General features: G+C 42.7%; 2 protein-coding genes and 2 non-coding genes across 4 annotated transcripts; 2 read left to right on the plus strand and 2 right to left on the minus strand.

Annotated features, from left to right (window-relative positions):
• Window positions 1-12,462: 12,462 nt before the first annotated feature.
• On the plus strand, window positions 12,463-12,535 carry TRNAG-CCC (transfer RNA glycine (anticodon CCC)). The gene has a single exon. It is a non-coding gene; the product is annotated as a tRNA-Gly (tRNA).
• Window positions 12,536-21,692: 9,157 nt separating this feature from the next.
• UBL3 (ubiquitin like 3) lies at window positions 21,693-71,167 on the minus strand. Its single transcript, XM_020874301.2, has 5 exons — window positions 70,065-71,167; window positions 34,931-35,039; window positions 28,553-28,639; window positions 24,918-24,995; window positions 21,693-24,620 (listed from the first exon to the last, which is right to left on the minus strand). The coding sequence occupies exons 1-5, from the start codon at window positions 70,104-70,106 to the stop codon at window positions 24,568-24,570; spliced, it is 369 nt and encodes a 122-aa protein (XP_020729960.1). The 5' UTR covers window positions 70,107-71,167; the 3' UTR covers window positions 21,693-24,567.
• A 15,451-nt stretch (window positions 71,168-86,618) lies between these two features.
• On the plus strand, window positions 86,619-87,813 carry LOC139036260 (origin recognition complex subunit 6). The gene has a single exon (XM_070471148.1). It carries the CDS (start codon window positions 86,658-86,660, stop codon window positions 87,414-87,416), a length of 759 nt encoding a protein of 252 aa, XP_070327249.1. The 5' UTR covers window positions 86,619-86,657; the 3' UTR covers window positions 87,417-87,813.
• Window positions 87,814-98,895: 11,082 nt separating this feature from the next.
• Window positions 98,896-99,002, minus strand: LOC139036395 (U6 spliceosomal RNA). Its single transcript, XR_011489187.1, has one exon. It is a non-coding gene; the product is annotated as a U6 spliceosomal RNA (small nuclear RNA).
• Window positions 99,003-144,179: the final 45,177 nt, after the last annotated feature.

The following is a 144,179-nucleotide window of genomic DNA, read 5'->3' on the forward strand; positions in this document are numbered from 1 at the left end:
CCTGCATTGCAGGCAGATTCTTTACAGCTGAGCCACCGGGGAAGTCCACCTCCATTGCCACCATCAGAGGCCAAGTCCTTATTTCCAAACCACAAGAGCTTTTCTTGGAGGGAGGGCTTTTTTTTTTTTTTTTTTTTTTTTTGGATTGGTATATAATTCACACACTGTGAAATTCACTCGCTTAAAGTGCCCAATTCAGTGTGTGGTTTCTACTGTATCCTCAGATAGGTACAACTATAATTACTGTCTGATCCCAAAACATTTGCATCAACCCCCAAAGAAGTCCTGAAAATGACTTCTTAATGAGCCTTATAGCTGGTGGCCTTTGCACTTAGTTAAATACACCTGAAGGTGGATTTTGGGTTAAGCTGTGTCCAGTTCAAATGCCGAGAGTGCTGTGTTGTCCTTACCTGAGGCGACTGTGGTGCCAGGACTGTGGTCCTGGACTCCAAACTCAGCAATATGACATTCACTACTTTTGTGGCCTCACTATTTCCTGTGCTCAGTTTTATCATCCATAAAGTAGGACGACGATGGTATTTGTTGTTGTTCAGTTGCTCAGTCGTGTCCAACTCTTTGTGACCCCATGGTCAGCAGCACGCCAGGCTTTCCTGTCCTTCACCATCTCCTGGAGTTTGCTCAGACTCATGTCCATTGAGTCGGTGATGCCATCTAACCATCTCATCCTGTTGCCCCCTTCTCCTTTTCCTTTATAACAATGTTATACTACAAGAATAAATAAGATTAACTGGTGCAGTGGGAGCAATCCTCCCAACTGCATAACCTTAATGTATCTTCTTAGAAACTTAATCTTGAGATGACTGCAGATTCACTGACGTTGAAGGAATCATACAGAAAGATTCCTCAACTTTCTCCAGTGAGTTCATCCTGAAAAACCATGGTCCAAATCACAGCCAGAAAATCGACCCAGATGCAGACAAGATACAGAATGTTTCCGCAGCCAGAAGGACCCCTCGCATCGCCCTGTGACAGCCCCTACTCACTCTTCAGCTTCCCCCCGGGAAACCCCTGATCTGCTTTCTGCTTTGTTATTTCAATCACGTTAAGTCAGAATAGCTGGGGATAGCTGCTTTTTACGATTCCCGTGAGATCCATCCATCAATTCGAGTTGCCGTGTGTCTCTGTCCAATGGTGGATTCACTTTCATCGCCAAGTAATAATCCTTCGGTGTGGATGGACCACACATTGTTTAACCATCCTCCACCCACAGAAGAAGGACTTCTGAGTGGCTTCCAGATTTTCGCCATAACAATAAGATTAATTTTTTCGGACTTCACAGCTTAGAAAGAAGTCTTTCATAGACCTCGCGTGTTCAGTACAGTTGCTGTGGGAGATACACCGACTGCGGGCCTCACTTTAGAGTGAGAAAATGGACTTGGCCAGCGTCCCACAGGACGTGCATGACAGAGCTGGCCCTCGGATCACCTCGATAAATACCCTGTGCTTTTATTTCTCCCCACCATACCATTCTGCCTCCTTTATAAACTCATTCATTCAACAAACATTTCCAGAGTGTCTGGTCTCCGGGGACCGAGAAGTGATAAGAGGCTGGGCTTCCCTGGTGGCGCAGTCATGAAGAGCCCACCTGCCAACGCAGGAGACGCAGGTTCAGTCCCGGGGTCGGGACGATCCCCTGGAGGAGGGCAAGGCTACCCACTCCAGTATTCTTGCCTGGAGAATCCCATGGACAGAGGAGCCTGGCGGGCTACAGGCCATGGGACTGCAAAGAGTCGGACTTGATTGAGAGACTAAACAAAGACAAGGTAATGGCTCCTTACCAAGTTCGTTGCCCAGGGCTCTGAACCCTGTTCCTATCCAGCCAACACTAAAGAGGAAGCAAGCATCCTGGGTTTTTCAGCGGGCAGGATCGCGTTCTATTGCAGGTCACAGCCCTGCCTTGGGGCGTATTCTCCACGGGTCTCTGCGTCTGTCCTTCTCTGCAGCAAAGCCTCCTTCCTGGTTTGCGGCTGAGCGGCTTCTGCAGTTCGCTTCCTGCCCACATCAGCTTGGAGGTCCAGAGGCTTCTTTTCATTTTTGAACCGTCTCTGCCCCTTGAAGTTCACACTGATGATGCACCCATCAATCCAAGCCTTATAAACGTGGTGTGGGTTTCCCCAGATTCACCGGGAATTTCTAAAAGTCACACTCACAGATATTTTGAGACAGGGCCCCATCTGGCTTGGGATTCGATGGAGGACACTGTGAGACCCCCCCCGTGAGAGTCTTAGAAGCCTTCTGACCAGCTGAGAAGTCTCGGAGTTGTGCTCTAAATATTCCTGGAGTCATGAAATAGGGGACCTTTCCCCTCCCGGCCATCTTACTTTAAGAATAATTTGCCTTTCTGAAAAGACTGGGAGTGTGAAGCAATTTAATTCTGAACCCAGAAAATCCTGGCTTTTGAAAATTATATTCTCTAAGTTATATTTGAAAACTGAAAATTTCTTCTTTTAGTTCCTGTCTGTCCCTTACCTGCTGAAAGACAGCAGTTTGCACTTTCCACATTCTACCTGACACTTCCTTAGCCAAACCCACTGTCCATTGGTCATGGATAGCTTTCTTTGCCACCTTTCATTTCCACATCTGTCACCATTTAGCAGGTGACAGCTTTGCTAAACTTTCTGCTGCTACATCACACATATTTTTTCCCCCTCCAGCTTCCAATAGCAATTTCCTCACGGCTCTTCCAGGGCTAATAACAATCTTCTGAAATTCTTTAAGCCGTGGCACAGGCTTAAAGCCAAGGCCTTATGATTTATGTTTTTAAATGTCAACGCCGCATTGCTGGTACTGGTGTCTGTTCTGGTTATCTGTCGCTGTGTGCCTCCCCACCTGAAAACGTGGTGTCTTAAACAACCATGTTTTGTTATCTTTCATTGTTCCCCGGGTGGGCTGGTTACGGGTGAGTGGCACTCACTGGGTCTTTCATGTGACGGCAGGCAGATGTTCCTGGGGTGAATGAGACCAGAGAAAAAGGTCAGGGTGTGACCCCAGAAGATTTGTGTGCCTGATTAAAGAACCTGAACTTTGAAACACAGTCAACGGGGATTCCTGGAAGAAGTTTGAGCAAAAAAGTGAGGTTATTAGCTCTTTCATGAGAAAATAATGGGAAGCCCTGTAGGGATGGGCGAGGGAGAGCCCGAGAGGTGCGGGATGTTAGAAGGCCTGGGGGTGGGCAGCGGCCACCCCCGTGGGTGGGGGGTGAGGGCTGAAGTGCAAGGACATGGCCACTTTGGTATTCAAAGGCACCTCACAACCGAATATCCAAGACCGAACCCGTCATCTCTCCTGGATGAGCCCCACTTCCAGTGTTTACTTTCTCAGTGAAGGGCAACCACAGTCTATCTGGTCGTGCAAGCCAGAACCCTCGGGTGGAGACCGAGAGTGTCATGTGTTCATGATTCCTCCTTGCCCTCACTTTTCTGGGGTGGAGTCTGATTCCCTGTCCCACTGTCTTTGCCCCTTGCCTCTTGGCGTCCCTGGGCTGATGGTGTATGAGCAGACCCTTCTCAGGCCTTGTCTCACCAGAGTTTTGAAATGTGCTAGTGTGTTTTGGCTTGGCCTCTTGCCCTTCCTCTGTCCACCATGGAAGAGCTTGCCTCAGGTAACTGTAGCTTCTAGAATGAGAAATACACGCATCAGGACTTCCCTGGCGGTCCAGTGGCTAAAACTACGCACTCTCAGTGAGGGGGCCTGGGTTCGATCCCTAGTCAGGGAACTAGGTCTCACATGCTGCAACTAAAGATCCTGCATGTGAAACTAAGACCCAATCAGTTCAGTTCAGTCACTCAGTCATGTTCAACTCTTTGCAACCCCACGGACTGCAGCACGCCAGGCTTCCCTGTCCATCACCAACTCCCAGAGCCTGCTCAAATTCATGTCCATTGAGTCAATGATGCCATCCAACCATCTCATCCTTTGAGATGCCGTCCCCATCTCCTCCCACTTTCTATCTTTCAATACAGCCACATAAATAAATTTAAAAATTCTATTAAAAAAAAAGAAATACATGGATCCCAACCAACCTGAGACCTATAACAAAGAAAAAGAAATGATTACTGTAACCACGGAGAATTTGGGTTATCCAATATTACAGTGGAAACCACTGACAGCTGTTTGTTATTCCACTGCGGTGCAAACCTAGTCAGTATAATTATCTTGTACTTCCATATCTACTCCTCCATTTAGTGCTGTCAGTTTATCTCAGTAATATCTCTGGAACCTAATCACATCTCTCCGTCTGCAAGACCACCATTATTTTAGCCCAAGCTCTGGCCCATTTTTTGCCTGGACCTTGGCAAAGCCTCCCGCCTGGTCACAGCCCTCTGGCTCTGGTCCCTTGGCATAGAGCTCTCTACCCTGCAGCTAATATGACCTTTGAAAAGGACCAGCCTCATTTTAAAGAGTCTCACCAATCTCTTGGGCCAGCTGATGCTTTGATTCTCACTCTGCACTGACTATGGGGGCTTCCTTATTCACGGTGCCCCTTGTCCCCATCGGGGTACATCCAGGTTACCATTTCACCATGACTTCTTGCGGACAGAACTGACACATGTCAGGAGCCTTTGAACCAAGGGGGACAGTCTGCTTGGGCTGAACAAAGGGTGAAGTCCCTCTTGCTAGGCTCAGGATGTGGGGAGAGCATGCTGAGAGAATGATGGCTCCTCAGCCCAGGCTCTCCCAGCCATATTCTCTTCCAGGGTATAGACAGGCTGCCACGTGGGCCAGGGTCCCACCTGGTGCTTCTGGAGCAGAGGGTGGGTGATCCCTTCATGCCTTCCTCTCTGTACGGTTCCTGCAGGCCAGTAAGTCCCTCTGCCCTCGGGCTCAGGCTCCCCCCGCCCACCATACAGTCTGGGTTAGGTCTGCTCACTGTAGATGAACTTCAGCCCTTGACTTTCAGCCCCTGGGACATTGCCTTTTGATTCTCTGGATGCTCTGCGCTTACAAATCAGAGCTCCGGCTCTCAAAGCTTTTATCTCTGGACCAGAAGCCCATGGCCAAACCTTGACCCCGTCTTTTGTCTTTGCCATTCAGGAAAGCATAGCCTTCATCCTCCCCTAGGAAAAGCCATGCAGGTTTAGGAGCTCAAAAAAGAAAGGCACAGTAAGACTTGAACAGGTCTGAAACATATCCTAGTGCCTGATAATGTTATTGTCCGTCTCACTTAAGACTACTCAATGGCTTCCTGCTGATCTTAAGAATGAAATCTTAATCATGGCCCCAGAGAGCCTGAATGGTCTGGCTTCCAGCTTCCCTTCCAACTAATCATCCCCTCCAGCCCCTCCAGCCTGCTTTCCATGCCTCAAGCCACACTCCCTGCTCTATTGAGTTCTCCTTCCTCTAGAAAGCCCCTCTAGCCCTCCTTCCCCCACCCCTACCACCCCCCCAACCCCCTACCCCTCCAATCCCTCCCCTCCCCTGCCCACCAGGCAAGAGCCTGTGATAAACTCCCATAGCCTCTCTCCTTTTGAGGAGTTCCTTTCACTTGCTGGGTTATTTGGCCACCATCTCTCGCTCTCTGAGTCTGTAAGCTGTGAGAGAACTAGTATGTAGTTGTCTTTTTCATCATGAGTTTTTCTTTAGCGAATGACTAAATGAATGGGATAGATGGATAAAAGGATGGATGCAGGAGTGGTGGTTACTGGTTAAAGGCAATCTCGTATCTCTGGGTCCTAATCCAATTTGGTTCATCAGAGAACAGACCCAGCCTGATGAATGGTTGGAACATTAGCTGCCTATTTGGGTTTGAAATGGAAAACTTAAATCCTTCTAAATCACTTGGTCCCACCCACTGGACATATTACTGATTACTGTTTTTCTTTTGTGCTGGTCCTCAAGATCTTTTACTAAAATTCCAATAATTCTAGGAGACTTCAGTTCTTGAGGGCTATATTTCAGGCAGCAGAATTCATAGATGAGCCCTGGAGATGAGAGAAGGAGGATGGGGAAACCAGAGAAATGAGAGGTGGGGAAAGGGGACAGATGACCAGGGAGTCTCTAAGAGGGAGTCGAGCCAGAGAGGGCATCGTCAGCTTCTCAGATTTGCCAAGATCCCATCCTCTTACTTTAAAGCTTCATGACCCTGCGAAAAGTCATTTTTCTGTTTTGAATTTTGCCCCAAGGGACAAGGGTACAAAAACAAACAGGGGAAACTCCTTTCAAGGTAACTGGGAGCACATTTATCTATTTTTCATTATTAGAGAAATGTTGTCAGTCACGTGCCTGGCCCTGGGCAGGGCATTAGAAATAGAGAATGAATGGAACAGACCATCCTTTTACCACATAGGATAGTGGGGACTTCCCACAAGGTCTTTTAGAGAAAAAGACATGCATTCTTTTGGGTCCACCCAGACTCCCCTGGCTTGAAACTGCCTGGAAGCAGTGGGGCAGGGGTGGGGATCAGGGGACAATTGGGGACCATATTGTTGGGAGTCACAGAAAGCATCGAAAGGGAAAGGAAAGAATATTCTCCTTTTCTATCTTCTAAAATTTTTGGTGCCAGGACGTGGCAAGATGAGGGGAGAGGGGGATGTTGGAAGTTCCCACTGGTAAGTCCGGTTGGAAGCTGGACTCCAGGAAGTGTCATCATTGTGGTTGGAATCACTCTGATGGCCTGAAGCCAGCCTGTAGCTGTGAAGCGTTGCTGCAAATAGAGAAAACATGTCAGATCTGCAGAGGAGAGTGTAACTGACTGGAGGTGGGACAGTCAGTTAAATCTGCTGCATCTTATTGCATTTCTCTTATTTCCCTTTGTTCCTGGTTTTCAATTTCTACCCTTCTCCAGTTACATAAGAGCTGGAATCTTCATCTTCTAGCATCCTACCCTTAATGAAATCCCTTCTATTCCTTTTCTTACTTATATTACACATTCTTCCACTGCCGCCCACCCCACCCCACCAGGCCATTACAGACGGCACGTACAAAATACAGCGATTCTGCAATTTCAATAAAAGCCATGTAATCACTTTCTAAAGCACTGCTGTACTTTGAAAAATCAATATTCCTCCATTGGCAATTTCCCATAATGTGGTTAGTTTAACAAAACAAAATTTGAAAAATAAAAATGTTGTGAGAACAACTGTGTTCTTCCAAGTTCTCTTTAATTTACTACCCTCCAGTGTTTTCTTAGGCTCTTTCATGTCCTACCTCACTGCTGGCGAAGGGAGAAAGTCAAGGAGAGCTGACCTTGGACCATTTCAGAAGAAAAAGTATTAGTCAGGGTCGCTTGGTTGTAAGTGATAGAAACTCACTGGGAGTTTAGCCCAAATGGGAAAGGTGTGGAGGGAGGGGCTGGACTTGTTAGCAGAGGGAGGGGAGAGGGGCCTGGGCAACAAAGTGAGCAGACATCTCCCCACTGAGACCCAAAGCAAGCGTTCCCTTTGCATCCCCACCCTCAGCTGGGCATTTATGAGGGTGGTGGGGATGAAGCTGGAGGGAGACGCTCTCCTGTTTGGAGAAGGTTTCTGGGCTCAGGGATTGAGGGTGGTTAATTGGGGAAAATCATCATCTTTTTACCCCAGGGTTCTTCGGGGTCCTGTTCTGGACTCCCCCATTTGGCAAACAGGAAGAGGTTTCAGCAGAGCTGTCTACAAGAACTGCATCCACCTTCTCACCAGCAGAGCTCCCAGCCGCCGGTCTCTACCCTGGAACTGTGCGTGGTTTGATCACCCACAACCTCCGTATGCCAACACCAGGGCACTCTACTGGACATACCTGACCTTTCTTTTCTTCTTTTTAATTTGGCTGTGTCAGGTCTTAAGTGCAGCATGTGGGATCTAGTTCCCTGACCACGGATCTAGCCCAGGCCCCTTGCATTGGGAGTTCCGAGTCTTAGCCACTGGACCACCAGGGAAGCCCCGCCTGTCTTTCTTCTTGAGACACTATTACCTGGGCATCTCCAGTTCACCCATCCCTGCTTTCTCCTCCTGCACTGGCCTCTCTTCCATTCTCTTCGGCTGGCTCCGCCTTCCCCGTTTGTCCCCCAGATGTTAGATCTGCTCAAGGCTGGGTCCTGGGCCCTCTTTTAGTCTCCGTGTCCTCTCGTGAAGCAATTCCATTGGCGAACATTCCCACTTAGGTGTGCCCTGGGTATGTCAAACTCAAGACGCAGAACAGAGCCCTAGAAGCACCTCCTTCAGTCGAGTCCGATCCCTTCCTGCTACTCGTAAGAGGCACCATTGCCCTCACCCCCCATCCTGTCACTGTTCCCTCTGGTTACTGGGATCCGTCCATGACTCCTTGAATTTCCACTCTCCACTATGGAACTGGATCTCTTGTTGTTTAGCTGCTAAGTCATGTCCGACTCTTTTGTGACCCCGTGGACTGTAGCCTGCCAGGTTCCTCTGTCCTTGGGATTCTCCGGGCAAGAACACTGGAGTGGGTTGCAATTTTCTCCTCCAGGGGATCTTCCCAACCCAGGGATCGAACCCAAGTCTCCTGCACTGACAGGTGGATTCTTTACCTCCTGAATAGGGAAGTCCCTTAGCTTGTAATTACCTCGTCGCCATTCCTTTAAGAAAAAAAAAAGATGGGGGAGAGGTTTTTTAGTAGCTGCAAAATTTTCAGTAAAAATGAGCTCACCCTTAAACCATGGTACCATTGAACCACTTTTTTTTTTTTTTGAGATTGAGCTCTGATAAAAGGTCAAATAAACTTGCTTTATTTTTCATTACTTACCATGAAATAGTCTTCATTCTATGTAGCTTTTGCTTACTTTTCAAGCACTTCGCTTTTAAGAAAGTTGTCTAAAAGTTTTACGTTTGCATGATAAAATACAACCATTGTAAAAGTTTTCTTTAGTATTTGTATTAAGTTTATAATTTCTCTGATGAGCAAATATTTGTTTTCACTCTTTTTTTTAACTTGTTAAATTTCACACTCATAAAAAATATCTGTGAAAGAGAATCCCAGGACTTCACGATAAATCTAAAGAAATGATGACGTGACTACGTTGTTATTCTGAACCATCACAGGACATGTGCATTGTGTCTCAGTCACTACAATAACCCCATGGCTGAGTAACACTGGTCCTATTAATATTTTTCAGTTGAGGACACTAGGAACTTAAGGAAGTTACAGAAATTCCCTAAGATCCCACAACTAGAGAGTGTAAAGTAGGAACCAAGAGCGGAGCCCATGTGGATCTGACACCAAAGTCCATTCCACTCAGCCTCCCAACCCCATGGCAGAAACCACCAGAAACTGTGCTTTGGCAATAACTCAGCTCCCAGTTTTCTAAGAGAAGGAGGTGAAGGGACCAAGTGGTGTTGTGAAGTGCTAGAACTGGGGTGGAATTTCAGAACCAAGCCCAGGGCTGCAGAGGGCGAAAACGTCCCGGCAAGTGAGCTGGGTACCCTGCGGTGGCGCCCTGCCTTCTGCATATGCTCCTAGCCGAATGCACCCTGGAGAAGGGTTTTTATTCTCTTTCTAGTTCTTGCCACCAAGAAGGCTTAACCCATTAGGAGAGAGGGGACCCGCATTTATGAAAACACCTGCAGAGGCTTTTCTCAAGTTTCAATTCCTGTAAATACCAAAAATCCTGTAAGAGTTTAATTGTCAAAGTTTCATGTATTAAGTTGGATGATAAATACTCCTGCTATTGCTGTTAATGCTACCACTAATATTACTCTACTGGTTGAGGTTTTCTGATAGATCTAACTCCACTGTCTTCTATTGCAGCTACCAAGTGGACCTGTCATCTCCCGGGTGTGATGGAGCTTTGGAAAGAGGTATGTGAGTATTGATGACAGTTTACAATAAGGAAGTTTTACTGCTTTTTATGGCTTCCCAAGTGGCTCAGTGGTAAAGAATCTGCCTGCAAATGCAGAAGATGTAAGTTCAATCCCTGAGTTGGGAAGATCCCCTGGAGGAGGAAATGCAACCCACATAAGTATTCTTGCCTGGAGAGTCCCAAGGACAGAGGAGCCTGGCGGGCTACAGTCCATGGGATCTCAAACAGTTGGGCACAACTGAGTGCACACGCACACACACACACACACACACACACACACACTTGCTTTTTATGTTCAGAATTACAAAGTTCACATTTTTAATTGGTACTCTAATATTTGAACAAGTTATCTTTAAATTATCACTGTTATTTAAAGTTGGATAGTTTAACTATAAACTGATAGGTACTTAATATTAACTTACATCAGGACTTTCTGTACACTGTTTGCCTCAACTGATTTTTAAATAAAATTCATAGATTTCTTTTCAAAGGACAGAGCACACATACATGTGCATGACCCAATCGCTGCTGGATAGCCCAAGAGATATTTTTTAACCAGCACACATCTCTTCAGATTATTGTATTTGCTTTTGCTTTGGATCTCAAATATAAGCTATTTGCTGCTAAATTGAATGGGTAAAATGTACGAATAATAATTGACAAAGCATTCATGGCTATAGTCAAAGTAAAAATCCTTTGGAAATGAAATAAAACAATTGAATGCACCAAAACTATTGTGAAACACAGTTAAATCTCTCAAAGTTATTGGAGGGGCTGTCACATCTGGTGTGTTGCTCTATGTCTAAAATAAATTTCATCAGCTTTTCTTTACCCAAGGGTTGATTTCAACTCAAAACACTTTGGATCCATACAAGTTGCAATAAAATGCAAGTGGTCATCAAGCCTCGTACAGTCCCAGGGGGCTGCATCTAAAGTCTAAAGCGGAGTCCATCCCACCAGGCCTTATGGGCAACATTCAAATGACATTTTAAGGAATTTAGTTCTAAGAAATCAGAAATCTTTTCTGGTTTGGGTGTATTTTCTATCTACTGAAATAAGTACATTGTCCTATTGGAGTTTTTTTTTTTTTCCCCATAGAAACCATCACAATAAGGAATATGGCTCTGCTGAATTCTTAAGAAACTTCGAACTCTAGTTATTTTTGCATTTTTCTTTTTTTGGCCCACAGAGCAGCGTGCGAAACTTCCCCGACCAAGGATGGAACTTGTGCCCCTGTGTTGGAAGCAAAGTTTTAACCAGTGGATCACCAGGGAAGTCCTGCATTCTTCAAAGGCATAACAGTTTATTCACTCATGACTGTTCTTAGTCTCTGCACAAATTTAAAGACACTGGACTATTGAAACTACCAACTGGACCAGAAGTACTATTTTTTTAAATAAAGACTTTACTAGCAAACACTGGAGACAATTTAAAAGTATATCAATAAGGAATATGATAAAAGGCAGAAAGATCTCAGAGCCATACAATTAACTAAAAAAAAAAAAGCTGCAAAGTAATATGTAAAATACCATAATATTTATAAAAAGACTCCTTTAGCTCATACACACATGTACATACACCCATCAAATTGTAATACAGGCTACATGGGGCAAGGAGATGAGGATGGGATAGAAAAGGGAGGTGTGTGTATTACTTTCTTGTTTATTTTGGGCATGCTACGTGGCTCGTGAGATCTCAGTGCCCCGGCCAAGGATTGAACCCATGACTCTTGCAGTCGAAGCTCAGAGTCTTAACCAGGACCTCCAGGGAAGCCCCTGTGTGTGCTATTTTGAAAACATTAAGAAGCAAAACCAAACTGAATGCCAACAGGCGAATAAGCAAACCCCGAGGATTGTAAACTACTAACTGTGTTAGGCTTCCCTGGTGAAGAATCAGCCTGCAGTGCAGGAGACCCCGGTTCGGTCCCTGGGTTGGGAAGATCCCCTGGAGGAGGAGATGGCTACCTACCCTAGTCTTCTGGCCTGGAGAATCCCGTGGAGAGAGGAGCCTGGCAGGCTCCTTTGCGACCACGGGGTCGCAAAGAGTGGGACACGGCTGAGGGGCTGAACGCAGCACAACGGTGTGTGTTGGTTTGCTAGGACCGTCACGACAGAACCCCAGAGACGGGGGGCTTAAACAACAGAGATGTATTTTGTTTTCCCACAGTTCTGGAGGGAGGCAGTCCAAGTTGAGGTGTTGGTAGGGTTGGCTCCATGAGGCTCCTCTTCCCTGGCTTGCAAACCACGCCTTCTCCCTTTGTCTCCAAATGGCTTTTTTCTCTGTGTGGGTTTGAATCCCAGGAATCTCTCCCCATGTGCCCTGATCCCCTCTTCTTACCTTCCATTTTGGATTCAGGTCCCACCCTAAAGGCTTCATTCTCGCTTTAATCAACTGTTTGTTGATCAACTCTCTCTGTGTACATTCACACTCTGGGATATTGGGGATTAGGGCTTCAGTGTAGGAATCTGGGTCAGACACAAGTCAGCCACAATTCAGTATTTTTATTTTATTCTTTTACTTTATCTTATGTTATGGGAATTACTAAACACAGCACAATTTTAATAAACATTTGGAGAACACATTTTGTGAACCTTGAACACTGATAACAGACTTAATTGGATGAATTTTCTAAACCATTTAAACTAAAATTATGGTCTGACCATTTTTTCAAAACTTGAAGTATTTTTACTTTAAATTCTAGACCAGGGACTTCCCTGGTGGTCCAGTGGCTAAGACACTGTGCTCCCAATGCAGGGGGCCCAGGTTCAATCCCTGCTCAGGGAACTAGATCCCACATGCTGCAGCTAAGATCTCACATGCTGTAACGAAGACCCAGTGCAGTCAAATAAATATATAAATTTTAAAAAATAAATAAATTCTAGACCAGATGGCTTATGTGCCACAGTATGTTCATCTTAACAACCATATGGTTTTACACTGTAGAAAAGCTAAGGGTACACCAAAGATGACTTTCAAAGTGGATTCAAGGGTTTCCCTGGTGGCTCAGTGATAAAAAAAAAAAAAAACAAACACCAGCCTGCCGATGCAGGAGACATGGGTTTGGTCCCCGATCTGGGAAGATGCCACATGCCGAGGAGCAACTTGTGCGATAGCTCCTGAAGCCCGTGTATGCTGAGAGCCTGTGTCCCACAACCAGAAAAGCCAGCGCAATAAGAGGCCCATACACTGCAACCAGAGAGGAGCTCCCACTCACCACGACTAGAGAAAGCCTGCGTGCGGCAGCGAAGACCCAGCACAGCCAGAAACAAGTACAGTTATTAAAAAACAGTAAAGTGTATTCTGTTGAAATCTCCTTCATCAGACTGGGACGCACTTTAAAGGCTGTTCCCAGTACTCAAAGGTCATTTCTCTCAGGCACCCTCCTTCACGCTCCCCTGGAAGGTGACTGATCCTTCCACAGTCCTGCTGATGGGCTGCAGCCCACTTGCAGAAGGCCCTGCTAGATGCGTTCCAGTCTGGATCGTGGCAAAGACTGTGTATCCACATGTCTTTCCATCTCCCAGCATCTAGCAAAGGTGTACCCCCAACAGGTGTCCCCACAAATTCATGCATGGAAGCTGTAACTGCTGGTACCTCAGCATGCAGCCTTACTTGAAACAGGTCGTCACAGATATCACTGGTTCAGATGAGGTCCCACTGGAACGGGGGGCTTGGCGGAGCGAGTCCTTGATCCACTATGAAAGGTGTCCTACACAGATATGCAGACACCTTGTGAAGATGGACAGACGCTGAGACTCCGTTACAAGTCATGGAATATCAGAGATAGCCCGTAACCTTGGGGAAGCTTGGACGGAAGCGTGGAACAGTTATCCCCTCCAGCCAAGTCCGCTGACAACTTGGTCTCGGACTTCTGGCCTCCATGAGACCGTCTCAGTGTTTAGGGCACCCAACTTGTGGTACTCGGTTAGGGCACTTCTAGGAAGCTGATACTGTGAGGATCAATGAACAGAGTGAAAAGGAGCCCTAACAGAGGTGTCGCCAGGGCCTTCCCCGGTGGCCCAGTCGTTAAGACTCTGTGCTCCTTGCAGGGCAGGAATAGAGATGCAGATGTAGAGAATGGACTTGCGGACACAGAGGGAGGAGGAGGGGGGGACAAATAGAAAGAGTAGCGTTGACATTGGGCTTCCCAGGGGGCTCAGTGGTTAAGAATCTGCCTACAATGCAGGAGACACAAGGGATTTGGGTTTAATCCCTGGGCCGGGAAGATTCCCTGGAGAGGAAAGGGAATGGTTGCCCAGTCCAGTATTCTTACTTGGAGAATCCCATGGACGGAGCCTGGTGGGCTATAGTCCGTGGGGGTCACAGAGTCGGACATGGCTAAGGTGACTGAGCACAGCGTAGCATTGGCATATACACACTACCATGTGTAGAATAGCTAGCCAGCGGGGAGCTGATGCATAGCACAGCAAAGTTCGGGGCTCTGTGATGGCCCAGAGTGGGGGGATGGGGGTGGGAAGGTGGAAGGCTCCAGAGGGAGGAGATATATGTACACGTGCGGCTGATTCACTGTGTGACACAGCAAAAACTAATGCGACATTGTAAAGCAACGATGTTCCAACAATAAGAGAAAATAAACATCCTCGACAGAACAACAAACAGAAACCCTCTGTGCTCCCAATACAGGGTGCCCGGTCAGGAAACTAGCTCCTGCGTGTTCCAGCGAAGGCTCAGCACAGCCAAATTAAACAACAACAAAAAAAGTGTACCCAGTACAGCAGAAACTAACACAAGATTGTAAATCAACTAATAACTTCAATAAAATTAATAAGAGAAAACTTTGTATCCAGACAACAGGCATCACTGGGCCATGTGGTTCTCCTTCCTATAAATCACTTGTTGGGCTTGAGTCTGTTCAGTTTCTTGTCCCCTCTCCACTGTGTCTCCTCCTGACAAGACCGCACAAGGCTCTTAAGCGATGGGAAAGAGACCTGTTTTCCTGTGGTGCACACACCGATCCCATCTGTCTCGGATGTGGCAAATATTTCTTGAGAGCTGCTGAAGTCATCGTTTGCCCGAAGGAATGCACACCCAAAACAAGGGCTCAGAAGAGAAGGAATGAGCTTTCTAACCCAAATTCACCAGCACAAACTTATTTGCAGACTCATATTTTGAACCAGCCCAGCCTCTGTTCCCGGGCCAGGCACAAACTGTCGCAACATTGGTTTCTGGCTCCCACACTTGTTTACGATCTTGGAGACCATTCTCAACTGTTTACAGCGATGGCTGCATTTCTTCCTTGGGAACTCATCTTGGAGTTCCCCACTGCCGTTTTGGGGAACTGAGACAGAGAACCAATTTGCATTCGTGGCTCATGCACTTACCCCCTCCTGTCCCATGCAAGGTCCTGACTGTCCTCCTGTTTACAATTCAGGTGTCCTGGCCCCTGGGGGCCAGGCTCCATAGAGCCCCTATCTTCTTGTTTATTTCTTTGTTCAGTATGGATACCCAGCCTACCTCCCAATGTGTTCAGAAGCAAAAAACAGCTGGGATGGGTCCATTAAAAAAAAAAAAAAAAGAGGAGGAAAGAGAGTTCACATCTTTTGAGCATTTACATGTGTGGGTTTCTGCGTGGATATTAGCTCATGGGAGTTCAACAATCATCCAACCACTGGGACACCGGGTGTTCTATCCCTGTTCACATGGAGAAATGATGTGTAGAGTAGTGAAACTCTGCCCACACTCGTCAGACTGATTTATGGGGGGCCTGGGGCCAAAAGCACGCCTGTCTGATGGTGGGGCTTGTGTTTTTCTGTTACCTACAGAAGTTATGTAGAGCCTGGACAGCTGTGTAGACAGTAAATGGAAAAGGAGGCTAAGGGTATAAACAGCTGCCAGTGGGTGTAAAACAGAGCTGAGTTTCCAAGCACCAAGGAACAGATTGCTGGCTCTCGTCCGATAACTAGGTCAACACAATTCATGAAGACACTTTTTTGAGAAATTTGCTGCAAAGACCTTCTGTCATTATGGGGTCAACCCAGTGATTGATCTGGGTCTTCCCAGACCTTCCCAGACCAAGGTCTTCCAGCATTCAGGAAACTGCGGCTGCACTGGTGTGGGTTTTGTTGTGGGATGTGTCCAGGTATGTGGGTAGCATGGGGAGGTGAGTGGCATCTAGAAGCAGGGCCTGGACACCTGGACTCCAAGGAGCTGCTGGGCCAGAGTCAGAAAGAATGGGCCAGTGCTGGGTCTCCAGGACACGTGAGGCTGGGCCCAGGGGTGTGTGTGTGTGTGTGTGTGTGTGTGTGGAACCAGTGCTCAAAGAGGTCAAGCAGGTGGAAACAGGGTAAGTCTGGAGTCATTCCAACATAAAGGCAATCCACTTCTGTGCTTCCTTTCATTTTTTTTTTCTCCCGGATATTCCTCTTCTTTTAACTGGAGGATAATTGCTTTGCAATGTTGTGTCACTTTCTGCTGTAGAACGACATGCATCAGCTACACGTATACACACGTCCCCTCGCCCTTGGGCCTCCCTCCCTCCCCCATCCCATCCCCTAGGTCATCACACACAGAGCACCAGGCCGAGCTCCTGTTCTATGCAGAAGCTTCCCACCAGCTGTTTCACACACAGCAGTGTATGCATGTCAGAGCCGTTCTCTCAATTAGACCCACCCTCTTTTTCTCTCTGGTCTTGTCCATATGTCCATTCTCTATTCGTGCCCTCTAGATAGGTTCACCTGTACCAATTTTTTCTAGATTCCACATGGATGCTCTAATATACAGTATTTGTTTTTCTCTTTCTGACCTACTTCACTCTATAATATACAGATCACCTTCTTAATTGTGTGTGAATGGACTTGGGGTAAAACAAAAGTGAAAAAACACTTTTCATCTCTTCATCTTTAGGACTCTTTGAATTCTTTATAAAAAAGTACTTTTTAAAAATACAAAAGCAGTTTGGTAATTCATAATTTATTATGGTAGAAAGGCTGGAGGGGCCAAGTGTCTTCTGGGGGTGTGGATGTGGGTGATCTCAGTGCTCCAACCCCCTGCAGGAAAAGTCCAGATTTCAGAATTGGGGTGCTGCTGCAGAGTTTCCCCACATCGTGCTCCTGGCTGGTTTTTCAAGGCTCAACTTTCTCATGTCCTCCCCCTCAAAGTCAGGGACTCGGTGTTCTAGCCATACTGCATGCATGCGCAATAGCTCAGTCGTGTCCAAGTCTCTGTGACACCCTGGACTGTAGCCCACCAGGCTCCTCTGTCCATGGGATTTTCCAGGCAAGAATACTGGAGTGAGTTGCCATGTCCTCCTCCAGAGGAGCTTCCCAACTCAGGTTTTGAACCTGCATCTCCTGCATTGGCAGGTGGACTTTACCACTAAGCCACCTTGGGGGTACTCAAGAGTTTCCTGGCCAGCTCACCCACTCTCGTGTCTGGGCCTTTGCATGTCCATTTGATCGCATCACTCCTGCCACTACTCCAACCTTTCTCTCTGACACTTCACCATGCTCCTTTTCCTGAGTAAGGCTTACTCATATTTCTGGGGGAAATAATTATTTTTTTTATTAGGTTAAAATACACATAAGACATAATTTACCATATTAACTATTTTTAAGTGTACAAGTCGGGGCATTACATACATTCATCATGCTGTGCAAACATCACTGCCATTCATCTCCAGAACACTTTCGTCTTCCCAAACTGAAACTGAGTCTCTATCTCCCCAACCCTGCCTTCCCCAACCCCTGGTCACTTCTATTCTACTTTCTGTCTCTGTAAATTTGCCTATTCAAGGTACTTTGTCTAAGTGGAATCATTATTTGTCATTTTGAGATTTATTTCACTTAGAATAGTACCTGCAAGGCTCTTTTGTGTTGTAGCACGCATCAGAATTGCCATCCTTTTTAAGGTTCTGTTGTCTGACAATACCACATTCTGCTTCTCTATTTACCTGCTTGAGTGATTGCCATCTTTTGGATACTGTGAATGTTGCTATGAACGCTGATCTGCAAATCCTTCTCGTTTTTATGATTGCACTTTGACACTGTCTGCTCCCCAAACCAGTTCTGAACTCCCTACCATTCAGGTAACCTTCCCCCTTTGCCTACCAAATTTCTGATTTTTTTTCTCATTCCTATTGTCCTGGGGTGAAAACAACCAGTAAAGCCTTAGCATGTAGGCTTTGCCTCAGTCTCTACTCCCTAGGGAACCTCAGCTCAGAAATATATACGGTAAGTCCTCTACATATGAACCTTTAACTTTCGAACTTTCAAAGATGCAAACATGTGGCCTCACGCCCAATAGGTAAGTTAGCTCCTGAGTCTGGCGTACACTGTCAGGTGTGGTTGTGTTCTTCTGTACTTCACTGTACAGCACTGTACGCAGTGAGGCTTCCCTAGTGGCTGTCGTGAAGAATCCACCTGCCAATGCAGGAGAGTTTCGGTTCCTGGTCTGGGAAGATCCCCTGGAGAAGGAAACGGCAACCCACTCCAGCATTCTTGCCTGGAAATCCCCAGGACAGAGGAACCTGGTGGTGGAGTCCAGCGGGTTGCAAAGATACAACTTAATGATGGAACAACAACACTGTACCGAGTACAGTAGTTCAGTATCTTTATTTCAAGCCTTGGCAGGATGTCTGAAGTAGTGATGTAGCTGGCACTGCTGAGAAGTGCCAGCTGGGATCCTGCACGGCCGTACTTTTCAAGGAACTGTACAGTCTACAATGTTTTTTGATTTTTATGTATTATTTGTGTGAAAAGTACTATAAACATATTACAGTACAATACTACATAGCCGAGTGTGTCAGTTGGGTGCCCAAGCTAACTTTGTGGACTTACGGACAAACTGGATTTACAAACATGTTCTTGGAATGGAGGGCTTTCCTTGTGGTTCAGCTGGTGAAGAATCCACCTGCAATGCGAGAGGCCTGGGTTCGATCCCTGGTTTAGGAAGATCCCTTGGAGAAGGGAAAGGCTACCTATCCAGTATTCTGGCCTGGAGAATTCCATGGACTGTATAGTCCATGGGGTCGCAAAGAGTCAGATACAACTGAGCAACTTTCACTTTCTTGGAATGGAACTCGTTTGTATGTAAGGGACTTACTGTACTAAGGGATGGTCACATTTCAGCTAAAATGTGATGAGTTCTTTGGAGACACTGAGGATGAAGGAAGTCTTAGTAATTATGTAGGGGGTCCCAAGACCATCTTCACTGGTAAGAAAGGCCACACTGGAGGGGAGAAGGAAGGGGTGGGTGCCTAGAAATGAATGAGGGGTATGGTGAGAGAATAATCCTACAGAGGACAGAAAGAAACAGAAATTCAGGAGGGAGTCAGATTTAGCTCCTGTTAACTAATCCATTCTTGCACCCAACGCATGACTCTCCTCTGCATCCTGCCTGCACAAAAGAGCCTTTGTTCCTTCCGACAGCCTCTGCTTGAACACTTCCTATAACAGCAGTCTCACTACTCAAAAAGAGCTGCTTTCATTTCTGCAGTTCAGAACCAAACGGAATCAAAATCTGCCTACTTGCAATTTCTGCCCGAGTTCTGTTCTGACCAGCGGCTCACATGAGGTACCATGCCTTGCATTACAGACCTTCAAACATGTGAGAAGTTATCTGCTTCTGTTTTTCCTTTGGGAGTTTAACAGCTCACTTGTGACATCATTTCCAGGTCCTTCGGTACCCTGGTTGGTCACCTTTGGACACACTCAAGTGTGTCACTGAACCTTCAAACATGGGGCCCAGCAGAGAACCCAGACATAATGCCCCAGGAGGGGGTCTGGGGCAATGGTGGGAGGTGGGCGTGGGGTGGTACTGCTCAGCCAGCATGCACAACAGCTCCTACAATCCCGCCTAGTATGGCCACCTGGCTTTGGTTGAACCCAAGGCGGCCGAGTTCCTCATTTCCATCTCCAGCCTCTCACCCCATTTCCATTTCTATTTTAACACCATTTGTTGCAGTCTTTCCAATTTTCCTTTGTGTTTTTGGTCTTTAAGTGGTTCAGTTTCTGGCCATCTGCAAGGTGACCATTCTGAGCCACGAGTGTTCAGGTTTCACTCAGCTGATGTGAGAAGCCCAGGCATTAACATGAAAAAGTGAAAAATTTAAAAACTCCCCCCCACCAAAAATAATAAAAAATAAAAAACTCCCCAGGTGGTTCTAGCGTGCAGCCAGGGTTGACACCCAGCAGCATATTGCTGCCCTGTCCTTTGCGAACACTGTAAACATGGTACTTCTTATTTCCTCTCCACCCAGCTCATTCCAAGCGAACATCATTCTCCGAGGTGTTAGACACTTACGCAGCCTAACTCCCCGTCTGCTCGTGCTTTCTAAGTTATGAGACCGGAGAGCTGACTTGTTGCCTTGATGATCTTCTCAGTGTCTTTTTTCCTTCCTCATCATGGTTTAACTTGTGACTACATGGTCATATTTACTTGAGAGATCTGTATGCCAAACTTTCTTTTCTCTGCTTTTCCTCATCTACTTCTTTGGAACGTCTAGAACCACATGGGTGCCTGGCCTCTACTTCCAACAGAAGGCCCTTTGACAGGGTTGCGGGTTGGTCAGGTAAGTTCTTTGGCCGATCAGTGCTCTAAATATTTATCTTAAAATAATCCTTACAACTCTACAAAATAGGTATTATTCTTACTCTACACATGAAACCACCAAAGCCTAAAGGTTAAGGAACTGGACCCTGAAGCCCTGCGGTTTTCCTGCATGGTAACCTGTGTTCTGAGGGCTGAGGGGCAGGGGTAGTCAGGATGGAGATGTGTTAAAATAATCAAATTTTTTAAAATGCCTGAGAAGCACTGGTAGAAAGCAGCATGCTAATTAGTGGAGCTCTGTTAAGAAACCCCACCTCCCACCCCAGAGAGAAAACCATGGTGCGTGATGAAGAAGGGGGGACTATGAGGAGGCAGGCTCCAGAAAGCCAGAAAATCCACCTTATTGAGCAGACAGCTGAGAATGAAATAAATCTCTCTCTTTTATCATCACATGGAACATGTGGCCAAACCAAAGAGCAGCATGGATTAAACCTGGAGGTTCCTTCCCGCTCTGCTTGTAGTCAGCACTGTTCCCCTCTACATCCTGCTCCCTCGTTACTTAAGATGAGGTTTCTTCTACTACAACCTAGACTCCCTGTCCATCAAAATAAGATGTCTGTAGAAAATACAAATCAGATACTGAATGTTTGAAATGTACACTGCACTCTAGAATTAAGTCAAGTCTCTACCTGAGACACTCTGTTTTCAAAACAAATTACTTCTAGATCTACATTAATAAATAAATGTGTATTTTTCTTTTTTGGCTGCACCAGGTGGCATGAGAGATCTCCAACCAGGGATCAGACCCCAGACCCCTGCATTGGAAGCACAGTGTCCTAACCACTGGACTTCCAGGGAAGTCCACTTATTGGTTGAATCAAAGGAGAGACTGGTATCCCCCTTTTCACAGCATTAATTTACAATGCCTTTTGTGTATTTCTTTAAAGTTGTCATCTTGAAAAAGAGGCAGAATTATAAAAAATAATATTACAAGACATTTGATGTCACTGTCAAGAGCCACAAAATAACTTAATACCCACTGCCCATGGTCAAGAGACCTGATCTGCCAGGACAGGGAAATTGCCGAGGAGACGGCCAGCAGCCTGTGGTTTGGTTTCAACCACAAGTATAGGCTATGTGCGCTCCTTCAAGCCCTCCTCCCACGCCCAAACACCTAGTTTGGCTAACCAGTGACTATATCACAAAACAATGTGGAAAAAAATTACAGAAACGCCTGTGACAGTTACCAATAAGGACAGTGTGAAGGCGTACTCAATCTTACTTGATCACTTTCTCTTTGGTTTAGGTAACACAGAAAAATAAAGGGCTGACACAATACTGATTTTACTGAAGAATGTAATGAAATAAACTGAAGGAAAAAAGAGGAAAATAGTGGAGACACAAAATTTTACACCAAAATTACGAACAGAAGTCATTTAAAAGAGAAATACTCTACGACAGATGGAGAAAGTTTTAATTTCTTTTCACATTAACCATCATATACCACAATCAGCTAACAGAAATTACTGTAACATTGGTCAAGATGACATAAAACTAAGGATAAATGTTTGTTATGAGGAAACCTCATTTAATGCGAGTGATGATGTCAGATACTACACTTTTCATGATAAGATACAATTTATCTTGAAGAGAAAGCAAATAAGTCAGATGAAGGAGACATGCTGAGGCTTTAACCAAGGAGAAAAGCTTTGCCTTTCCCAGAACGCTTCAGTCCAGGACAACTCAGGTAAGAGACAGGACTTCCGCACCGCGTGCTGGGAGGGTCACAGGCCCGGAGCTCAGGCTGCGCGCACAGGGCTGAACCTTTGCAGCCCTCGCCTCTCGGTGAGCGAGCTACTGCTTCTGGCAGAGGGGTCTTCACTGGGATGTGCTATCGATTTTAACCGTCAAGCAGTCCCAAGAAATATTTTAAAAAGGGACAGTTGAGCATTTTCATGTATACACTATTAAGGCATCTAAATTTTTGGTGTTTTCAGTATATAATCTTACTGCTATTTTTTATTCTTTTTTCATTTTGCACAACAATGATATTAGGTATTAAGTGACACATTTCTTTCTCTACTAATGATCCAGTTTATCCATTTTGCAAACTCCAAATTGCAGTCTTGTGAAGGGAAATTTATAACGTGGGAACTCACAGAAAAATACATAGAAAACCAACAAGGAATGTGGTTAGCCATCATAAAATTTCAATCATAATTTAACTGATAGTCTTTAACTTTGGAAAAACAGAAGAATAATTAGAATTAAAATAGGTATTAAAAGTAATTACCAGTAGTTTATATGAGGAAAGAATATAGCCATAAATGGCTTAATTGCCCAATTAAGTAACTACCAGATTCTTCTTTACTCAACAGTAACAGAATTCACATTTGAGCCAGTCAACAAAGCATATAAATACTTAACATCTCGAATAGAACATCTTAGTGATAACAGAGACTACGTAATTCTACCCATTGTCATGACTGTGCACAAATTAACCAGGTTAAATATCAGAGATACACTGGGAATCCTCCCAAAACTAACAATAGAATATTCAACAAATTTTCTTAAAGATTCAGAAATAAAAATTGAACAATTATAACATGGATGAGACAGTACTTAAACAACTATCAACCTAATCAAAGACCTTTAAGATTACCACCAAAATGCACTATGATATTTTTTTATTTAGTGTACAGAAAGAATCTATAAGTACAGGTTGCAGAAAGAAAATGTTTAGTGCTATTTACATTCATTTTAAAACTCTGCTCTATACAAATTTAATTCTGATCAGTATGAACAATATTTTTGTAGATCTACTGCATATAAAGCCTTTTCATCAAAGCATTAACAATGAATAAAATAACCTGATTACCTTTAAACAAAGCTGACTGAAACCATTTATACTTACTGCTTGTAAGGGCCGAGGACACTCGTTTCAGTACAGAACATTATGTCAGCCTGCAACTTCATTTTTATAAAGGCTAGAGTTATTTATATGGAATATTGTTCTATATACTACACGCCAATCTATATTTAAGTTCTATAGTTAGGTATTTTATGAGGTTTTTATTAAATATATTCTACACATATTCGCAATTTCACCCAGGAAGAATTTCTTCCCAGTGAAAAAATATAAAATCTTTTATATTTTTTTTTTTACAGGTTTAGATGAAACTAGCTCATGCTTTAGTGCTGTGCAAATTGTTTTTAGCATATCAATTTTTAAATTATCAGTACAAAACAAAAGAATGGCATCCCCAATCAAGTATGCCTTGAAAATCAGCTTTTGATTTTAATACAATTGCAAGCACTAATACCCAAGGCAAACTACATAAAGAAACAAAATTAGTCCTATGGAGAATTTTTAGTTTTAAGAATTCATCTGAGCTCTCATTAATGAGTAAGTATGACACGGGACACAGAGATGAGCAGTAATTATGGAAAATTCAATTTGCTGATATTCAAATACATAAAAGTGGTGAATCAATGAGGTTTTCTAATATTTCTGTGCAATCAAGGAAATCTATCCCCCCCGCGTTAAGGCTAGGACGCGCGCTCTCCCTCTTGTGCTGTGTGAACAACCCCCAGTCAGTCTGACTGAAGCGCACGTGTGAAGGAAAAACTAATTTCACGAGCCCTCTGCCGAGCACTTCCAACAACAGGCACACTGTGTCTTTTCACTTGTTGCAGTGAGAACAGCAGCGCTCAGGGCAGGATTCTGGGCCAGGGCAGCCGCCATGGCTGACTTCGGTAGAATTCACCCAACATTTTAGTTTCTTTTCTATTTTTTCCTCTCAAGTTGGCCCAGCAATTAACTTCCTTAATTGCTGAGTGTCTTCCAGTGTGGATTTGCACATATGAGTATTTCTAGGTACCATAAACCATGTTATAAATTCTGCTGATGAAGAAAATAATTGTCAATCGTTTTTAGTGCAAAATTGTATTTTGAACACTTGATTTGTTAGTTCTGGTGATGAAAACTTTTGTGGCAGCAAAATGGTTTCTGCTATGAAAAATCACTTGTTAACTTTTCCCCTGGAGATTGACTTGCATTCAAAAATCAATTTATATTTATATTTTAAAACTGCTTAACATAAACAAACTACTAGAAATAAAAAGTCATAGTGAAAAATGTTCTTGGTTCTTTTTACTTTCATGAGAGAAGATGACAGTGTTCACGTGGTAGTTGAGGTCCATGGGTCTACAGGCAGACTCTTCCTGAAGGTTCTGAAGCAATGCCGGGTCTCCCCTGGCCTGGCAGCATGAAACACAAAGACCACGCCACACCACGCCAGGCAGACCAGTTACAGGATGACACAACAGTTACTCTCTCCAGTCTTTTCACGATTCCTCTGACCTAGGGAAAATGAAGAGAAGCCTTGTTTATAAAGACGCTTGGGGGAAGCAGAGGGATTCCAGCATAAGAAACAGGGATTTTTTTTTTAATTAATGTTGGCATTTTTAAAAATTAAAATGCTATAATAAATACCCTTTTAGTTTTAGCCTGTTTCCAAAATGCCTGGTTATCCGATTAGCGAGCTCTGACCATACACTATGAAAACATCCTTTCTCCAGAATGTCCAAGAGAACTGGAGCCATTTGTGAATGCCTGCCTCTGTGGGGCAAGGCAGAAAGCTCCCAGCACACGGCTCACCTTGGGAATTTGGCTCTGGCAAGGTCTCTCTGGCCACCAAATGCATCACTGTTGTTTTGCCAAAAGGAAGCTTTAATGCTGTGTCAAAAGAAGACAGTTTGTTACATATACATCAACCTGTTGGAATCACTCACCAGAATTGAGACCACTTTAAAAATTGACTGCTTTCTGTGACTTCCTCAACAGACAGCACTTCTTAATGGATACAGCATTTCTTACATAATTAAATTAGGTTAATATTATCAGAAGCAATTTTTGTAATTCAGAAATTATTTAGCTATGACTATTAGTTTGACATATATAAACATATTGTGTAAGGAAGGGGAAAGAGAAAATACATAATTGCTTAACCTAATTTTATTTAGTCACCTAATAAAATTCCTGCATCAAAGAGGTCACCACAATGTAGAAATAGAAGAAATGACATATTAATGATTTTAAACATAATAATAATACATAATTTTATTATTTTTAACCTTATATTCTTCAGTTAGAAAACAATTTTCTTTAAAAGGTTACTTTAAATAAACAAATCACTGTTTGGCATTATTAGTAATCACTGTTTTCTAATCAAGCCTTTAAAAGGCTTTTCTCATTTATAAGTCACAATTTTTATTATGAAATATTTCAGACATACAGTAATATAATGCACCCATGTATCTGTGAACCAGTCACACAAAGTAAATCCCTCTGTCCTTCTGTGTATAAAATGAGAAGCAGACAGTGGAGCTAAGGCCTGGAGCTGTTTCTGCAGCTGCAATGTTCTAGTTCTGAGTTTCAATCTACTCCCCTCATTTGGAAAATTGAAGGCAGGCTCAGATCAGTACTCAACAAGCTCAGTCTTCCTGCCACCCCCTCTTTAAATCTTCTCTATAGGATGATGGTTAAGAAGAGCCCTAATAATCTTCAATATTCCTAATATTTCATATAATCAAGGTGACTTTCCACCTTATTTAATGCTGTTGCTGCTGCCAAGTCGCTTAACGCTAGCCAGCCACTATTTGGTCTATTCTCTTAACTTCCGAAGTTGAAGTGAAGCATGACGGCCCCAAATACACAGTAGGCTGAAACAAGAGGAGTGCCCTTACTGGATAATCTCCTGGGCCTGCTTTAACACTGAAACGCAAACAAAATTTTCTATTACCAAACATTTCACTAAATGTATTGGGAAAGCTTGACTGAATTTGCAACGTCTACACACCACGCTGTGGACCACTCTCACCCCGCTGCCTGATGGCAGGCAGCTGGCCCTACGTTAAGAGCGCATCCCTGCCACTCACGGACTGTGATATGGCTTCTGAGTGCTATCTGCCTCCTCCTGATGCCTCAGTTTCCCCCACCCAAACTGGGAGATGAATTCGAGCACCTGCCCCTTACTACTGTTAAAAGAAACAATCCAGGGACGTGCCTACCTCAGGGCTTGGCCCAAAGCATCACCCCATAAATTTTATTTCATCTTTCTGAGCAGCAAGAAAAATGGGTCTCAGAGAAGAGGTATGCAAACTGAGATGCAAATGTGGAGAAACACTGTGGTCAGGCCTAGGAAGCTGCTGAGGGGCTTACGGATTCAGGCTACCCATGTGATTAATGGGGACGGTTACTGTTCTTCTCCATCTGAATTTTAACTCGAAAGAGCAGACACTGACACTAATGGCATCAGAGCAGAAAAAGGAAGAGGGACACGAGACCTGAGATGCCCTCTCTCCTTCATATGGGGGCTCTGCCTTCTGCTGGGGCAATGCACAGCACTCAGGACACAGGTCCCCACGCTTCACACAGGAGCCAACGGGGGCGGGACACCCCTAGCAGACAGGGAGATGGACTGGGCGTGCAGAAATCTGCACTTAAAGGAAGATTCCAACACCCATGGGGTGGCAGGGTTACAGTACAGAGCAACCCTCAAACTGTGGAGAGCAGCCCAGGCCTGCTCCATGCTTGCTGGCCATTCAATCGTATGACCCTGTGCACTGTCTTCTCATTACTCACATTCAAGAATATAGGAGACAAAGAAACACAGTAACTAAAACCCCCCAAGGGGTGAATGTCATTACCCAGATTTACTGATCAACTTAGACGATCCAGGTTATACTCTTAATGTTATTTGTCAAAATCACAAGACCGGAAAGATGGTTTGGTTTTGAAAAGACTGATAGCAACACAGTAAATAATGTAAGTCAATCTATTAATCATTCAAAAACAAATTCCAAAAAACAATCAATGATTTGATTTTAACACAAATTCTATGATCTTTAACACGAAGTTGGAGCTTTAGGGACACAACAGAGACGTAATTAAATTAAGTAGGTGAGGAAATGCTCACACAGGTCAACACTTAAAGGGAAGTGGAGCCTCAAGACACCACTCGTGGAGTCAATAGGTTAATTCAGGCCACATCTCCCAGTGACATTCCAAGAGTTTCCTGAGGCACAGAAAATCAAAGAAAGACTAAAATACAGTCCCATTTTCAATGAATGTGAAATACAGCCATGGACAACACTTGTAATTACATACTGAAACGTTCTGTCATAATAATCATTTGCATTCATCTACTCCAGCCCTGTCACACAGTATTTTAACAGTGAATTTTATCTGCTTCTACTATCTAATGCCAGAGTACCCTGAAGGAAGAGAGTCTATCTTTTTCAATCCTGTGTCTTTAACTGTTTAGCACTGTTGTCACATAACAAATAAATAGATGCTGAATGAATGAGTGAATGAATGAAAATATCCTACCTTTAAGGAAGATCAGATTAAACACTTCAATTGTTAGGTTTAGAGGAAAAATCTCATGACTATATGTATACAAAGATACATTAAGGTAGATCACTTCCTCTGCCTACAAATTTCTATTGATAATTATCATAATATATTTGAAATACTTGTACTTAAAGAAAAACAAATTCTGCTCATGGTAGAAAATGCACCCCCATGAGGGGGCACTATTGAGCCACGTCTCTTCATTCACACATAAAGAGCAGTAATAACTAACGAAGTGTGTAACAGGTGTCAAGCACTGTTCTGAGGGAGGCACTACGGTTATTCTAACTTACTGACGAGGAAACCACGACACTAGGACAGCAAGCAGGGAAGTGACTGGCTCAAGGTTAAGGAGCCAGTGAGCAGTGGCGCTAACTCCAACATGGACAACCTGGCTCTAAGGTCTGCTCTTCCAGTCACTATACTTACCTGTTTCTCTAACATGACTCACTTACGTGTATTTCTGCATGATTAGCAATTCCATCAATTACAGTCAAAATGAAAACAACCCTTGATTATTATATCTGAAAATCCACCATCATAAACTTCACCAAGTTTGTGTCTCTGGCTTTAACTTAAAAATATGACATCTAAATTACATTATCCAGAAGTAAAATTAAACTACATTTATAAAATAATAAGTGTGGACTCCCATCTCTAATGGCTTAAGAGTTTATTTTACAAGATGGTAAACACTTAAGCATAGAGCTGAAATTAGAATGCAAAATGCAAAAATGTAGACATACCAAAACTAGGCAAAATTCATAGAGTTTGAAATTTTATGTTTTTAGCAAAACCAGACATAAGCATCTAAACAAACAAATGAGTGATGCTGCTGCAAGACAGGCACTAAGTCCCATTACAAAGGTGACCATTACCTCCTAATGTGACATTTCCGTGCAGAAATCGTCCTTGATAAATAAGGCGTAGAATATTTGGACTGCTAACCTGCTCTTCTTCCCAGTCTGAAAAGAACCAGGGAATCGTTAGGTGCATTTCAACATAAACTTAAGGCATTCCCGCACTGCTCTAAAACTCCGATCCCGATCAGAGGAGGAGCATCAGAGAGGTCAGCGGGAGCTCCCGCTAACTGCGGTAACCCCAACTCAGGGAGCACTGTTCTCGCTGCGCCCCACTACACAGCAGGGGCTGCTGAGGACTAGTCTTTGCTTCTTAGAGAACACAAAAGGTGCCAGAACACGGTCCTGAAGTCTAAAAACCAAAACAAATGCGTTGGGGAAAGTCTAATCCTAGTTAAAAAGAAGTCAGTTAAAATTAATTTTTATTGAAATAACAGAAAACATTGCAATGTTCCAGTATCTGTACCTGTTAAAACATGTGTTTGAGGCTGGAAACAGAATGTTTAACAAAGATTTTTAAAAGCATTAGGATATTGGTAAAGAGCATAACAAAAAAAATTATACCTCAGTAACTAGAAAATAAACATTTTAAAAAGCAGAACAGTGTCTACTTTTTGATAATGTGGATAACTTTATTGCTTTTTTCAAAGCCAATTGATAAATGTGACAAGATAAAATTTTAGTTCACTTTACCCAAAATTCTCAGAATGAACTTGAAAAACAATAGATATTAGAAGGTACTATACAAGTGTGAAATCTAGGATAATGTACAAAGACAATCAAAAGACAACTGGTGTGTAGAATGGATAACAGAATACTTCAGTTTAGCATATAACTTACCTTATTATGGTAAAACATGGAATACGATTCTGTCAAAATAGTGGTTTGAGGACACTCTATCATGACAAAGTACAGGGTTAGTAATTTTCACTACCTTGTAGATACAGAATTTAAAGCTGTGATTTTGATAGAGATTTGAGAATTCCATCATCACCTTTCTTAAGAATTCTAGCATCATGTGTATGTTTCCTACAGAAGTTCCTGCTTTCATGAGATAACTGTCAACACAAAGACTAATTTAAAACATTCTCTCAAGAGCAAGTGACAGAAGATAAAGGAGGTGAGTGCAGGGCTCTCCCTGTTGCCTTGTTTTTGACTGTTCAAAATGAAGAACATGAGTTTGATATGACCAGTGCCTGTTGGTAACTCAGCATGAATGGAAAGGAGAAATGAACTTCAGCCCCATCCCAGCCCCGCCCCCAGTCTCTCCTCCCATCCTGTCCCCCTTCAGTGCCTTCTGACTCCCATGATCCCAGGTCCATCTCCTCTAGAAGGAAGATCAAATAATTTGTTAACACTTTGGTAGCGACTACTTTGAATTCATCACATCCAAGATTATTGTAAATAGAATGTTTCCTTTTTTCCTTTAGCATTGTTCATTTTGTCAATAAATTTGGAAGACTAAGCAGTGGCCACAGGACTGGAAAAGGTCAATTTTCACTCCAATCCCAAAAAAGGGCAATGCCAAAGAATGTTCAAACTACCGCACAACTGCACTCATTTCACATGCTAGCAAGGTAATGTTCAAAATCCTTCAAGTTAGGTTTCAACAATATGTGAACTGAGAACTCCCAGATGTACAAGCTGGATTTAGAAATGGCAGAGGAACAGGAAATCAAACTGCCAACATGCACTGGATCATAGAAAAAGCAAGAGATTACAGAAAAACATCTATTTCTGCTTCACTGATTATGCTAAAGCCTTTAATTCTGTCAATCACAACAAACTATGGAAAATTCTTAAAGAGACTGAAGTACCAGACCACCTTACCTGCCTCCTGAGAAACCTGTATGCAGCTCAAGAAGCAACAGTTAGAAACTGGACAAAAGACCTATACATAGAAAACTATAAAACACTGATGAAAGAAATCAAAGACGACACAAACAGATGGAGAAACATACTGTGTTCATGGATTGGAAGAATCAACATTGTCAAAATGGCTATTCTACCCAAAGCAATCTATAGATTCAATGCAATCCCTATTAAGCTACCAACGGTATTTTTCACAGAACTAGAACAAATAATTTCTCAGTTTGTATGGAAATACAAAAAACTTCGAATAGCCAAAGTAATCTTGAGAAAGAAGAATGGAACTGGAGGAATCAACCTGCCAGACTTCAGACTATACTACAAAGCCACAGTCATCAAGACAGTATGGTACTGGCACAAAGACAGAAATATAGATCAATGGAACAGAATAGAAAGCCCAGAGATAAATCCATGAACCTATGGACACCTTATCTTCGACAAAGGAGGCAAGAATATACAATGGAAAAAAGACAACCTCTTTAACAAGTGGTGCTGGGAAAACTGGTCAACCACTTGTAAAAGAATGAAACTAGAACACTTTCTAACACCATACACAAAAATAAACTCAAAATGGATTAAAGATCTAAATGTAAGACCACAAACTATAAAACTCTTAGAGGAGAACATAGGAAAAACACTCTCCGACATAAATCACAGCAGGATCCTCTATGACCCACCTCCCAGAATATTAGAAATAAAAGCAAAAATAAACAAATGGGACCTAATTAAACTTAAAAGCTTTTGCACAACAAAGGAAACTATAAGCAAGGTGAAAAGACAGCCCTCAGACTGGGAGAAAATAATAGCAAATGAAGCAACAGACAAAGGATTAATCTCAAAAATATACAAGCAACTCCTGCAGCTCAATTCCAGAAAAATAAATGACCCAATCAAAAAATGGGCCAAAGAACTAAACAGACATTTCTCCAAAGAAGACATATAGATGGCTAACAAACACATGAAAAGATGCTCAACACTCATCATCAGAGAAATGCAAATCAAAACCACGATGAGGTACCATTACACACCAGTCAGGATGGCTGCTGTCCAAAAGTCTATAAGCAATAAATGCTGGAGAGGGTGTGGAGAAAAGGGGACCCTCTTACACTGCTGGTGGGTATGCAAACTAGTACAGCCGCTATGGAGAACAGTGTGGAGATTTCTTAAAAAACTGGAAATAGAACTGCCATATGACCCAGCAATCCCACTTCTGGGCACACACTGAGGAAACCAGATCTGAAAGAGACACGTGCACCCCAGTGTTCATCGCAGCACTGTTTATAATAGCCAGGACATGGAAGCAACCTAGATGCCCATCAGCAGACGAATGGATGAGGAAGCTGTGGTACATATACACAATGGAATATTACTCAGCAATTAAAAAGAATTCATTTGAATCAGTTCTAATGAGATGGATGAAACTGGAGCCCATTATACAGAGTGAAGTAAGCCAGAAAGATAAAGAACATTACAGCATACTAACACATATATATGGCATTTAGAAAGATGGTAATGATAACCCTATATGCAAAACAGAAAAAGAGACACAGATGTACAGAACATACCTTTGGACTCTGTGGGAGAAGGCGAGGGTGGGATGTTTCGAGAGATCAGCATGGAAACATGCATATTATGTAGGGTGAAACAGATCACCAGCCCAGGTTGGATGCATGAGACAAGTGCTCCGGCCTGGTGCACTGGGAAGATCCAGTGGGATTGGGTAGAAAGGGAGGTGGGAGGGAGGATCGGGATGGGGAATACATGTAAATCCATGGCTGATTCATGTCAATGTATGACAAAACCCATACAATACTGTAAAGTAATTAGCCTCCAACTAATAAACATAAATGAAAAAAAAAAAAAAAAAGAAAAAAAGAAAGAATGAGAACCTGGACATGGAACAACAGACTGGTCCCAAATTGGGAAAGGCGTTTAAGTCAAGGCTATATACTGCCACCCTGCCTATTTAACTTATATGCAGAGTACATCATGTAAAATGCCAGGCTGGATGAAGCACAAGCTGGAATCAAGAATGCCAGGAGAAATATAACTAAGATCATGGCATCCACTCCCATAACTTCATGGCAAATAGATAGGGAAATGATAGAAACAATGAAAGACTTTATTTTCTTAGGCTCCAAAATCACTGCAGATGGTGACTGCAGCCATGAAATAAAGACACTTGCTCCTCGGAAGAAAAGCTATGATGATCCTAGACAGCATATTAAAAAGCAGAGGCATCACTTCGCTGACAAAGGTCCATTGTAGTTAAAGCTATGGTTTTTCCAGTAGTCACATACGGATGGGAGAGCTGGACTATGATGAAGCTGTGTGTCAAGAATTGATGCTTTTGAACTTTGGATTTGGAGAAGACTCTTGAAAGTCCCTTGGGCTGAAAGGAGATCCAACCAGTCCATCCTAAAGGAAATCAGTCCTGACTATTCATTGGAAGGACTGATGCTGAAGCTTCAATACTTTGGCACCTGATGCAAAAAGCCAATTCACTGGAAAAGACCCTGATGCTGACAAAGACTGAGGGCAGGAGGAGGCAACAGAGGATGAGATGGTTGGATGGCATCAATGCATCAATGGACATGAGTTTGAGCCAACGCTGGGAGATAGTGAAGGACAGGGAAGCCCGGCACGCTGCAGTCCATGGTCTCAGAGGTGGACACAACTCAGCCACTAAACAGACAGCATCACTCTCAGACATTTACAAACGCTTTTCACAGTCTCACTTTCCTATCCTGCCTGGCTCTGAAGATGATCCAGTATTCTAAGTTTAGTTACTTCAGCTCTTCTGAAATTCCTTCTTATCTATGACCTTTAGCTCCAGTCTCTTTCTGATTCAGGAGCTAGTGTTGACTTGTTCCCTGGTTATCAGCGAGAAGAAAGACCCAGTCATTTCAAAGTATTTGTCTAAAGCAGTATTTCTTAAACTCAGGTCTATGAATCCCTAAGACAGGTTCTTTGGGTCTCAAAGTCCTCGTCAAGAATTTTTAGATTGTGTTTTCATTTTAATGATAACCTGGATGAGATTATCTAGATAATTCAAATTATTACCTTACAACCAAGAACAGCCTTGGGACTTTAGCGCTCATGTATGCATTTAAGCTTATGATTGTACTGGTGCCAAGCAGTACTTCTTTAATTGTTAAGAGGTTAACAAGAAAAGAAAAAAGGTCAACTTAATCCATAAATGACACGTTCCTGTCAGTGAAGGCTGAATGACAATTTGGTACACTGTGTGAATGAAGGGTCTGTGGTAAATCCACACATACCTGGGTTCTCATACAGCCAGCGGAGAGGAGGCATGCCATACTCCACAGTACCATATTTATGGGGCAAGCAGTGAGTGGGTTTTAGCAAAAATATGCCACATGGCACATTAAAGTTGTTAATTTGAACATTACTGGTTTTAGAGCTATATTTGCATTTTCTTTGTAGATCGGTTATAGTTTTATGGTTGTGTAGAAGTTAATAAGGATTAAAGAGTTTCTTCTAAAAGTTTCATATAATATTATTTTAGGTTGAGCAGTACTGATCTAATTGATTCATTTTGTATACACCATGTTCTTTGTTAACACAAGTCTTGTGCTTTAAAAGTACAAACGGTTTTGGCTAGCTCCTCTGTCCATGGGATTCTCCAGGCCAGAATACTGGAGTGGGTAGCCTTTCCCTTCTCCAGGGGATCTTCCCAACCTAGGGATCGAATCCAGGTCTCCTGCATTGCAGGTGGATTCTTTACCGTCTGAGCCACCAGGGAAGTCCAGTAAAATTAGTGAAATCAGCACACTCGTATCACTAGGTACATGCAATTGAGAGGATCAAAATGACTTGGGTTAGCTTCACAGGAAGACATAAGCTGAAGACTCATTTGAGGATGGCATGAGTCTTATTACATGGAAAAGAACCAGAGAAAGATCTCTCTCTCTCTCTCACACACACACACATAAACGCATACACTCCAAAATTCTGTCATGGATACTGGCTTGAAAATGCAAAGCATAAATGGATTTTATACCTCACTTGACCTTGTAGTAGTTCAAAAAACAAAGGAAGTGACATGAATGAGATATTCATTTTCTGTCAAATGCTACGCTAAGCAGGTTGTGTATAGAATAGACCAAAAATAAAAAACATGTGATATAATTTGTTAAAGATAGTTTTTCTTTGTTTTTACTTTGTACTTTGGTGTAAAGAGAGTTACTGATACAAAAGTGTGTGTGTGTGTGTGTTTATTGGCTACCTTGTGTTTTACTTTAAAAAATAATTTTCTTTTCCATTAAAATAGCTGTAAGGCCACCCAACAACCTGATGCCCAGGCTCCTTTACCATTCTGCAGTGAGGGAGCTGAAAGGCCAAACCGAGCAGGGATGCAGCAGGCCCTTCAACTTTAAGCCTTGTACCCTCAATCATTCGCTTGTTTTCTTATATTTCACTTACAACTTTTTCAAAATGTCTGTGAAACAAGACAGGGCATAAAGAATCAACATTATTCATTCTCAAGAGAAAACCACCACTCACCCATCGGCCAGTTGTCATACACGTGCTTTGCGATGTCAGAAGCAGAATCATTAGGAGAAAATAGGAACTCTTTCGTTTTCCCGCTTACCAAGATGAGGCGCAAGTTTATCTGAAAGAAGACAATGATTCTTTTAAAATCTTAAAAATTTTAAAGTGAAATAATGACTCGTAGCCTTTTCATTTCAATCACATTCTCAATTATTACTAATGCCATTTTCTATTTTTTATTTACTTAAATTCTGAAAAGATTCTTTTTAAAGGTCTGGAATTTGAGACATGATTTTATTTTCATTATTTAATACGTGTGTGTTGTGTGAGGATATATTTACCATATAAATGAACAAAGGGAAAGCAAAATTCATTACGCTTTTAAATTTACTCCAGCAATGTTCAGAATTGGACTTTTACAGGTTATCGCTCTAACTATAAAATACACATTTTCCACTGAACAGCTAATACAAGTTGTTACCCTGCAGATCACATCACTAAATAGGAAAAAAAATTCAGTTGCTAATATGCTTCTTAGAAAAAAGGAAGAGAAAAAACAAACTACATACAACTTTTTATCCTATAAAAATCATTCAAACCTAAACAAATTAACCAGAAACTGTAATTTTGAAGAACTTCATTAGAGTTAATTGGAAGATTCAGTAACAGTAGTTACTTTCACCCCAATTACATGATCATTCACTTTCGTGGAGCTCTGTGTAACAAAGAGCACAGATTCACCCTCAGTGGGAAAACCTAAGAAGGACAATAGAATTAACATTCTTGAGAACCACTGGATTTACACTTCCAAGTCAATATATATTTGCTCATACCATTCTTAATATAGTTTCCAAAATGTTCACTTTAAAATTTTTATCTTTGTCCAGAATTAACAATTTTTTTCAACCACAATATTCATTCATCTCCCTTATAAGTTACAGATATATAGGTGAGGTTTTCTATACCTGTAAGGCCTCTGTTATACGAAAGGAAATAACACATTCTTTAAAAAGAAGGGTACAGCCAGAGCCCAGTTTCTCTACACACAGAGCAGAGACTGCCAATGCACCAGGTTACCCAAGTTCTCCTCCTCAGTTACTAACATCTTTTTATTATTATAAAAAAAAAAAAACCCAGTAAATCTGTAAGATGACAATGAATAAACTGGAATCCACTGCAGCACCACCAAGATACCAGGTCACTCATTTACTATCTGCCACCACCATGGCCACTGCTATTCCCAGTACCTCAAAATCACCACTTTGAAAATGTATTGATAATTATAAAATATCTCCTCTAGGAAAATGCTATACATACCCAACTCTGCATTCAACGGGATGTAACTGGATTTCACAGCAGATGGAGTAGAATCGGGTTCCATATTAGAATCTGTATTCTAACTGCTATGTACCCTATTATCTCAATTTTTAAAGTATTTCAAAAGATAAAAGAAAAAGAAGTCTACATTTCAGGTGAAAAGCCTCTTCGATATGACCTGTGAGAATTTTTGCTGCCTTTCCTAACTAAAATGAAATTATACCAAAGAACTTACTAGGAAGAGGTCTGATGAAATAACACTGTTGGAAGGAAGTAATTTGATCCAGGAACCATAAGTTCCATTAGAATAAAATTCAAGGAAGAGTTTACAATAATGATTCAGTTGTAAGAAAGCACCACCTTCTTTCTTTCCCACAAGTAATGAGTGACTGCTAAAGCAAGGAGCCTAATGTCTACACAATACAGTGTGAATTTTAGTTCTCACACATACATAACTATTCAACACTGTCTCTGTAGGTGTGAATATGGGCAAATATCTATTTGCTCTGAACTTACAAGGAATCTTTTAATAGCTTCAAACTACTGCGGAAGGGCCCTTCAGCCATTAATGCCCAAGAAATTATGCCCTTCAAAATGGGTCAGCCACATGGCTGCTTCACTCAGAAAGAAATATAATTAAATCTAGGCTTCCGAAGAGTTATGTAAATGATAGGAACCTACTATTTCCTGGGATCAACTTTAAAGTTAAAAATTAATTTCTACTGAGCTTTTATTCAAGTTATAGTATTTAAAAATAACGAAGAAAATAGGAGGACTTAACCATTATTTTCCGCAAAGGTTACACTGACACATACTTTAGATTTTCCCTAATATCCATCAGCAAGAAAATGGAAAAATAAATGATAGTGCATCCTTATCATGGAAGCTTCCTACAATCATTAAATGACATGAGATACAGACCTATATGATTTGATGTGGAAAGACATCCACAATGTATTAAACAAAAAATAATACACACCTCCACCTCATAAATACATAATGCTAACTGATACTGCGAAGTTCTTGGCTTTTCCTATTTTAAACCTGATACAATCACTGTCACTAATAAACTCACATTTCAAAATCAATGGTCTAACAAATTTATGTTTATCAAGATGATCAGAATGTTCAAAACTTTTGGCCTGTAAATGTGTCTGACACAGTTAATTTTTGTTTTAAATGTTTACAGGTGGATATGAACTTTTCAGCTTGACACATATCCTCTCAATTTACTCATGCTGGTCTGCTTTATACACTTATACCTGGATGGCCACAGAAATTAGGTTTATAATTCATGGTACAGTTTGAAAGTGGCTTTGAGCTACAAATTGAGAAAAAAAAAGTAGAGTAAATCTTGAAGCAATCATCCAAACATCTAGCTATATAGGTTGGTCAGTAGTTAATTGTTCTTATAGTATAGTTAGGATTTCCTCAGTGGGTAAAGAAGGCAATGCAGGAGACAAAGGAGATGTAGGTTTCATCCCTGGGTCAGGAAGATCCTCTGGAGAAGAAAATGGCAACCCACTCCAGTGTTCCTGCCTGAAAACTCCCATGGACAGAGGAGCCTGGTGGGCTACAGTCCACGGGGTCGCAAAGAGTTGAATACCACTGAGCAACTAAGCAAGCACAGTATAGGTAGAATCTATCATGCTTATTCAGATTAAATGTTAATTACAGCTCCTCTCAGTAAACGTATAGCAATTTCTACAAATGTGAGCTAGTTTCTTTAGAAAGATTAAGTATTAATTATTTAAATACTTTTTAATGAAAGACCTTTTTTCTTCTTTGAAGCCAAGGTAAGTCAAACTATAAAATACCTTAAAAGTATCTCTGCTTGTGAGGTACTGGGATTCTCAACACATCAACAGTGGGTTACAAACAACACTCTTATTTATAGCTTAAAATGTGGTATACTCATATACATACTCATCTAAAAACAAAACTGGTCATCAGGACTCTGAATGACTTGGTAGGAGATGGAGTTCTTTTTATGGAATAACATACCCAGGGGATGGCACTTAGACCATCCAAATGAATGATATACATTTTATAATTACTTTGGAGGCAAAACAAATCAAAACAAGACTATCAGTGAAGCAGAACTACCAGGATCATTTCCTATAAAGACAACTGAAACAAAAGAAGCTCTTTCATGCACGTAATTTCAAGTTTATTTGTTCTTTTTAAGATTTTCGGTCAAACTGATAGGGATTCCTATTTGTTGGATTATATCAATTTGGAGAAAATTTATCTACAGCTTAATTCACTCAACCATTTGTTCTGAGTAGGTCAGGATGGAAAAAAATTAAGAGGAAAGAAAGAGGGGGAATGGAAGATGAGATTAACTGGAACTGCCTTTGGAAATAAAACAGATTATGGAGATGGACCATGCCCTCTGAAAGAAATATGACTGTTTTTCACAAAGAGATCAACACACTGATCAAAAGGGGAACTCCTGACTTCTCCAAGAATCTCTGAGGAGCAGAGTGAGTCCCGGGGCACAGAGGGGAGGCCCCTACCCGTGCCTTTGTGGGGCTCATTCCTGCCTGTTTTTGCTAAAGGACAGGTAAGCGGCCAGTGGGAAAGAGGTTAGACTTTCTTTGCAAATCACTTTTAAAAAGTTCTCAATTTATCTCAAGGGGATTATATTGAGTTAAAAAAAAAAAGTCAATTCAAAAGAAGACGCTGTATATATGATTCCATTTATACAATATTTTTGAAATTACTAAATTAGAGATGAAGAGAAGTGGTGGCCAGGTTCTAGGAAGAGGGGAAGGGAGACAGTGGCTGTGTCTATAAAGGGACATGTAGGGATCCTTGGGGTGGAACCGAAACGTGTGCTGCTGGGTAAGCGGCCTGTGAATCTGCACAGAACTACATACGCACAGACACTAATGAAAGCATGCGAAATTGGAGAGCTCCGAATAAAGCCTGTGGATTTTATCAGCATCCACTCCCTGAGGCTACTGAACTAGTTATAAGATGCTAGCTATCATTAGGGAAAACTAGGTGAAGGGTGTATGGGATTTCCCTGTACTATTTCTTACTATCTCATATAAATCCATAATTATCTCAAAAAGATTATTTTAAAAAATTAAGAGCTTGACTTTCTAAAAATGTATATGGTATTATATGTTTGTCTTTATTTATCTTTCTTATTTTCACCTGAAGGTGAACAGTGCTTTTTAAAAAATAATCCTGTATCAAAATAGCCACTTGATCTAGAGGAAAAATATAAACTATCAGTGACTTAAGTGACTTAACTATCAGTATGAGGCTGAAAACAGATAAGCGTATTTTTTTTCCTAGAACTATGAACTTAAATGGTATGTTTTGAATTTCTGTTAACTGCATGTTAAAGAAAAATGGAACGAAGGAGGAACATGTTCACGTTTCTACACAGGACTGATTAAAAACAAATTATTCAAATAACTGCAGTGCTTAGAGATGATGATTACATATTCATAAGCTTTCTTTTAGTGGTTCACTTATTCAGACATTTTCTGAAACAGATCTGCACTTGGTGCCTGATTACAAAATATTTAACGTGAAACTTCTGGAGATTTCATACCCTGGAAGCTAGGAGACAAACAAACAACTGATTGTGGAGGAGGGGGTGGCTACAAAGTGCTCAACAAGTATCTGCCAAGTGAATATAAAAGAGAAAAGAGAGGAGAACCTGTGAGTTGGAGATTCCAGGGTAGGGTGCGTATGAACAGTGGCCAGAAGTAAAACTGCTACTACCCATGCACCCTGAGTACTTTAGTACTCGGCCTAGCGGACTCTGACGCTACCACTCACATCTCAAGAGTCCGGGGAATGACGGGAGAGATGTCAGCAAGAGGGAAGCTGAGAGTTGAACCCAGGGCACCACCACCAGCAATACCTGCTGTGTCCACCCTGCTCAAGAGACCAGTGGCCCAGGCAAACTCCTCAGCAAGGTCTCCAGGGTTACCTTCTGTCAGCCTGACCACGCTTGCCCCCACCATGCCCCAATCACAGGGACCCTCTTTCAGTGCCTCAAGCTGCCAAGTTCTTTGCCTCAAGGCCTGTATCCTTCTGGCCGAAATGCTCGGTGCCCCACTCCAATCCACACACACTCTGGGCTCACATGTTTGAGAGGGGATGGCATAAAAAGATTCTCCCGTGCCTAGTCACCCTGGATGAAGTGATAAACTACATTTTCAAACAAAGGGCAGAAGGAGAATTTCAAAATATAACTGAAGAAGCCAACAAAGCATTCCTACTTTTTTGTTGGAATGAAGAAGTAGTCCTATTTGTGAAGAAGTTATTGTAAGGCATTCATGAAAACAGATTTTAACTTCTAAGAAAATACACCTCGGTTCTTGTCTCTGAATTTACTTGTATTATGTACTCATAAATTAAGGTACACTGAGATTTGCTAAATGGATTAAAACTATGGGATCTTTACCTTCTTTTTAACACTTAAAATGATGAAAATGATGTAGATTCTAATGTACATGAACTATTAAATCTGTAGTGGTAAAAACTCAACGGGATTCCTTATTTTTTAATTGTAGAAACACCTACTCAGAAAAATAGGTAAAGGAGAGGTCAAAGACTCCTCTAGCTTAAATTCCCAAGTAAAATTATCAGGGAACACAAGCCCTGCAACAGACCACAGTGATAAAAGAAAAACAGTTGCCCTAACGAGGGAAGAAAGAGCAAGGCATTTAAAAAATCATCCTATTGTTTACAATATGTTTCTCAGTCAACTGATTATTCAAAAGTGATAGCCAGCTCTCCTGTCCAAGAAGAACTCATTCTGGGCAGCCATGAAGACGGCGATTGTCCCGGCCACTTGGATCCGCAAGCTTATTCAGCTCGCAGACGGCTCGCGTTGACCTGTGACTAGGGATCCCGTCACTCAGTGGTGCCCCAGAGAGCCATGACCTCATGCGCTCCTGACATTGAGGTTCTCATTTATAACTGGACGTCTCTGGAACACTCGTGAATTCTTACTTGAATATAATTGCTTTATTACTTATTATTTATTAAATTTTAAAGTCACAATAAATGATTTTACTTTAGTGTGGCAAATTACTTTGCCTCAAAACGCCACAAAACGAGCAGAAAATGAAAAAGGCAAACATGATAAATGCGTCCACATCAGTATATAATGTTCAGTACAACTGCCAGTAAAAGAGAGCACAAAAGTCTACATCTATGCAGGATATGCCACCTGAGCTAAGAATGTCTATCATTTATTAACATAATCACAGAGTGCCCCTCATTAGGGGTGAATGCATCAAGGCTATTCATTTAGAAAAACACAAGACCTGTGTGTTACTGAAGTTGTTACTGAATATAAATCCAGCAGCATCAAAACATTTAGCATTACAATACAGAAAGCAAATGCAATAGCAGCAGATGGCTTCAAGGAGGCTGTAAAATCCCCAAGGGCAGAAATCACACAGCCTTGGATTGCAGGAGGCCCTGGTTCAATTCCTGAGTCAGAAGATCCTCTGGAGAAGGGACAGGCTACCCACTCCAGTGTTCGTGGGCTTCCCTTGTGGCTCAGCTGGTAAAGAATCCGCCTATAATGCAGGAGACCTGGGTTGGGAAGATCCCCTGGAGAAGGGAAAGGCTACCCACTCCAGTATTCTGGCCTGGAGAATTCCATGGACTGTATAGTCCACGAGGTTGCAAAGAGCTGGATACAACTGAGCGACTTTCATTTTTCTTTCTTTGGATTCCTTCTGTCTTTACTTCCTTCTACTTCCTCCCACCATCAGCCAGTTTTTTTTTTTTTTTTTTACAGATTAGGTATCTGTGGCAGCATTACGTATTAAACATCCTAATGAAGGCATGCTACAAGAACTGAACCAACTAATCATGCTCCCTAAAGTGCGTCAATAAAATCATCAGGGGGCCATTAGCGAGGAAGAGAAAGAGACCATGATCAGGACGCTGTCTCTAAGAAGCCACAGCAACACTGAAGAGGTAAGCTGACAGTCCGAGTGCTTGCTAACAATCCTTATTCCAAAGTTTCAAAGCCCTCTGAATGTCTGCAGTCGCCCTACACACTTTGTGGTCTTTAAACTGCTATTACTTTGGGGATTTAAATCTGAATAAGTTAGCCCAAGCGTGTACAATTAGAAAATATGTGGAAAACAAAAACTTCTAAGAAGTCTTGCTATGCTGCAGCACAGCTATTATAAAACACACCTGTATATGTGAATTACTTCTCAAATGAGAATTTAGCAAAGAATTAAAAACTCTGTAAGACTCAAACTACTCCTCAAACTACCATTCTGGTCATTTTTGTCGTGCTTGATGTTACTGGTGGTGGTAACAACAAAAAGATTTACTGACTACTTAGCATGTGTCAGAAACTGTGCTAACTACTGTTGTATAAAGCAGATAGTATCTTTATTTTCCAGATGAGCAAACTGAGGCTTAACTGAGGTTAAACATCTTGCCCGAGGGAGATTTCTCCAGTTGACTACACAGCCGGAGTTTGGTATCAGCCCGACCGCTCACCAGCTGTGACATCCCGGACACCGTGGTAGCACATCACTGCTCTGGGAGCTAGGTTTGTTAGTTGTAACACCACTACCCCCAACATGTTTCAAACTGCAGGGTTCACAAAATTTATATAAAGTCTCTGGATACTCACACCACCCTCATTTTCTCACCCACCCAAGGTCACGTGCCTGGTGGCTAGACGAGGGCTTACATACAGAGAATACCCTAACTACTCAGAATCTACTTTAAAGCTCAAATGAGACTGTATGTGAAAGTATTGTTAACTCTAATAAAACTTCCTGTAAAAACAAAAAATAGCATATTATCATCCAAGTTCCCTGATTAGGGAGGAAGTGATTGTATTCAATGATCTCGAGAGTTCCATTCAGATGTAAAACTGCAAGTTACAGGAGTTAAATTTTCCTTTGCCATTAGAAGCTAATTTTAAAAAATAGATTCCCACCATAGGACTATAAACATTTTTTACACAATATGATCACACTCAACAGAATTTTTTTCTTTTTTCTCAAAATAATGTTAAGAATCTCTCCATGATATTAACCATGCATTCAGCCAAAAGAAATAGTTAGTACCTACTATGCACAAACTGGATATGTAAAGAAGCAAAAGGACAAAAGATCACCTGTGAGGAGGTGCCATGAAACAACCAAGACTCTGGAACAGGAAGCTTCAGGGGGTCTTCACTGGAGGCCTCGCTGAGGACCTAAAACAGGAGCCAGAGATGCCAAGAGTGGGCAGCAGGACACTCCAGGAAGTGGACCAGCGCATAAGAAGACTTCAAGGAACAAAAGGAGGAACCTGGCATGTACAAGGGCGGACTAGTGACTGAGGAAGGGTGGCACAAATGCGGCTGAAGAGCTCGCGGGGGCTGGATCCTCTCACACAACCTGGGAGGCGTCTGCGTGTTCACAGTGAACTGTGAAGCCATTTAAAAGTTTTAAACAGTGAGGCTCGTGATTCAAATTCCACTGAAGATCACCCTGACTGCTGCAGGGATAAAGCGGCTGATGAGATGAGAGCCCAGACTGAGCCCCAAAGAAAGCTAACACTTCCAAAGCCAATCAGAGAGAGCTGGCAAAAGAAACTGAGAGGGGGTAGCTGAGGAGACAACACAAAAAAGCGATGCATGTGGGGTCCCGGAAACCGAGAGAAGGAAGTGTGTAAAGGAAGACCAGATGCTCTCTGCTGAGAGGCCAAGTACCGTGAAGACAGAAAAGCATTTCCTGGATTTATATCCTAGAGATCACTAATGACCTAGAATAGTTCCGGGGCATGCAGCCCATTCTGTGCACAACCTTTGTAAATATTTAATGACTACTTAATTTCCCACTAAGTGAAAATACAGCCATTTTTTCCTCTAAAAATGAGTTTCCTACATAGGAATTAGATGTTTTTAAATTCAATTAAAGAACATGATTTACCTCATCTGAACTAACATTGCTTATAATACAAACCAGGATGGAGAACACGCTCTCAACACAGGAAAAGGAGCTGCACAGAGGACACACAGGGACACAGAGCCCCACTGTCTGAAGGGCTGGCTCCTGCGCTGCTGCCGTTTTCCCTCACCACCAAGACTGATGAATTTCCAGCCTCTACCAGCAGGGCCTGAAAGGGCTACTCAAATCTCCAGCACCACGGATGCCCAGGCCCTTGACAACTCCAGGTCAGTGGGACAGAGGTTACAGTACCTGGGGAGGAAGGCCCTTCTCAAATAAGGCACTGCTCAGGAAAAGCCTTTTGCCTTTCCATCTTTTCACCACCTGGAACATAATGTGATGTCTGGAGTTACTTTTAGACCACCAGACAGAAATCCACAGGCTAAGGAGAGAAGAGCAGAGAGACAGGAGGAGCCTGGCCCCTTGAGATCAGCCTCAGGCCACTGTACTAACCCTAAACGGTCACCATCCAGATTTCTTGCTGCAGGAAGCATGTAAACCCCTCACTTTTATAATGCCACTAAGTACAGTTCCGCAGTGACGTAATAGTTAAACACAATGCTAACAGATTCATACGACGTTTCTTTCTTTCCTTCCTCATAGAGTGTAAGAAGCAACCTTTAATACAAAAGGACATCAGAACTATAGCAAACTTCACTGCAACTAGGAGTGGCCATGTATCTAGTTCTGACCAATGAGGTACACGGAAGACTGTCCCAGGCGGCCCAGTGGTAAAGAATCCACCTGCCAATGCAGCCAATTCGGGTTTGAGCCCTAGGTTGGGAAGATTCCCTGGAGATGGAAATAGCAACCCACTCCAGTACTCTTGCCTGGGAAACCCTATGGACAGAGGAGCCTGGTGGGCTACAGTCCACGGAGTTGCGAAGAGTCAGACACAGCTGAGTGACTAATTCCTTCTTGCTTTAGAAAAATTATGAATTAAAACACCCAAAACCTGGGAAATGTTTTGCCTAATTCTTCATATAAAATTGACCCTGCTTTTTGAAAATTGACCCTTACAAAATTCTATTTGTTTCAATATGGAAATGGTATAAAAATTAAATTAGTCTATCCTTCCATTAATTAATGTTGAGTAAATAAATATTTTAAAAATATTACTATTAGTTCCCAAACTACATGAACTGACCCAACCCTGGGCAAAACAAAACAGCAACTGAAATGTCAGTCCGGTGTAACTCAGCACTCCAGCGGAAACCCTGTGTCATCCATTAGGCACACAGAGCCAACAAGCACCAACACAGGCTCAAAGGGCCGAGCGCAGCATCCCAGAGAGGCTCCATCCTACACCGAGAGGTCAGGGAGTTCAGCTGGTGGAAAGCGGATGACGGGAAGGACCTCTTAAATACACCTGCTTCAAACTCCTGAGATCCTCTCATTTGGACTACAGAGCCATAAATGCACATACTTTGAGAAATCATCATGAACTGCCAATCTGCCATGGATCAAAGGAATCAAGGCTATTAAGGTTAAAATTACTTTACCATGTTAGAAATTTCCTGAATAAATTTGGGAGGCCCAGAAACCAAGGAATACATTTAACCCACTGCAAAGCCAAAAACATCTTCATTTTATTCTCAGTTTTCTGAATACTATTTAATCCCCAAATATGCACTACCTTCTCAACTCAGAACCAAAAAACAAAAATTCAGATGACATTACTGGCATTTTGTGGAAATTCTCAGCAAGTTGTGCTTCCTGAATTGCACAGAGATCTAAGTTACTAGATGAGTTCCATATCAGGGAAAACAACTGGCTTTATCATTCACAGGCTGATTAAAAGATTCCAACCCACAGAGAGAAGCACTCAGTGGAAGACGTCTGGAAAACTATCTTAAGGCAATAGGGGAAACCCATATAGTTCTTTCTTAACTTTATTTTCTGGGACCAACTCGTGAACAGCTGCATGATCCATACATGTCTAGGGGAGATAAGCTTAGCGTCTTTCAATATACATCAAGTAATCAGTCTCTGCAGGGCGCCATTATAAATATCGTTTATCAACAACGATGCCTTTAGGATCTATTAGGAAGATGCTCAGGGACATTTCCCTCCAAACTTTTAGGACGCTGCTGCTGCTGCTAAGTCACTTCAGTCGTGTCCGACTCTGTGTGACCCCATAGACCGCAGCCCACCAGGCTCCCCAGTCCCTGGGATTCTCCAGGCAAGAATATTGGAGCGGGTTGCCATTTCCTTCTCCAATGCATGAAAGTGAAAAGTGAAAGTGAAGTCACTCAGTCGTGTCCTACCCTTAGCAACCCCACTGACCGCAGCTTACCAGGCTCCTTCGTCCATGGGAGGAATTGCTAGGATTTTTTTAAAAGTCAGCACTCTCTCTGAATTAGAAGAAATAATCTAGAGTTCCGTGGTGGCCTAGTGGTTAGAATTCCAGGCTTTCACTGTCATGGCTGTGGGTTCAATCCCAGGTTGGGGAACTGAGATCCCACAAACCACACGGTGCAGACAAAAAAAAAGAAAAAAAAAGAAAGAAATCAACCTATCAAATAAAACACTTGGAATGAAAGCATTTTGTTAACTTTATGAAAAACACTCCATAAATATATTGCAATTTTATCAGTATTATTTACATCAATGTTACTGTTATTATGTTACTATGTATAGAGTTCCTTCTTCCCCTCAGTTAAAGCACTGAAGATATTGAAGAAACTAATTATGAAATATAATCACAGAATTCAGGGAATTTACTTTTAGAACCAATTAACAGTAAGGAGATTTTATCACACAAGTTGTGGTGGCTATCTAGAGAGCTTCTCTCTTGCTACAGGCTGAGATAATCAGTTTTAAACTGTGTCTAAAATAAGAGCTTCCCTGGTGGCTCAGAGGTTAAAGCATCTGCCTGCAACGCGGGAGACCTGGGTTCGACCCCTGGGTCGGGAAGATCCCCTGAAGAAGGAAATGGCAACCCACTCCAGTATTCTTGCCTAGAGAATCCCATAGATGGAGGAGCCTGGCAGGCTACAGTCCATGGGGTCGCAAAGAGTTGGACACGACTGAGCGACTTCACTTTCACTTTCACATGCCATCGATGCTGACCTCTGGAAATCTTATAACCAAAATCAATTTGGTTATAAAATTTGCTGTTTGGAGGCCTTCATTGTTATCTTCTTGGTCTTAGCTAAACTCTACACAGCAGAAACTGCTATAGAGACAGCAACCTATTGCTATATAGACTGCTATACAGACAGGTAAATTAGGGGTTACCTATCCCATGCTGTGTTACATCCTGATCAAGATATGGAACACAAACTATCTCAGGGGCATGTAGCAGTCCTCAAGGGCAAGAGAACACCATGGCAATGCTGCTATGTCATGTCCTCTTTATCCCTGGACAATTTGTTCTGAGGACTGTTCAATTCCTAGCTACAGTGCAAAATGCTAAACCACTTCAGTTTTTAAAATTAGACGTAGAAGGTGAATATATAAATTTAATTTGTCTGTTTTATTCTTTCTAGAATAAAAGAACAAGAGCATTGTCTAGTTTAGAGTTTGAATGTCAATGTGGGGAAAGACTACCACTAAATAGCTCGGTATGCTATAATGTTAAGAATAAAAGTATAAATTACAATAAATTTCAGTTCCTCTGTTTTAGTCTATCTCCTGTTTGACAGATTTGTAGAGGCAGCAGAAACTTTGAATTTTTAAAAATCTGATTTAAGTTGTTCAGGCTTGCTCTTGCGACGCATGTTTCAGTCCCCTCCCCACCCTTGGGGGTGGGGTGTGTGTTGAGAAGGACAGTCTCAGTAATGGTAATAGAAGACTGGGTCTCTCAGGGGAGGAACAGGGAAAGGGCCACAAACAAAACTGTTTACATGTATTAGAAAGGACAGGGTTTCCAGAGGCTTTTGATATTTTAATGTCAACCTGTGATCCAACTCTACAAGCAGAAAGTAATCACAGGAGAAAAAATATCTCCAGCCAACAGAAGATCATCAAGTTTGCTAAAAGGGATATTCAAGTGCAAATCCACAGGTACGGATAAACTTGCACATGGCGCCAATCCCTACTCAGATCTAGAACTAGGTCAGGGTTTTGAGACAAGAGCAGGTAGCTGGGTGAATGGCAACCAAAGGCCGCCTCTGTAAGCCAGGGATGCCAGTGAAACTCGAATTCTCTCAGAGAAGTTTTTAAACTTCTGCTTTTATTCAGCTCAAGGATTATAGAAAAATAACTTCTAGCTTGAACTGTTTGCAAATGTTTATTTTTAGCTCTCCATTCACCCTTAACTGCATAAAGGAGTGAAAAAAAAAAAAAAGGCGGCAGCAGCAAAACAAAGCTAAAAAATAAGAAAATAGCCATACTTTACCTCCAGTTCAGATACACTCACAAACTTTCTAATTCATGATGAACTCTAAATTTAGACAAAGAAAAAAAGATTCTATCGTATACATCCTCTTCAGTCAGGAAGAGAAGGTTAATAGTATCTGTGAACCACAGGAATTCAGAGACACTTAACATCAATTATTTAAATAACTACTAACCTATTACAGAGCAAAGGAAAAAGAGAACAAACTGTTTAGGTCACTGACCAGAGGTACAAGCACAATTTTCTTCCTTTTCTTTGCAATAAAAAAGGAAGATAGTAACCTAATAACTTCCCACATCAATGCCAATTAATCACCTGAAATATATTTCTCTGTCCAAGAACTATTTTTACATCTTTAGGCAATTTTTTTAGATTTCAAAGATAGATTGTTACTTATTGAAAACATTCTTACTTCATATAATCTGTATAAGTGCAATTATGCTCAAAATCTGTGGTCAATGTTTAAGTTTGTATATACTGACAGCAAAGTGAGAACATTTTCTACTTCTTTTTAGAGGTAAGAGAAAAGCTGAGAACGCTAAGAATATTGTCTACAGCAGGATTAGAAAAGAAAGTTGCTACACTATGCCTTCTTCAGGTCTCAATGTTCATAAGACAAAAAAAAAACATTTTTTAAATTTTTCAGTACCTTCAGTTCAAAACTACTAAAAAGTGGCATGAATACTTGTCTTTATAAGCTTTGTATCTGTCAGGCTGATAATGTTAGGTAATTATTGCTAATTTTGAAGCTGTAATGATTACTGTGGTTGTTTTAGAAAGTCATTATCATGTATATCTCATTCACACATATCAAATGTCATGTGTAATATGATCTGTTTCAAAATCATTCAGGAAGAGCAAGTAAACGTTAACTGACCGTGAGTTAATAATTGTTGAAACTGGACTGTGGATACATGGGCGTTTATTATACTTATCTCTCCACTTCTGTCTGTAATTTTTCATAAAACTTAAAATAAGTATTTACAAAATCCCACCTAAGGGACTCTTAATGTTGTAAGCTAAAGAAGTTGAGTCAAACTGTAAAGCTGGTCATTTAACTCCGCGACAGAAGATGAGAAACTATCACAGCATAAGATGGAAGTCAAAGACTAGGTAAGGTGTTTTGTTGCATCTATATCAAAAGTCTTGGAATAACAGTTACAGAGTTTACAAGAAATGCAGCCACCAGGGAATAAAATATTCCACCAAATCCATGAACTAAGAAGGATGTTATAACAGAACTGTTACAAATCTGGAAGCAGTTAACGTACCTATTCAGATAGTTAGAATACTTCATAAAACAGGTATATACTTTGTCCAATCCATCCCAGATAATGTTTATTTTTAATAATGAATTAATGAAACTAATAGGGCATTGCAAATTATGTGAATTAACGTACCTATTCAGATAGTTAGAATACTTCATAAAACAGGTATATACTTTGTCCAATCCATCCCAGATAATCAGTTTATTTATAATAATGAATTAATGAAACTAATAGGGCATTGCAAATTATGTGAATTTCTTTCTTCTGAGCAGTTTTTCAAAATAAAACAAAATGTGCTCTTCTTTCCACCAGAAAGATAATTGTAGTGTTTGAAAGTGAAAGGCGTTTAGTCATGTCCAACTCTTTGGGACCCCTTGGACTGTAGCCTGCCAGGCTCCTCTGTCCATGGAATTATCCAGATCAAAAGACTGGAGTGAGTAGCTTGCTCCTTTCTCCAGGGGATCTTCCCAACTCGGGGATCAAACCCAGGTCTCCCGCATGGCAGGCGGATTCTTTACCATCTGAGCCACCAGGGAAGCCCACGATTACTGGAGTGGGTAGCCTGTCCCTTCTGCAGGGGATCTTCCCCACCCAGAAATCAAACCGGGGTCTCCTGCATTGCACGTGGATTCTTCACCAGCTGAGCTATCAGGGAAGCCCTCTCACTAGAAAAGACACCACTTAATAAAAAGAGAGGGAGAGGAAAGTTAGAAGAGAATCTGATTAGCAATTTGGAGAGAACCAATCTAGAAAGATATCCAAGGACCACCCTCCCACAAAGAATTAATGAACAAACTCACTAATGTTAAAGGTTGACTAAAAGAGTGGAGATCTCCATCACAGGGAATAAATCAAAGGTAATAATCCCTTTTCCCCACTCGTTTTTCTACAGACAACTGCGAGGATAAAATGTCAATCACTTAGAAATGTGGAAGATTCTACAAAGCTTAACAGAATGATTTATGTTGTTTAGATACACCAAACAATTCCTCCTAACTTATGGTATTTTCTTTTCTGGAAAGAAGCTTCTCTAATGAAGATAGTGAGTGGTATATTAGCAACCCTGCAGAAAAGATGTACTGGAGATAAGCAGAACCTGAGAGGTCCTCAAAGACTTTTTTATAGTAAGAGAGAATGAATTCTAGGTTCAGACTACTCCCAGATTAGAGTTTATTTTACATTCATGGTTCCTATATCTGAAATGGTATTAGAAATTTAAAAAGATTAAATTCAAGTTGTTTTTTCCTTGAGTTATCTTCCACTCTTTGTTCTTTCAACTTAAAGAATCAGATATGGACACCGTTCAAATTAACATGCTAGGTTACAACCATGATATAAACAATAAACTCAACTGCATAATAAAGACATTAAAGATGATCCTTTACCTGGCTTGGTATTCATTTGTTAAATAAATGCTACTTTTTTGTGTATCCACAAAATGAACTGGCTCATTTATAATACACACAGTAGTACTGAAGAATACAGTATACCTTCCCGGAATTCCCCGATAGCTCAGTTGGTAAAGAATCCACCTGCAATGCAGGAGACCCCAGTTCGATTCCTGGGTTGGGAAGATCCGCTGAAGGGCTAGGCTACCCACTCCAGTATTCTTGGGCTTCCCTTGTGGTTCAGCTGATAAAGAATCCACCTGCAATGCAGGAGACCTGGGTTTGATCCCTGGGTTGGGAAGATCCCCTGGAGAAGGGAAAGGTTACCCACTCCAGTATTAACTCCATGGATTGTATAGTCCATGGGGTTGCAAAGAGTCGGACATGACTGGGACATGACTGAGCAACTTTCACTTTTCCCAGAATTCCAGAGATGTTACACTCATAGCACAGGCTCTGAAAAGAGAATACCTAGATCTGAATCCTGGTTCCACTTGTCACCAAGACATTGCTTAATTTCTCATGTTTCAGTCTCTTTATTTGTAAAATGGGGCTAATAATAATTCCTAGCTCATAGCATTGTACGGAAATTCTACTGAATGAATGTGTGTGAAGCACCTGGGATAGGGCCCGCCTAGACTGAATACTAGGATAAACTGTATTTACATTGAAAACAACAGAAACTACACAAGAAGGCTCCTCATCAACCTAGGTTCCAAAAGGAGTGTTAATAAGACTGAAATCTAAGCAATGTTCCAATACATCTGATGTTACTTGTGCGTTTTTTAAAAACCTATTACTTGAAGTATCTGATTTATTACACTAAGTTCATCAGAGAAAAATAAAATATCTCTGAGGTACAAAACTGTAACACAAATCAGGACTGAACTTGTGTTTATTATTTATAACTATACTATGTCATTTCACAGTAGTCATGGTTCTTGGGTAACCAAACAAATTGCTTAGGAAGCTATTCTGCCAGTTTCTTGGTAGGTCTAACTTTGCTGTTTAGTTGCTCAGTCATGTCCGACTCTTTGCGACTCCATTGACTGTAGCCTGCCAGGACCCTCTGTCCATGGGATTTCCCAGGAAAGAATACTGGAGTGGGTTGCCAATTCCTTCTCCAAAGTCTAACTTTAAAACTCTTAAGTAAGAGATGGTGTTATTATTGCTTTGCAGATATTAAATTTTACCTTGAACTTGGAGAGTCAATCCTTTCCAAAAAGATCATGCTAATTTCTTTGGCTGAATTTTCTACCATTTTCTATTGTGTATCTTTCATTCACTGAATACGTATTCCACAGATAGCAAAGTTTAGTACGCCAATAAAAAAACTTTTAGTTGCTCTGTATTTCTCTAATACAAGGCCATAATAAAAACTCTTTCTTCAAACTTTCAGTTTATATTAGTATTGTATACTGATTTTGTAAAGAAATACATGTTATGAATTTACTGCACATAAATCCCCCAAATAGAATCATTAACAGTGCTTCTCAAGGAATTTAAATGAAATTGAGAGTGTTTTATAAATAGTTGCCAGGTGATTGCAACTGGTCCTCTACAGTCTTATTAAATTACTTAAATTAGAAGATCTAGAAATCTGATCTCCGTTAGGACTGTTGAGAAATAGTGTTGATGTTCTTAATTTTGATATAATTAATACCATCACTGGAATACACTACCTTGGTAGAATACATGTGGCAGATAAAATAGCTTATAAGCTAGCAGAGCCCTAACTCAATAAGTCAATAACCTTACACAAATGTGATTTCTGAAGAGAAAAAAAAAGTGTACATTTTGTACAGTTATTTGTACTTTAAAATTTGTAAAATAGAGACTCATTTTTACTTATTTTTGACAGATGACTGGAGAGTAAATAAAATTAAAAGTATAAGGTTCTTTTAAAAAAAATCATAAACATATATATAGATGTTATTATCTTTATGTATATACTTCCAAACCTAGAAACAGGATAAAGCAAAGTACTAGTCGGAGAAGAGAAAAGCTTTAAAAAAAAAAAAAAAAAAAAAGACAGTTGAGATCTTTTGTAAGATCAGAAAGATATTAAGCATTCCTACAAATCTCAAATATTATTCAATAAACTCAAACTCCTCCTTCTTTGACTCTACTGAAATAAAGTACTCTGATTTAAGTGAATTTTTGTTTTGCTTTCACTTTAGGGGAATTACTGAATTAAAATTAGCAAAGTATTTCTAGTCATTGGTGCTCCATATTAGACTCCACAGAATCCCCAAAGATGACAACTGCATTTTAAAAAGCAAAAATGTATACTCCAGTGTTCCCAGCAGCACTATTCACAATAGCCAAGACACAGAAATGACCTGCAAGTCTATCACCAGAAGAATGGATAAAGAAGACGTGGTGTATGTATATGTTTGCGGCGATTTTATAGCAGACTGAGATGGCCACTTGAACTATTCCAGGAAGACTTCAGTATACAGCTAGTGGTTCTACTTGAGATTTCAGATAGGACTCACGAAAATAAAAAAGTAATAAAAAGCTCACATCTGCACTCTGCAGTAAAAACAATCTAAGAATGAGCCCATCTCCACTTCAGAATATAGATATTTAGGGAGAATGTTTTCCCAGTTTTCTGTCTTCATTGGCAGCCTGTCCTAAATCCCACAGGGGTGAGGCAGGCAGGGCTCTGGGAAGTCTGAGAGCTCTGCCTGCTTCCTCAACCAGCTGGGAGTCTGACAGAACCACCAAGAGGCTAGATGTCTCAGTCTCTTAGTAAACCTGTCTTTCTCTGGGTGTGAAGAGTTAAACACGGAACACCTCTTAGTACACCCTGCATCAAAGCACAAACTCAGTGGCTGCTACTGAACCAACAACCCTCCCACCAGGTAACAGAGAGACTCACCTGGGCAGGATTAAAAAGGATCAACTTCAGAGCAGAAAGCAAGTATTATTAATGCTTGTCCAGATTATATATAATAGCAAAGCAAAATATTTTGACAGAGTAGGTTGAGAAAAGGTAGATATGGACACAGAAACTGAAAAACTGCAGTGACTTAAAAAAAAAAAGTGGACATGCTGAATTCTTCTATGTCTAACACTTCAATATGGAAGAAAACTATGAATTATAATGAAAACAATGCTTTGACTACAGTAAAATATCTGACAATGAGTTAAAATCCATGCAACCTTCACCAAATTACACAAAACGGACTTTAACTGGTCCTCATCCAATCACCCCTGCAATCTCTGCTGTTGTCCACTGCTACTCTGCTTGGGTTTTTCCTTGGATGGCTTTCCTGAGAGTCAAACTTTAAAAAATATTTTTTCACCATAACTTCATTCCTTTTCTCATTTAAAAAATTATGCTACCTCTAACTAGAGGCACTATATACTTTTGGGCTGCTCTCTCATCTCTTAGTGAATTCATGTAATGTCATTTAGGTATTTTTTCTTCAATTTAACGCCCACATTAATTTATATCTTTAGCCTTCTCTTTTCTTTTTTTTTTTATTCATTTATTTGGCTGCACCAGGTCTTAGTTGCAGCATGTGGGATCTAGTTCCCTGACCAGGGATTGAACCTGGGCCCCCTGCATTGGGAGCTCAGAGTCTTAACCACTGGGCCAGCAGGGAAATCCCTAGCCTTCTCTTTTCTTTCTGAGGGCTATTCCACATTCTTCCTTAATTCTTATTTCACATTAGGAAAGGTCAAAGATGACTTCCAGGCCCCTATATCATTTGTTCTTTCTAAAAGAACTCCATTAGCTTGATTACATGTCTTTCTATGTCATGTAGACTAAAATCCAAAAAGTTAAAAGAAAGGTGATGACAGTGTACACAATGACAGTAGCAAAAATTGCTGACAGTGAGAGAACAAAAATTACAAAAAGTAAAACCAAAAGCTGAGCAGTTTGGGACCATCTGAAATACAAGCCAAAAAAAATTTAGAGAGCTCTTTGGTCCAGTGAGAGAAATAGTTATGTAAACTATATAACCACACTGTCCAATACCGCCTGTAACTATTCATATTTAAATTCATTAAATAAAATGTAAAATTCCGTTCTAAGTGCTCAACAGCCACGTGCAGCCAGTGGCTACTCTACAGCACAGCACAAATACAGAATACTACGATCACTGCAGAATGTTCTACTGGACAAAGCTGCAGCGCTAGCTCAACATTCACCTGGCATTCTCTATACAACAGGCGCAGTGCTATTATAGGAACAGGGGTATAGAGAGATGAGGAAGATAAAGCTTCTCTCTGCCCTCAGAGAGTACACAGTCTGTCTAGTGGACAAACAAAAATATTGACAAGTGCTCAGTTCAGTTCAGTTCAGTCGCTCAGTCATGTCCGACTCTTTGCGACCCCAGGAATAGCAGCACGCCAGGCCTCCCTGTCCATCACAAATTCCCGGAGTTTACTCAAACTCATGCCCACTGAGTTGGTGATGCCATCCAGCCATCTCATCCTCTGTCATCCCCTTCTCCTCCTACCACCAATCCCTCCCAGCATCAGGGTCTTTTCCAATGAGTCAACTCTTCGCATGAGGTGGCCAAAGTATTGGAGTTTCAGCTTCAGCATCAGTCCTTCCAATGAACACCCAGGACTGATCTCCTTTAGGAGGGACTGGTTGGATCTCCTTGCAGTCCAAGGGACTCTCAAGAGTCTTCTCCAACACCACAGTTCAAAAGCATCAATTTCTCGGCGCTCAGCTTTCTTCACAGTCCAACTCTCACATCCATACATGACCACTGGAAAAACCATAGCCTGAGTAGAGGTAATAGCGTGGATGAGAGAAGGACTGATTGACAAGCTCAGCTCTTGGAATTCCAGACTAATCAGCTGGAACTGCAATCCTTTCACCTTAGTTTCCTGTGGACCGGACCTTGTTCCCTGGCTGCTATGATGGTACAACAGGTAACGCTGAGACTCATCACTACCTGGCAATTCCGGGCTCACTGGAACCAGAGATGCTGAAACCTGAACAGCAAGTGTGTTAGCTCTGTCCCTCTGGACTTGGTGCTTCAACTTGCTGGCAGCCCTGGAAGGAGAAGTCCGTGCTGCCACTCTTTTTCCCCTTGGTCCTTCCCAGGGCAACAGCTGTGCCTCCACTGTCCCTTTGGTTTGGACCTCCTAGCATGTGCTATACTTAGAATGACCAAGTGCCTGACCAAGTAGTTAAGGCATTACCAAGGAATTAACACTGCCACGAAGCACAAGTCTTCAGTGCAAATAAAGCAAGAAGGGAGGGGGGAAGGTGCCCCAAAGCAGAAAGGGCAGGCTAAGCAAGGATGAGAGAAGCAGGAACGTTGACTGAGGGTCTGTGGGCCAGCAGAGAGTTCTGTGTGTCCCCCACAGGGCACACACAGCGGGCAACTGTAGCAGATGAGGCTGGATCGGAGCCCAGATGCCAAGAGCTTTAATGCCACCACCTAAAGAGCTGGGCGTGGACTGGCCAACCATAATTAAGTAGAAGAGTTAAACAAAGAGATCTCTGTAATGAGATCTGTGTTTTCAAAAGACAAACCTGGGGAAAGGGTGAAAGGCAGATAAACAGAAGAGGGGGGATAAAGGGGGAAGATATCTGGATGAAAACATGGCTGAAGGCAGTGGAGATAAAGAACAGGAAATTCATTCAAAAGACACTGTGTGTGTGTGCTGACATCAGAGAAAACTGGCTCCGACTACCGAAAGGGTCTATCTGGCACACCGGCAGGCGACAAATGTTTGCTGCACAATTAGTGAGGAAGATACTGATCACACAGATGACACAGAAGGGCAGGGAACAAAAAATATGAGAAACACAAAATTTAAGGGAAGGACTGACAGTGAGAGGAACTGAAAAGGAACAAAGAAATCAAACAAGGACATATCCTTCTGCCTGGTATGTGATCCCCCAAGACACTGGATGGCCCGCAATTCCCTCAGACCCCTTCCCAACGGTCTCCCCTGATAACCCTATGTAAAACTGGGCAACACAGCAACTCTCCCTCAACACTCTCCAAACCCTCTCCCTTATTCTTCCCTGGAGAAAAAAATACCACCACCTCACATACTACGTATTTCACTTATTTATTGTGTTTAATGTCTATCTCCCTCACTCACTGCTGTACACCAGAGCCTAAAAATGTGCCTGGCATAAGCACATGCTCAACAAATACATACTGATTAACTAAATAACAAAAAGAAATAAACAGAGCAGGATTATTACCCATAGACAAGTAAGTATGGAAGTAAAGTGATAGCTAACATAGAAATTATATCGATTATATTGAGTGCTAAAGGTAAAAAATCTATGTAACAGTCCTTTAAGTACGCAAGGCTCAAACACCATTTTCTTCAAATATATGTTTTTATATATATCAAATATATGCATTTAATAGTAACACAGGCTTTCTATTTCATCACAAAATAATGAGAGAGATTTTATGGCTTGAAAAATCACTCATAATACTTGGTAGCTACACTGCAAATCCACCACTTCAAGTATTTAAATCTTATTACTACTTCTTCAGCTTCCATTACAAATTTCTAATTTCCTTTCTGAAATTTTGGTTATTTTAAAATGTTAAGCAAATGCAAGAAGCTAAAGTTGAAATAGCAGAATATAAGTATAATCACAGTCATTAGCTTTGAGATACAATGAAGATGATAAAACATTAAAATGGTGAAAAGTTAGAAATGCAAAAATATCCAACAACACAAAACGGGCCCACCTAGCTGGCTGGCTTCGGGAAAGTGACAAAATATCAGTAATTCTCACCTTCCTCATCAGTAAAATGCAGCTAACACGAGCACCTACCTACCTGGTAAGCTTGTTCTGAGAGGTTTTGTGGTTTTTTTTTTTTTTGAGGATTAAGTCTGTTTCAAGTCATTAGCTTAGCACAGTGCCTACAATATAATTACTTCTTAAGCCCACAAATACTTATGAAAAACCTACTATATAAAAGGCATCATACTTACTGGCCACAGTGGCCAATGAAAGAGATATACCTACCCTAACAGAATTGTCGACAATTAAAACAGATCTAAAGACAAACTAATGAATTACCAGGAGTGACAAGTGCTACAGAGGGAGCCTATGCGGTTCTGAGTCAGAAATCGAGAGGAGGGAATTCAATTTTAGATGTGAGCAGGAAGAGTACCTCTGAGGACAGGAAGCAAGACAGCGCTGCCCACAGATGTAGGGTACAGAAGGACACTGAGGAGGATTTCAGGCTCAGCCTAGGTGTGGGAAAGAGACTGTGACCTGTCTGAGAGGACCCAGGATAACTGGAGCACAGAAGTCAAAGGAGGTAAGATTATAGAGACAGGCAAGAGCCAGATGATGCAGGACTCTGAAGGGCCACTTTAAGGATCTGTGATTTTATTTTATGGGAATTTATTCCTCAATGGAAAGCTGCTGAAGCTTTCCGTTGTTTTTTTTTTTTTTTTTCCAGAAGGAAAGATGATCCAATTTATATCTCACAAAAATCACTTAAGCTATTTTTGGAAAATGCATCACAGGGGAACGTAAACAGAAGCAGAATAATTAGCTCCAAGACTAATGCTGTGTCCAGGAAAGAGCAATGGTACTTGCAATGCGGTGGTGGCATGGAGAAGAGAAGGAGTTGATGGATTCCAGATGCAGTTTGAGATGGATTGAATTTGGGGCATGAGGGAAAGGGAGAGATCAGAGATGACTCCTAGATGTCTGACTTAAGCCACTGCCTGGCTGATGGTACCATGGTAAGTAACACAGTTAAGTACTGAATTAATTTTAGCTACTCATAGCTACTATCAGAATAGAAGAGAGACAGGGAAAAAAAAACTTGGTAATCTTAGAGCCAAAATGGAGGCAGGGGGACTAACCCACACAAAGGGCAATTAGGTCAAGCCATGAGGAAGAGCAATATCAGACCAAAGTCCTCACTGAAAGCAGCTACGAAAGTGACATAAGATACCAAACAAACAAACTGAGCTATCTGAAGGCACACAGAAAACCACCGAGAGAGCCAGGACATCACATGCCAAGAGAAGGGACACACACGGATGGCCCCTGTTTTCCCCTTGAGGCATCTGCCAGTTGCCAGTACAGGGCATCCAGGCCAGGCAGAACAGGAGCCGGGAGCTTGTGGCAGTCCCGCTGGGATGGGAAGGCAGAAACTGGACTTCTGTGCTACACCAGAGGAGCCAGGATTGAGGATCCCAGATAAAAAGGAACTGCGAAGGAAATGGCAACCCACCCCAGTGTTCTTGCCTTGAGAATCCCAGGGACAGGGGAGCCTGGTGGGCTGCCGTCTATGGGGTCACACAGAGTCGGACACGACTGAAGCGACTCAGCAGCAGGAGCAGCAAAGAAGGAGCCCAACATCCTGCTCAGTGTTTGCCCTCCAGGAATGTGCTGAATCATAAACAACAGGGACTGAAATGCAGAAAAGCTCCTCAAAAAGATGTTGCAGAGGATAAAAAAGCTAAGCAGAGCTTTTATCAGCCTCATCATATTTAAAATTCAGGGCTTGCCAAAGAAGAAGAATCTTGGTAAACACTTTAAACTTTTACATGAGACCTCAGAAGAGCTATGTGTTAGAAGGCTATCTGAATTTCCTGATCACCCTGAATTCAGGCTTATTTCTTATTAATCACTAATGAATCAAAGTGATCAATGTTTACCTAACTACCTGCCAGAGAATATTAATATTTTTTATCTGAAGAAAGAGAACATCATTCAGACCCACTATAATGTTTCATCACAATGTTATTAAAACATTACCAGGCATATTGGGAAAAAGGATCAAATGATCAAAAGCTAGACAACAGAAATGGACTCATGGGTGATGGGGATAGTATCACAGTTATCAGACAGAAACACTGCAACAATATTTACATACTCAAGAAAAATAGGTAAAACCTGAGAATTTGAATCTGTATAAGTTTTAGGACTGAAAATACAAAAACTGAAATTAAGAACTTAATAACTGGGTATAACTGGATACTGGACAGAGAAGATAAGTGAACTTGAAGACTTGAAGCAAAAATATCCAAATAGATACACAGAGGGGGAAAAAAGAATGAAAACTGAAATGACCCACCACACATGCATTTGTAGTCCCAGAAAGAAAGAACTGAATAGAAACGGTACTTGAAGAACCCCAGCTTACAGAGAGGGTGTGGAGAAAAAGGAACCCTCCTACACTGTGGGTGGGAGTGTAAACTGGTGGGAGTTTAAGCTGGTATAGTCACTGTGGAAAACACTATTGAAGTCTCTCAAAAAGCTAAAAATAGAATTACCATACAATCCAGTCGGTCCATCCTAACGGAAATCAGTCCTGAATATTCATTGGGAGGACTGATTCTGAAGCTGAGACTTTGGCCACCTGATGTGAAGAACTGACTCATTTGAAAAGACCCTGATGCTGGGAAAGATTGAAGGTGGGAGGAAAAGGGAACAACAGAGGATGAGATGGCTGGATGGCATCACCGACTCAGTGGACATGAGTTTGAGTAAACTCCAGGAGTTGGTGATGGGCAGGGAGGCCTGGTGTGCTGCAGTCCATGGCGTCGCAAAGAGTCGGATAGGACTGAGCAATGGAACTGAAGTGAACAGAATGTTCACAGCAGCACTTTTCACAATAGCCAAGACATGGAAACAACCGAAATGTCCATCAACAAATGAATGGATAAAGAAGATATGGTACATATATACATATATATGTATATATATATATACATATATATATACAAAAAAAGAACAAAATAATGCCATTTGCAGCAACATGGATGCAACTAGAGATTTTCACACTAAGTGAAGGAAGTCAGAAAGAGAAAGACAAATACCGTATTGATACCATTAGTATATGGAATCTAAGATATGCCACAAATTGAACCCATCTATGAAACAGAAACAGAATCAAGCACATAGAGACTAGACTAGTGGTTGTCAAGGGGAAAGGGGTGGGAGAGGCTTGGATCAGGAGTTAAAGATCAGCAGATGCCATGTGGTATATATAGGAAGGACAAACAAGTTCCTACTGTATAGCACAGGGAATTACATTCAATATTCTGTGATAAAGCATAATGGAAAATATGAAAAAGAATGCATATACATTTATCAATATAACTGAGTCACTCTGCTATAAAGCAGTAATTAACACATTTTAATTCAACTATATATCAATAAAAAATAAATTTAAAAAAGAATTCCAGCTTAGAAAATTCACAAAATGACAAAAATAGCAAGCCATAGACTCAAAATGCTCTACAAATTCCACGCATAAAGAATACAATAATATCTGTGCACAAGCACATAGTAAAACTGCTAAAAACCAAAGACAAAGATAAAATCTTGAAAATAGCCTAAACACATTAAGTTCAACAGAAGTTAAACAGAAAACACATTAACTTCAAAGGAAAAATAGTAAGACCACAAGTTGACTTAATAAAAACAGTGGGAGCCAGAAATTATAAAATAATTAAAGGTGCTAAAGGAAGAGACCCTTTAAAGATGAAGGTAAATAAACACACTTCCAGGCAAACAAAACTAGTTATTACTAGAAGACCTGCAAGACAAGAAATCTGAAAACTGACTCTGTGAAAGTCAATAGAGAGCAAGAAGCAGCACAAATTACCAACAATCAGATTTTAAAAGCACATTTCATTACAAATACTACAAACATCAAAAAGATAATAAAGAGATATCATAAAAAAAAAAAAACTTAAGCCACATTGGAAAATTTAGAAAATAGATAAACACCTTGAAAAGCAAAACTTGTCAAATTGACAAAAAAGTAATAGAAAACATGTATAGTCCTACATGAATTGAAGAAACAGAATCAATAATCCCCCCCCTCTGAAAACTCCAAATTCCTTCACCAGTGAACTCCTCCAAACATTTATGGATGAAATAAAATCAATTTTCACAAACTCAGAAAATAAACATTTCTCAGGTCATTTTATGAAGTCAGAATAACCCTGATAGCTAAATGTGTCAAAGACTTTACAAGAAATTAAAAATCACTAGTCAAATCTTTTTCATGAACAAAACTGAAAACAATGTAAATGAACTATATTGTAGCATATTAAGAAGATAATTCATAATGAAAAAGTTAGGTTTATCCAGAAAACCAAGGATGCTTCAAAACTAGTAAGATGTGTATCCCTACCTCACCCCAGTTGTTAGCACATTTATCTAAACTACAGCCGCTACATTCCTAAGAATTTTATCCTAAGAAAGTAATCAGACAAGGCACAGAGACATACTCTAAGACAGGCATTACAACATTGTTTTTAATAACTTTTAAATGCTTTATGAATATGGAATAGCGAAACAATTTTTGTACATCACTCAGAATCAGTTCAAAATTATAACATAGTTCTATACTTATTTGTATGGATAGTTGTTAATGATATATGACTAAATGAATAAAGCAGGAACATTTCTATGGCAAAAACACTAATTTTATGAGAGTAAACAAAAGCAAACATCTGTCTTGAGAGAGCATTTTGTCTAGACATAATGAATTGCCATGTTAATTTATGTTCATAAATACGATATAATGCCTAACTAAGATAATTTTCCTCAATAGAAAGAACATTTTCTTTTCAAAACCTAGTTGTAGAAGACTGCCCATGTATATATTTTATTTAGACCATAAAAAAAATGCTGCTAGACTGTAATCAATCAACAGAGAATCTGCATCATACATAAGCAGATACTAGTAGGAAGACAAAAACAAAACACCCTGAAAGCACTAAATCAACCTATGTGTCTGTCACATATATAATGCAACCACTCCAGTGTTCTTGCCTGGAGAATCCCAAGGATGGGGGAGCCTGGTGGGCTTCCATCTATGGGGTCACACAGAGTCGGACACGACTTAAGTGACTTAGCAGCAGCAGCAGTCTTTGAATTCAAAGTGTAAGTTTATAGGAAAAAAATTCTATTGTATAATATATATACAAGAGGACTCAAAGCTCCAACAAGTTTAAAGAAAATTCCCTTGAATTTAAGCAGTGAGTAAGAAAAGCGTGTTACTCGCTGCTGAGTCGTGTCCTACTCTTTTCGATCCCACAGACTTTAGCTCACCAGGCTCCTCTGTCCATGGAATTTTCCAGGCAAGAACACTGGAGTGGGTTGCCATTTCCTTCTCCAGAGGATCTTCCCAAACCAGGGACTGAACCTGGGTCTCCTGCATTGCAGGTGGACTCTTTACCATCTGAGTCACCAGGGAAAACCCACCTGCATTATAATCACTCCAACCCATAGGTTACACAGCATTTTGCAAAGATACCTGAAGCAAGGTGTTGGGAGGAGATCCAGGTACTCTGTTGAACAGAGGGCCTGAGGGGTTAGCACTGTCTGCTCAGGTACACAGGGGAAAAGCTTAGGGTGTATCACTATTGCCATGAAACCCAAATTCCTACCCGCGCTCTGTATTTTCCTAACTATGTGATTCCAAAGAAGATCCTTACCCTCTCTGAACTTAGGCTGAGAGAAAGTAAAAATAGCTCTGCTGACAATCACTCTGTGACAGACAGACAAGGCCGGCAGAAGACCAACAGGTAATAAACTCTCCCAGGGCCGCACTACAGCTCCACAATGACTGACGAGCCCGCTTCCTTTTTCCTGCCTCCTAAACAAAGATAGCTGAAAGATCCAACTACCAACCCACTTCCACTCTGTGTCTGCAGCATTCTACCCTGCGCTAGTCTCCTCTCCCCCGGCTCCCTCATCAGCATCATGAGGCAAACCCCACTGAGAACCTCTGCGATACCCTCTTCTGTGACTGCGTGGCTGCAGCAAGTCAGTAAATTTGACTTGTTCCACTACAGATGTATTCCTGGTGCTCTTCACCAGGGGGGCAACATCGGCCTCTTTTTTTACTTACCAACCTATTTCTCCAGGGTCACTGAGAGGATGAAACTAAATGTTATCCTGTCAAAATACCAAGCATCTGCCTGGTAAACAGTTAGGACACAACAAATATTAGCATCTCTCCCCTCTGAGCTCAAAATAAAGCTACTTGTGTAATTTTATTTTTAAAATTATCTATGTAGTTCATCCCTGCAAAAATCTACATCTCTCCAAAATTCAGTCAGGAAATAAGCCCCTCAAGTAAACAGAACTCTTAACAGCCAAAACAGACATGACCAAGTCCATGAAATAAAAGACTATGCACTTTCCAATAAGAATGCCTGAAAATCCCACTTGGACGTCGTTTACTCCTTTTTAACACTTTGTCCTAGTAAACTTTGAAAATCTGATTTCTACACCCACAGCAAATTAGAATCAGCAACTATGAAGTCAGAAAGGGACAGTTAGGCATACTGACCACAGAAAAATACTCAACAAGGCAGGAGACAGGAACACTATATCAAACAGAACTCAAAATACTTAGAAATCTGAAGTCATCTTACAGCTTCTAAAGTTTGACTGAACATCCCAACCATAAAATACTTCAGCATACAATGCCAATATATATAATATATTCATTTATAAACCATACATTTTATGCAAATTATAAAACATACTAAAACAAAATTAAAAGATTAAAATATTGTTTTAATTAACTATCTTAAACATTGTTTTCATCATGCAACCACTAAAAATACTATTACTCTTAACATTAAGACCACTGTTACTGAATATGACTATTTTTTGATCAGCATCTAAGATATTCATCTTAAGTAAAATAAAAATGTGTTGTTCAGTTTTGAGTTCTCCAACTCTCTGAGGTACTTTGACAGTGAACCTCTGCTCCCCATTTCCATTCAAAGTATCATAGATTCTCTTAAAAAGTAGCTAGGGCTTCCCTGGTGGCTCAGTGGTAAAGAATCTGCTTGCCAACACAGCAGACGCTGGTTTCATCCCTGGTCCAGAAAGAACCCACATGTCACAAGGTAACTAAGCCCATGAGCCACAACTATTAAACCTGTGCTCTAGAGCCCGGAAGCCGCAATTACTGAAGCCCATGAACCCTGGGGCCCGTGCTCTGCAACTAGAAAAGCCAACAAGAAGCCCCTGCTCACTGCAACTAGAGAAAAGCCTGAGCAGCAACGAAGACTCATCACAGCCAAACATAAATAATTTTTAAAGTACCTATATAAAAGACTATCATAGAAAAACTGCTAAAACTATGAGAAACTCATAGTCTTGCTGTCTCTACATTACAAAATTCTCATACTGTCCCTCAGGAAAATGTTCATTAGAATGTGAACCTAGAGAAGTCTGGAGGTTTTTCAGACCCAATCCATGTATTAATAAAAAAAAAAAAGCTCAATTTCTCCTTCTTTTTGGAGCACAAAATAAACTAGAAGTTCTAATATTTTTATTCTCAAATCGCAAATGACTTGCCTCATCTCACTTTGCCAATTACTCGTAGTGAAGGGGCACAAAGCTTCAAAAGCTGTATCAGATGCTGAGCTAAGATGCTGTAGTTTATAGAATAATGACAGTACATTACAGAGAAACAGTCAATGAATTTCATTGAACTGAATCAATATTATTCAACTGACAGCTTTAAGTCACCAAAAGTAAGTTAAATTATGTGTTGCATATTACATGTAAGCAAACAGGACAGAAATCCAAAATAGACTGGGATATTCCCCAAAATAATGATCATGTATCCAAAAAATTTACTGATTCAGAATAATTTATTACCCAGGGTCTCCAGTTACCATGAATTCTAGTCACTTTCAATTTTCCCCTCCAGAAAGAGAGGAATTCTTAAAGAGCCTATTGAAGTTCAGTCTCCTAAAACATATTTACTCTTTCATGTTATCAAAACTAGTAGAGCCATCAGTATTTTATCCACTAATTTAAAATAACTTCCAAACTACACTAAAAATACATTTTTCATATTCAAAGTAGTATCAGACATCACAGACTTCATGCTTAACACCATTAGTAGTAGTAGTACGGGACAATATTTATGTTCCCCATAAATAACAGAAAGAGTAACGCCTTATGAGTCAAGAAAATCACTCAACAGTTTTTAAATGTTTTAGAAATTACAGTAGCTATAATAAATACAAGACATATGTTCATGTAAATTTGACATCATGTAAGAATATGAAATAGACAGAAAATGGCTCACAGGAAGGAAAGATCACTGTGACTAGAATGGACTAAAAGCCAGTTTCACAAGAGAGGGACATGAGCTGGAGTAGGATTCAGAGCTGGAAAGGAAAAGCCATTCAAAATGGAGGAAAATAATGCGCTATTTGTTTTCTCAATAAAAATGTCTAATTCAGGATACCAAATTTAAGACACATTCAAGTAAAACAATTTAAAGAAATATACCATAAGAGATATACCTTTTTCGAGCATGATATTTTCCCCCTGGTATACTCTATATCTGTCATTTAACTTACAAAAGTGATAAAACTTCACTTTGAAAAGAAATCCATTTGAATAATTTCCTGTCCACTAGAGGGCTCCAATATTTCTTTCACAAATGGAAAAAGATAGGACATTACAATAAAAATACTTATTAAGCACTGAAAAAAATCAAATTATCATTAGCTCACTTAATCCCAGACTAAACATGGTTACATGTGCTACAATTTTACATTCATAGCTTAAAAAGGTACAGGATTCTTTATCACCTAGAATGCTTCAAATAACCAAAACTGCTTTGCCATTATTCTCACACTGTCAATGTCTCTCTTACATAGGGTTTTCAATTTTATAGATATCATAAAGTATAGTTCCAAACAGTAGTTCCAATTTTTATATAATAATTTTATAAATATATTATTTTACATCTTGAAAACTTTCTAAATCCAGAAATGAAATTACCAGCTTATCTAACCAGTCTTAGGCTTTATTACTGATAGACTAAACACTTTCTTTCAGAAAGCCTAAATCATTAACATAATTCATGTTACAAGTATAAACAATGAATACAGCCGCATCATGAGCTATGATTTGGGCTGAGGGGGAAAATGAATCACTTAAATACAATGTTTTCTAATGACACTCGGTTCAGGATATTTTCAGATTTTTCTCACAAATTAGTTATTACACTGAAATGTCAGTAAATCTCAATTCAAACTCAATCACCTTTAGCAAAGAAAAAGTCAACATTTTAAGTAAATACATTTATACCATTTATAGAACATCTTTACAGAATGTTAACTGAAAAAGTATTAACTGCAAATTATTTTTTGTAAAGAATACAGCAAATCCATTCACTAGGGGTACCTACCATTCGTACCCTCCCCTAAAAGACCGACTTGCTAAATGTGGATTCTAAGAAAAAGAGACCCCTATGGTACACAAAAAAATATACTGAATGTTTAAAAATAAATTTTAAATGTTAGTTATATTTACAAAATAAAAGTCATGCTAAAAAAGAATCGATTTTAAAAAGTGAGTCACAATTATTGTTATAAGGAGACTTTACCAAAAACATCAACTGCTTTAGCAATTATTAGAAATCAAGAATGATCTCTATTGAAACCATGACAGAGTTTATTATAATTTCACTGCCCCACCTATTCTCCGAAATAGGATTTTCCTATACAGTTGACAAGCACCATTAACAGGTGAAAGAGCGTAACATTTGTTTCTAAATAGCACACACTGTCACCAAGGAGAAACTTAAAATGCTTACTGCATCTAGCAAATGTATGTGTTCATACTTGCAAGAATATGCATCCCAATCAATTTAGAGTTATGCTTCAAGGGAAGTATCAGACTGTGGAGAGGTGGGGCTGAGAAGGCTGATGCTTTTCAAGAGTGGTGGCATTTTCCTCACTTTAAGTCAGAATGTAAGTGCAGATTGTCAATTATTGATAACGAAAACTTGAACAAACACGAAGTATTGAGTCCACGACCTCTAACCAGTATTTATCATGTTACATTTCAAAAAGCTGTAATTCTAGGTACATATCAAAGGAAGACACTTAAACAAAAATGCAAAATGAGTAATAGCAAATGACGGTTTAAAAGGTTTTAATGCTGGAAAAAAATACTGAAGGCCTCCAAGCGAGTTGTATGGCTAGAAAATGAAACATAAAAATTATTCAGAATCATCTAATCTGAGCTGTACCTTAGACACACTCTGAAACAGCATCACCAAGGAATTATATGTTTATTACATAATACTGCTTTGCCCTTGCCTATCACCTTTAATCAAGGGATCTCAAAGCACCACAGAATCATCAAGGCCTTAAAATACAGTCCAGAACAGAAACACTTGTATTTGATAACTACAGCTATTAATACAACCTTGCCATCCCTTCCCGGCACCCTGATCCGAACACTAGCTTCCAAACCTCCTCTGTGACTTGGAAACGGTATTCTCCAAATCACCCCAATTTGCGAGTGAAGCTACGCACATTCAGCTCCTTCTTGTCACTGGGCCTAAATAAAGAAAGTTGTTGCACTGTTTTAATCTCACAGATCTATTGCACGACAACTTCTGTGACAGACACATAGTACGTAAGGTGATCATACCGCACAGTGTGCATGATGATATAAGATGGAGGTTTTGGCCAGGGAGCGAGTCTTTGCTGGAGGGTATGAGCCCACAGAGTATCCATCCGGTAAAGAGGGTTTTCCTGCTCCATCCAGAGACCTATCCAGGCGACTTCACCAAGAGGGTGAAGGAAATCCAGTCTGGCTACCCTTAAGCCGGCAGGAGACTATGCTCCGGTGTGTAAGGGAAAGGAAAACTAAAAGGACAATGCTGGAGTTTTAGGACTCAGGAAGGAGAGAGTTGGGTTGCTCTGTGGCCACCCAGGAGACGGAATATTGTGGTTCCTTTGCATTTAAACAGCTCACTGAAAGGGAAATCAAACACAAGCAAAATGTCTTTAAACCAAGGTCAATATATGCCATTTAGAGCCATTTAATTTTACAGCCCGTAAATGGGGTTCATTCTAACTGAAACCTCTGACATTTTAAAATTTAATCCTCAGCAAAGTTCAATTTTGTTTTTTCACTGAAATATACAAATGCTCAAATGTTAACTTCGTATATAAGAGCATAACTAGGTTAACTTCAATTCTTTCATAAAGGAGATTATTCTCCTTCCTGTTAATTGCATTACGTTTGTCCCCAGAACAGCAAACAGTAATTTCACCTCACACAAACCCACCTTCCCAGCGCTGTAAGCCTACACGGTTCCTGTTAATCAACAGTCTCATAAGCTTAACCTTCTTCATGAACAAAAAGAAAAGCGTCAGTAAACAAGAGTACTTTGGTTTCCAGTTCTTAACATTCCAGGATCAAGGTTCAATCAATAATGTGTTTTATTAGCCTTTAAAAGCCCAGTGATGTCATACTACTAAGTATTTGGTACTAAAAGTCCTGGAATATTCATTAAAAGTACCAAAATACAGTCAGCCTGGATTTGTGAACATTCCAAAACGTCTATTTCTGTCGCCGTACTTGTTCTCCCAAACGTTTCGAAAAAGCTCACAGCAAATCCTGGCCGAGTTTCTAAGAGATAAGACGTCCCCACTTCTTGGAAATACCCGGCTTGCACCTACTGCATCCATGACCAGTGTCACAGGGCAAGATCCCCGATTTCCTGCCCACCTCTGTATCTAGCAGGGACACCCGGCCTCAGCTCTGTCGTTTTCAGAAGCTTTCAGACACAAGTATTCAGAGGCTTCTAGCAAAGCGGAAGAGATTTTTCTCCACTTCAAGGCACCTTGCTACATGTTCCCAACTTCTCCATTGTCTTTAACCATTTAGAAAACGCAACCAAGTGAGAAGATCCGTATTAAAAGCAGCGCTTTCAACGAGAGCGACACCAGACCCTCCAACTTCTTCCACAATCTCCCAGCACCGTGGCTTCCCCACCCCCACCCCGCAAACCTTCACCCTACGCCTGCATCCTTTTTGATTAAACGAGATTGGAAACCACAATTAAATCAAAGGCTGTCGTTAACTCTTAATCCTTCACTTACCATATCCGCCGGGACATTACTGGACATCTTGGCGTTTGACATATACCCAGATGTTTACGCAAAGAAGAAGAAAAATTTTTAAGACAACAAATTAGAAAAAAAAAGTCTTCGAGCTAACAGAAATCAATCTTCAAGATCTTAATTAGTTCGAGATGTGCTCTCCAAAAATAATTTTTTAAAATAAAACAGTAAGTTCTTTCCGAGCCGAAGTGCCGGCCTGGCCGGGCGCAGAGGAACAATCGCCGGCAGAGCTGTGGCCGGAGCGGAGCAACTCCCGGGTCTCTGAAGTCAGCAGCAGCGGCAGCAGCAGCGCCAGGACCGGCCACGCCAGGTGGACCGAGCCGAGTGACACACGGACATGGAGCGGGGTGGGAGGGGGTTAAATCGCCTTCCTCCTTTCCCAGCCCCGCCGTGATTCACAGCCGCTCCCGAGTCGAGTCCTCATGAAGCGGGAGGAGGATACCCGGGCGCCGCGGCACACAGAGAACTTATGTGGCTACACATGGACGTGTCCCCGGCGACCGGTGCGGGCAAACGGCTCTCAACTCGCGCGGCCAGGGCCGCGGAAACCCGCGCTCAAGGGCATTTAACTCGTTGGCAGCCGAAGCGCTAGCCCGGGCCGGAGAGCCCGGGGCGGCGAGCGGGGGGTTGGGGGTGGGGGGGAGCGCGGGGCGCTCGGCCCGCCAGGAGTGAGACCCCCACGGCCCGTCGGGGCTCAGGCCGCGGGCGCCTCCGTGCAGCCGCGGGGCTCGGGGCGCATCGTCTCCGGCTTCCCAGCGCTCCTCTCCCGCCTCCTCCGCCTGCGCCTCCCCCCCACCGTCTCCGCCTTCCGCTCCCCTCCCCGGCCTCGCGAGCTCCCTGCGACGCCGACTTCGGCCGGACCCCGGAAGAGGCCGGGTCCTTCCTCTCCTCAGCCCGGGAACCGTTTCCTCTCAGAGCTCCGTCCCTCTGCCTCCTCCTCCTCCACTTTTCAGTCCCCGACGCCGCAGCCGCCTCCTGTCATCACCCCTCAAACCAACATGGCGGCGGCGGCGGCAGCTGCTGGAGCGCGAGTCGGGGGCCCGCAGAGAGCACGCCGCCCCCTCCCTCCTACCTTCCTCGCAAACACCGCCCCCGCCCTCTTTCTCCCCACCACCCCCCTTTCCGCGAACACCGAGTGCGTCACTACGGAGACCACCCTAGAGCATCACGGGAAATGTAGTCTACGCGGTGGGGGTGGGGGTGGGGAGCGGGACACCAAACGCGTTCAAGCGGACTCCGAGGCCACGCCCCTCTTAGCAACAGTTACTAGGAGAGGGAAGCTCGCTCTAGCCCGGCGACTGCCCAGGAGTGTAGGGAGATACCTGCTGCCAGGAGGGCTGTGATCCTGCGAATTACTGGGGGGGAAATGATTCTGCACAGAGAAATTCCCTCATGCACAATATACTCGCAGACTTAAAACATGGTTTACCTCCACGCAGAATCATTCATTTTAACGACAGCGCGCTCTCCACATCCTGCAATCTCAAAGCATTTCATATAGTGATTTCATCTAGGTCTCTCCTCAACAATACATTTGGAGGATCAGAAGCAATCATTGATTTCCAATAAGGTCCTAGAAGTTCAGCAAGAGTAAGGATATCATTAAGCAGGGAGAATGTTTGAACATGTGTTTCTTGACGACCCAGGGCCATAAAACTACAATCCAGTTAATCGAAATTACCCAAAACTACATTCAAGACAATAGTGTGTGAACCAAAAACTGTGTTAGATACAATAGTGTATGATGCAAAATCTCTATCAGGAAACAGCTACCTATGCCAAACCACATGGGGTGACACGAGTTTACCAGGCTAGCCCTGAAATCGGCACTTAACTCAGAATGTTTTTGAAAACTTATACACCTGCAGCGATTAGCAAACAACAGAAAATAATACTATCAGTGAGAGACTTAGATGAAGAATATGTCTACCCTAGATTTAGGAATGAAATGCAGAGACCGCAAACATCTATCTGACTCATATCTTTCTTAGTTCTCTGAGTGTTTTAGGAAAGGCCATCTCAATAAGATACCTGTATAAAAATGCCAACAGACTTAAGTATCTGAAAGCCACCTCTCCAACCCTCAGCTCTGTGACGCTTGTTTTAGGAAAGGCCATCTCAATAAGATAACCTGTATAAAAATGCCAACAGACTTAAGTATCTGAAAGCCACCTCTCCAACCTCCAGCTCTGTGACCTCATCTGTGAAACAGTCTTGCCTACCTTCCAGAGGTCAAGTAGGGGCAGTTGTGAGGATGAGTCCATGCATGGGAAATAAATCACTTTGTAAATAATATGCATCGTTTGATGTGAAATGTTACTACTTATTCATTCAGCAAACCCTCCAGGCCCTCGGCGAGGCACCGGAAGTTTAATAGATGACTAATACAGGCAGTGTCCTCCATTGGCTAGGAGCCTGTGTCATTCTCCCAGCAATCTCTCCAGTCAGGTGTGTCTATCATGATGGCAACCCTCAGGAAGTTTAGAGTACCTACCTCTTGAATAGCCTGGCTGGAGAAATTCCAAACACTCCCGGGGGTGTACATCATCCTGGGGTGAGTTAGGGTGGTAACCAGGAAGGAGGAGGGTACGTCAAATTCCCAGAAAGACCAAAAGGCAGAAGACAAAAGAGACCCAAACAGTGCCTGGAGTAGGTTTCAGGACTTGATCTAGATATGTCTAAGTCTGTAGCTGTGTGAGTCTCCCTAGCCTCATTCCCCACATGTAGCAACCTCAGCGCCCTCTCCACCAGCCCTCTAGGAAATAAGGACTGCCACGGTGCTTCAAGGAGCTCACCAAGTTCGTCCTCCACCCCACTCCAAATCCCAACTTTCATCCAGCTGCTGCCCTGGCCAAGGCTCTGCTAAGTCTGAAAGTAGAAAGACAAGAAGGCGAAGACAGCAGGATGTATAGAAGCCTCAACCCACTTCCTCTGCTCTTTCCCAATAATCACACAATGATAAGAGAGGTAATGACCTCCGCTGCCAGCCCAAAACCTTGGCATCTCTGACACATGGTGCTCTGTTTGCTGCCACAGCAAAACGCAACATCTTTCAAAAGTAAAGTCCCCGCACCTGGCTGTGTTTCTAATCATTCTTCTAAGAGAGGCTGTGACATTATTCTCCATAAAATTCATTATAGCTCCTCCCTAATAGTGTTAAGGCATAAGGAAGCATGACCGGACACCACCGCAGATTTTTGCGCTCTCCTGTCTACTCTGTACTTCCCGATTCAGGTGGGTAAGATGAGAGGCTGGAGAAAGAGCCCCTGTGTCCACAACGGAAAAGGGTAGCATCTTTTTGATACCTTCAATCCACTGTCAGCAACAATCCAAAGAAAGTGAATGACACAGCATTTTTGTATTGGGAAAAGCAACTCCGTGGGAAATCAGAAGCCTTGCCTCCGCCAATGAATTTGCTCTGTAACCTTTGCCAAGATGCTTTGCTTCTCTGAGCCTCAATTTCTTCACCTGCAGAGATTGGACTTAAAGTCTCTAAGTCGCTTCTAAGAGTCTATGAAGTCAAGTTCCGGAAGAATAACACATGACACACATGATCTGTTAAAAATATCTCTCCCAAGTGACTGCTCACATGTATAAGGGTTTTTTGTGTGTGTGTGTTTTTTTTTTTTTTGGAGGTGGGGTGGGGTGGAGCTGAGTGTGATGGAAATATTCTAAAATTAGATTATGGCAATGGCTGCATAACTCTAGAGTAGATACACTATAAACCATTGAATTTCACACTTTATGTGGATGAATTTATTTTTTATTTTTAAAATTACAGTTAAATATACATAATATAAAATTTACCATCTTAACCTTTTTGGCGCACACAATTCAGTGGTGTTACATTCACTTTGTTTTACTACACTCACTACCATCCATCCACAGAACTCTTTCATCTTGTGAGACTGAAACTCCAAATCAATGAACAACCTCCCATTCCCCTTCCCTCCAGCCGTTGGCAACCACCAGCCCCTTTGCCACCTCCATCCAATGTTGCCCAAGGCTGACCTGGTCTTCTTTGGTTCCAGTGTAACAGTCAGTTTGATGTTTTACTTTGTAAAAGTATACTAGGTTTCTTTCTCATGAGAAAACCTATATGAACCCCCCCCCCGATGCCAATGTGAAAACTGTCAATCAAGTGTCCTCAATAAATGTTACTTTCCTACCATAATAAAAGATCAAGGACTTTTTCTCTGAAACAGGAGATAATTTGATAGTTACTGGTTTAGTAATGGACTTTCCCCTTTTAGTCATATATATATATAATTGGCTATGCCGGGTCTTAGTTGCAGCACAAAGGATCTAGTTCCCTGACCAAGGATCAAACCCAGGTCCTCTGCATAGGGAGCACAGAGTCTTAGCCCTTGGATCAAGAGGGAAGTTCCCGCACCTTTAGTCTTTACTCTTTCCAGAACAGAATGAATGTACTATGTGTGTTTGTAGATTTAAGAACTGTGCTGTGAATGCATTTTTTGGGATGTGAAAAAAAGAGTTAAATTGTCTAAGGCAAGGCAACAGGGGGACACATGGCTGGCGTGTTTTCACTCCTGAGGAGACCCTTACACATGAGTCGCAATTATGTCTAGCCTTTTAACCTTACATTCCCCTAACCGGACATTCCCAACCCTGTTCCTATAAAAATCACTAGGAGCCATTTAAAAAGATGGATGCCCCACCCCCTACCCCAGCACAAGTAAGTCAGACTCTCCTGAACCACACATGACACCACTATCTTTCAAAGCTCACCCAATAATTCACTTGTGCAATCACAATTGAGAAACACTATGTAAGTCAAATTCCTTCAAGTTCAGCTTCTTTCCTATGTGATCCAGCAATACCATTCCTGGGCACATACCCTGAGAAAACCATAATTCCAAAAGATACATGTACCCCAATGTTCATAGCAACACTATTCACAACAGCCATGACATCAAAGCAACCTAGGTGTCCATCAACAGAGGAATGGATAAAGAAGATGTGGCATATATATATACAATGGGACAATAAAAAGGAATGAAATTGTGCTATTTGCAGAGACGTGGATGGACCTAGAGACTGTCATATGGGTGAAGTAAGTCAGAAAGAGAAAAACAAATATTGTATATTAACACACATATGTGGACTCTAGGAAATGGTGCAGATGAACCTCTTTGCAAAGCAGAAATATAGACACAGGCGTAGAGAACAAATGCATGGACATAAAGGGGGTAAAAGAGGCGTGGGATGGATTGGGAGAGTGAGATTGACATATTAATATGGACACTACTATGTATAAAATAGATAACTAATGAGAACCTGCTGCATAGCACAGGGAACTCGACTCAGTGCTCTATGGGGACTTAAATGAGAAGGAAATTAAAAAAAGAGGAGATACATGTATGGCTGATTCACTTTGCCATACAGCAGAAACAAACATAACACTGTAAAACAGCTCTACTCCAATGAGATCTTCCCAGCCCAGGGGTCAAACCCGGGTCTCCCACATCGCATGTGGATTCTTAACCATCTGAGCCACCAGATAAAGCCTTACTCCAATAAAAATTCATTCAAAAGTAAGACCAGCCTCCTTCCTCTTTGTCAGTCTTGTCTTAATAATGAGTGACAACCTGCAGGTACTGTGATTTGCAAAGGTGGCCACAGTCATAAAGATGAAAGGAATAATCATCATTGCCCTGCTCTCCCCTCCCCCACCCCACTGTGCTCATTCAGCCAACCCAGATGTTGACCTCTCCCCTGATACAGCCCGAGTCTCTTTATCTCAAGACATTTCCCTCTTTGCTCAGAGTCCAGTAAGAGAGAGAGATGGGGAAGGTGAAATTTAAAATACCATGTCATGTGTTGATAAATGCCATCATGGGAACTAGCACCCAGCACTCGGAAAGCACACAGGAAATGAGGCAAATTTAGCTTTGAGGTATCTGGGATTGAACTGGGTGAAGGCTGGTTGAGCAGTGGGGTGATCAGAAAGAGCACACACACACATATGTACACACTCCACCCAGATAGGAAACCCCTTACCTTTAGAAACTTTTGATCTGTCCAAGACTGTGTATGCTAATTTATTGTTCAGCCGCTCAGTTGTGTCCAACTCTTTGCAACCCCATGAACTGCAGCACGCCAGGCTTCCCTGTCCTTCACTGTCTCCTGGAGTTTGCTCAGACTCATGTCCATTGAGTTGGTGATACCATCCAACCACTTCCTCCTCTGTTATCCCCTTCTCCTCCTGCCCTCAGTCTTTCCCAGCATCAGGGTCTTTACCAATGAGTTTGTTCTTCACAACAGGTGGCCCAAGGATTGAAGCTTCAGCTTCAGCACCCCAGTTTGTGTTCAGTTGTTTCAGTCATGTCCAACTCTTTGAGACGCTATGGACTGTAGCCCTCTAGGCTCTTCTGTCCATAGGATTCTTCAGACAAGAATACCGGAGTGGGGGTTGCCATGCTCTGCCTCAGGGGATCTTCGCAATCCAGGGATTGAACCCGAGTCTCCTGCAGCCCCTGCATTGCAAGTAGATCCTTCACCAGAGTCACTGGGGAAGCCCTTCAACATCAGTCCTTTCAATAAATATTCAGGGTCAACTTCCTTTAGGATTGGTGTGATCTCCTTGCTGTCCTTTGGTTGAAAAAAATCCTGTTCCTTGTGATTTTTCATTTTGCATTGAGATGATTTCTATCTGGTCAAACCTTTCCCTGTGTGTAAGAAATAAACATTTCTGAAGGCTTGCCCCTGAGCAAGCAGAGTAAGGTCCAGGGCCAGGGTGGAGCAAGCCCCAGAATCTTGCCTGATGCACAGCTGGGAGGGGTCCCCAACACCTGGAGGATGCATCGTCCCCTGGCTGGGCATGGGTCACATGACCCTGGAGTTCCAAGGGTCTTTTATTTTGCTGCACTGCCCGGCATGTGGGATCTTAGTTACCCAACCAGGGATCAAACCGGCACCCCCTGCACTGGAAGTGCAGAGTCTTAACCACTAGACCCCCAGGGAGTCCCTTAAGGGTCATTGTAGTACAGCTATCAATCAGGTAACAGTCAGAAATTGTTTCCTTCAGTTCAGTTCAGTTGCTCAGTCGTGTCCGACTCTTTGCGAACCTGTGGGCTGCAGCACACCAGGCCTCCCTGTCCATCGCCAACTCCCGGAGTTTACTTAAACTCATGTCCATTAGTTGGTGATGCCATCCAACCACCTCATCCTCTGTCATTCCCTTCTCCTCCTGCCTTCAATCTTTCCCAGCATCAGGGTCTTTTCAAATGGGTCAGTTCTTCACATCAGGTGGCCAAAGGATTGGAGTTTCAGCTTCAGCATCAGTCCTTCCGATGAATATTCAGGACTGATTTCCTTTAGGATGAACTGGTTGGATCTCCTTGCAGTCCAAGGGACTCTCAAAAGTCTTCTCTAACACCACAGTTCAAAAGCACCAAAGAATTGCTTTCTTTATAGTCCAACTCCCACATCTGTACATGACTCCTGGAAAATCCATAACTTTGACTAGATGGACCTTTGTTGGCAAAGTAATGTCTCTGCTTTTTATTTATTTATTTTTTGTCTCTGCTTTTTAATAAGCTGTCTAGGTTGGTCATAACTTTTTCCAAGGAGTAAGCATCTTTTAATTTCATGGCTGCAGTCACCATCTGCAGTGATTTTGGAGCCCCCCCAAATTATTTCTTTATTTACAAATAATTTACATACCTAATACAGTCCCTGGGCCACCACATCACGAGTGAAGGAGGTGACACCCAGTTTTGCTACAGATAGGCAGCTTTATTATTCCTCTTTTGGGCTGTAGCCACCTTTCCTTCCAACTATCTGTAACCTCCTTCAGGGTCTGAGCTGGGTTTTATTCATCTCTGAAGCCCCAGTGCTTAACATATTGTAGGAATAGAACCCAATAACCTTGTCAGTAAGCACACGGAAGAGACAAACCTCTACATTCTCTTCCCAATTCCATGATTTTGCAAAGTCAGGGATTATCTTTTGATGTTCTATTCAGACCTAGGAGTGTGCCTCATTAAGGCAGAAATGATATTCAGGCTTCGCTCATTTGCTTTCCCATGACTAAGAGAATATGCCAATGGAAAGATGATTTTTGTGTGCAGGCTGGAATTCACCTTGAAAAAGTGAGTTCTGTTTTTTAATGGTAACATGTTTTTAACAAGTCTTTTTGCAAACATACAGCCATGGGAGTTGGGCAGACTATATTTATGGGCCACCAGAAAAGCAGTACCCATCTGACCTCCTGCTGATGTCCTACAGTGCTTTTCTTCCCGACTCAACCCCACTTTTGCCCACATCATTGCAGGGTTTTGCCTGCACTGTTGAATATCTAAAGTTGAATCTAGAAGGAACCTTAGCAATGGCATCATCTCCAATTCTTTCAAAAAATGAGGAAATAGAAACTCTTAAAAGGTACCCATGTCTTCTCTGTAATTTTCCAATGAACATAAGAATGAGTTTCCTCTAAGATGTTCCAAGAAGCCAAAAGGCAGAACGGTTCCTAGCGGCATTATGTAATTGTTGAATTATTACATGATTCTGTGTTAAGTCATGACAAATATACCAAACGAATATAAAATGCATCATCAAATTGATTTCCTAAAACACAGTCATTTTGTTTGGTTTTCATTGCCATGCAAATCAGTCCACCATCATAGGATTATTCAATGAAAAGGCATTTTTTAACGCCAAAAGTAATAAAAGTGTATTCAATAATAAAAAAAAAATCCTGTATAAGATTATACTCCCAGCAATGTAGGCAAAAGAATTCTCTTGATTACTAATCTTGTGGCATGAACTGGAAATTCTATTTCTTTTTACCCTAATAACCTCTACAATAGTCATTGGACTTTTGTTTGTTTTTATTTTTTTAAATTGAAGGATAATTGATTTACACTGTTACGTTAGTTTCAGATAGTCACTGTTTTTGAGACTAGTTTTTTGATTGATTGACCCATAATAAGTCCATGCTGTTCAAACTGTGTTTTTTTCTTTACCAAGGGAGACAGTGACATTGTCCATCAATAAATGTATTGCACATTACATTAATATCTAAGACAGCAGAAAGACAAATCCAGGAAAGATTTCTCCAAAGCCTTGTGTATGCTTGTGAAGGCTTCCAGTGTATCACATTGACAGGGAGATAACTAATCGGAAGGGCTGGGACCAGAGAGTGGCCTCTGTCATCATCACTGATTCAGCTCTTGAGTCAGGCCTTGTTGGGCAACCACCCATGTGGCTGCATTTCATGACCGTGTTACATGGAATAATCAGCATGCACCTCCTCCAGCATGCCAATCAGAGACTTCACACAGGAGCTGAGACCTAACCTTCTCTCAAGGGCAGCAGTGATAAAGGAATTGCCCTGTTTAACTAGGCATCTCCTTCAGCAAGTCAGGAGGCTTCATGCCACATCACCTTCTCGTCTTTCTGGGGAATTCAGATGTCATAAATTTATCACAGTGGCAACCTTTGATGTAAGGTCACAGACAAAAGTGTTAGTCGTTCATTGCATCTGACTCTTTGCGACCCCATGGACTGTAGCCCACCAGGCCCCTTTGTCCTCGGGATTCTCCAGGCAGGAATACTGGATTGAGTAGCCAGTTCTCTCCTTCAGGAGATCTTCCCAACCCAGGGATCAAACCCAGGATTCCTGCATGGCAGGCAGATTCTTTAATGTCTTATCTATCAGATGAAAGAGAAGACCTAAAGTGATCTTAAATCAACAGATTCCAGTGAAAGAGAGAGGGGAAAGTAACATATTGGTTATGAATGTGGGCCCTATATTTAAATCCTGGCTCTGCCACTTACTACATGTGTAAATGTGGGTGAGTTACTCAATTTTCTCATCTAAAAAAAAATTGTGAAATAGAAAAATACATACAAAATACAAAAATTGAAAAGAGAACTCTTTCTAGCACATGATAAGCTCTCAATAATAAGTGATGATGACAATTATCATAATAAAATGAGATACACTAGGAGAGACTTCAAGGGTTTGTCTCACTCTCTTGTTCTGCTGGACTAGGATTTTCATTTGTGATAGTAACTTGACTAAACCAGCTTCTCTTAGGGCCTGAGTTTTCAGCTATTTGTTCTTGTTCAGCTGGGATCCAGCCATACTGTCTGCCTCTTGTTATAAAGACCAGTAGAACCACATTGATGAAAAGCCTGGCCTCATGGAGATATGGGTTCGATCCCTGGGTTAGGAAGATCCTCTGGAGAAGGAAATGGCAATCCACTCCAGTATTCTTGCCTGGGAAATCTCATGGACAGAGGAGCCTGGGGGGCTACAGTCCATGGGGTTGCAAAGAGTCTGAAATGACCGAGTGGCTAAACAACAACTATATGTGTGTGTGTTTATGTGTGTGTGTATAACTGAATCACTTTGCTTATACCTAATCTAACACAACATTGCAAATTAACTATACTTCAATTTTAACAATGATTTAAGGGACTTCCCTGGTGGTCAAGTAGTTGGGGCCCTTCACTTCCACAGCAAGAGGACTGGTTTGATCCCTGGTCAGGGAACTAAGATCCTGAATGCTGCATGGTACAGCCAGAAATAGATAAATAAAAAAGGTTTAAAGAGAGAGAAGGAAAAGACAAGAGGAGACTAGAAATAAAGGGGGGGGGGGACAGCAGAAGGCAAGCTCTCCCAGGTAAGCTCAGGCACCATTTGGGTTTTTATATGCTTTATTTTGTGTAATCTTTACAACAGCCCTGGAAGATCACATCGTTTTGCCCATTTTACAAATGAAGAGAGACTCAGGAGTAAGACAACTTTCTCAGAATCACTGGGATTCTGACTCAGACCTGTTTAATTTTGAGGATTCAGGAGAAGGGCAGGGAACAATTAGAAAAAGCACACTGTGGCAGTTTGCATTAACTCATGAAGACAGAGTTAAGTTAAAAATCTTAGAGAAGCAGAAGCCTCACTCTCCTTCGCAGATGTAGACACGCTTCTCTTCCACAAACAGCAAAAACAGGCAAGTATCTATAGGAACCCAGAAATAAGTTATTGGCTTCATAAAATACTGGCCTTTGAGTTTAGTTTCTTCTAAGGTTATAATGACAGAGGATCCTGGCGGGCTAAGGTCCATGGGGTGGCAAATAGTTGGACGCAACTGAGTGACAAGCATATAATTTACACACTAAACCCACTCTTGGGGTTCTCATATTCCTGGAAGGGTGTTCCTTCTTTCTGTACAAATATGATTCCAGGTAGCTCTGCATCATGACATAGTCAAAGAAATTGAAATGAAATTTTGCCAGTTGTTTAATAACAAATCACACAACTAACATTTATTAGCACAAAGAGATGGCAAGCTTCAGTGAATCTCCTGACACCATAAAATACTTGCAGGCCTGAACGGATCTTCTGCCTTTTTACTCTTTTCTTGCAAGCACCATTCCTTTAGGACAGAAGCAAGTGGCTCAAAGCTCATTTTTTAAAGTGTTCTAAAGAAGCGCTTGTCAAATTTCAAATTCAAATTCCTTCCAGGCTGCACATTGAACGAAGTGAAGGATGAGTCTGTTGAAGCTTGAGGGTGCTTTCTGCTACACCTGGTGGTTCTTTGGGGCCGAATGTCTGGTCATTAAATTAAAAGGCCAGCTTACTCTGAATAAGATTATTCCTTTGAAATATGCTAAATAATAGTTACAAAATACTTTAGGGAGAGTTTTGTTGGCATTGGAGGTGCCTTTTTCTCTCCCAAATTTAAACTCCAGTTATAGCGTGACTTAGAATCTGCCTGCAATGTAGGAGACCCAGGTTCGATCCTTGGGTTGGGAAGATCCCCTGGAGGAGGAAATGGCAACCCACTCCAGTATTCTTGCCTGGAGAATCCCATAGACAGAGGAGCCTGGCAGGCTGCAGTCCATTGTGTCGCAAAGAGTTAGACACAACTGAGTGACTAACACACATGTTCTTTACATGGGTATGTGCTATTTGGTTTTAGTTTCTATGTTAACTCAAATGTGTGAAGCCTCAAATTCACAAATAAATTGTAGTGACAATAATTCGTATGAGGCTTAGTATAAAATTAAAAGTCTTGATGATAAACCATTGGTACCTATATTGTCAGCCATGTGCTCTGGTTCTCAGCACAGCTGCCTGCTGGTCCCCATGTTTTACTGGGTTGTGATCCCTTTGAGTTGGCACCCTATTCACTCTTTATTTACTGCACTTGGGTGTGTTTATTTTCATTCTTGTAAAAATTTCTGCTGACTGCAAGATATACAAAGCTTTCACATCAAGGATAGGGATCTACCATTTTTAGAATCAATCATTTTTTTATAGGATGGTTCATTATGGATTCTTTAACTCAAGTAGATGGTCTTTTTCAGCCTTTGTTTTTTGCTCAAACAACCTAACTGGCTGTGGGTCTGGAATTCACTTTATCACATGGATAAGTAAAGGGGTATATAGTCCTGGGTGGAGGATTGGCACTTGTAGGTTTTGATCAGCCGACGTATTCTAATTCTAGTCTGATTGTAGAATCAGAGGAAAACTTAGAGAGGCACAACCTGTAAGGGTTAATCCATGAGGTTTCCAGCTTGAGTTCCTTCATGTCAGGGATCTGAAAAGATGGTGATGGGGAAGGGAGGAGGGAGGAATCCTTGAAATACTTTTGACTCTTTAAAATAGTTAATAGAAATTCTATATTTAAAACTGATAAGGCTGCTCGGGAGAATCAAATGTCACATTTCTTGGATTTTTGGCTGGAACATGATAGCATGATTCTCTCATGGAAAAAATCTATTAATAAAAACTTAATAAATGCAGTTTAGGAGATAAAAAGCTTTCAGAAAAATGGGATACATTGGGGAAAGATAACAAATATTATGCAAAACCACTGACTGTTCATTGTTTTAGTGTAAACCCTTAGCATCTCCTATGAAATGACTTGGTAGTGGACACAGGTCTACAGAGTGAACAAAAGACAAACCTCTGCTCTTGTGATGATAAAAAGTTAGTGTGGAGAGACAGAAAATAAATAGGTTATCCAGACAGCATACAAGTAACTGATATGGGTTGAATTGTGTCACTTTCAAACTCCACATGTTGAAACCCTAACCCCCAATGCCTCCGAATATGACTATCAGTCAGTTCAGTTCAGTTGCTCAGTCGTGTCCGACTTTTTGCGACCCCGTGAACTGCAGCACACCAGGCCTCCCTATCTATCACCAAATCCCGAGTCCAGCCAAACCCATGTCCATCAAGTTGGTGTTGCCATCCAACCATCTCATCCTCTGTCATCCCCTTCTCCTCCTGCCCTCAATCTTTCCCAGCATCAGGGTCTTTTCAAAGGAGTCAGTTCTTCGTATCAGGTGGCCAAAGCTTTAGAGTTCCAGCTTCAGCATCAGTCCTTCCAATGAATATTCAGGACTGATTTCCTTGAGGATCGACTGGTTGGATCTCCTTGCCGTCCAAGGGACTCTCAAGAGTCTCCTTCAACACCACAGTTCAAAAGTATCAATTCTTTGGCACTCAGCTTTCTTTATAGCCCAACTCTCACAGTCATACATGACCACTGGAAAACCCATAGCCTTGACTAGACAGACTTTTGTTGACAAAGTAATGTCTCTGCTTTTCAATATGCTGTCTAGGTTGGTCATAGCTTTCCTTCCAAGGAGTAAGCGTCTTTTAATTTCATGGCTGCAATCACCATCTGCACTTATTTTGGAGCCCCCCCAAAAAAGTCTGCCACTGTTTCCACTGTTTCCCCATCTATTTGCCATGAAGTGATGGGACCAGATGCCATGATCTTAGTTTTCTGAATGTTGAGTTTTAAGTCAACTTTTTCACGCTCCTCTTTCACTTTCATCAAGAGGCTCTTTAGTTCTTCTTCACTTTCTGCCATAAGGGTGGTGTCATCTGCATATCTGACGTTATTGATATTTCTCCTGGCAATCTTGATTCCAGCTTGTGCTTCTTCCAGCCCAGAGTTTCTCATGATGTACTCTGCATATAAGTTAAATATGACTATATGTGGCTTTAAAAAGATAATCAAATTGAATATGAAGCCATTAGAGTGGAGCCCTATTGCACTTTGGTGATCTTCTGGGAGCAAACCAGGGCACCAAGAGAGACAGCAGGGGTGCATTCACAGAGGGATGACCTTGTGAACAGGCAACAAGAGAGGGGCCATCTGCGGGCCAAGGTGCGTGGCCTTGGAAGAAACCTAACCTCCCAGCACATTCATTTTGGACTTCCAGCCTCCAGCACTCTAGGAAAAATTAATGTCTTTTTTCTTTTTTTAAATTGATTTCTGCTGCTTGTACCACTCAGGATATGGTACATTGTTAAGGTAACTCTAGAAAATCACCACCACAATTAAAATAGATACAGCTGGTTTGAGTTAAGTGCTATAAATAAAATGACCCAGGGAGACAGGACAGGGAGACTCCAAGAGGAGTTATCAGCAACTGGGGGATTGAGAAAGTGGCTTATAAGGGGGCGTATTTATGCTGAGTCCTGATGGCAAGAAGAAAACCCATGTCAGAACAGAAGGAAAACCTACATCCAGAACCTGGATTTCGGTAAAGTTACTCAGGAAGCATCACCGCAGAGCCCTCAGCTGTGTTCTTCCCAAGGTGAGCCCTCCAGCCACGACCCTGATCCTATTGTGTACTCTTGAAGGCTCAGACATGGTTACAAGGCATGGTGGTCCATTTGCCTGGCAAAATGTTATGATTTTAATCAGTATTTATGTATGACCATTGTATTTGAAAATTCACGGTTTTAAAAAATATCTGTGATAAAAACTGACTGTGACTCAGATCATGAACTCTTTATTGCAAAATTCAGACTTAAATTGAAGAAAGTAGGGAAAACTACTAGACCATTCAGGTATGACCTTAATCAAATCCCTTATGACTATACAGTGCAAGTGACAAATAGATTCAAGGGATTAGATATGATAGGCAGAGTGACTGAAGAACTATGGATGAAGGTTCATGACATTGTACAGGAGACAGGGATCAAGACCATCCCTAAGAAAAAGAAATAGCAAAAAAGCAAAATGGCTGTCTGAGAAGGCCTTACAAATAGCTGAGAAAAGAAGAAAAGCTAAAAGCAAAGGAGAAAAAGGAAAGATATACTCATTTGAATGCAGAGTTCCAAAGAATAGCAAGGAGAGATAAGAAAACCTTCCCCTTGATCAGTGCAAAGAAATAGAGGGAAACAATAAAATGGGAAAGACTAGAGATTTCTTCAAGAAAATTAGAGATACCAAGGGAATATTTCATGCAAAGATGGACACAATAAAGGATAGAAATGGTATGGACCTAACAGAAGCAGAAGATATTAAGAAGAGGTGGCAAGAATACACAGAAGAACTGTACAAAAAAGATCTTCATGACCCAGATAATCACAATGGTATGATCACTAGTCTAGAACCAGACATCCTGGAATGCGAAGTCAAGTGGGCCTTAGGAAGCATCACTATGAACAAAGCTAGTGGAGGTGATGGAATTCCAGTTGAGCTATTTCAAATCCTAAAAGATGATGCTGTGAAAGTGTTGCACTCAATAAGCCAGCAAATTTGGAAAACTCAGCAGTGGCCACAGGACTGGAAAAGGTCAGTTTTCATTCCAACCCCAAAGAAAGGCAATGCTAAAGAATGCTCAAACATAATTGCACTCATCTCACACACTAGTAAAGTAAGGCTCAAAATTCTCCAAGCCAGGCTTCAACAGTACATGAACTGTGAACTTCCAGATGTTCAAGCTGGATTTAGAAAAGACAGAGGAACCAGAGATCAAATTGCCAACGTCCGTTGGATCATTTAAAAAGCAAGAGAGTTCCAGAAAAACATCTATTTCTGCTTTATTGACTATGCCAAAGCCTTTGACTGTATGGATCACAACAAACTGTGGAACATTCTGAAAGAGATGGGAATACCAGACTGCCTGACCAGCCTCTTGAGAAATCTGTATGCAGGTCAAGAAGCAACATTTAGAACTGTGCATGGAACAATAGACAGGTTCCAAATAGGAAAAGGGGTATGTCAAGGCTGTTTATTGTTACCTTGCTTATTTAAATTATATGCAGAGTACATCATGAGAAACACCGGACTGGATGAAGCACAAGCTGGAATCAAGATTGCCAGGAGAAATATCAATAACGTCAGATATGCAGATGACACCACCCTTATGGCAGAAAGTGAAGAAGAACTAAAGAGCCTCTTGATGAAAGTGAAAGAGGAGCGTGACAAAGTTGACTTAAAACTCAACATTCAGAAAACTAAAATCATGGCATCTGGTCCCATCACTTCATGGCAAATAGATGGGGAAACAGTGGAAACAGTGGCAGACTTTTTTGGGGGGGCTCCAAAATAAGTGCAGATGGTGATTGCAGCCATGAAATTAAAAGATGCTTACTCCTTGGAAGGAAAGCTATGACCAACCTAGACAGCATATTGAAAAGCAGAGACATTACTTTGTCAACAAAAGTCTGTCTAGTCAAGGCTATGGGTTTTCCAGTGGTCATGTATGACTGTGAGAGTTGGGCTATAAAGAAAGCTGAATGCGGGGTTTCGTCGGGTCTCAGCTGTGGCTGTCTTCCTCGTCCGCACCATGGAGTCTGGTCTGATCAGGCGTTTAGCCCCGCGCCTGGGCATCGTCAAGCCGGAGGTGCTGAGGAAAGCAGAGGAGTACTTGCGACTGTCCCATGTGAAGTGTGTTGGCCTGTCTGCACGAACCACAGAAACCAGCAATGCAGTCATGTGTCTGGACCTTGCAGCTTCCTGCATGAAGTGCCCTTTGGACAGGGCTTACTTGATTAAACTTTCTGGCTTGAACAAGAAGATGTATCAGAGTTGTCTTAAATCTTTCGAGTGTTTATTGGGCCTGAACTCAAATATTGGAATAAGAGACCTAGCAGTACAGTTCAGCTGTACAGAAGCAGTGAACTTGGCTTCAAAGATACTGCAAAGCTATGAGTCCAGTCTTCCACAGACACAGCAAGTGGATCTTGACTTATCCAGACCACTTTTCACCACTGCTGCACTGCTTTCAGCTTGCAAGATTCTAAAGCTAAAGGTGGACAGAAATAAAATGGCAGCCACATCTGGAGTTAAAAAGGCCATATTTGATCGACTCTATAAACAATTAGAAAAGATTGGGCAGCAGATTGACAGAGAACCTGGAGATTCAGCTACTCCACCACAGAAGAAAAAGAAGACAGTGATTGAACCTTCAGCAAAGGAAATAGAAAATGCAGTAGAGACCTTACATAAACCGCAAAAAGATGAAGATCTGACACAAGATTATGAAGAATGGAAAAGGAAAATTTTGGAAAATGCTGCTAGAGCTCAAAAGTCTGCAACACAGTGATTTCAGCTTCCAGACTAACTTATACTGCAAACCAGCAGTGCATCTGCCACCTCAAGGAAAATGTGAGGACTTTGGAAATTTGTTTAAACTTTTAAAACAAAGATCCTATTCTTGATGGCAAAGAAGCCAGCCTTGGGGCTGAGCAGGATGGCTCTGATATGGGTGGCAAATTCATTAGTGCCTGGTTGACTCAGCCTTGGCTCCCCACAGGTCTGCACTCTGCAAAATGTAATTGAAGCCATTTTGCTTTTTTGTTTTGTTTTAAGCAAAAGACAGTCTCCTGCCCTATCCATAATATGAATTTCAGGCTGAATGGAGTCTAAGGATTTTACTTAAGTTTTTGTGTAAATCTCTTGGTTTGAATAAATCCATATATGGTAAAAAAAAAAAAAAAGAAAGAAAGCTGAATGCCAAAGAATTGATACTTTTGAACTGTGGTGTTGAAGGAGACTCTTGAGAGTCCCTTGGACTGCAAGGAGATTCAACCAGTCGATCCTCAAGGAAATCAGTCCTGAATATTCATTGGAAGGACTTATGCTGAAGCTGGAACTCTAGAGCTTTGGCCACCTGATACGAAGAGCTGACTCCTTTGAAAAGACCCTGATGCTGGGAAAGATTGAGGGCAGGAGGAGAAGGGGACGACAGAGGATGAGATGGTAGGATGGCATCACTGACTCAACGGACATGAGTTTGAGCAAACTTCAGGAGTTGGTGATAGATAGGGAGGCCTGGTGTGTTTCAGTCCGTGGGGTTGGAAAGAGTCGGACACAACTGAGCGACTGAACTGAACTGTGATTAAAAAAACACCAAACTTAAAAAAAAAGTGCCAAGTTGCTTCAGTCGAGTCTGACTCTTTGTGACCTTATAAACTGTAGCCCACCAGGTTCCTCTGTCCATGAGGATTCTCCAGACAAGAATACTGGAGTAGGTTGCCATGCCCTCCTTCAGGGGATCTTCCTCACCCCAGGCATTGAACCCACATCTCCCGGATTGGCAGGTGGATTCTTTGCCACTAGTGTCACCTGGGAAGCTCCCTTCCCCACCCCCCACTCCACAAAAAGAGTAAGTAAAAGTTTTCCAAGCAAAGGGACCAAGACTGAGGGGAGGACAAGAAATGGAGAAGTTGGTGTAGCCTGAACTTGATCTGTGTGGGATCGAGGGCCGGGGATGAAGTTAGAGTTGGATAGAAGTGGTTGATATAGGTTCAGGGTGCCCAACAAAGAGCATGGCTTGATATCAGTCAGGATGGTGTCCACATTTGACTCAGGCTTTATATAAATCAGTTGGGCTAACACATGGAGGATGGATTACAGAGGGACATGAAGAGAAACAGGGAAACCCATTTGGAGAGCTTTACTATAATCTAGGTTAGAAAAGATGATGGCTTGAACTGTCTGGATGGGAGAGAGCAGAGGAGGCATGAGGCTGGATTCTGGGTGTGTTTTAAAGTACAGTCAACAGCCAAACTGACCCCTTCAGTGTCACTTTCAATCAGTCACATAAGAGAAAGGGTTACAAAAGAGATAGTGATAATTCTGTAGAGACAAATTTATATGTAGAAACATGAATGTTTCTAAAGAATGGCAGCAGCACTAAGGAAAGCCAAGTTAATCAGCGCTGCTTCTGTGGCTGCCTGTGGATCTGTGTCCCTGTGTTTACTCCCTGAAGAACCTGACATTCTTCTCTTTGCCCTTGGCCCAAAGTCCATCATCCTCCCTATCCTTTTCTCCAGAGAGGTTATGATCATGCTAACGACACACATGCCAACCAGTCATTGCGAGTGGAGTGGTGGAAACCACCTTCCTCCAGATGGTAGTTGACAAGGGTGCAGTCTGTTCTCAGACAGGTGGGTGGAGACTCACTTGGTTCCGGTGACTCAGATCCCATGCGTGGAGAGCTCTGTCCAGCCCCATAAACCAGGTCAGTGTTCATCTAGCCATCCTGATATCTGTCCAACTCCGGCAAAGTCCCGCTTGGCTTTGCCCACCCAACACTGGGGCACAGTTTCTTCCTGAATACCACAGCCATGTTTCTGCCAGGGTCTTGGATTCCAGTCCCAGTTCTGGCAAAGCTCCCAGTTAAACGTCTCTAATTAAAAAAAAAAAAAAAAAAAGTCTTTTCTGATGCTCAGCTTCGATTGAAAGGAATGCCCAGTCTCTCTTCTGTAACTATCCTCTGGTTTCTGCCTATTCCCCCTTTAAACTGTTGTTCACTAGACTCTAAGCCATCTAGTATTTCCTGGAGGAATAAAAGGAGTCCCTTTTGTTTACACATTACAAGATAACCCTAATCATGAGAACTGTCCAACAAATATTCACTGTACCATGTACTGCTTCTACATGGACCCTGCCTGATTAGCTTTCTGGTCCACACATGAAACTAGGTCATCACTACAATGGTCCTTTGGAATATCTATTTGTATCAATACCTAAAATCAATGCCTAATCAACATCAATACCTAAAAGCCTTCTTTACAAAAATAACAAAAGGATTAATTAAGAATGACTGAGTTCAGAAAAGGCAAATTGTCTTTGAATCTGTCAAGAATCACAAATAAAATGTAAAACATCTTCATTAGAAAAATGTGAAAGGACATAAAACCAGAAAAATAAACTCCTCTCATAACCCTGACCCCAAATCTCCTAGCACACCCTATTTGTCTTGTTTTCTACATTTCTTGTAATTATTTGGACTCAATGTAAATATAAAATTTCAAATCCTGCTCTTTTTTTCACTACCATAAACACATCATGACTCTTTGTAAATATCATAGTGAATGACTGATCAGCCCTTCATAAGATCATATAACAACATATATATATATATATATTTACATTTATTATTTTTTACCTCAGGTGGAACAGGTCCTTGAATATGACTTTTATATCATCTGCCTTGCTAACCCAAGCATTTTGGGAAGTTCCTAAGAAACAATTGTCTAAGATTTAGTTACAATTAAGAATGAAAATTAAAAGTCCTTAAACTGTATCATTAGCTTCTTCTCAAAAGATTTTTTTTTTTTGATGTGGATCACTTTTAAAGTCTTTATTGGGTTTGTTACAGTATTGTTTCTGTTTTTGGCTTTATGGCTGCTAGTCATATGGTATCTTAGCTCCCCAACCAGGGACTGGGCTTGCACTTTTTGCATTCAAGGCAAAGTCTTAACCCCTGGGAAGTCCCCATCATCAACTCTTACACACTCAAAGTTGGATGTATTTTAAATGTGCATTAACTTTCTTCCTTTTTGCTATTTATAGCCCAGTCAGTCTATCGTCCTTTAGACCCAGGTGTTTGGGCCCTTGGCAATTGGTAAAGATTTATATTTTGATTGGCCTTCCCTGGTGGTTCAGTGGTAAAGAATCCACCGGCAGTTCAGGAGACATAGGTTCAACCCCTGGTTTGGGAAGATCCTCTGGAGAAGAAATGGCAATCCACTTCAGTATTCTTGCCGGGAGAATCCCACAGACAGAGGAGCCTGGCAGGTTACAGTCCGTGGAATTGCAGAGTCAAGCACGAGTTAGCATGAGAATACATATGTTTTGATCATGTACATAGTGGAACAAATATACTCATATAGTTGGTGATCCATGTTTCTGCCTCCAAAAATCCTTAATGCCAGCTATTTCTCCTTTCAAAGTTGAATTGAATTAAACTTCATTTCAGTTCAGTTCAGTCACTCAGTCGTATCCGACTCTTTGTGACCCCATGGACCACAGCACATCAGGCTTCCCTGCCCATCACCAACTTCTGGAGTTTACTCAAGCTCATATCCATTGAGTCAGTGATGCCATCCAACCATCTCATCATCCTCTGTCATCCCCTTCTCTTCCCACCTTCAATCTTTCCCAGCATCAGGGTCTTTTCAAATGGGTCAGCTCTTTGTTTCAGGTGGCCAAAGGATTGGAGTTTCAGCTTCATCATCAGTCCTTCCAATGAATATTCAGGACTTATTTCCATTAAGATGGACTGGTTGAATCTCTTTGCTGTCCAAGGGACTCTCAAGAGTCTCCTCCAATACCACAGTTCAAAAGCATCAATTCTTTGGCGCTCATCTTTCTTTATAGTCCAACTCTCACATCCATATATGACTATTGGAAAAACTATAGCTTTGACTTGGAGAAGGAAACACCAACCCACTCCAGTATCCTTGCCTGGAGAATCCCATGGACGGAGGCGCTTGTAGGCTATAGTCCACGGGGTTGCAAAGAGTTGGACACGACTGAGCGACTTCACTCACTCACTCATAGCTTTGACTAGACGGACCTTTGTCAGCAAAGTAATGTCTTTGCTTTTTAATATGCTGTCTAGGTTGCTCATTGCTTTTCTTCCAAGGAGCAAGTGCCTTTTAATTTCATGGCTGCACAATTAGTTTTTTTATTTTTTAAAGAGATTTCACAATATCCTTGAAGAAAGTGGAGTTGCCCTGGAACATTACATAACTAGGGTCTTGGAACTAGGATGAAAGTTATGTTACTATCACGTCTTACATGACAGGAACAACATTCTTTTGGTGTCTTGATGGAGCAATAGTTTTGAGGAGCCAACAGGAAAAAAAATGCCATTGTTTGCCTGGCTGATTTTAAAGTCTCATTTTCATGGAATGAAATTCATTTAAATGTCATTCTAAGGCAGTTTTTAGTTATTACATTCTAGTGATGGAGGAGTTTGTAATGTATTCATAGAAATAATTAAATGCTTATAATAGAGCTCTTGTTCACCATTTCTGAACACTGCATTCTTCTAAACCATAAAAGCTCAGAACCCTCCTATTATCTCTGATTGATCTCCCAAAATGCCCTCTCATTCAATTTGAAGTAGTAAAACACGTTGAGGATTTTGAGAACCTGAAAGGGAAGTTCATAGAGGTTGATGGAGCTAAGCAGCCAGAATTAGAAGTTTTCTTTTGAAAATGCATTACCTTGAACAACATTCAGCTAAAACTCTTGAGGAAAATGTAGATAGCGGGAGAGACAGAACCTTTAGGTGGGTTAGATTTCCCACGCTCTGTGTTGTAGGGATAAAGTTCCAGAAAGAAGTCATCAAAGCATGAAGGGTCTAGGCCACCAACACAGCAATCTTCATCCCAGGGAACATGACTAAATTTCTCCTGTTTTAGTGACAGAAAGGAAAATTCTTCTTCTGCAAAACCTGCTCCCACTTCCACTGTCAGATTGCCTCAGATTTGTAGAAACTGTATCAGCATTTTGTGAAGGTGAAAGAGCTCTGATACAAAGGGCTACATTTGCTCTGAAGGCCTGGCAGGGACAAAGTAAGATTCTTTTTCTCCCTGGAGGGCTGGATGGTGCAATAAAAGATGAGCATGTGAGTAAGGGGTACAAAGAAGAACTATAAAGGACACAGTCCAGTCCTTTTTGATAGGAAGGAGGTCTTATTTTTAGTTTTCTATTCTCCTGGTTAGAAAAACATACTTCATCAACTAATTTTGACCTTTTCCATCTCCGTGGTTTTGTTTTACAACATCAGTTTACAGATTTCCGTGTTTTGCCCTCGTGTCTCTTCGTGCTAGATTAACCCACTCGAATAGAATCAGTTGTAAATGCGTTCCTACTTTTTTAGCTCTGTGGAATATCAGGGTTTTCTTTGTTTGTTTTTGTAGGATGTAATCTTCCAAACGGCCTGGTAAATTTTAAAAGAAAATCAGAGATATTCAGACTTCAGCTGTGCAAGGATCTTTTTTTTAAAAAAAATCGAAGGATAACTGTTTTACAATGCTGTGTTAGTCTCCACTCTACAATGAAGTGATCAGCTATATGTACACGTGTATCCCCTCCCGCTTGAACCTCCTTCCCACTCCCCACTCCCATCCCAGCCCTCGAGGTCATCACAGAGCCCTGAGCGGAGCTCCCTGTGTTACACGGCGGCACCCCACTAAGCTGCCTATTTCACACATAGTAGTGTTTATATGTCAATGCTACTCTCCCACTTCATCCCGCCCTCACCTTCCCCTCTGCGTCTACAAGTCCATTCTTTCTGGCTGCTTCCCTATTGCTGCCCTCTCTGCACTGATTTTGACCACCCTGCTCTGTGGCACAGGGACTTCAGACCACTTCTGTACCTTATGTTTCCATTCCATTTACACCAAATGACCCCTTACACACTGATCATCAATGCTGCCAGAACTAGAGTGTGATTGGAGAAATCGATGCTTGTATTCTTTAAATTAAAATTAAAACAAAAGACCAATGCTCAGAGAAACAGATGAAGAAGGGTCTGCCTGTTTTAAGAAAGTCTGAAGGATTACCTTCCAGATCTGCAAACCCCATGCATTAGGAGGCGATTATTGACTTTGTAAAAGAATTCTTGACTTTGCAAAGGAGCCACTAGAGGATTGTTTGAAAGCTCTGTTGCATTGAAAATCATTTGGTTTACCTACCTTTAATTTACACCAAGAGCTCTTCTCTTGGGTAAAGCCAGTGATACCCTGCAAATGGCCAAGGATGCCAACCACTTACCAGAGAAAGTCTGACAGGTAACAGCTGTTAAAACTGGGTCGGCAGGAATTGCTTGAAGGATTAATGACGGGCAGACATCCATACGTTGCGCTAAAATGTCCCCACTTCCGGGAAGCAGCCTGGTCTTGTCTGTCAATGGAGATCTGTTTGACTTGGTGAGATAATTATAAGCTGCTGATCTCAGATCCTGGCTGAGATAATACGGTTACAAAAATACACAAGGTGAATTAGTTCTAGTACAGAACCTTGAGATGAGAATTGTAGGGAGGGTCCAGAATCATTTTAAATACTGAACATTTTCAGAGTTCCTGTTGTGCATTTTAAGCTTGTCTAAATGGAAAAGCACAAGGTGAGTTAATGAAGAATGTGGAATGCTCAGATCATAGCTTAATTATAGTTCTGTGAAAAATAGTAAGTTAACATTTACCGAGCATGACACACACCATGGCCAGCCAGTGTACTGGGCATTTTCTATCCCATTGAACACAAAGTCATAAATTGATGAACCCGACAATTTAAACCATGTTTAAAGGCAATCTTTCTTTAAGTTAGAAGCAAAGTCTCCCTTACTTTAGGCTGGGATTTTCTTCCTAATAGCAAGGATTTTACATTTGCAAAGGGACACATAATGTCGAACTCATAGGTAATTAAACATTGACTTCAGTGCATCTAAATTATAGCTCCTTTTATAAAAAAGCTTAGAGTTAGGCATTATACATGTGCGATATGGCTTAAAAGTAAGATTAAAGTCTCATTTCACTTGCATTTATTTCCTCAAATAGCTTCCTAGGGTTTCTCTTTCCTTCCTCTTCTTGCATCCCCAGGGATTTTGCCGCAGAAAGAAACTCCAAGCTCTCTTGTAGACGGAGACAGAAGAGTCATTCTCGCCCAGAGACGGACATGGCTTTTCCGCTGTAGAGAAAGGGCACCCATCGGAGTCCTTTTCCTCCTCACGTTGCGTGTGTGCTAAGTCACTTCAGTCGTGTCTGACGCTTTGCGATCCCAACTGTAGCCCACCAGGCTCCTCCGTCCAAGGAATTCTCCAGGCAAGAATACTGGAGTGGGTTGTCATGCCCTCCTCCAGGGAATCTTCCCAACCCGGGATCGAACCTGCATCTCTTTACGTCTCCTGAATTGGCAGGTGGGTTCTTTACCCCTAGGGCCTCCTAGGAAGCCCTTTGCCTCCCCACTGGTGCTGAATGTCTCAAAACTGAAATTTTATGAAAGACCTTAACGGGATTAAGCTCTGGCCAAAACAATCGCCCTTGGCAGTTCTGCAAACTCTCTCTGAAAGTTGGCGTGACTCACAGTGCCCTCACTGGGCCTTTCCGGTTCTTACACCTCTCTACCCACCTACTTCCTTACTCACCTGAGCTCTATTTTTAGGCATCGATGTTATTTCATGGACTGATTTATAGCATGACAGCCTTGTTAGTTACCTTCAGCTGACATTGTTTTCTCATTGCTGCATGCATCCTGTCTTGTCTCCTCCGACAAGACCTACCTGTTCATCGTGACAGGTGTGTCCGCAGGTGACTCACACTCCCCCACAGTGCCTGGGAGAGCACGAGTCAGACAACACGTGTGCTTCTGACTCTCAGCTCTGTGTTGGAGGCTTGGATCTCCGACCTGGTGAGCTTGAGAGGTCAGGGCTTGAAACAGTAACAGTTACTGATATCTAGGAAGGGATGTTATTTTTTGAACTTTTTATTTTATATTGGGGTATCACCAATGAACAATGTTGTGATAGTTTTAGGCTAACAGAGAAAGGGGTCCACCACACATCCATGTATCCATTCTCTCTCGAACCCCCCTCCTATCCAGGCTGCCAAGTAACAATGAACAGAGTTCCATGAGCTATACAGTAGTTCCTTGTGGTTATCCATTTTAAATATAGCAGTGTGTACATGGGACATTATTTTTAACATTCACATTTATTCAATATTTTGAAAGTGAAAGTCACTTAGTCATGTCTGACTCTGCGACGCCATAGGCTGTAGCCTGCCAGGCTCCTCTGCCCATGGAATTCTCCAGGCCAGAATACTGGAGTCACCATTCCCTTCTCCAGGGGATCTTTCCAATCCAGGGATAGAACCCAGGTCTCCACCTTGCAAGTGGATTCTTTACCATCTGAGTCACCGGGGAAGCCCTATGTGAAAGTTCCTCAGCTGTGTTTGACTGTTTGTGACCCCCTGGACTATACAGTCCATGAAACTCTCCAGGCCAGAGTACTGGAGTGCGTAGCCTTTCCTTTCTCCAGGGGGTCTTCCCAACCCAGGGAATCTTCCCAACCCATGGATCGAACCCAGGTCTCCCGAATTGCAGGCAGATTCTTTACTAGCTGAGCCACAAAGGAAGCCCTATTCAATATTAGATCTTGCCTAAAAGTTTCTTCCTTGACAGGTGAAAATTACATTGACTTCTCCTATTTCACCTTCTCAATATACTTGAAAAGGTCACAATTCTACAAATATGTCATAATTCTACAAATGTCATGCACTTCAGAGACAAGACATACACCACACCTGCAGTTTCTTTAAATCAATAGTACAGTGTTACTGTTGCTGATGCTTCAAACAGCTCTTAATCTCTTCCCTGCATAATACACCAGGCTCTCTTTCTCCCAGGGCTTCATCTGACTGTTTACATGTTTGAATTTCTGCTTTTTCTGGTTACCTTCCTCTTAGGGCCCTCTGTCCCGCTCCAACCTGAGTTACTGCCTCCTCAGCTTGCTTTATTGCTGTTATTCAGGCTTTCTTTCAGCCCTATCCTCACTGGATCCACTTCTCTTACATCCTTTCTAATTTAATCCCTAGTTTTGCCTGAGTTACCATTCTCCAATATCTAGGAATGTTACTTGCATGAAATAATGGCTTTATTTTACACAACTTGGAATTGCTAGTTTTGCAATGCAGGGGATGTTTCTTCAGGAGAAAATAAGAGAATGGGGGAGGTAAGAAAAATTTTTTTTTTATCGTGGGTAACTTAAGATGTGTTCATAACTTTTTTTTTAACTTGTTTCCTGCCAGTGGTCTACTGTCATAAACGACAGTGGGATGAAAGAGAGGGAGAAAAGGAAGAGGCTGGCAAGATAAGGATGCTGAAAGAAAAGATAAGGGGCCACCGAGTGACTTCCCTGGTGTTTATAGCCCTGCTTCCACTCTACCTGTACGGGTTCCATCTCTAGTTAGGAAACTTAAGATACCGGCCAAAAGAAAAAAGGTCACTGTGAGGTCACTTCCTCCCTGTTTTCCAAGGCCAACCTTGCATTTCAAGGTACTGTTATCTCCAAGGAAGCTGGTTTACAGTTACATGCCTGTCATAAGCTGTTGCTTCAGAGTTCAAGACACAGGCTCAAGTGACTGTATTTCTACTGGAAGTGATGCCAGTGGAGGCGCAGGCAAGTGTGTTTATGCAGGTGGTATTGGTGATTAAGGTGGGCTCCCGTGTCTGCTCGTTGTCTAGTTTCCAGGCTATTAAACAGTAAAGTTGGCTGTGATGGTTTCAAGAAGTATTGGGTATCAATATTGGGTCTATCAGGGGTAGCCCCTGACTTCCAAAGTGGAGGACATTGGAGGGGGTCACAGTTTTGCTGGAAGGACTGAAGCCAAGAGGCTTTTCTAGAAGCAGTGGTTCTATATGGCACTCACTGTTTTTATTTATTTATTATTTTTTTTCCATTTATTTTTATTAGTTGGAGGCTAATTACTTTACAGTATTGTAGTGGTTTTTGCCGGACATTGACATGAATCAGCCATGGATTTGCATGTGTTCCCCATCCCGATACCCCCTCCCACCTCCCTCCCCATCCCATCCCTCTGGGTCTTCCCAGTGCACCAGCCCTGAGCACTTGTCTCATGCATCCAACCTGGGCTGGTGATCTGTTTCACCCTTGATAGTATACTTGTTTCAATGCTATTCTCTCAGAACATCCCACCCTCGCCTTCTCCCACAAAGTCTAAAGGTCTGTTCTGTACATCTGTGTCTCTTTTTCTGTTTTGCATATAGGGTTATCGTTACTATCTTTTAAAATTACATATATATGCATTAGTATACTGTATTGGCCTTTATCTTTCTGGCTTCCTTCACTCTGTATAATGGGCTCCATTTTCATCCATCTCATTAGAACTGATTCAAATGAATTCTTTTTAATGGCTGAGTAATATTCCATGGTGTATATGTACCACAGCTTCCTTATCCATTCGTCTGCTGATGGGCATCTAGGTTGCTTCCATGTCCTAGCTATTATAAACAGTGCTGCAATGAACATTGGGGTACACGTGTCTCTTTCAGATCTGGTTTCCTCAGTGTGTATGCCCAGGAGAGGGATTGCTGGGTCATATGGCAGTTCTATTTCCAGTTTTTAAGGAATCTCCACACTGTTCTCCATAGTGGCTGTACTAGTTTGCATTCCTACCAACAGTGTAAGAGCGTTCCCTTTTCTCCACACCCTCTCTAGCATTTATTGCTTGTAGACTTTTGGATAGCAGCCATTCTGACTGGAATGTAATGGTACCTCATTGATTTGCATTTCTCTGATAATGAGTGATGTTGAGCATCTTTTCATGTGTTTGTTAGCCATCTGTATGTCTTCTTTAGAGAAATGTCTGTTTAGATCTTTGGCCCATTTTTTGACTGGGTCATTTATTTTTCTGGAAGTGAGCTGCAGGAGTTGCTTGTATATTTTTGAGATTAATCCTTTGTCTGTTTCTTCATTTACTATTATTTTCTCCCATTCTGAAGGCTGTCTTTTCACCTTGCTTATAGTTCCCTTTGTTGTGCAAAAGCTTTTAAGTTTAATTAGGTCCCATTTGTTTATTTTTGCTTTCATTTCCAATATTCTGGGAGGTGGGTCATAGAGGATCTTGCTGTGATTTATGTCGGAGAGTATTTTTCCTATGTTCTCCTCTAGGAGTTTTATAGTTTCTAGTCTTACATTTAGTTCTTTAATCCATTTTGAGTTTATTTTTGTGTATGGTGTTAGAAAGTGTTCTAGTTTCATTCTTAAAAATATGGAACGCTTCATGAATTTGTGTGTCATCCTTGCGCAGGGGCCATGCTAATCTTCTCTGTATCATTCCAATTTTAGTATATGTGCTGCTGAAGTGAGCACTCACTGTTTTTATTTAGATGGTCTGCTTCTTTGGGGTAGTGGAGAACTGAATGATGGAGATTATAGAGATAGCCTAAGACTTTCCAACACACATTGTGGTGCTGGATGTGGGGACCTCCTTCAAATACTCTTTCCAATTTCATTGGTAGGAAAATCAAAAGAACACCATGTCTGAAAGCGTTCAAAGTTTCCAGACTGCAAAATCTCACATTCCCTCTTACCCAGACCTCATGTACCTTATTTTGAACACCATCAGCATGGGTTTACACAAGTAAGCAATCCAAGGAGAAAGCTGAGATGAGTATCTAGGAATCCTAATTGAATCTGACATGCTATGTATGTAAAATTGGAGCTGGCTGACAGTTTGCCGAATTATATTTCTTATCAGTTCAGTTCAGTTCAGTCATTCAGTCGTGTCTGACTCTTTGCAACCTCATGAACCACAGCACACCAGGCCTCCCGTCCATCACCAACTCCCGGAGTTTACACAAACTCATGTCCATCGAGTCGGTGATGCCATCCAGCCATCTCATCCTCTGTTGTCCCCTTCTCCTCCTGCCCCCAATCCCTCCCAGCATCAGGGTCTTTTCCAATGAGTCAACTCTTCGCATGAGGTGGCCAAAGTATTGGAGTTTCAGCTTCAGCATCAGTCCTTCCAATGAACACCCAGGACTGATCTCCTTTAGGATGGACTGGTTGGATCTCCTTGCAGTTCAAGGGACTCTCAAGAGTCTTCTCCAACACCACAGTTCAAAAGCATCAATTCTTCGGCACTCAGCTTTCTTCACAGTTCAACTCTCACATCCATACATGACCACTGGAAAAACCACAGCCTTGACTATACGGACCTTTGTTGGCAAAGTAATATCTCTGCTTTTTAATATGCTATCTAGATTGGTCATAACTTTCCTTGCAAGGAGTAAGCGTCTTTTAATTTCATGGCTGCATTCACCATCTGCAGTGATTTTGGAGCCCCCCAAAATAAAGTCTGACACTGTTTCCACTGTTTCCCATCTATTTGCCACGAAGTGATGGGACCAGATGCCATGATCTTAGTTTTCTGAATATCAGATGTCAAAAAGCTTACCTGTCTGAAATGACTTACCAAAATTACTTACTAGGGTGGCCATGTTAGTCATTCCTTAGGTCCTGTTACCCAAGACCCTATTAGGATGCTATATTAGAATAAAAATACTCATTATGTCCCATGAATAATTGAGTATAAATTTAATGGTCACATTACCTAGTCAGTCACCTGCCAGATCCCAAGGGGATAGAATGTAGCATTGGTGAAGGTGTTAGTCGCTCAGTCGTGTCTGACTCCATGTGACCCTATGGACTGTAGGTTCCTCTGTCCAGGGGATTCTCCAGGCAAGGATACTGGAGTGGGTTGCCATGCCCTCCTCCAGGGGATCTTCCCAACTCAGGGATTGAACCCTGGTCTCCTGCACTGCAGGCAGATTCTTTACACTCTGAGCCACCAGGGAAGTGTTGGCAAATCTGGATAAATGAAGAGTGATTAGAAAAACTGTAGAGCATGGGCTCTTCAGTGGAGAGTATTAGTGCAGAGACAGACAGAAAGTATCAGAAGACAGTGGACTCTGGAAGAAGATTCATGAAAGAGGGTCCAGAAGATGTAAAAATCAATTCCCTAGTCACTATTTTCCCAGGTGGTACTAGTGCTAAAGAACCCACCTGCCAATGCAGGAGATTTAAAAGATGTGGTTCGATCCCTGGGTCAGGAAGATCCCATGGAGGAGGGCATGGCCACCCACTATAGTATTCTCACCTGGAGAATCCCATGGACAGAGGAGCCTGGTGGGCTGTAGTCCATGGAGTTGCAAAAAGTCAGACACGACTGAAATGACTCAGAACACACAGTCACTATTTTAACTATGGATAGCTCTGTGTTTGTAGCATATAGTTATGATTAAATTTGGTTGCAAGTAACATATAACAGTGATTCTTAAGCAAGATTGTTTTTCTCTTACATTCTGTAAGCCCAGAGACAGTTGCTTCTGAGATAGATCGTACTTCATAGTTTCAGGAGAACCCAAACTTTTTTTGTTTGGTTGGTTGGTTGTTTTTGCATGTATAGTTTCCATTCTCCAGATTATCTCATGACTCAAGATTGCTGCTGGAGCTCCACCCACTGCAGCTGCATTCTCATCAACAGATAGGTGGAAGGGAAAAAGAAGGATATGACCCCTCTCCTCCATTTTTACTTACATCTCTTAAGCCAGAACTTAGACATAATTTCTTACATTTAGCTGCAGGAGGAGTTAAAAAAGCATGGTCCTCATTTTGTACTGTGAAAATGATGGATTCTATTACTATAGAGAAATCAGGGAAAACTCTGAGTCTCTGCCACAGGATTACAGCTCCCATCTATCCATCCCATCCCCTCCCATCCCAACCCAACCATTGTTGAGGTTCAGGCACACATCAGCATTTATACTGATTTTGTAGGCAGTGCTGGCTAGAAATCTGATGTTTGTCAGTGAGGTGGGAGACTGAGGAGCCCGGGAGTGACCAGAAGTGCTGGCAGGGTGCTGGGGGCACCACATCCCCAGGGACATGGCCGCCAGTCACTGGGCCTGCAGATGTGGCACTCTGTCAGGGAGGAGAGGGCTGGGGCACCAGGGAGGTGGAAAATAAACAGAAATAGCACCACATTTGCCCCCTGGAAATTCAACTGGGCTTTACCACAAGCAAATGGAACACATGGGAAACTCTCAGAAACATTTGTAGACAGAGAGGACCTTGCTTTGGACCAGGATCCAACATCAACTATGAGGGCAAAAGGAAGTGAAACACTGCTGAGTTATATCACAGTTTAAAAAGAAGTTCTAGCTGTGAGATTAGGTTATGGTTTGGGCAGAATTTACAGAAGCACGTTTCTTCACACGAGAAAATGTGTCTCTTTTCTGCTTGGGAAACCTAATGGTGATTTAATTATCCCCAAAAGACTATCCGCAGCAGGTGAGATCTGATCTGGTCCTTTTTAAAACTTTGTCAGATACTAACATCAAAGCCTCCATGGACTTTGTCATTGTGAGTATTATACTTGCCAGTGTTTTCCACTCTGTGCTGTTTCTTCCTTTTATGCATGAGAACTAAAGACAGAGTTATTTCAAAGTTATGGTCTCAACAATTAGGGTTTTCATGGTAACGTTAATTTATTTCCTCATTTTCCATGTCCTGGTCTAAGATTTTGCAATTAGCAGGATAATTGGAAGTCTAAAATACCATGGTCAATATGCCCAGTTTAATGTTTTGTTTTTGTTTTTTATAAAAACTTAGATGATCTAATGTTATAGCTTTCCATGTTTTATGGCTTTGTTATTGCCTCTGCAAAGGTTTTGTCTTAATATATATGAAAGTTCTTAATCGTTGCATCCGCTGACATCTATTTTACTTCTACAGTAACAAGCAAGCATGCAAAAGATGAGATTAGAACCTTGCAATATGCACAATTGAAAGAACATCGGTGCTGTGAATAACTTCATTCAGGCTTAGTGCCCTTTGTTTCCCTCAGCAGAGGGCATAGATTATTATATTTGCTTCTGTATTTTATTAGAGTAGCTCACTGATACAGATAGAGTGTGCAGTGTGTGCACACACAGTGTGGCAGGTGACAGACATTGTTAGGTGTCTACCCTACCATCCAGTCCAGACTTTCTCTTTCCGATTAGAAGCCTGCTGGGTGAAAGATGAAACTTCCCATCCTCTTTTGTATGGAGGTGCAGCTGCAGGACTAACTTTTGCCCAGTGAGGTTAAGAGGAAGCCTCCTACAAGGGTGAAGGATGCTCTTCTTTGATTTCCCTTCTTTCTGTCACCTGGAAGGCAAAGTTTACATCATGAAGTGATGGACTAAGGTTGGTGAAACAAAAGAACAGAAGGAGCCTGGATTCCAGAAAAGCCATCATCTTAGTCCTGGAGGCAAACTCTGGTTTTTTACCTTAAAGAGAAAGTTTGATCTGGTCTAAGCACGCCTATTTTGAGTTTCTTCAATTAGGCACCCAAGATGTATTCTAGTGGATGGGCTGGGGCTTCTAAAACATGGGATGGAGGACAGAGGTCAGAGATAGAAAAGACGAGAATCTTCCATTCTACTTGTTGTGGGTCCTAGTTGGGACTCACAGTCACATGTCAAGCTTCTAGACCAAGGAGTATTCATCAACTTTTCTATCCTCTGCAGAGACTGGACAGTGCTTGAGCAGGAGCACAAAATAGCTGTTGAATGAATCAATAAACAAATGAGTGAAGGAGAAGTCTTGTTGTGGGTGGGGAAAGGTGGAAGGGCTGATTTTTGCTCATTTGATCAAAAATACATGAGAAAACTTGCTTTGGGTACTTAAAATTAAATTCATGATGGATGAACATGCTTCAGAGTGATTCAAATGCTAAAGTGTTCTTAAAGCTATTCTTAAACTTGAAATATCTATAATTAGCCCATCAGGTATGGGTTGAACACCTATGTAGGGTATGTAACAGTAGGTGCCTACAAATAATTTCTCATTTGTGATATGTGATCTGTGATGAGGTGCCCTGGAGCTTCATTCTTGCTCTTTCTTCTCCATAGGGTTGTTTTGAAGTGGTGGTAAGTCAAGCAAGAGCATCAACAGATATTGTAATTAACCTACATGCATGCGTGCTAAGTTACTTTGGTTGTGTCTGAATCTTTGCAACCCTATGGACCATAGCCTGCCAGGCTCCTCTGTCCGTGAGATTCTCCAGGCAAGAATACTGGAGTGGGTTGCCATTTCCTTCTCCCAGGGATCTTCCCTATCTATCAATCGAACTCGTGTCTCCATCATTGCAGGCAGATTCTTTACTGTTTGAGCTACCAGGGAAATAGGGATGTCTGTAAATCAACACTGTTTAAGAGAACTTTCTGCAGTAAAAGGAATGTGGCTATTGAACCCTTGAAATGTGACTAGTGTGCCTGAGGAAATGGTTTTTATATTTTATTTAGTTTTAAATGATTTAAATAGCTGCATGTGGCTAGTGGCTACCATACTGGAGAGCATAGCTCTAGAATTTTGTATTCCTGGTTACCATCAATGTGTCTAGAGAGCAGGGATTTAAAACCTCATCCAAAGGAGAATACTGAAGTCAGCCAAGAAAAAAGCTGCCAAAATGGGTGGTCAGGCTCGAGAGGCAACGGCAAGGAGTCAAAGCTGAGTGCAGAGGAGCAGCTGGGGCCAGAGAGGGGCGAGGCCAGACGGAGGGAATGAGGGCAGAGTGTCCGGTGGGACGCACTGGCAACTTCCCCTAGGCCCACTGCTCGGGACTGTTTGGTCTACAGCTGTATTTTTGTTTGTTTTTAAAATTTGTTATTTAAAAATAAAATTTAGTTTAAATAAAAAATAAAATTTTTATTGAAAAATAAATTATAATTGATTTACAATGTTGTGTTAGTTTCAGATGTACAGCAAAGTGAATCAGTTATACATATATCCACTCTTTTAAATTCTTTCCCCATATACGTCATTAGAGAATATTGAGTAGAGTTCTCTGTGCTATACAGAAGATTCTTATTAGCTGTCTACTTTACCTATACTAGTGTATATATGTCAGTCTCAATCTGCCGATTCATCCCTTTTTTTGGGGGGTAATATGTTGCTTTGGGGTTTTCCACGGGCCCATTTTTTTTCTCTTGGTATGAGAAATTTTATTTTGCCACAAATCAACCAAATACTAAAAAAAGAAAATTTGGGATTAAAGCAAAGATATATTTTTCAATTCAAAGTGTTCATATTTTATCCAGATACTGATCAGTTAACTTTCCCATTTTAAATAAGAAAGTATGTGAAACCCTAATTTAAAAATTCGTAGAAAGCCCACCTGACTGTGCCTGGCATTTTCAGTTGCCCTGGAAACAGGCTGGAGACTTGGCTCCATTGTTTCAACTTAATAGGTCAATACAACAGTCCACTGTCTTTCGGATCTGCTGTTTCATGTGTCTTTAAGTTTATCACTATAGATACTGGGTACAATTAACAAGACTTTGGAAGGAGGGCTCCTGAGAGCATTAACATCACTAACATCGTACCTTTCTAGTTTTTCTCAATGTGAGAATTTCTTTCTTCGGGAAGTGTAGAAAAAAGTCCGGGGAAAACGTAACCACACAGGGAATTGGTCTTTGAAAATCCTTAAAGTAAAAGGACTCTTCTTGAAGAGTTCTTATTTCTCAGCCAAGGTTCATAATAGCCAAATGACTGGGCTCAGGACTTTGGGGGAGAGAAAATAACACCGATGCTCCTTCAGTCTCAGACACGTGAGATTAGAAGTGATCAGGCATTATGTCTGCTGGCCAAGCTGATAAAGTAGCAGAACCAAGTCTGTGGCTGGGAAGTTGTGTCACTGGGGGTGGGGTAGAAGCAGGAGAGCCAATCCCGTGCATGGACACCGTGTGATTGGCAGAGAAATCGACCTATCCGGGTATGGTGGGGAAGAAGACCCTTTAAGGTTAAGTGTACACCACTGAGGAGAAACCGGATTTTGCTAGCCCGTTTCGTGGGTCTAGTTGTATAAATCACTTGGGTCTTGGTTAGAGAAAAGATGGGTTGATTTATAGTGAAAACGGCAGAGAACAACTCTGTCCTGACCCTGGGCCCCTGTCCTGATAACATGGAATAAGAAGGTCTGCCGTTGAGATGAGAGTTTTCTGTTGAAAGGGCCACCCAAGTGATTATTATCTTCGTTCTTGGCGAAGGACCGTTGTCCGAAGTGATGCCACCAGAGAATAGAAAGTTACACTTAATTAGGAGTAGACTTCGCAGCAGTGTGTATGGGAAGAGGCCATGGATTTGGATCTTAGAGATAAAGACTGTACAGAACACCCCGGCAGGCCATCAGCACCAGTGTCATCTGAGAGCCTGTTTAGAAAAGATTCAGAACCTCGGACCATACCCTAGACTCGAGGGATCAGAACCTGCATTTCAAGGAGATACCCCGTTTCCCGAGAAAACTGGTTAAGGACCTCCATTCAAGTGTCCACCAGCTTTCCATAGTGGCAGGGGCAGAACACCCTGGGATGAAAAGCCAGGGTTTGGGGACTTCCCTTCTCTGGTAGTCCAGTGTTTAAGATTCCACAGTCCCTATCCAGGGGCCCCGGATTCAATCCCTGGTCAGGGAACTAAAGCCCACATGTTGCAGCTAAGACCCAGCACAGCCAAATAAAATAAATAAATAAAATTTTTTTTTAAAGATAGAAAGCCAGTATTTGGGAGCCACACTACCTAGTTCACGTGATCTTGACATCCCTTGCATGCTGAGCCCATGGGCAAGATGCATGAATGCTCTCTGTGCCTCAGTTTCCCCATCTGTAAACTGGGGGCAGTAATATCCCCACATTGGCTGTTACAAGGATGAAATCATCAATCCACATAAAGCACCTATCTAAAAGGTTGTAGGTGCTCAATAGATGCTAGATAGACCCTAGTCATTTTTCCTTAGATGGTAACGTATCAGATCGATCTCTTCAGTTTTCACATTGAGAACCTGAGGGCAATGATAACTAGTCACTGGGCTGCCTGGAGGGTTTTCAGAGACATATGTGTTCTGTGGTCTGTAAATACCTCTCCAGGTGTGAAGATGCTGTCATTGACAGCCCACCAGAGGAAGAGGGCAGGTAGGAAAGTAAAGCTTTCAACCAGTCTGGGCAAGAAGGCAAGACCTCCTGAGGGGTAAGGGACCACCTTGGTTTTTCTGCAACCAGTGAGAACCAGACCACCCTCAAGTAAGTGATGAGGTAAAAGGTCATCAGGCTCAAGTCATCCTGTCCTCTTATTCTCTCCAGCTCCACCAGATCAGACCACACACAAAGAGACGTTTGAACAGTGGCTGGTGGGTAAATAACATCTTTGTGCAGCACTGCCTGGAGTGTGGCAAGGACCAGTGTGGGTGGACCACCCCCAGATCTGTCCTAGAGTCCCCCAAACTCCCCTCTTTCTTTCTTGTCCTAGACAATCCTTGGGAAAGCTGACAGCTCAAACTTTGACACCTTCAGTTCCCTTTTTAATTTTGACGTCCCTCTGAGCAGGCAGCGGAGGAAATCTGGGATACATTGTTATTTGCAGGACTGAGAGACAGATAAAATCTTTTATGCTCACTTCCTGTAGCTGACTTAGTGCCTACAGGGCATAAAAGCTGACCCTGGATTTATTGCTGCTGCTGGGAGACATGGGAGGTGTCTTGTAACAGCATCATTTTTTTTTTTTTTCCATTATGGCTCAGCTGGATGGAAGTGCTGTGGTTAAGACTCAGTCCCAAGGGCCTCGGAACACTGTCAGGGCCAGGGTGCAGCCACTATAGGGGCCCCTAGAGGCCTTCCAAAGGGTCTGTCTGAGAACATGCCCAGGTGGGAAGGATGATCTATGTCGAGTCATCAGGCCCTGACTGCTTGTGTGTGTGTATGCTCAGCGCTCAGTCCTGTCCAGTTCTTCTGCAAGCCCATGACTGTAGCCCACCAGGCTCCTTCTGTCCATGGAATTTTCCAGGCAAGGGTAGTGGGGCGGGTTGCCATTTCCTCCTCCAGGGGATCTTCCCGACCCAGGAATCGAACCCAAGCCTCTTGTGTCTCCTGCGTTGGCAGGCAGATTCTTTCCCACTGTGCCACCTTGGCAGCCCTAACTGACCTCTTGATCCCTGTGAGACCTTTCGCCTCAGGACTTGCGTTCTGCCTGGAGGACCAAGTCCACAGCACCTCCTTCTGTGTCTTCTCCTCCTCCTCGATAGTCTCCATTTACAGTTGCAAAATCTAAAGCCCGAGTGAACCCGTGAGGAATGTAAGCTCTGCCGCGCACATGTTTGCTTTTCCCTTCGATCATCCATTACCCCATCTCGAACCGTCTGTCAAACCTTTGACAGCAGAATGCACCCCCTCCACCCCGAGACAGCATGAAATTTGAGTTTAACCAGAATGGAAATGCTGGTCCTGACTTTCTTCAGTCATCTGATCTCCTGAAGGAAACCCCCAGCCCTACCCAGCCCGAGTGGTGCTACTGTGTCTTTCTAGTTGGGTGAAAGACTCTTCTGTCTCAGGAACAATGTCCGTTACTGTTCAGAAGAAGGCGTACTTGTGATGGTCCAAGGTATTAAATAAGAATGCCCTCCTTCTCCCGACGGGAAAGGACTGGATGGTTTGCATCAGAGAAGCAGCATCTGCTGGTCTCAATGCTGGGCAACCACAGACCTTCTTACTTGTCAGAAAACAGATGGCATGGTGGGAGGGTTGGTTGTGTAGCAGGGCATCGTGTGTATGTGTGTGTGTGAAGGTTTTCTCCCCAGCATCCTGTACAAGAATCCCATGTCAGGAGGTGAGTGCTCAGATGTAAGGCAAGCACCTGGGACGTGGTACCCATTTACTGGTCCAGAGTGGCTGATTGGACCCCACTTTCTAGGGCGGCACAGCTTCTGGATCCTTCTGGGGTGTTGTGGGCACTGACCCTGGCCAGCGTGGGGGCTCCACGGTCCTGCTCAGAGCAGAACAGGTGGTGAGGCTCTTCCCCTGGGAGCACCAGGCTGCTCTGAGACAGTTTTGTCCTTCAAAACAAAAGGGTCTGTTGATGTAAAAGAAAATGCCAGTCCTAACTTCTTAGTTTACTCCTGGTGGGTAACAAGCCTCCCATTCACTCTCCAGAGGGTCCCTTTCTCTGGAGCCTCAGAGAAGGCGCATTGTTAGGAGACGGGAAGGTGGGGATCCGTGCTTCAAGCTCTCAGGGCACCGAAATCCCAGGAAGTGGGTCCCTCCCTCTGCTTCCAGGGAAAGGCTTATTCAGGTGGGAGATTTAGAAACTTGCTCTTTTGTGATGTAGACTCTTTTGATCCATCAGCCACGTCATTTGTTTTTTTTCTCAGACCAGGTGAAAGAATGACTGTGATAAAAACAAGGCTGGGCTTTCCTTATTTATGACAAACCCATCAGCTGGACAAAAACAAATCTTCAAACCCCCAAGACATCGTTCTCTAAAGAAGAGAGGGGAGTCGTTTATAGACAGGTGATAAGTTTCTCAAAACAGAAAGGAATGTATTCTTTGGATAAGAGCAAAATTTCAAATCGTCCCTCTTTTGCTGGAGGGAAAAGGTTCTGGTTTAAGGTCTCCTTAAATCTCTTTGGCAGAAGCCCAGGAGCACTGACACAAAGAAAAGAAACCATTTTCAAATGGAATGAAAACACTAATGTTGAACTACATCCTCCCTGTCCTATTCCTTCAGCTCTCCTCTCTCTGTGGATGACTCTGTGTCTGGAGGCCTCTCTCTGAACTCCAGATCTGCCTTTCCAACACTTCCTGGATTGGCCTGCCAGCGGGTAGCTTCAGTTCAGCTTAGTCACTCAGTCATGTCTGACTCTTTGCGACCTTGTGGACTGCAGCACACCAGGTTTCCCTGTCGGTCGCCAACTCCCAGAGCTTGCTCAAATTCATGTCTGTCGAGTCGGTGATGCCATCCAACCATCTCATCCTCTGTCATCCCCGTCTCCTCCCGCCTTCAATCTTTCCCAGCATCACGGTCTTTTCCAATGACGGGTAACTTGCTGTCCCCGAACTGAATGTGTCTGCCACTGAACTCCACCCTCCCCTTTGGAAGGGCATCTCCTCCTGACTTCCTTGTTTCCCCTGATGGCATCAACTATTGTAACCAAGCAGGATGCTATGGGGCCTTGCTGGGAGAGACATGCCCATGTCCTCGCCCTGCCTCTTGTCTCCAGAAAACCTCTAGTCTCCCTGGCCTTTCCCAGATTCCAAAAGGTGAATTTATCAGAGAAGTGAGAAAATACAATAAGAAAGTCAAACAAGACAAAATAATAATACTTTAACCATTAAACAAAGTGAAGGACCATTAGTTTCTCCTCAAGAGCTGCAGATAATATTCTGAGCCATGTCCTTTGAGCTGTTTGTGAATACTGAAACCCCCACCAGGTGGAAGAAGTTGACTGTATGTTACCCACAAGCATGTAGACCCAAGACCAGTGGGAACCAGAAGATTGATGGTGTTGGCTCCTGAATACCTCACCACCAACCAGTCAGAAGAATGTCAATGAGCTGATCACACACCTCACAACCCGCCCCCCTCATCCTGCCTTTAATAATCTGTCCCTGAAAGCTGTGGGAGAGTTCAGGCCTTTTAAGTGCTAACTGCCTGGCCTCCTCTTGGCACCTGCAATAAACATTGCCCTTTCCTTCACCACAGCCTGGTGTCAGTAGATGGGCTTTATTGCAATTAGGCAAGTGGACCCAAGTTTGGTTCAGTGACACTATCATTGTGAATGTTGTTAGTTCTGTCTAGTGATTTCAGAACCTCCCCACTCCCTTGTGTTCCCACCATTAACAAACATGGTAGTGAAAGACCTTGTCACTACTTCCTTTGACAAATGGAACAGGCTCCTCTCTCGTCCATCCTTTTTCCATGCCAATCCTTGTCCACAAATGATGACGAATTAATTTTCCTACAAGGGCTTCCAGGTGGATCATTGGTAAAGAATCTGCCTGCCAACACAGGAGAGGGAGGAGAGGTGGGTTCAACCCCTGGGTTTGGAAGGTCCCCTGGAGTAGGAAATGGCAACCCAGTCCAGTATTATTGTCAGGAAAGTCCCATAGAGTAGCCTAGAGGAATCACAAAGAGTCATGTCTGACTGTGCATGCATGCGATTTTCCTAGTTACAGCCATCTCCTTGCTGTAATAGATTTCATCTGTAGAAGCTGCCCAACGTCACTGAATACCCTTCCATATTTGGGGACAGTGTCTTCCTAACATTGACATTAGGAAACCTCATACCACAGACTCTTTTGCAGCTAAGACTCAGGCATATGATTTCAGGGATCCATTCTTCTGTTAAATGCAGGTGGGAGATTCAGTCTTCAGGAGTGTTGGTGGGATGTGTTTTCATGATGTAGCTCCGATTTTCTGGCTTCAGAGCCAAGCTGTAGAGCTCACCTGAGGTTTCTATAAGCTACTTAATATTGTGTGATAAATTCTCATTCAGCTTGGAGTAGGCAGAGTAAATTCTGTTGTTGGCAACCAATAAACACAAAATTAAAAATAAATATTGGTGACCCTTCAGGGACTAATGAAAGAAATTAGTCCCCCATCTGGCATCCACATTTCTCTACAATTAAGTCTCAAAACAGCAGACCTTTCAAGGCCATCCAGTGTATGTCTCTATTCTTATTCTTGTATTGCCTTTACGAGGTGCATGTCCTCCCTTAAACATAGGTTTCCTGCATTAGCTTCTACTTTGGTTTAACCACTTATTTTCTGAAATAACTACCAGGAGCAAACTTTTTTATGACAAGGACATTCCAAAATTCAGTGTGTGACTCTCCTCTTTAATTTTTAGATGTTGAGATCAACAGCTTCCAAAGGTCCTCAATTGTGCTAATACATGTCCTATACTAAATAAATATAAAACCTATTTAGTTTTGCTTGGAAGAAAACTCTGAAACATTAAAGGGAAACTTTATTATCATCAAAAAGCATTTTTGATGATGTCTTTCCACATACCTTTCATTTTCTTCTCATATTCTCCTATCTGTGACTTTGTCTATGCAACATCAAACACAGGAATGAAAATTAAAAAAAATTTAATCAAAGAACTTTTTCATGTTATGCTGGTAAAACATCTGGAAGACTTAATTTCTTCTTTTCCACCATACAAATGGTCTTGTAGAGAATTAGTCTATGTCATTTACCAAGATAAGTACTTCCTTGTCTCAGTCCATCCTTCACCTTCACGTGAATTTTTTAAAATCTTTGATTTTTGAGGAGCTCTTTTCTAGTTTTGAAAGACAAAGTCTTCACCAGACCTTTGAGGATGCCCTCAGAAAGAGATCCAATATTTATTGCCAACCTGCCTCTTGCTTTGATATTGTTGGAAGTTAGGAATTGAAGAAAAGGATGTTTGGATGAGAACAGGAAGGTCCTGACCTTGCTAAGTCCTATGAATACGGAAGCAATTGTCAACATCAGTCCTGGACCCTCTGCTGGACACGGTTTGTGTGAAGCCCACATAGGCATCGTTGTTCACTGACTGCAGAAAGGCCTAATACTGTCTGTAACCACGGCGTTGGAGCTGATGGCATGTTGCTGACATTGACTCGCAGCCATATTGTTCTCTTTGGTAGCATCCAACTGACTGGAGCTGCGCTGCCCTCCTTCAGTGTTGACTTTTGAAGCTCTGTATGAAATCTAGTCACAGTTTAATAGCTTCCCTTTTCTTGGCAAAGAAAACATTTTTCTAAAATCTACAGTTATCATCGGTGCCAAGTTCATTTAGACTCATTATTCCTGCCTCTTCTTTTCCCATTCTCACTCCCCATGCATGCCACAGACGTCCTTGGGAACTGGCAACATCAACCACACCACTGGAAGCCCAAGTATATCAAAGAAGGATGAAAAGCCATATAACCTTTACACTAGCAGGTAACAGCCTTTGGATTAGGTTTTTTAAAGGTTTTAACTTTATCAGTCTAATTTTAAGAATGGTAGGACTTTCCTGGTGACCCAGTGGATAGGAATCTGCCTCTCAATGCAGGGAACACAGGTTTGATCCCTGGTCTGGGAGAATTCCACAGAGCTTCCACTGAACCTGCACCCCCCAACTATTGAAGCCCATGTACCTGGATCCCATGCTCTGCAACAAGAGAAGCCACTGCAATTAGAAGCCCACACACTGCAAAGAAGACCCAGCACAGCCAAAAATAAAGAAAGAAATAAGTAAAAAGTTAAAAAAAAAAAGAATGGCAAACATTGCAAAATTCTACTGCCAATATTTTCCGTAAGTCTTCACTGTTTGAATTTTAAAGAGAAAAAGCTTTTCTTTTTTAACCTAAATTAATTCAAGTTTTCTTTGTTCTGCATAGTTTAACTACCATTACCATAAATAGATCACTGGTTTTGTCTTCATGAAACTGTTGAGTTCCCAAGATAACTCACTGTGCATATTAAGAAGCTGTTATTTTATATAATTATATAATAATTATACATAACATCTACATAACATACTATGTATGTAAAAAAGCATTTATTATTTATATTAAATATTTATACATATGTATTATAAATAAAATACAAATTAAATTGAATTAATTTGATTTTGAATTAAATATATTAAAATCTATATTTAAAGCTTCTCCTCTAGTGTGGTGAATGAAATGTTTATCACCAAGTCTTATGGAACAATTGTTCAGTGGATAGGAGTAATGTTTGCATTTACTCCCAGCTTTGCTAATCACATGTCTGATAACCACAAGTTTGTTGGATGTGATGATTTAGGGCCTGTCGGAGTCAGTGAGATTTTACAAAAGAGGTGTTCACTATCTTTCCACACATTTCAGGATGATCAGGCTTGACCACACTACCTGGGCAACCATGTTGCCACAGCAGACTTAATTTGTTTCCTGGTTAATAATCTACCTCATACCTTGAACAAAACTGGAAAATCTGGTCATCTGGTTGTCAAATATGCTAAAGAAAATTAAGATGAAAACACTGGAGTTCAGTTAATACTTAAATAATTTGAGTTTCGTTATTTTACAAAGCTTTTTCAGATAGGGATCAAGCATACATGTGTTTTTTTTTTACTCTTTCCAAAAATTTATTACAATCCAACTTGTTTTGATTTAAAACACTAGAATACCACTCAAGATGCCATCTTGGAGCCCCAAGACACACAGCAGGAGTGAAGTGATCATAAACATAACCTTTTAATATTATAGATTCTGTCGGGGGCTAATCTCAAAAGACTGAGGAGTAACCTGTGGTTCAATGGTTTGATATCTAACTGTTTGTATTCTTATCAAGTACCTGAAATACATCAGAGATTTTCTGTTTGAACTGAGGTCATGGTCAGGATGGACACACATTGGTTATACTCTGGGCATGATTATAAGCTGTCTTCATGCTTGAACTCTTAGTGAGGTGAATGCATTTTCTCCTTCCTTTATGAGGCTCACATGAGCTTTGTAGAGCCTGGTAACTAAGGACCCTGATGATATAGTGGAGGCCCCTCAACTGCACGTCCCATGTGCAGCTGAACAACATGGTGGCATGAGCTGGGGAGGCATGGCTGGAGACTGTGGTCTTGAAGGCCAACCCTGGCACTTAGGAGGGGTTTGGTATTGGACAGATCTCTCCACCTCTTTCCTTTCTCATCTGCAAAAAGGGGATAATAACATGGTCTTTCCCGGAATGAAACAAGATAGTATATGTAAGTACATCTGGCACCTGGTAGGTCTTAATAAGCATTAGTCGAACCTGAATCTGGACTCAAATTCACCAAACACTGGACCAGTGTGTTTGTTGCCCTCACTGGGCCAAAGGAGGATGCGTGCATCCTGAAAGAGATAGGGCCTCTGTTGGTTTCTTGTTTACTTTGGAAATTCCAGTGAACAATGGAGGGTTAGAGGCATCAAGTTTTAGGGAGAAACAATTTGGTTTGGAAGTTTCTGGGAAACTTTGGAAAAGGAATGTTCTCTGCCTTCCTGGGTACCCTTCAGGTTGGATTGGGAACTTCTCAGACTATCATCCCCTTCCCAGAGACCCTTATGCATTGAACAGGACTTTCAGACCTCTTGGTAGGGAACTAGAATCCCTTTGGATGTTTGGGAGCTAGAATGAGCTTCCAGGGGTCAAGAAATCTTCTTGGTCTAAAACTGTAACATGCTTTTGGTCACTCTGAGCAGCACAAGGTCCTCCCTTGTCATGCAAACATCACGGAGCTTGTTCTTACTCTTCAGTGAGTCACCACTTGCCTAGTCCAAAGGCCCTCCTGTTATCTGAAGAGGCAGGACTGGAAGGAGAAGGTCCAGGGTGGAGAATCCCAGTGATTTGGCAGGAGCGTCACTCACTAAACAGAGTAGAAGGAGCATGGACTTCACAACAGTTGGAGTCTTAGTGGTACAACTTGGCCAAGGTCTTCAGCATGAAAAGGCCTCAACTTTCTCATCTGTATAGTGGATAGACTGCTACCTATCCATAGAGTGATTGTGAAGATTAAATGAGATCAGAAGTGTTGAAGAATCTACGCTTAGAAGGCATTTGATAAGTCTCAATTCTCCCCCCTCACCCCCTCACTAATTCCTTCACTATTTTCAAGTAGTCTCAGACCTTGGACATGTGCCCCAACCCTTCTTCCATTCATAGCTCACCCTGTTTTCCTGGGGCAGGGGCTCCATACTTACAAGTCTCCCCTTTCCCACCTAGTTTCCACATCCTGAATTCTTTTCCCTTTGGTCCTTGAGGTGTTCCCCTGAAAGTCACTATGTCCTTCCTGGCACTTTCCATCCCAGGTTTTCTCAGGGAACTGTTTTGTGACCCTCCCGCTCTGGCTTCCTCCAGGTGGCTGTGTGCCTGTTGGAGTGCTGGGGTATCCTGCCTTCTTGGTCCTCAGCAAGCAAGTGGGCAGAGCCAGGCAGAACATCAGCTATCAGGCCAGTGTGGAGCAGACCCCCTGCCCTTCTGGTCAGGTGGGGAGGACAGCGCTTCCAGCCACTGGGCTGGGTCTGGGGTGGGGGGAGGTTGGACAAGGGCACTCACTGTCTGCATGTGAGAGGCCTTCTCCTGGCAACAGGGAGAAGAGAAGGGGAAACATTGTGCCAGCTCGTGACTACAGAGCACCGTTCTTACTGCTGCGTTTACCTGCCTGATTTGCCCCATGTTGTCTGTGGACCAGGCAAACAGATAAAGGCAGGGGAAACAGAACAGAGGGACCAGCTACAGCGAAGAGGAAAGAGCATGGGGGTGATGCACGAATTGATTTGATTCCACGTACATTTATATCAGCTCTTCTACCCAAAAGTAGAAAGATACCAGAATGTGGGAGCAACCAGAGCCAGGGAGAAAATGGAAAGAAATCCAGGCCGGAGTAAGAAGGCACCCTTCAATACTCCTGCCCTTCCTTTCCATGAAGGACTCAAGTGCTAGAGAAGGCGGCTGGGCACATCTGTGTCGGTACTGTTCTTCAGACCATGGGTCCCAACCCAGCAGAGAATCCTAACATCATCCAGGGACTGAGAACCAGCATCTTTAAAAACTTTTTAATTGAAGCATAATGTGTACAACAAAGTACATAAATCTTGAATGTACTATATAGCTCAGAAATGTATATATGTTTATATATGTGTGTGTGCAGTATCTATCTATCTACATCTGTATCTATATCTGCATAATGAGGCACCCTTGGTGGCTCAGCAGTAAAAATCCCCCTGCAATGCAGGAGCCACAAGAGACGTGGCTTTGATCCCTGGGTTGGGAAGATCCCCTGGAGGAGGGCACAGCAACCCACCCCAGTGTTCTTGCCTGGAGAATCCCGTGGACAGAGGGGCCTGGTGGGCTGCGGTCCATAGGGTTGCAAAGAGTCGGACATGACTGAAGCGACCTAGCACACGTTTATACATAAAACCAACCAAAGCCCAAATCAAGGTATAGAACATCTGCAGGAAGTGCCCCGTCTGCGACATCCCAGTAAATACCCACTTACTTCCCTAGAGACAGACAAACACTGTTTTGTGGTTAGTTTTGCCTATTCTTATTTGGGGAAAAAAAAAATTTTTTTTTTTTTTTTTTTTTTTTGGCCAAGCTGTCTGGCAGGTGGGATCTAGTTCCCCAATCAGGGCTCAAACCCGTGCCCCTTGCACAGGAAAGGGAAGTCTTTATCACTAAACCACAAGGGAAGTCCCACTTTGCCCATTCATAATCATCATATAAGTAAAATCATATAATGATACTCTTTTATCTGGCTTCTTTCAACCAAATGCTGTATCTATATGGCAGTTCTTTTTTTTTTAATTGCTCTCTGGTAGTTTATAGTGTGAATAATTTGCATGTTAAGAAATTAATTCAAATGATTAAATATTTGGTTTATTTCCAGCTTTGTGCTGTGACTTTACAAGTCCTTTGATGGACATAGTCACTCATTTTTCCTTGGGTATGTGCATTTTGTTCAGTCGCTCAGTCGTGTCTGACTCTGCAACCCCATGGACTGCAGCACGCCAGGCTTCCCTGTCCATCACCAACTCCAGAGTTTGTTCAAACTCATGTCCATTGAGTCAGTGATCCCATCCAACCATCTTATCCTCTGTTGTCCCCTTCTCCTCCTGCCTTCAGTCTTTCCTAGCATCAGGGTCTTTTCCCACAGTCAGTTCTTTACCTATGACTGGAATTTCTGGGTCCCAGGGTTGGGACATATTTATTTCTAGTAAATACTACAGGCAGTTTTCCAAGTTGAGCTATCCAGTATGATAGCCATTGGACACAGGTTGTCCTCATGGTTATTTAAATTTAACTTCAAACAAAATTTTAAATTGAGTTCTTGAGTTGCACCAGCACATTTCAAATGCTCAATAACCCCCTGTGGCTCACGGTCCCTGTTTAGACAGTGTAGACAATGCACATTTCTATCATCAGAGAACTTTCTCTGATGTTCCAAACAGACTTGCAGCATTTTTCAAAACATGAAATCAAGTAGAACACATGAGAATGTATTCTATAGAGTAAGGCTAACTATTGTTTCATGAGACTTTTATTTCAGCCATATTTTTGTGGATATGTGTATTTGGTCATGATGTCAAATGTAGTATTTCCAACAGTGAATCCTAGAAAACCCTCTGTCAAGGTACAAGTTTTTGTGATCTTCAGAGTCGCTTGGTCTACAAGGAGATCAAACCAGTCAGTCCTGAAGGAAATTAACCCTGAATATTCATTGGAAGGACTGATGCTGAAGCTTAAGATCCAATAATTTGTCCACCTGATGCGAAGAGCCGACTCACTGGAAAAGACCCTGATGCTGGGGAAAGATTGAGGGCAGGAGGAGAAGGGGGTGATAGAGGATGAGATGGTTGGATGGCATCACTGACTCGATGGACATGCATTTGAGCGAGTTCTGGGAGATAGTGAAGGACAGGGAAGCCTGGCGTGATGCAGTCCATGGGGTCGCAAAGGGTCGGACAAGACTGAGTGACTGAACAACATATACTTCCTGTAAGTTTCTTCCAAATGAGTAGAAGAAACAGGATCTTCTATATAGCTAGAGGTGGTTTCAGCTTTCCATCCTTCTCAGCCGAAGGGATCTACTTACTCGGTGGAACTTGACTAGCCCTGCATGGGGCTACTCACAGGGTTACTTCAGTGGCCCACTGGGTCCATGCAGGTGGGTATGAACCACCACGGATGCCCAGAAGACGACTGCTTCTGTGAGGTCAATGCCAATGATAATGAAATATCAGATGAGCTTTGCAGGCTTTCAAACTCTGATCACATGCCATTTGGTCACCTCTTCTTCTGGTGGTAAAGTACATTGCAGATGTACTTTGAAAGCTCATTAAATATAAACAGTCCCCCGATATTATTGTGATCGTACAAGATGTTCCCAATATGAAATTGTGCTTTAATCAGGAAACAGTGACTCTTGCATAGTTTTAATGGAAACGGAAACAGAAAATCAAGCAATTCTTTCAGACTTCTGAGCAAAATCACACCAAACTCTTGTTAGTTCCAGCATCTTTGATTCAGTTCAGTTCAGTCTCTCAGTTGTGTCCGACTCTGTGGCCCCGTGAATTGCAGCACACCAGGCCTCCCTGTCCATCACCAACTCCCAGAGTCTACTCAAACCCATGTCCATTGAGTTGGTGATGCCATCCAACCATCTCATCATCCTCTGTCGTCCCCTTCTCCTCCTGCCCTCAATCCCTCCCAGCATCAGGGTCTTTTCCAATGAGTCAACTCTTCACATGAGGTAGCCAAAGTACTGGAATTAGGTGGCATCAAATTCTAGTCTGGTCTCCAAGAGCCTGTCTCAGGCGATGGCTCCATGTGGGTCTAGGAGATGCTTGGTCGTCTCTGAAAAGCCTTCCACCCTGGGTCTCCCTTGGTTCCAAGGTCCCTGGGGTGATGATTTGATTCCAGAGGCAGGTTGCTCCAAGTGTGCCAAACCTTTCTGAAGATGCCACATTCCAATGAAGACACAGCATCATGCAATCCGAACAAATGCTAAATCACCTCACGGAACAGACTATAAGAATTGGGTATAAAGATCTTTCCTCCTCCACTGACATTTTTCTTCTCAAGAATATCAGGAAACTTCCCTGGTGGTCCAGTGGTTAAGACTTTGCCTTCCAGTGCAGGGGGTGTGGGTTTGATCCCTGGTTGGGGAACTAAGAGCCCATGTGCCTAGGGGGCCAAAATACCAATATATAAAATGGAAGCATTATTATAACAAATTCAGTAAAGACTTAAAAAATCTGTTGTTGTTCAGTGTACACCTCTTTGTGACCCCATGGATTGCAACACACTAGGTTTTCCTGTCCTTCACTTGTTCCTGGAGTTTGCTCACATTCACGTCTGTTAAGTCAGTGATGCTGTCAAACCATCTCGTCCTCTGGCCCCTTTCTCCTTTTGCCTTCAATCTTACCCAGCATCAGGGACTTTTCCAATGAGTCAGCTCATCCCATTAGGGGGCCAAAATACTGGAGCTTCAGCATCAATCCTTCCAAAGAGTATTCAGGGATTATTTCCTTTAGGACTGACTGGTGTGATCTCCTTGAATAAATAAATATATAACAAAAAAAGATTCTCAACAGGTAAGCCTTTCTTTGATAAACCTGTTCTTGAAGTCATGTCAGTTAACTTTTGATACATTGAATTCTCACTTCTCTGGTCGAATACTCCAACATCAGTTTTATAAATCCTCCTACCTGACTGCTTTTCTATAACTCCCAATTCTTTTATATAACTCCCAATAGTTATGCTTCTTGCCCTGCTCCCTCTTTTGTCACAAAGATTATAAATAACCCTTTGCAAGGTTTGGATACATATGGGGTGGCGGTGGGATGCTGCTTTTTGAAAGCATCTTGTTATTTTATGAGTTTGGGTTTTCAAAGTCAAGTTTCCTTAAAATGAGGCATGCCTGTACCATTCATTCCAATCTGATCTACGGTGTGAACTGTAGTTCCCACATCACACAGAACTGGTGAATAGCACTGCATTTATTAGGTCCATCAAATTAATACCTAATTTTCTATGGCAATTGTTGGCTTAGCATATGATCTAAATTCAAGGCCTGAGCCTACATTTTAAGACTCCTGGAGAAAATAAAAGATCCTGGGACTTCCTCAGTGGTCTGGTGGTTAAGACTCTGTGCTCCTACTGCAGGGGGCACAGGTTCAATCCCTGGCCAGGGAACAAAGGTTCTACATGTCTCACGGTGCAGCAAAAAATAAAAAAGACTCTGGCTGCCAGGATACATCAATTATAGGAAGGATATTGCAGCAAATTCTCTCTCGAGGCCAGGTATCCTCCACGTATCACAGCCTTCCTTGCTCTGGGGCTCCATGAGGCTTCAGAATCTTTTTCAACACAGCAGTTCAGGCACCCATTAATCAGTATTCAGAGTTAGTGAGATGAAACGTATTTGCCTGCTCTGGAATCTATCATTTATGGATGAATTCCCCTTCAATGACTCTTAGGCTGATAAGAAATCTCATTAGCTTAGACTGCTTTGTCTGAGCCCTGGCCAGGGCCCATTTATAGAAGAGAGAATCATGTATTCTTTAGTCAAATGGTGGTCACAGTCCTATCCGTTTGCTCTTAGCATATCAGAGAGGCACCAGAGCATAAGAAAATCAGATGGACCTGAATTCAAATCCTAGTCCTGCAGGTTTCTTGTTGTATCGCCCTGAACAAATGACTTAACTTCTCTAAGCTTCAGTTTCTACAGCTGCAAAATGGGATAATAAAATCTCCTGCAGAGCGTTGTTTCGAGGTTCTATCAGGAAATATTAATATAAATCTTATCACTTTGTAAGTACTTGATACATGGTGATAATTATATTATTTTCAACTGCTGTGACTAGTTGTAGGTCTTAGGTTCTTCTGTGATGGAATTTAAATAAAGACATGCATTAGTCATTGGAAATATAAACCCAGTCCTCCAGTTCAGACCTAGGAGGAGCATGTCCAATGTAGAAACGACAAATGCAACCTCAGCTGGGTGATTCTCTCCAAAGCATGGCTATTTGGGTGGGATCCAAAATTAAGCCATTAATGAAATTAAAAGACGCTTGCTCCTTGGAAGAATAACTATGACACACCAAGACAGCATATTAAAAAACAGAGACATCACTTTGTGGAAAAAGCCATATAGTCAAAGCTATGATTTTTCCAGTAGTAATATATGGATGTAAGAGTTGGATCATAAAGAAGGCTGAGCACCAAAGAATTGATGCTTTTGAACTGTGGTGTTGGAGAAGACTCTTAAGAGTCTCTTGGACTGCAAGGAGATCAAACCAGTCAATCCTGAAGGAAATCAGCCCTGAATACTCTTTGGAAGGACTGATGCTGAAGTTGAAATTCCAATAATTTGGCCACCTGATGCGAAGAGTTGACTCATTGGAAAAGACCCTGATGCTGGGAAAGATTGAGGGCAGAAGGAGAAGTGGGTGACGGAGGATGAGATGGTTGGATGGCATCATTGACTCAATGGACATGAGATGAACAAACTCTGGGAGACAGTGAAGGACAGGGAAGCCTGGTGTGCTGCAGTCCATGGGGTCACAAAGAGTCAGACACAACTGAGTGACTGAACAACAACAAGAGGCAAGGCAGTAAGCAGACATCTGTCACTGCAAAGCTGCGTTAGCCTCTCAGCCACACCCCTTGGACATGAATCAGAGAAGCAAATAACATATGAGACACTGCATATTCGGCAGCAGAACAAGCCCTTTGACGAGGGAAATCCTGGATGTGGCTCATGCCATGGGCAGACCTCTGCCTGCACAACTGTGCCCAGGCCTCCTAAATCTGATAGGATGGCTCATTTGTATAATTACTTTATCAGCTAAGGATGATGCTGTGAGGGAGAAAGAAGGGAAGTGGATAAAAGAAGCAAGTTGATATCCTTATACATAGGAAGCGTTGGTTCTAAGTGAGCCATGTAGCTCTAGCTTTTAATACCTATTGGATGGCATCTTCCACAGTTATTTAGGGTTTCCAGAATGCCTTTTGGCAAGCTTAGGTGGGCCATGAGGTCTGGACTATAGCTGTGTCCTAAGAGCACAAAGACATTCTGATCAGAGATCAATAGCAAGAGCAGGTAGAGATAAGTTTAATTTGAGTCCTTTCCATTGAGTTCATTCTAGAAGCCAATGGAAACAACTTTAAATCACCACCATGTTGGACTGAGAGCATCGAATATTGTCGGACATCCTAAGAGAGTAATATGACTGCATCTCACAGAAATAGACACTGAGGCTGCCACAGAATTAGGTATTTGCTGCAAGTAAAAGATTCTGGAAAATCTCACCCATAGGGTAAGATTCTGCCTCACTCGCTGGACTTCCCTAGAACATTGAACACCATCCACCTACTGTTCTTGGTTCTTTCACTCGAAATGCTGCCAGTAATTCCTTCCCACTCCCCTATAACACAGTCATACACGAGTCCAGTGGTCCTCAAACCTTAGGAACCATAGGAATCAAGTAGAGGGCATATTAAAGCACAGACTGAGACTTCCCTAGCAGTCCAGTTACCAAGACTTTGCACTTTCAATGCAGGGGGTGCAGGTTCGATCCCTGGTTGGGGAACTAAGATCCCATATGCTGAGTGGCATTGCCAAAAAAAAATGATAAAAATTACAGAAAGAAAAAAAATTCCCCCATAGACTTCTGGCTCCCACCTCTGGAGACTGTGATTCAGTACTTTGGTGGATGATCTGAGAACTTGCATTTCTAACAAATTCTTGGGTAATGCTGCTATTTCTGGGCCCACACCTTAAGAAGCACTGTTTTAAGGATGTGTGCACAGAGCTGGTGTTAGTGGCTGATTGTGTGAATGAATGAGTGATGAATGAATGAATGAAAATCCTCCTTAGCCACCTCTTTAATATCCTCAAGGTTAATTTTTTTTTTCCTATAGGAATATCCTCTGCAAAGCTTACTTCCCACAGTAGAGGAAGGTTTTTTTTTTTTTTTTTTTTTTTTCTATTTAAGACAGTCTTTTTCATCCTACCAGGCCAAATATCCTGTGATAAGTAGTTTAGTCTCTCTTGCTAATTCCAGGGCACACAGAGTCCTCAACTGTGAAGGTGCCAGAAGTTCTCTGGATTCAAAGTGTTTCTATCCAGATGGACAGATTGGGGAGCCAGGCTCTTCATTGCTTTCTCTGCTCTAAAAATTCTCAGCGCTTCATTTGAACCCATCAAAGCAGCCTGGGATGAAAGACTAAAGGAGCTTGACACTACAAAAATGGTCCTGTTTGGGCGCCATGACACTTGAGCATGGGGAAGGCTGGTCTCGGGCCATTGACCAGGGGGGGGTTTCACCTGGCGAGCCTGCTGCTGCTGGCCTGCCTTTTGGCCTTGGTGTGAGCATTTTTCACCCAAAGTGGGCCACTCTTCACCCTTGGTAACAGAGTAACAGCAGGTTCTGTCAACCGTGATTGTTTCCCAGCTGTCTGTAGACATGTTTCATGGCAACAGGCTTCCTCTTTGATCATTTCAACAATTAATCTTATTACATTTTGCCATTGTAATAGAATGCTGTATTTCTATAGAAGAGTAGAAAAAAGGGATCAATCACTTCACTTCCTAACACCATTAAAAACAAGGCCTGTTGACATTGACATTTTGTATGTTTCTTTTCAGTTCACTTTCTGTACTCAGGATTATCCATTTTTAATATATATGTGATGAATCTGTATCTATATCTTCTGCCAAACACACTTTCTACAGAAAAGGAAGGCCTTTGTTTTTAAAGACTGTGTTTTTTTTTTTTATTCTGCCTTGTCAACTGACCTATAACAGGTAGGTTAGTCTCTCGTTAATTCAGGACACATAAAGTTCTCAACTGCAAAGCTGCCAGAAGTTCTCTCTTGCTAGCTTAAAAGATGATTTTATAAATGAGATTTGCAATTTTCCCACTTCAAAAAGCTGATTCTTAAAATGTGATTGCTTAGAATCATAAGCTGATTTTGTGTTCTACTTTTTCCACTTAAAGGAACATGATATATATTTCCCAGTGATCATATAAACTCTTGTAAAATTGCTTTAAAATTCTCCTTTGGACTCTCCTTACTCAGATCAGTTACAGCCAGAAAACACAAAACTAAACTAAAAACCAGAACCAAAACATTGGTGAGATAGAAAGTGTGAAAGGCAGGACTGAATTCTATTCAGTGTACAATGCTGAGGCTGTTCCAATGAGCTGGTGAAAAACATCCTTGTGACCGTGAAAAGCAGACTAATTAGTTAAAAATTAATCCTGAAGCCTGAACATTAAGCCTAAAATAAATTCAACTTTGAGGCTCAAGTTATCACGTTCAGTGAGTCTTTATGAAAGTCATCAAATGCCTACTTCCTTCTGGGTAGCAGAAACCAAGATGGTGAGATGAATTCTCTGGTTCAGGTTGTGTAATCTCCAATAGGTCTGAATTTAAGTCTTAATTCTCACCCATAGGGGATGATTCCTATTCCTCAAATTGCATTCAGGTAGCATGGTACCTCATTGGCACTTAAAGTGAAAGTGTTACTCAGTCGTATCCGACTCTGTGACCTCATGGTCTGTAGCCCACCAGGCTCCTGTGTCCATGGGGTTTTTCCAGGCAAGAACACTGGAGTGGGTAGCCATTTCCTTCTCCAGGTTATCTTCCCAACCCAGGGGTCAAACCCGGGCATCGCACGTTACAGGCAGATTCTTTACCATCTGAATCACCAGGGAGGCTGCCAGAGGACAATTTTCTTCTCCATCAAGGGCTGGTAATCAGACATTTATGATGACACACGGTACCAGCTGGGCATTGGGTGTCACTCAAGAGGAGACAGTAACATGGCCCCAGAGCTGTTAAAATGATAAAAATGTAAACATGAGTCACCTTTTTGTGGAAAATTTTGAATTATTTAATTCAATTCTGAAAATAAAACAAAACTGAGCAATTTTTTTAAAATGAAAAATGACTTAGTGGATGGATACAGATATGCACGCACGTGTGTGATTAATCTTTTTAGAACATGGAATGAACATACATCCCCAAGACAATTTTGAAGACAGCAGTCCTATCAAAATAAAGTTGCCATTACTGAGACCAAAAAAATGTTCCCTTGGCTGTAAAGGACCTAATAAAGTTTGTTCCAGTTATGCTGGCCTGGCATGAGCTGACCACTGGGTTAGCTTGCTAGGACTCCAGAACAGACGGCAGTGTACTTAACAGAAATGTATTCTCTCACAGTCTTGGAGGCCAGAAATCTGAAAGTCTGGTTGCTGCCCCCAAACACATTTCACTCATATTCCAACTTCCTTGGGCAGTGGCACCACCTAAATCAAATCCTGTAATGAATATAACGGGAAATTTCTGCAGCGGTCCAAGTGGGATGGATTTGCATTCTTCCTACATGTGACTTTGCTTTAGACCAATAGCCGAAGGGCTTGAGAGGCTTGTATTCAATGAATCTACTTTACCTCTGGATTTCTGAATATGTTATGATACTTCACTGATTTATTCTTGGTGTATAGAATGAGGATTGTGTCCCAAATGACTCATCTCTCTGTTGAGATATATGTTATCTGTCTCACAAGAGTGTGCCTTAGAGGTGATGCTGGATGCTAGTTATTAGCTTCTGACCAAGATTTACCTGGAGAATAGTATTTATTATCCTTTAAAAATGCCCCTTGAGAAAGGAAGGCTTTCTATAGGCTGAGACTGAATCACCTGTGTTCCATACTAACCCTCCAAGGTACCTTCTTCCATGTTCATGTCAACTTAAAAATTGTACACCATGAGAGTTCTAAGATAAGTTTTATTTGGGGGCAAAGTGAGGACTATAGCCAAGGAGACAGCACTTCAGATTGCTATGAGAAACTGCTCCAAAGAGGCGAGGGGCTGGGGAGGTCAATATATATGTGATTTTGGTGAAGGGGAAGTTCATGCAATCAAGCACATAATTTTTTTGCAAAAAGTTCCTGCCAGTCACAAGAAGCAGGTATCACCATGAAGGATTTTAGCACTTTTCTTGATATGAGGAGATATGAGAATTGGGCTCATAAAGTCGACCTCTGAAAATATCTAACTATCTGAAGACCTGTTCTGCCAGGTTTTCCCCTACACCCCACCCCCACTCCACCCCCCCACCCCTGCCCGCCAGCACAGAGTGCCTCATTCCTGATCGCCACCCAGAACTCCTTTCACGGGGTGTTGAATATCAGCAACACATGATTTAATCCTTGTAGAGGTAGATGGCAAGTGCCAATTTATAGTTGATGTCCAGGTATAATGGGAAAGGATAGCCTTTCAAGTTTCCATCTCTTGCTTCCAGAGGTGTGGTCAGAGCTATGGGAAGATCACCTCCAGTATTGTGACCAACTGGCTGAGGACAGAAGTGTAAAAAGTGGAGAGAAATATCCTAGAGCCAAGGTAATAATAATAAACACACTGAACCATCAGAGTAAAAGCAAACCAACCAAACAAAAATGGCTTTGGAGGAAAAGAAAAATTTTCAAAATCTGCATATGTCTAAAGGCTGCAAGGTCAATACACATCATCAGAAGAAAATTTCCCCAGGGAAATAATATCCTATTGGTACTACCTGTGAGCCAGTCAGAGTATTCAATGTGAAAAAACTTGGCACCTTATCCAAATGCTTCCCTACTCCTGGGATGTGCATGATTGAATGTGTACAGGGAGCCTCTCAATCACATGTTTATTCAGCGTCTGAGGATCAAGTCTGAGTTTGGGGTAAATCAACGCGACATCATGACCGCCAGGGTTTTGTGATGGAGACAATTGAGTAAGCCAGTCCTGAGGGGGCTTTTCTGAGTCTCTGCACGAGATGGAGTCTCCTGTTTTACATTCAGAGTCACAAATGCCCCCACAGAGCCATGCTGGGAACATACGGACATTTAAACGGCTGGCCTGGTATGTAGAAGTGAAGCGGCTGAAAGCACAAAGCCCAGACTTAGCAGCAGGGAGCGGAGTGAAAGTGTTCACTTGGCCGGGCATTGAGATGTGCACCCAGAGGAGGAGAGGTGAGTGCGCAGATGGGAGCGATGCAGCGATTCTTGACAAGAAGACATACCGAGCAGAGCACAGTGAGGCTCCTAGACACAAGGTCTTTCTTGGTCCCCATTTCCTTGATTACAGGAAACAGCCTTGATTTAGCCTCCATGACTTTCCCTGAGTTCCACGGGGCAGATTCAAGCAGTGGAAGCATGGAGTCTCAACCAGGTAGTCCTAAGAGCATGCTTATTCTTAATGCCCTGGTTGTTTTTGGTCCTCCTCCTCTGCCTTTGTGAACCCCAGTAGGTACAGTGATCACCCCTGGGTACGCCTGGTTCTCTCCACACAGCAGCACAAGCCGTGTAGCATTCCACCTTCCGGACTCCTCCTGATTTCCAGTCCCTATTACAATATGCTGACTCTGCTGTCTGGCAGGGCTGACCTGTGCCACCCCCACCCCTTAATAAGGGTGAGCTTTGGAAGGTCTCCTTCTCTGGATGTGGGCAGGGGGAGCAAAAAGAATTATGCCTTCTATATGCCTGCGACACCTCATTGAGTACTTTTGACCATCCTGGGAGGATGGGGATATCAGCCCCATATTCCAGAAGAAGCTCAGAGAGGTCAAGAGATTTGCTGAAAGTCTCACAGCCAGTCCAGTAGGAGCCAGCATTCTAGCTCGGTTGGTTTAAAAGAACACCGTACTTTTTTCCCACTGCACACTGGGGCTGGTGGGGTCATGGCCGGCAGCCCCCTGCATCACACCACGGATGCCTGCTGATTTGGTGGGATGGTTCCAGGCCCCTGGAGAGGCAGCAAAGGCTTCAGACCTGTTTCCTCCCGTGTACCACAGCTCCAGTTATTGCCTCCTCTCCATCTGGAGAGTCTTCAAATACCACGACTGCGGGATTTGTGAGGCTGGCTCATGCCTGTAGGATCAATAGAGTCATTCTAATGGGTATTAATGCATTGCCGTGAAATGCACCTACCAACGGCGTGGTTCTGGGAAGACTGAGTCCAGTGGGCTCATCACCGGAAAGACCGGGTTCCATCCTGCCACCATGGTGCGCGTGTGAGTCGCGCCTCTGACCTGCATAGCTGGGGCCAAGCGTCTGCATGAGTCCAGGGGGCAATTTGCTTCCTCATTCCTGCAGCCTAACCAAAGCTGATAGTAGAGAAAGTGAAAGCACATCTGTTAGCTTGACGATACAAGGGACACAGTTTTAAAAATGTCACTTCAAATCTGCAAAGCCTGAAAATTATTCTTATTCTTCTGACCCAGGGTAGGGATTAAAAAAAAATTTTTTTTTTTTTACTTCCACAGGAAAAACAAATTAGTGATTTTTAAAGCCAATGCTCAATGATCACAAGAGTAAGACCTAGATTTAGCTTCCATGCCATAGTCTCCAAATGTCACTTCAACCATTAGGTCCAACCCTCATGCCCATTAATTAATTTAACTAGTTACCAGAAGCATAAGCGGTGGATTATTTTCTTTCTGTCTCTATCCAAGAAAAAGATCTAGAGGCAGCAAGCATTCTAAACTGAGGGTTTAGAATGAGGTGGAGGTGGCGAGTGCCAATCATCTGGACTATTGATCGTGAATTATTGATCCCAGTTATTGAACAGATTTTTATTTGGCATCTACCACGTGGCCCTGACTCTGTCATGGTTTCTCTTTTCCTCAGGGCTGTGCTGCGAGATGGCCCGAGGACCTGGTGATGCCCTTGGTCCTCCAGGAGCCCCCCAGGGAGGGGCTCATGAAAGATGGAACAAAGCCTGGAAGGAAGGAGAGGCGGGAACCTCCTACAGAGGCCACCCACAGTTAGCACCTTGGGATGTGGAACGAGGACTTCCCCAAGCTTTTCTGGGAAATGTAAACAGAAAGCCACAGTGGAAAAGAGTCCACTCAAATGGCTTTTTCCCCAGTGTTAGAGCAATCGAAGGATCCCCAGAAGGTGTGTGCCTGGGGTGGGTTAGGGGGAGGAACGGGAATCTGGACCATGTTGTTGTTTAGTCGCTCAGTCCTGTCCAACTCTTTATGACCAGGGACTGTAGCCTCTAGGCTCCTTTGTGAACAGGGTTCTCCCAGTAAGTAAACTGGACTGGGTTGCCATTTCCCTCTCCAGGGGATCTTCCTGATCCGGGGATGGAACCCGTGCCTCTTGTACTAGCAGGTGGAGGCTTTATTGCTGAGCCACCAGGGAAGCCCAGGGAGTGTGTAAGAGTTTAGCTGGTTTTGAGGGCTCCACTCCCCGCCAACATCCTGCCCACCCCCGTCCCCCAGCCAGGCTCACGTTCACTGCCCCCTGGAGGAGTATGGTTTGGAACCCTGCGGGCTGCTCCTTGGCTGGCCGACCTGGAGTCCCAGACATGTCACACCAGGAAGTGTCCCCCTTCTGAGCCTCTGCTGATGGGTGTGGCCCCTCGCCCCGGCTCCGTGCTGGCTCAGGGGGTGACCAATGCTGACCAGGCCTCACCACGTTCTGTCTCATCAGTCATCTGGAAGGAAGGGCTGGACAAACTTTACCTCTTGAGGTTTCTGGTCATGACTGTCTTGCTACAGCTGCTTCTGCTCCTTCTTGGAGCCTCCCATGTATCCCCAAGCCAAGGACATCACACTGGGATTATTTCTAATAGAAACAGGATGTAGCATCCTGCTTTCATTCCATCATTCCACCCACAGGCACGGGGCACCACCATGGACCTCACACCACGCTTAGTTCTGGGAAAGATGGCTAAGGCCAGTCCCAAATGTACAACAAGGCACAGGTTTATAAATGAAAGGATAATCACAACAGACCATTATGCATACTGGATGATCTCATTTATGTGACATTCTGGAAAAGGCCAAACTAAAGAGATCGGAAACAGAAAAGTGGTTGTCAGGGCCTGGTGGAGGGTGGGAGCATGGGGAAGGGTTGGGACTCTGTCAGTGTCACTTACATTTAAATACAAACTGTGTTTATTAAACATGCAGAAATGTTCACTAAAAAGGATGAATTTTACTTCTCAGGTGGCTCAGCAGTAAAGAATCCGCCTGCCAACGCAGGAGAGGCAGGTTCGTTCCCTAGGTTGGGAAGATCCCTTGGAGAAGGAAATGGCAACCCATTCCAGTATTCTTGCCTGGGAAATCCCATGGACAGAGGAGCCTGGCGGGCTACAGTCCACAGGGTCACAAAGGTGTTGGACACAACTTAGTGACTAAACAGCAACTGTAATATTTTTTTAATAAGGAAAAAAACAAAGTAGAAGGTGGTAAGTGCTGCAGTAAATAGGATGATGTGTCAGAAAGTGCAAAGGAGGAAGAAACCAGGTCTTTATGGGAGGGCCGGGGAGGTGGGCAGAGAAGGCTGGACTGAGAACAGGGCCATGGACTTGAGGTTTCTAAAGATGACACGCTTCCAGAGAGATGGGGGTGGGGGCGGAAGGGCGGGGAGAGGGTGTTCCAGGTTGGGGAACAGCATATGCGAAGGTACAGAGGCTGAACAGCAAGCACCCTGTGTCCTGTGAACTGCTGGTCACTTGGTGTCCCTGATGCATGGGCAGAAGTCCAAGCCTGCTGTTCTAAATGTAATTCTTAGGATTCGGGACAAGGACTTTGTCTTTTGCCTTTCAACATTTAAAAAATTATGATGAAATGTATTAACGTGGAATTTGTCATTTTCATCATTTTTGAGAGTACAGTGCACTGACACTTATTATCTCCACAATGCTATGCTATTACTCTCACCCCCATCCATCTTCCAAACCTTTCATCACATGACCCCAAACAGAATCTCTGCTCCCATTAAACAATAAGTCCTTACTCCTTCCTCCCCACCTCAGGCCCCGGGAACCTCTGATCTACTTTGTGTCTCTAGGAATTTGCCTATTCTAGATGTTTCATTTGAGTGGAATCATATGCTATTTGCCCTTTTGTGTCTGGCTTATTTCACTCTATTTTTGTTTTGTTGTTCATGAAGACTTTGGATTTAAAAAGTGGTGGTAGTTAAAAAGTGGACCCCGACAAAATGCTCCTGAGATAGAGGAGAGGGGAGAAGGAAGCCCCCTCCTCCCACCTCTGAAAGGGAGGGACTCAGGACTGGGCTGGGGTTTCTTTCCACGTGGGGTCCTGCACGTTCCATAGCTCCCTTGTCAATTCAAGGTCAGACATGGTCAGGGACACCCCTGCATGCCTGCAGCTCCCCAGAACCTCCACTCAGCCACAGTGTCTGTCAAGGGCCCCCTTCCCACTGATCAGTGGCCCCCAGCCTTCTCACCCTGTACCACACCACAGAAGGAATTTTTTAAAAGACTTAAGAAAATAAGTGACCAAGAATTGCAAATGAGGCAACCCAAGAAACAGAGTTTGGAGTTAATTAGCTCTTGAACTGTCAAACTCAATGGTTTCTAGTGAGTTCTGGCATTTCTAAGAATAATTAAGGGCTTGCTGGCTGTCACATTTCACAAAGGCCCAACCACGTCGCAAGCAAGTTCTACCTGCTGTCCACGCATGATGTCGGATGTCCAGAGACGCACAGAGGAGGATTAAACCCGGCTCGCATTGCAGGTTCTTGGGTGCAACTGTCATGTTTTCAGAGAGCTTTTCATATTTTTGCAGCGAAATTTAATGATCACCATTTAAGGGCTAGATGTGAGTGGCAGAAGCAGTGGTACTTTAAAAACATCTGAAATCACTGGTGATAATAATAGCTAACATTTACCAAGTGCTACATTCCAGGTGCCACCAGGGCCTGGGAGTTGGCGACAGATACATTATCTTCAGTTCACAGGTGAGGAAGTTGACGTCCAGAGAGGTTACGCAATTTTTCAGAGTCACAGGGTCAAGATCAAACCCAGGCAGTCTAGAACCAGAACTGGCTCTCTCAACAATGGGACTCACTTCTCCTGTCTCCAAGACATCCTGAGTTTCTCTGCCAGGTGACCCGCCAGCCTTCCTGGCATGCATCATTAGTCTTGTCAGCATATATTGATTATAAATTGGCACATGATTCTGCTTCCTTGCCCTCTAAGCACTATTTTTCAGTAAGACATAATTCATCAATAATCTATTTAACTCATCTCACACTCAGATGATGACTGCTTTATCATCATCTCTCATGATGTCCATTTACTCATTAGCTAATTTTTTGAGCACCTACTATGTATCAAGTCATGCGAGAGAGACAGAGTTAAACCATCTGTCCAGGAGAGGCTTACGTTCTAGGTGAGGATAAAACACATATAATACCTATAGTAAAGGGTTAGTATAGCACAAAATAAAATATAGTAAAAGGTAATATATGATGCAGGGTAAAAAATGATCAGGTTCACAAGAAAAAGCATGTGTGATGATGGTTGTTTGAAGGAAAGAAGTGATCTCTTGGGTGTGTTTGTGTGTATGTGTGTGTGTGTATGTGTGTGTGTGTGTGTGTGTTGTGCAAGGTGGGAAAAAGTTGATGGAGAAAAGGTAGAAGGAGGAAGAGGGGATGAGAATGGGACTCAGACAAAATTTTAGGAAGACAGTAACAAGCTAGGCCTTTGATATGGGCTGAATTGTATTTCCCCAAATCCGTGTGTTCAAGCCCTAAGCTCCAGTACCTTAGGGTCAGGCTGTGTTTGGAGATGGGGCCTTTAAAACAGGAATTAAGTTAAAATGAGGCTGGGGGGTTTGTGTCCTAAGTTAATACAACTGGTGAACTTACAGGTTGAGCAAATACGGACACAGACAAACACAGAGAGAAGACTGCTGTCTACAAGCCAAGGAGGGAACCTGGCAGAAACCAGCCCTGCTGCTACCGTGACACCTGACTTTCAGCTTTAGAGTTGGGAGAAAGCACATTTCTGTTGTTAAAGACACCCATTCTTTGGTACTTTGAAATGGCAGCTGGAACAAATGAATGCAAGCTGAAAAAGAGGATTTAGACATGGCACTGATAGAAAGGAATGCAGTGGGGTGGGGGGACCGTGTTGGAAACAGGTGGAGTTTCTTCGGTGGATAAGAAGAGCCAAGGCAGGTTTCTGAGCAGACTGGAAATCAAGTGGAATCATTCAGCAAACACTGACCAAGGACCTGCCCCATGTCAGGTGTTGCCAAGAGCAACCTGAAAGATGCTTTGGTTCTTCATAGGCTGGCATGGCTGGGTGGGGCCAGGCAGAAAATGGGTTAGACTGGGGACAACATGGGGTGAGGAGACTACTTCGAAGTTTTTTTTCCTGGTAAGGGATTTTCAAAATTGATTTTTATTGGAGTATTGTTGCTTTACAACGTTGTGTTCGTTTCCGCCGTACAGAAAAGTGAATCAGCTCTACGTATACCCGTATCTCCTCTCTTTTTAGACTTTCTTCCCATTGAGGTCACCGCAGAGCAGAGTTTCCTGTGCTAGACGGTTGGTTCTCATTAGTTATCTATTTTATATGTAGTATCAACAGTGTACATATGTCAATTTTAATCTCCCAATTCATCCCCTCCTGCCCTTACTCCCCTTGACATCCATAAATTTGCTCTCTACATCTGTGTCTTTATTTCTGCTTTGCAGATAAGTTCATCTGTACCTTTTTTCTAGATTGCACATATATGTGTTAACATACAGTATTGGTTTTTCTCCTTCTGACTTATTTCATTCTGTTTAACAGTCTCTAGATCCATCCACATCTCCGCAAATAGCACTATTTTGTTCTTTTTCATGGCTGAGTAATATTAGAAGTCTTTTATCATGGCCTGATTCAGTGCCATTCAGTCTTCTTTCAAAAGAATCTAATAGACCCTCCCAGGGAGGTGTTCCCCCCACCCACCCCAGCCTATTCCCAAACGTAAGTAACAGTATCAGCATGTCTGCACAGCTCCCCTGGCCAAGAAATGAGGCTGACCTCTACTTTCTGCACCATGGGAATGTGATTTTTTACAATTTCTTTCAAATATAAGTAAAAAATTAGTAGCTTTTCAAAACTCTATATTCTACTGGGAGATACAACCTTCCCCGTGGCTCCTCTTGGTATATCTCTGCACCCACACCCCAGAGAATGCTCTTCTGCGGTCAAACATCTTCTCCAGTGGATGCTTATTGGAAACCCAGGAATTTAGAAGCAATCTCAAAATAAATCTGTGGTTTATCTCTGGGGGCAAGCCTTTCCTCAATGTGGCAGGCAGAAGGATTTCCTCCCCCAGGAGGTCTGGCCCCAACCCCTAGAGCCTATGAATGTATATACTCTATGTTGAAGATGTGATCAAGTTCACAGCCTTGAGATGGTGAGGTCAGCCTGGATTATTCAGGTGGACTTCATCTAATCACGTGGGTTTTTAAAAAGAAAGACCCCTTTCCCAGCTATGGAGAGCAAACCATGGAAATATGGTCAGAGATGAAAGGTTGCTGACTTTAGAAAGAAAAAAGTTATTTATTCATTTGGCTACACAGGGTCCTAGTTGGAGCCTGTGGGATCATTCAGTTGTGACATGTGGGATCTCTGAAGATGTGAGGAGATGGGTGTGAGCGAGGAAGGTAGGCAGCTTCTGGAAGCTGTATAGGGCAAAGAAATGGAGTCTCCTAGACCCTCCAAAAAAGAAACACAGCAGGGGCAACACCCTGATTTTTCCTACTGAGACCCATATTGGAGTTCTAACCTAAAGAGCTGTAAGAAAGCAAGCGTGTTTTGTTCTAAGCCACTGATGTTGCGGTAATTTGTTGTAACAGCAGTAGGAAATGAACGCCCTCCCTTCGCTAGCACTCAAGGCAGACCTGCTTATTTAAACACTGTGTCTACTCGGGGTTGACCTTATAGTGCCTTCCAATTCACCGATGCCGTTACCTACCGGGTTTCATTTTCCCCACCAGATTCAAAACTCCCTAAGGGCAAGGACCGAGTTAATCATCCCGGCATCTCTAGGGCCAGCATAGTGGATGTCACATAGGAGATTTCAACAACTATGAATTCAGTGATTGTATGAAAGCCCAAGGCAGCCTAGGGTTTCATAATGCCCCCATGGGACCTCCAAAGTGAGGCATGAGTACTTCTTTTCAGACATAAAGGGGTCAAAGCTGATGTCACCGTTGATGTATATGTATGTCATGATGGTGAAATGAATTCCTGTTGGCTGTAACCAAGACAACAAGAAATCCCATTCACATGAAGAGACTGGTGAGTCATTCAGACAAGCGTCAGTGGAGGCCTGGCTTCCCAGGACAATCTCTGTACAATGTCACTCCAGGCCCCTTTTCATGAAGAGCATTTATCAACAGGGCCCTATGTGATTCATTTCCCTGGTCCCTTCAACGAAGGCATGGGACTCAGAAACAAAGCTCTGTTGGTTTGGACACACCCCTCATGAAATCACGTTTATTTTTGGAAAGAAATGACCATTCACAACTTTTCACTGTTGGATAGAAAGCTCTGTAGTCGCTTTCTAGAAAAGTCGACTGTGGGCAGTTACAGTATAAATAATGCAACCTTCTCCCCATCATATTTTTGGTAATTATTTTCAACTGTCGTGATCAGAAACTGGGAATCAGTGGAGAAGGGGGTCCAGAAAAAGCCCTGCGGGTCAGGCACTGATCTGCTGTGGCTCTGTTCACTGCAGCAGCCCCACCATCCCTGTAGAGATCTGTAAACTCCTTGTAGTTGTTCAAGCTGGCATCTTGGGCCGGTGCAGAGATGCTGCAGCTTGGGAGGCCTCCACCTTTCCCACTAGGACCGAAAGGCTTGGTGAGGGTCCAGCATCAGACCTCAACTCACCCAAGCCTGGGAACTTTGAGTTGACCTGGAGATTTCATCACCGACTCGATGGACATGAGTTTGAGTAAACTCCAAGAGTTGGTGATGGACAAGGAAGACTGGCATGCTGCAGTCCATGGGGTCACAAAGAGTTGGACATGATTAAGTGGCTGAACTGAACTGAACTGAAACTCATTAGCATCCAGAGTTTTCCTCCTGTTTTAAGCTTCTCTCCTCAACCATTCAACACCCAACCCTGATGTCAGGTCCAACTGTGGCTTCAATGGCCCCTGAAGTGGTCCCCTGAAAGTGTGACAGTTTATTCCAGCAGATGACAACCCTCTTCAGTGATACTCCATTTACTGTCAACTTTAGGGTTGAGAGACTGCTCAAGTTTTCATTTGCAACCTGGATGTGCCTTCTTCTTCTCCCAGCTTCTTGCCAACCCCTTGGGAAAGGACATAACCCTGGCTAGTGATGGTCCTAAACTTGTTCCCAGGTTCTGATCAGAGCAACTCTCCTTACCGCATCAACCCAGTCCTCCAGCAGCGTTTTGGCGACTCTCAATTGCCCGGGGCACAAGTGCAGACAGGTTCTTCAAGTGGCAAGCAGTAAACAGGAAGTGGATATTAGGATATTAAGCCTTGAGCACTTGACACACAATTTATTCTGCTTGGCTCATGTTTGCAGCTCTCTGTAACTACAGTTCTGTGATAGAAGCATATCAGAATCAAGAAATATTTAATGAGTGACTAATGCATTTTATCTGCTGTAATGCAGCTTGGCCGGGAAAGCAAGAGGATGGGCTGACATTTGAACAAGGGTACTTAGAAGGAACCCTTACCTAAAATCATTCCAAATCCTCAACTTTTACCAACCAAGGTGGTCCCACACTCTCTGGTCACTGGGAGAGCTGTGTGGGGATCGAGAAATTGCCCCAGAGCAGGCTATGGGGCTGGAAGAGCCTGGAGGTGGGAAGCCTCATGATCACTCAGGTAAGGTGAGCTCTGCCAAACACAACCTTGCCATGGAGAGATGAGCCAGCTGCCAGGACTGGGGAGCACAAAGCCCTCATTCAGTCCAAGTGAACAAAGTGGTCAGGACTTTAGGGAGACACCTGACATGAATACTCCACTAAAGAGGTAGCGTCTCAGGAGAAAACCAGGATGTGACAGATGGCATGAGAAGACAGAATCTCTTTACTCCTTCCTTGTTGTTGTTCAGTCGCCAAGTTGTGTCTGGTTCTTTGTGACCCCATGGACTGCAGCACACCAGGCTCCCCTGTCCTTCACTGCCTCCCGGAGCTTGTTCAAACTCATGTCCATTGAGTCGATGATGCCATCCAACCATCTCATCCTCTGTCGTCCCCTTCTCCTCCCACCTTCAATCTTTCTCAGCATCAGGGCCTTTTCTTGAGTCAGTTCTTCACATCAGGTGGCCAAACTATTGGGGCTTCAGCTTCAGCTTCAGTCCTTTAAATGAATATTCAGGGCTGACTTCCTTTAGGATTGACTGGTTTGATCTCCTTGCCGTCCAAGGGACTCTCGAGAGTCTTCTCCAGTACCACAGTTTGAAAGCATCAATTCTGTGGCACTTAGCCTTCATTATGGTCCAACTCTCACATCCTTACATGACTAATGGAAAACCATAGCTTTGACGATACGGACCTTTGTTGGCAAAGTGAATTGAGCCATAGAACCCCCAAGAGGAGGAAAACAATAGAAATGCTCACCTGAAAAGTGTATGTTAGAGATCAGAAACTGAAGATTCGAGAGGAAGCCAGGACCTTGGGAAGGAGAGAAGCAATTTGGAGTATATGTGGAACATCTTGTGGAACAAGAGTGTTATTGTGTGTGAGGTTTTCCACAAAGATAATCAATCAAGGATAACTTACTGCTGTCCACCTGAGCCAGTCACTTGACCAAGGTCCCCTCTCCTCCCCCACACTCCTCTTCCCTCCTCAGGTGCCCCATGGAGGGTTTCACACTATGGAGAAGTTGGCAATTAGACTTTACTTGATAATAGCGATCTATCTCTATGGAGTTGGTTGTAAACAAAAGGATCTTGAGTTGAAGAGCATCTTCTCATAGGGCATATATTAAAATTTGCCAATTTTAATTTTAACTGTTAAACTGTTTTTAACTGTTAAAACACAAAAAAAAAAGAAAGAAAAAGAAAAAAGAGGTGGAAGCTGTTTTCTTTGATCATAGTGACATAGATAGCTTAAATATGTCCTTTCAAGTGACTCGCGTCCAAATCAATAATCAGGTCCTAGACAGAATAATCACAATGGGGTCTTGTCAAAGGGGGTGTGTGATGGTAAACCGGTGGTTCACAAAGACATGGAACAAACCTGGGACATTATAGCAAGAAGGGCTGGATATATTATGGGAATGCAAAAGTTGCAGAAAATTTTAAGATAAAAGACAATACTGCAATTAAATACAAGCTTTTCGTTGGCCACATTGGCCACACCCAGAACCCTGAGTGCCAGTAGAAGCTCTCCAGTGGAAAGTTTTGAAAGCTCTGCTCTCTGGAAACATAAGATCACATCCAGCCCAGCCTTCTGGGTCCTCATTTTCCTTACTTCTCTCTCAGTGGGAAAGCCTGATACTCTATGTCTTCATAGATGTTAAGAAAACACTATTTCCAAGTAAATATATGAGCCACAATGCAAAGTATGCAGGTAAGACACCAGGCTCCCTTTCTTTCACGTGAAACATCTAGAACAACAACCACAGCTAACAAAGAGTAATTGACACATCGGTAACCTGGTTTGGTGCGGTCCGACCCAGCCAGGGGTGCGGCTACTGACAGTAGGGAGGTTTTGTGGAAGAGAACAGAGCAGCTCAATGCTGGCAAGATAAAATGTTAGGGCTGTCTCCTAAACATCTTCCCAGCTGTCTTTGGCATTTTTTTTTCTTTCTTCTTGGATCCATGGATTCCCAGACCCACTTTCTTCCCTATGGAGAACCTTGTCAAGGCTCCCATAGCACTGCCATCACACACTCTATACAGACACCTGCAGGGGTGCCCTGTTGCCTCCTAAGTCTTAATTAAGATCCAACAGTTTTGGGCAACTTACCTTATCTTTCTGGGGCTTCCCAGGTGGTGCTAGTGGTAAAGAACCTGCCTGCCAATGCACTTGACATAAGAGATGCAGGTTCAAGCTCTGGGAAGGGAAGATCCCCTAGAGGAGGAAATGGCAAATCACTCCAGTATTATTGCTTGGAGAATTCCATGGACAGAGAAGCCTGGTAGGCTACGGTCCATAGGGTTGCATAGAGTTGGACATGGCTAAGTGACTTCGCATGCACACGTCTTCTAGTGCTTCTTTTTTTAACCTTAATCAGACCAGGCCCTGTGCCAGCTCTTCGCTGCTTTCTCAGATTTCCGTGGACTGTGTTTTCTCCCTGGAATCTCCCCTTGCTTCTACAAACCTCAACCAGCATGTCCTTCAGCATCTGGGGCTCATTCTTCAAAGCTCAGTGTATGTCGTCACGGAAGCCTCTAGGAATCCTCCCTCTGCTCCATCACGCTCTGTGGCTCTAAGACAGCTGGCACCGTTTACGTACATGTCTTTGCTCCTCTAATGGATGGTATCACCTTGAGGGTAAGGACTGTGTCTTACCCATCTTTGCATTTTCTATGCTACATGAGTACCCATAGGGGCTTCCCAGGTGGCACAGTGGTAAAGAACCCACCTGCCAATGCAGGAGATCCAAGTGATGTGAGTTCGATCCATGGATCAGGAAGATCCCCTGGAGAAAGAAATAGCAACCCACTCTAGCATTCTTGCCTGGAGAATTCCATGGACAGAGGAGCCTGGCGGGCTAGAGTCCATGGAGTCGCAGAGTCAGACATGACTGAGCACATATGCACATAGGTACCCATGTCCTCTACATACTAGAGCTCGGTGTGTTGGCCTTTGCCCTGGGTAAGTTACTGTGTTTCTCTGAGCCTGGTGCCCTTATCTGTAAAGTGGGGCTATCAGTAATGTGTCCTTCACAGGGATGAGTGTCAGGATGAAGTGAACTCATGCAAGTAAAGTGCTTATGCAAAGGTTGGCACATAGTATGCATTCCTTGCTACTACTATCAGTATTATGTCAATTGTACCTTATTCATTTCATACTAAAATGGTCTCTTTTCAGTATCTGGGATATCTCCCATCTTCCTTATTTAATGATGAAAACAGTGCTTACTAGGTTTTGGGGTTCTCACCCCTGCCTGGCTTCTACCTTCCAGAAACTCTCCTTCAGTGGGTGTGTCCAACATCAGTCATTTTTTATTCCCCGAGTGTTTCTCAAGTAGGGCAGAGATAATTAACCCCTGAAAATCATTACTGAGTTTACCATTTCTGTCACAGATCTTTTCAGCCCTGTGTCTAGAGCAAAGAGCTGGAGTCTGGGGGGCACCAATGTCCAGACGACTGCATGGTTAACACCAAGGGATGTATGTTTCTCTTCATTCTAGAAACCTTCCACTGTTTCATTCTGTAAAAGCTCCCATGATGACTCAGCATTTTAATACTTCTTGGTGTCCCTGGTCCATTCCCATAAGAGCCAAGTGCTGGCTCAGGGTAACTTAGTGCATAAAATACTAGGTGATAATAAGACAAGGTAGTAAGACATAGGGGCTTCCCTGAACGGGCTCAGTGGGTAAAGAACCCACCTGAAATGCAGGAGATACAGGAGACCTGGGTTTGATCCCTGTTTCAGGAAGATCTCCTGGAGGAGGAAATGGCAACCCACTCCAGTATTCTTGCCTGGAGAATCCCATGGACAGAGGAGCCTGGCAGGTTACAGTCCATGGAGTCCCATGGACAGAGGAGGCTGGCGGGCTAGAGTCCATGCAGTCCCAAAGAGTCAGACACAACTGAGCATGCACACACACACACACACACACACACACAGCACACAGTGATACACGAGAGAGGAGGAGGGAAACATGAAATCCTTCCAACCATCCAGCTCCCATTTTCCCTCTTGAGCTTGTTATGAGCGATGGGCTCTGTCCCAGCAGCCAGGAGAGGGCAGGGCCTCAGAAAGGGTTCGGGAGGCCACAGTCTGCCTGCCCGTGCCCCATGAGCAGACGCTGCTGGACAATTGGGCTATTATAGCAATAAGCAGAGAGTAATGACTGATAGATGCAGATTCCTGTTTCTCGCCCTCTAGCCTTTTAAAAACCCTTTGTTCAGTAATTAAATGTATAAACCGTGTGGTTCTCACTGGACATTGGATTTCAACAGGAATTTAGCCAAAATCAAGACTGGAGAATAGGCCCCGCCATGATCACCTGGGCTTTCTTAGTCAGTCTGGTCCTGCTGACTCAATCCTCTCTTTGAACTGCAGGACTTATGTAACTTTAGTCTAAGAGTCCAGCCCAGGGGTTCTATTGCCAAGACTGAGAGAGAGAAAAAAAAAAAAAAGTTGATTAAATTCAAGACATGGCAGATAATGCCAAAAGACAGAGGAAATGTGATCTCCGAGGAGGGAGAGAGAAACGTGTGTGTTTTGGAGATAGGAGTGTTGGGCAAATGGACACGGAAGGTCAGATGACTTCTGCAAAGCAACTGCTCTGAGGAATTTATACTGGTCCCCTGGTAACACTAGGGGTAGTTCTGGAGGGTGCCTGGTGGTGGCTGATGTTTTGCCAATGGACCCAGAATGTGACTTGAAAACCTGCGTGGAAGCCCATGAAATGTTCAGGTGCTTCTGAAGACAGGCCCCATTCTGGGGCTTAGGTAGAGGACCACAGCACCCCATCCCCACCCCCAAGAAGACCCACACACCAGATTACACTTGGAGCTGATACCACAAGCCCCAAATGCCCTGGGCCTTAGTCCAGACATCTTCAAGTTGGATGGGACCTTGGACATAATTTTTTACAGGTCGGAAAAGTAACACCTGCAGAGGTGAAGTAAATTACCCAGATCACCTATCTGCTTGTGGCAGAGACGGGACCACAGCCTGAAATTGCCAGCAGCCCCGAAGCTGCTTATTCTGGTGCCAAGCTGGGTGATGGGCATAGGGGGCTGGAGGAAGAGACAGTTCCTGGGCCAGGCACCCCCTCCCTGGCTCTTGCATTCTGGGAGGACACTTTAGAAAATTCTGTCCAGGCGCTAACTGCACAAACAAAACAGAAGAGCAAGTGGAGGAGACGCAGGGAACCAGCCAGGAAGGACATGCTTAAAGCATGAAGTCACCAGCTCCGAGGGCAAACCACCCATGGAAAGAAGGTTCTTGTGCTGAGCGCCTCCGACAAGGCTCTCCGAGGCTTCGAGGAGCAGCAGAGAAAATGCAAAGAATCTACAAAATGTTCTGCAGCTCTGCTCAGCTCTTGAAACTCAAATATTTGTTTTCTATCAGGAAGTGGCTCCGAGCACTGGCACAGTCTCACGAAGTGCGCGATCCGGGCACCAGCCAGGCGCCCCAGCGGGATTCAGGATGTCTTAGCCACGCCTCCAGTAGACACCTTTCAACAACAACAGCACCTGAGTCAGAGCTAAAGCCCTTCCTGGGCTCAGCCCGAGCCTCCAGTTCACTCCCTTCGCCTCCAGAGTCCAGAGCGGTCCAGCGCCCCCTGCTGGTGATTTATCTTGCTTCTCTTCTGATGGATTTAGGAACTGGACTGCCTTTCCCAGCAGTGAGTCCAAGACTTTCTGTTCCCTATTTTATAAGACGCTTCTCTCTGCTTAAAATGCAGTGCCTGGTGATGCTGTGTCTTTTGTGCTTAAAGGGAGAAGGAAATTCATTTGGAAGTAGTCGGGGGTGGATGACCACATCCTTCCCTCGCATCCTGGATGTCACTGGGAAGGATGAATTCCTGGCTGGAGCCAAGTGAGCTCCACGCCATCACCTCTGAGCACATTAGAGCCTTGAGCCAGTATGCTCCCCACACCGCTGAGACTTGGGCAGGTTTGCCAGCTGTCTCATCAGATGGAATGCAAACAAACAGAGATGGGTGAGCCTGGCTTGCTCCTGGCGCTCCCTCTCAGCCTTCCAGGGGAGAACTCAGGGCCGGTGAGGGCTGCCCTCCACCCAGCAGGGCTCCCTGGTGGTGCCTGTCTTCAGGGAAGAAGGACCTCAAGGCCCCTGAACTCCGTCCAGGCCACTCCTTTAAGCCTGCAATTCCTGTTGTGCTGTGCATGCGTGCGTACTCAGTCCTGTCCTACTCTTCGTGACCCCATGGGCTGTAGCCCACCAGGCTCCTCTGTCCATGAGATTTCCCAGGCAAGAATACCGGAGTGGGTTGCCATTTCCTCCTCCAGAGGATCTTCCAGACCCAGGGACTGAATCTGAATCTCCTGTGTCTCCTGCTTGGCAGGCAGATTCTTTACCACTGAGCCCCCTGGGAAGCTGACATTCCTGCTACAGGAGGAAAAAAAGAAAAAAAAAAAAAAAGGCTTTCACTTCACAACTGAAAAATAAGACTTAAAGGTCCATACCCCTTTGATGAAAAAACTCTCAAGCCCATCCGAATTGGAAGTCACTGATTTAAAATCTTTTTTTACTCAGATTGATAAGAAAAAAGAAGTATATAAGAGCTGGACATAAACTCTGGCTATTTCATAATTTTGCCCAGGGCTTACCCTTTTTGCATTAAAAAAAATCTATTCACCACATGGACGGGGGCGGGGTGATGTGTGTGGATTTTCCCATCTTCTCTCTGTATTGTCTGTCATCTTCCTCAGCTATGCCACGTGACTTTCTCAAAATTACTGCTGAGTTGTCTATGAGCTCAGCTTTCCAGTGGGCTCTCTTATACTGAGCAAATACTGATGAGCTTTAAGGCAGCCCCTCATCTGTGAGCAAGTGGAGATCTAGCAGTCAAGTCCAACATTCTCCTTTTACAGACAAATAAGTCTTGCTGCTGGGGTGAGAGGCTGGCAGGACTCAGACCACAGTCGGTTTTGCTTGGGGATCTCATCCGGGTTTCACAACTCCTTCTCTGGTTCTCCCAGGAGCCAGTGACAAGATTGCACCTCCAAACTCTGCTTTGTCTCAGGATTCTTAGGACGAGTCAAAAGGCTTCCTTTCAAGCTTTCTGTGCAATGGAAACCCTACTTGACTAATTCAAAACCACCTCTCTGGAAATCTCAAATCTTTGGCACTAATTCAACATAGAGAATTATGTTGAATAATAGTTATTATTTTCCCCTCCATAAAGTAGGAGAACGGAAGTGATATAGGTGAGTCACACACTGATACTCGATGAAGGCGACCTTCTATCACGATCAGAGAATGAAGACCCAGCGCGGCAGGTTTACTTTGATAACTAATTCCTGTCCTTGGGTTCTGCCTGCAGAGAGAGACCTTGGTGCAAGGCGTTGTTTATACTCTAGCTTCGTGTACGGGGTAGGATGGGGAGGAGGACATGGGTTCTGTTTTAGAAAGTGTGTGTTAGGTTGGTGGATGGTCTGGAGGAGGGGACTAGAGGGAAAGAGTGTACACACACACACACATGAACACACACCTGTGGTTGCCACGGGCCTGATGTTTG

This window comes from Odocoileus virginianus, chromosome 8, assembly GCF_023699985.2.
Source record: "Odocoileus virginianus isolate 20LAN1187 ecotype Illinois chromosome 8, Ovbor_1.2, whole genome shotgun sequence".
NCBI classification, from domain to species: domain Eukaryota; kingdom Metazoa; phylum Chordata; class Mammalia; order Artiodactyla; family Cervidae; genus Odocoileus; species Odocoileus virginianus.

Coding starts and splice junctions, on each gene's coding strand:
- LOC139036260 (XM_070471148.1), top strand. CDS start 86,658: ATGGAGTCTGGTCTGATCAGGCGTTTAGCCCCGCGCCTGGGCATCGTC.
- UBL3 (XM_020874301.2), bottom strand. CDS start 70,106: ATGTCAAACGCCAAGATGTCCAGTAATGTCCCGGCGGATATG. Junction 28,640..34,930: donor GTATGACAACTGGCCGATGG/GTGAGTGGTGGT, acceptor GGTTCTTTTCAG/ACTGGGAAGAAGAGCAGGTT. Junction 24,621..24,917: donor GCCAGAGCCAAATTCCCAAG/GTGAGCCGTGTG, acceptor CATTTTCCCTAG/GTCAGAGGAATCGTGAAAAG.